The 144179-nt window shown below is 43.8% G+C and overlaps 1 protein-coding gene and 5 non-coding genes across 6 annotated transcripts; 3 read left to right on the top strand and 3 right to left on the bottom strand.

Moving 5' to 3' along the window:
* Window positions 1–24216: 24216 nt before the first annotated feature.
* Window positions 24217–24306, top strand: Trnay-gua. The gene is given in 2 exon segments: window positions 24217–24253; window positions 24271–24306. It is a non-coding gene; the product is annotated as a tRNA-Tyr (tRNA).
* An 11660-nt stretch (window positions 24307–35966) lies between these two features.
* LOC124775501 (RNA-binding protein 25-like) lies at window positions 35967–112728 on the bottom strand. The gene is made up of 5 exons (XM_047250333.1): window positions 112714–112728; window positions 78999–79175; window positions 51185–51459; window positions 50121–50248; window positions 35967–36043 (listed from the first exon to the last, which is right to left on the bottom strand). Exons 1-5 carry the CDS (start codon window positions 112726–112728, stop codon window positions 35967–35969), a joined length of 672 nt encoding a protein of 223 aa, XP_047106289.1.
* On the top strand, window positions 81273–81362 carry Trnay-gua. Its single transcript is given in 2 exon segments — window positions 81273–81309; window positions 81327–81362. It is a non-coding gene; the product is annotated as a tRNA-Tyr (tRNA).
* On the top strand, window positions 88804–88876 carry Trnar-acg. The gene has a single exon. It is a non-coding gene; the product is annotated as a tRNA-Arg (tRNA).
* Window positions 112729–117667: 4939 nt separating the features above from the next.
* Window positions 117668–117739, bottom strand: Trnap-agg. The gene has a single exon. It is a non-coding gene; the product is annotated as a tRNA-Pro (tRNA).
* Window positions 117740–135319: 17580 nt separating this feature from the next.
* Trnap-agg lies at window positions 135320–135391 on the bottom strand. Its single transcript has one exon. It is a non-coding gene; the product is annotated as a tRNA-Pro (tRNA).
* Between the last annotated feature and the right edge of the window lie 8788 nt (window positions 135392–144179).

The raw sequence follows: 144179 nt of genomic DNA on the forward strand, positions 1-144179 counted from the left end.
GTATCCTGCAGCTACTGGTCTGGAGATGTCCTAATGCCACAGTGGCAGATGAGTGACGGCATCCCCGTCAGAGATGGATAGTCTGCTTCAACTTCTCTTTGAAGACTTGCTTTCTCAGAACTTTCCATAGATACCTTGCCTCCATCTTGTTCGAATCAGTATGTAGACATGCCTATGTCCTGGCACAAAGGATTTCTAGTGAATGAATGGAGGATTATGACTGGCTCTTATTGCATTTACCCGCCGAATTACCGGTCATCCACTGCTGACGCGTGACCAGAGCGCCCTCAGTGGACAAAAGTCACTCTCAGAACTGTTGTACAAACGCTAGGTCGGTTCCCCTTGGCACAAAGACGTTACTGTTTCTGGTCCTGACCTGCTTGCTTGCTTTTCCACGCCTTTCTCCAGACCCTGGAATTACAAGAACATATGTAATTTCGTATGGTTTCTCAGAATATCATACTATTTTCGCCACACTTCTCGGTATCAAGCACATAGCAGTATCCTACCGATTGCTCGCCCAACATAATTACGAAGATACAGACTGGAAATTATTTCTCTAGCGACCCAAAACTTGAGCGAGGTGGAGCGTGCTGTAAACCATTGAATGATGCTTGTAGGACCAGAACAGTCACCTTTGCGTGGCTCAGCACGTGACGCCTGTGTCGTCACTTCACGGGGGCGATGATGCACCCTGACTCCTGGGGGTGTGTGTGGAGCCAGTGGAGTTGGCGGTATCAGCGTCGCGTGGTGGGATGTATATTTTACTAGAGATTTTTGCTTAAACTATACTCCAGTGATTTCACCAAACAATGTGATGCCATGAATTAAAAAAACCACCCCATGCATGTGAAGAATATCGATTTAAATAGTTTGAATAAATTTTTAATATCAATATGGTGTCTGTGATACAATAGTTAAGGGGAGAATGTGCGTGAATGGGTGACATGGAGCAGAACAGCAGGTTAAGAAAAGAACACTACATTAATTTGCATAATTTTATGTAAAATGCAGTACAATAGTTTCAGGGGTGGGTGATAAAGAATAATGCGCCAGAAATGGCGTTCAAAAGCATGTGAAATTCGAAAAGTGTACCAGAAAACTGTGGGAAGACATAACTAATTACTTAACTTGGTATCAAAGGCGGTACAATAGTTTAAGGAAATGGGGGTGACACGGAAAACCACTTAATAGAACAATAGGTTAAGCGCCTGCAAAGGGCTGATCCTTAGGTTATGACACCCAGAGTACAGTGCCGAACGTTAGGTTTGCAACATGTTTGCCCCTTGTAATTATTTCTTACAAAACCTACATGTTTCCAAGCAGCGGAGAACGATGAGCAAGAGAAATTCAACTCCGCAACTGATTTTTTATAAATAAACAATATGCCCTTGAATTTCCCATTATGAGACCGTTTCTGTCCACCAATTTCCATATATTCCATACACTGCCTTGAACCCACAAATTGTTTAAATGAACAATAATCCACACATTGTCTAAATTGTTTAAACAATATTCCATGCACTACAATCGAATTTCCTCCAAATGACCAATCAACTGAGTCTTTTGCCCGCCAAATTCCGGGAGGCAGGGTGAGAGGAGAGGGAGTTTACTAGAAGGGGAGAGGTTAATTAATTGATCAATTTAATTAAGAAGTCAGCAAAATTGATAAGAGTGAGAGGGGCTATTCGAGTAACTCAGACCTGAAAGTGTACCTGTAGAGTGTGGGGGTAGGTTTCCTGACGTGGAAGGGGAGTGGAGGGGGGTGGGAGGCGGGGGGGGGGGGGGGGGGCGGGGGGGGGGGAACAATAGTTAAGTGCCTGTCAATGGAAAGGAAGGATTCTTTTAGCAGAACAATAGGTTAAGGACCTGTCAATCAAAGGAGTACAATATGTTACATATCTGTCAATCAAAGGAGAGCAATAGTCGTTCAATATTGTTGACTTTTTCTCTCAAAATACTTTTTAAAGAAATATTGATGTTATGCAAGTTCCTGAACTTCAAAATATTGGATACGTCATTCACCTGGGAAAGTGAAATCCGCTGCTTACACATTTTTGGGTTATGTTTATATGAAACATTATAATGACATGTGAAATCTGGTGGAGGAATTCATTAAAACAATAAATATTATTTCAGAATTTTAAAATATAAAAAAAGTTACTAGATTTCAATTTTTTCAAAAGTTGAGCGTAAGGTATCCGCCCCCTTCGGTATTCCAAGGGTTAAAAAACGGCGATGTAGCATTTTTTAGCATTAGAATGGTAGACTGAGTAGTGGCCATCAGGCGCTTCACAAGCGACAGCTGCAGAGGCAGAAAATGCGTCTAGTGGTCGCTAGGAGTAGTAACAACGGGACTGCAGTCTATGCCCACAAACCGAGGACTGTTACATGACTGCTATTAGACCGAAAGTAAAACGTTAAAGCTGATCGACTAAGTGAACTCTACGCCGAGACAGACTTGCATCAAGTAATGCGAGAGCAAATGATTTGTTCCGGAACACGAATGGTCGGAATATTAAATATGAACTGTTCGCAAGCGCAGCGCAATCTGGCACGCCTTTCCAACTCTGCGACAGTGGCTGTAAAGAATCACAATGTCTCTTCTTGAAGCTTGTTGAGGTCGCGACGGAAATCTCTGTCGTAGTACCGATAGCGATTTTGTCTTGCCGAATAAATCTACCGAATGGAAAACAAGTTACATAAGCTGGGGTAGCATGCCAACGCAGTGCATTCCAGTTCCTCATCACTGTACGTCAAGAGCGAAGAGTTACATTCGAGTCCTTCGGTAGCGCAGTTGGTAGTTTGTTGTTATTATGACACCAAATATTAAATTCGCATCTTTACGTTAACAGAGTAAAATGCTACCCAGGCAGGCTAGGATACTGCACTGAACATAAGAAAAAGAAAGCTAGGAGAGGTAGAGGATAGTGCAACTACGCGATATAAGCACTCTCGTGACTTCTTTTTCTATTTTCACTACAATAAGTTCAACTGACAGAGTGCAGATACCCGTCGCCAGAGCAACTGTTTTTTTTTTTTTTTTTTTTGCATACTACTGATTGCTCAGTTGCGTGTCAGCTAATAAGGACTTTGTACAAATGTAGAACGTTTTCCAATAAATAACTACTATATTTATGCCTTTAGACCTAACAATCAGATATATGATTTTTCTAACAAAAATAATCAGGATTGTTTCATGGCTAAAATGTGTGACTTCTTGCAAAAGTGCGGAACCCGATATACGTAAGAAAATTTATCGCCAGCAATGAATGAAAACTAGTCCAAAAAACGAGGTGTCGATGATGCTACTGCGTCCTCTACTATTCCAAGAAATGAAAATTCCAGTAAATCACGTTATGTAAAACTTTTCCTAACTTTTTTACCTGTTGTGATATAGAAGTTGTTAAGTTTTATTAAATGGAAGGCAGTGGTTTTTTAAGGGCATCCCACAAGTTGTTGAAAGGAGAGTATCAGTGACATATTGCATGTTACTGATAAATGTGAAACTTAGGGTACCTGGATGTGAACAAGGAGAATTTTCACGCTATTTTTTCAGAGTACATTTACTATTGATCTATAACATTTAGGAACTTGCGGCCTTATCCCAATACTGAATAACATTAGGTCATGGAATGTTAGAGAAATTATTTATTTATTTTTTATAGCTCCATTATTACAACAATACGTCTAGGAGATGAATTTTGAATGCCTGTTTAATGTTTGGTATTATTATGTGAGACATAATGGTCTTATGTCTCTCAAACCGCGGGAGCTTCTCTCAATATCCATAGAACTATATTATGTCTTACATATTATAATTTGGAGTGTAGCCAAGGAAATAACAATAACTTCTTTCACCTAATCATCATTCTGTGCAACAACTGCCACATTACCAGCTTTGATATGCGGTATACCCACATCAGCACATTTCTGTGACGTACTGGGCATAATACAAAGGTGAAAGGTCTCTGTTGGATTCCTTTCATGTTAATTTCTTAAATATGTTGTCATTTACGGCATAAATTCCTCTTCTAAATTTACTGTGGTGTTTCTGACTATCTGGGAGGAGACTGAGCAGTGGAACGTGTTACTTTTACACATAAACAAGAGCGATCTGTCACACTACTACACTTTAAAACACAGTTTATATGTAATTCATGTCACACAGTCTCATACAGAAACTACATCCGCTTTCTTTTATATACTGTATATGATAAGATACTGTCATCCCCCTTCCCTTCTGTGTGAGAGGATGAATGAGCAAATGTATTTCTAGTTGCATGCTTGATGGTAGCAGACAAGCCTGTCTGCTAGAGAACAGTGGGACCAACGTCGGAACAGGTAGCTACGCTTTCTAAAAGCAGAGAGGTTTCTATTCTTAGTATGGTCCTGTCCGTCCCTTGTCATGTTGGTATAGGAAGCTGCCTCTCTGATCACTTCCGTTTGTATCTGTTAACCACGCTCGGTAGGGGCCCAGGTCAGTCTGTCCGTAGCAAGGGTATGAAGTGGTAAGATCTCCGGCTAAGCGCGTGTCTGCTAAGTCCGTAGGACAATGGATTTCTTAAGTTCAGCCTAACTGAAAATTTAATCACCTTTTTTTCAGGTTTAGCTCTAAAATATCTAATGTTATCTTAAATTGCAACGCAGTGTAATTCGAGTGTGAAGTTCAGAATATCTTCCGGTAGTTGCTTTGTCACTACTTTGTGAGTAAAGTGGAACCATGTGTTGATCAGTAACTCTAACTAAGATCATCAATCTTAAATGCGAATGTGCGTGAGATTATAACGCCTCGTCTTGACAATATTTTTCAATATAGCAACTTTTCTTTATGTTCAACCCACGTGGGGTGTACTTTGTGAGACCAGTACCACGTGCTTGTACAATTGTTTGACCCATCAGGTTAACAGTAAGACGACAGTAACCAGTTCGAGGTTTTTCTTTTGCAAATTGCGTTTCGGTGTAATTTATTTTAATTATCAAAATTATAGTGGAGTTACACTCTTTGTGTAAACCAAGTTGACCACGTGAAGCATGTGGTGCAAGTATCAAAGTAGCCCTCAGCTATTCTTTTCGGGAAGATTTCACAGAGAGTTAGTATGAATTTAGTATACCAGTGTGTGGTAATTTCATGACGGACAGGATTGCGCTACGAACGTAACTTCTTTGGGTGAAAATTGAATCGGTTGGTTGTGGTTAATTTCCTCTTGCATATGTTTCAGCGTTCTTCATGTGTTATTTATGAATGCAGTGTTGTATGTAATCTCCCAATCTTGGCTCCCTATTTGATGTGTTCTGTAAGATTACAAACTCACATTTACACAATCCTAAATAAGGCACCAGTTTAGTTATGAATCAAGTTTGATATGCTGAAATTTTAACGGAACAATGATCAATGTTAAAATAAATGTCCAAATATAAACTGATTTATTTCTTTTTATTTAAATTGCCTTTATATATATATATATATATATATATATATATATATATATATATCACCAGTTATCGTAAGATGAGTACTAAAACATTATAATTAATGTTAGTCTGGTTGGGAATTTGGTAAGCTAGACTGGATACCTGGTGAAACAGTTGCGCAGTAATGCAAGGTTATGGTCTTGAATATCAGCACCGCTTTCAGAACAAATTAATGCAACAACATTACAAAGGTATCAAAACAATCTTAATTTGGAAAAATAAGCTCAAACCATTATGAAGTATTGAAACTATACTTTCTGAAAAAGGAGATAAAATCCATTGCGATTTCTCGCATCGTGTTGCTCTTCCAGCAGATTCTAGCTGAATAGTCTTGCTTACAAACTATTTCTCTGTCGTGACTACGAAGGCTTTCCCGGCGTAATAATTGATAACATTTTTCTCGGGTATGCAGCCGGACCATTACGTCTTCATGACACAATATTTCCGCGGTCCAACTGGCCGCCATCTTCAGATGAGAGTGCTGGTGCACAAACTCGCCGGAACTGACTTCCCAGCGCAAGCGGCGGCCCCTATATAGGCCGCAGAAGACCCACAACGCGTGCGCGAGAAAGTGCCGTGACTGCCCTCTAGCGCAGTAGACATACCCCGCCGCCAGTGGTGGAAACGGGCGAAATCGAGATATCGCTGTCAAAAATTAAAAAAAATTATTCCGACGATCGAACCACAGACCGTTGTTTTTTAATGTCAGATAACACCGGATCCCAAGTCTTACTTAAAAGATAACCCTTGTCTCTATTAATAAGATTGTCAGATAAACGAATCTCTATGGATTCTTTTAAAATACAGTCCCAATAGCGAGATGCAAGGGCAACCATTTGTGTCTCGTCATATAACATTCTGTGTCCCTCGGTGAGACAGTGTTCCGCCACTGCAGATTTCTCAGGCTGAAGCAGCCGTGTGTGCCGCTGATGCTCAACACATCGGTCCTGAATGGTCCGGATTGTCTGACCAATATAAGCCTTCCCACAGTGGCAAGGGATCTTATACACACCGGGCTTCCTCAAACCCAAGTCATCCTTAACAGAGCCAAGCAGCGCTCTAATCTTGGCTGGCGGACGGAAAATACTTTTGATTTGATATCTTTTCAGAATCCTTCCTATCTTCGAGGAAATGCTCCCAGCAAAAGGTAGAAAAGCCACCGATTTGCAGGTATCTTCTGGTGGTTCAGGCGAGGGTCCAAACTGGAAAGCACGACGGACCTGTTTATCTGTATAGCCATTCTGCTTGAACACAATCTTAAGATGGTCCAATTCTTGTGTCAAGCTTTCTCCATCTGAGATGGCATAAGCTCTTCTCGCCAACGTCCGCGGGACCCCCGTACGCTGGAACGATGGATGACAGCTAGAAGCATGTAGGTAACGGTCCGTGTGCGTAGACTTTCGATAAACACTGTGTCCCAGTGTCCCATCATCCTTTCTGTACACCAGAACATCCAGAAACGGAAGCTTTCCATCACTTTTCATCTCCATGGTAAACTTGATGCTAGGATGCAGAGAATTAAAATGATCTAGGAGGCGGTCAAGAGCTTCTCTCCTATGAGGCCACACCATAAACGTATCGTCAACGTACCTCCAAACTTCGTCCTGGTGCTGCCGTGCCACCGAGATTATACGGTCTACCCAAGATTCATAAGAAAAGGGTCCCGCTTCGTCCGATCGTGAGTAATTTGGGTGCTCCTACCTACAATCTAGCCAAGTATTTAGCATCTGTTCTTGGCCCTCACGTCGGTAAATGCGAACATCACATTTCCAATTCTATGGTGTTTATTCAGAGATTGAAATCCTTGTCTCTTAGTCCCTGGGATTTGCTTGTCAGCTTTGATGTCGTGTCGCTTTTTACCCGGGTTCCTCTGGAAGAATCCTTGCAATTAATTGGTGAAAAACTGGATGAGGAAACAACCAGGCTTTGTCGCCACGTGTTGACGTCGACGTACTTTTTATTCAATGACAAATATTTTGAACAGACTGACGGAGTGGCTATGGGGAGCCCATTGTCCCCAATAGTCGCCAATCTTTTTATGGAAGATTTTGAGGACATGGCGCTGAAGACGGCGTCCTTAAAACCAACCTGTTTTTGGAGGTACGTTGACGATACGTTTATGGTGTGGCCTCATGGGAGAGAAGCTCTTGACCGCCTCCTAGATCATTTTGATTCTCTGCATCCTAGCATCAAGTTTACCATGGAGGTGGAAAGTGATGGAAAGCTTCCGTTTCTGGATGTTCTGGTGTACAGAAAGGATGATGGGACACTGGGACACAGTGTTTATCGAAAGTCTACGCACACGGACCGTTACCTACATGCTTCTAGCTGTCATCCATCGTTCCAGCGTACGGGGGTCCTGCGGACGTTGGCGAGAAGAGCTTATGCCATCTCAGATGCAGAAAGCTTGACACAAGAATTGGACCATCTTAAGATTGTGTTCAAGCAGAATGGCTATACAGATAAACAGATCCGTCGAGCTTTCCAGTTTGGACCCTCGCCTGAACCACCAGAAGATACCTGCAAATCGGTGGCTTTTCTGCCTTTTGCTGGGAGCATTTCCTCGAAGATAGGAAGGATTCTGAAAAGATATCATATCAAAAGTATTTTCCGTCCGCCAGCCAAGATTAGAGCGCTGCTTGGCTCTGTTAAGGATGACTTGGGTTTGAGGAAGCCCGGTGTGTATAAGATCCCTTGCCACTGTGGGAAGGCTTATATTGGTCAGACAATCCGGACCATTCAGGACCGATGGGTTGAGCATCAGCGGCACACACGGCTGCTTCAGCCTGAGAAATCTGCAGTGGCGGAACACTGTCTCACCGAGGGACACAGAATGCTATATGACGAGACACAAATGGTTGCCCTTGCATCTCGCTATTGGGACTGTATTTTAAAAGAATCCATAGAGATTCGTTTATCTGACAATCTTATTAATAGAGACAAGGGTTATCTTTTAAGTAAGACTTGGGATCCGGTGTTATCTGACATTAAAAAACAACGGTCTGTGGTTCGATCGTCGGAATAATTTTTTTTAATTTTTGGCAGCGATATCTCGATTTCGCCCGTTTCCACCACTGGCGGCGGGGTATGTCTACTGCGCTAGAGGGCAGTCACGGCACTTTCTCGCGCACGCGTTGTGGGTCTTCTGCGGCCTATATAGGGGCCGCCGCTTGCGCTGGGAATACACTCACCTGTCACTGGACAGTCATGTACCATTCTCCCACCGACGCCGCAGCCTCAAGAGATCGAGGCAGCGGCGGCGGATGTGGACACAGAAAACTACTACACAGAGCCCTGGCAGGTGGAGGGCCCAAAACGCAGACCCAAAAAAACACCAGCACAAACAAGCGAGCAACCAAACTCGCTAGGCAACCGAAAGGCACTGTTGCCTACACCCACTAGCTCACCTCAGGCTAGCAACATTAACACACAACAAAACGCAAACACAGTTGTGGCGAACAACAACAAAGCACACAAAGCCACAACAGTGCCCACACAACACAAGACTAGTTTCCCCCCAGTTGTTATACAAAACTATGGGAACCTTAGTGCCCTTAACACTGCATTAGCGGAGAGGCACATAAACAGCACATTTCATGCAAAGTACTCGGGGGATAGGGCCTCACTGTACGTTGCCACAGACAACGAATATAAAGATTTTCTGACCTTCCTCAAAGATCGGAAGATCGAACATTACACGTACAGAACGTTGGACGAGAGAACCCAGCAGTACGTGATCAAGGGAGTGGACCCCAGCACCCCCAACGAGACAGTACATGCGGCCCTTTGTTATCTGGGATTCGACTGTAAAAGTGCCTCCCGGATGACAGGGTTCTGTACACACGCACCGCTACCACACTACATGGTTGAGTTAGCCGACACGGCTGATTCCCGCGCCATCCTGCAGATAAAGAGCTTTCTGCGGATGGTCGTACGTGTAGAACTTTACGAACCACCCAACGTCCCCCAACAATGCAACAACTGCCAGCGGTTCGGCCACTCGGCCCTCCGCTGCGGCCTGGCAACTCGCTGCCGCGGATGCGCTGGCAACCACAGATCCAACACTTGCACACAAACACAACCAAACCAGCGACGCTGTGCCAACTGCGGTGGGCCCCATGCGGCAAACTTCAGACAGTGCAACTCATACAAACAGGCGCTGAAGTGAAAACAAGACAAAAGCAGGGTACTGTACGACATACCACGCCCAAGGCCAGCGCCGAACCCAGTAAGGAACGGCGTAACGTTTGCCACGGTTGCACGCCCTGGCGGAACGGCACAGGCTGCGGAACCTCAGCGCCCTACACACACACGTGAAACAACCGCTGCAACAGCCACACAACAGTCACAGACAACACCTGAAACCCAACAAGCATCGGTACCAACACCTATGCCCCCAAACAACACGACCCCACTCCCGGAAATCACGTGCTGCGAAGAAACGCACCATTTACAGGAAAACACATCCACACAAGAACCCCCCGAACCCCAAGCCTCGAGGAGGAATAGACGTACACGCAAACACAGGGCGGGGAACACGAAATCGCCACAACAGGCCACGCAGCAACGACAGAACAGCAACACACAGGAAAACAGTCAACAAGACACCGAGACTGTAACTCACACTACCATCCCCCTCACCACAGAAGTAACACAGGCGCCAAAACCTCTGTCACAAAGCACAAATGCCACTCCTAACAACACGCCAATACCCGCACAAGCGGCCGCTAACTCCACAACAGCACCTCAGGCTGCCACACCCAACACCAACACACCACCTGGGGGAATACTGGAAACACTATTCCCCCGACACACGACCGTTCAAATCCTTACCAAGGTGCTGACGGCCGTCGCTACACTCATCACCCAGCTCATGAGCGCCGAACCCGGGCAATACTGGGCTGTCATACACACTGCCATCACAACACTCTTTCACACTCTTACATGAATAATATGCCACACCCGGCCCATAACGCAGACCCGCACACAGTATCACAGATCCTGTTCTGGAATGCAGACTCGATCCACAACAAAAGGGCAGAATTTGCCGCGTTCATGGAGCGCAAGGGAATCCTTGTCGCGCTACTGAGCGAGACTAAACTTAAACCGCACAAACAATTAAACTTTCCTGGCTATTGTGTCTATCGTACCGACGGACCGGGCGACGCCGTGGCAGGTGGAACTGCAATCGTCATACACAAAGACATTGAGCACACAAACATAGAGCTCCCTGAACTGGAAAAAATCGAGGCTACGGCCGTCAGAGTCAAGTTCAACGGAGCCTACACCACACTGATATCGGTATACAACAGCCCTGTAGGCATCTCAACACGCGATATCAGCACATTACTCAACATTTCACCGCGAGTAATAGTCGCTGGAGATCTGAACGCAAAACACCCAGAATGGAATTCACGCATACGAAATCCCAACGGCAAAAAACTGTACGAACATTCGCTAGGCAGAAACTTCATTATACTAGCGCCGACTGAACCGACGCACATTCCCTATCAGAGGGGACACAGGCCAGACGTGATAGACATGGGCCTCATCAAGGGCATTACAGCGACACTCAACGTCGCCGTTGAAAACGATCTGCCCTCAAACCACCAACCTGTAATACTATACATTGAGGAAACACTGCAGCACACGGAACAACGCAAGATGTTGGACTACGGGCGTGCGAATTGGACATTGTTCAAGCAAACGCTCGATAGCCACATCCCACCTATACACGAAATTAACGAAACAGCACAAATTGACGAGGCAGTAGAAACCCTCACCAACGCCGTCCAGGACGCAATGGCAGGCACCATACCTGATCGCACCTCACAACAACGCAGTGCGGCCCTGCCCCAGGAAATCCTGGGCCTAATCTCAATGAGGAATCGCCTCAGGAGACAATGGCAGCGCACCAGGCGCCCGTACTTCAAACGGCACATTAACAGACTACAGGGCATCATACACGACAAAATACAAACACACAGAACACAACAGTGGAACCAAAAACTCGAAGGGCTGGACACCACACGACCTGGCGTGTGGCAACTAGCCCGACACTTCACCAGGGAGAAAATATACACCCCAACGCTTCAAGGGCCTGACGGACCTGCATACTCAGCGGAAGAGAAAGCAGAACTAATGGCCCGAACACTCGCAGCGTCATTCACACCGAACCTGATACCATCAGATCCAGCGTTCACACTTGCTACTGACCAAGAGGTTACACGCATTCTAGCCCAACCATCGCGCGACGACATTCGACATGCTAGCACAGCCGAAGTCTCCTGGGCTATAATGCATTCCGCTGCTAGGAAAGCGCCTGGTCATGATGGCATTCAAAACCGTGTCCTCCAGTTCACGGATAAAGCAACTGAGTACCTAACACACATAACGAATGCCATACTAAAACACCAACACTTCCCCGCCTTTTGGAAGACGGCTATGGTCCTGATGTTCAGGAAGCCGGGGAAAGACCACAGCCTCCCACAAAATTACCGACCCATCAGCCTTCTGAGCTCGCTCAGTAAGGTTGTTGAGAAGATGATTCTCAAACGCATCACTAGGCACTGCATAACAAATGACATCCTGAGACCGGAGCAATTCGGCTTCAGGAATCACCACTCCACAACACAACAACTCCTACGGGTCGTTGAACATATAACACATGGCTTCAACATAAACAAAGCTACAGGGGCAGTGTTCCTGGACATCGAAAAGGCTTTCGACCGTCTATGGCACAACGGCCTCATCCGCAAACTCAGCGACGCGGGATTCTCCGAAGGGCTGCTGCGTCTAATACACTCATACCTCACAGACAGGAGCTTCAACACTGACGTGCAGGGAAAACAATCAACACGACACGGTATACACGCGGGAGTACCCCAGGGCAGCATCCTAGGGCCCCTACTGTTTAACCTCTACATAAACGATCTCCCAATCACACACAACACAATGATGGCAATCTACGCGGATCACACCGCCATCCTTGCGCAAGATTGGAAACCATCAAACATTACGTCACGCCTACAGACTGCACTCAGAGTGGCCGAGCCTTGGTTGGAGGAATGGCGTGTTAGAGTAAACGTCGACAAGTGCGAAGCCGTTCTGTTCACTAAAAGACCGAAGCAACTGCGCAAACACTGCTACTGCAGACCAATAACTCTACATACACGTCCAATACGTTTCCGCGAGAAAGTCAAATACCTCGGTGTCTGGCTGGACCGGAAATTACTCTGGGGGGACCACATACAACACATGACCAACCGAGCTAGCGCGAGGCTCAAACAGCTCTATCCTATGCTCAACAGGCGTAGCACACTGAACAGAAGGGTGTCGAGGTCCATGTACATGACACTTATCCGACCCCTGATGACGTACGCAGCTCCTGTCTGGGGATACGCTGCGCCTACACGCCTGCGCCGTCTGCAGCTCATACAAAACAAAGTACTCAAAATCATAAGCAATGCTCCACGATACACACGCATCGCGGACCTTCACCGGGAATACCGACTTGAGACTCTCACGGAGGTAATCCACAAACTCACCACAAGACTATACAGAAACTCCAGACATTCGCAGAACCCGTTTATTCTGAATCTGGGGAACTACGACCACAACCATAGATGGAAACATAAAAGACCAAAAGACATACTTGCAAGGACATAACATCTATGGCCAAGCATACGCAAACACAAAGGCACAGGCGAGCCCCTGTTAATCAGACGCATTTACTGGATATCCAGCTGAAATACACTGCCGAATAACTGGCACCACACAGGGAAGCCGTACCGTACACTGCATGCAAACAAGCTCCACACATCCCCCACACAGTGAGATGATCTATGGCCGATCTCCCACTACTGTATAACGATCTTGATTGTTCCAGGAATGTAGCAGCTGCAGCAACTGGGACACATCGTCATCGCTTGTCACGGTAATGATGCATGATACCTATACTAACAAATCCAACCTTGCATGAGCTATCGCAGCTAGTAAGCCACTACTGCTCTTACTACCCATCCCACTGTCGCAGAGGTTTTTTTCCCACGGCACGAGCCATCGCACTTTTTTCCCTCTGCTCTTCAAATCGCTACCCTCACTCGCGTTTCGTCCACTATCTATCACCTGATGGACCGTGTTAATGCGTAGCCTTACCCAGACGCACGGACAACATCACAGCCCAGCATCCTGTGATCCACTTACTAGATAACTAACATGTTTACGGAGGTGACAGTAGAACTTTTGGTTTGGTCACCACGTTGGTGCGGGCGTGGAGGGGCCCCATCTCTTTTTTTCTCTTTTTGCTGGGAAGTCAGTTCCGGTGAGTTCGTGCACCAGCACTCTCACCTGAAGATGGCGGCCAGTTGGACCGCGGAAGTATTGTGTCATGAAGACGTAATGATCCGGCTGCATACCCGAGAAGAATATTATTTCTCTGTCCTCGGCGCACTTTTGCAAGAGTCTTTCCCTTACTCCGGAATTGGTAGCAATTTCGGATATTTCTAATTCGGGCGTTTGCTGACAATCGACGAAGCTAAGGGCTATTATCATAGACTTCCCTGGTTCAATGCCTAAATTATATATTATTTTAATCCTGTTAAGCTCACCATCATTGTAACATTGTAACATTGCATCCTTGACACCAAGATTCAAAATTTTCTGACTGACAAACACTGCCATATACGGCCATTGAAACGTGCATTACGGTTTTATTACAGCCATGTAAATATTTACGAGGGTTATGCAAAAAAATTTTAGCAGAAATTTAGAAAATTTTTAACTTGCAATGTACAATAACTGTTAAATCTTTTGAAATTACGCCCCCCCCCCCCCCGCCCGCCCACGAACACTTACACAGTTTCCATCCTTTGAAACCACATCGGAAATGACAGCCCAAGCTTCCTTAGGAAAATCCGTTAGAGAACTGTTTCATGGTGCAATAGCCTCATCATTCGGAAGAAAAACGCCTACAAATATTTACTCCGACTTTGGGAACAGGAAGAAGTCTCACAGGGCCAGGTAAGTTGAATAGGGCAGGTGCGGTAACATTTGCATTTTTTCCTTCTCCAAGTAGTCCATCATTCTGGCAGCTGTTTGTGCTGAGACATTGTTGTGGTGCAGAAGAACGTACCAACTCTTCAACTTTGGGTGTTGTGACCTCCACGTGGCGATGACTTGCGGGAAACATTCATCTGCATACCCCTCACCAGTAACTGTGCAAAGTGTGTACAAGATCACAGGGGTGAGATGACCTGTCTTGGTGAAAAAAAATATCCATCATCTTCTTTCCAGAACTCCTACTTCTCCAAACATTCGAGGGTGGTTACTCACATGGAAAGTACGATACTAAAGACTGCTTCTTTGTTTTGGAGTCATAATGACACATCCATGTTTTACTACCTGTGATGATGTTGTAAATGTATCTAGACCGCCTTTTGTCGAATTTTTCAAGCATAAAATACCACCAACACGTTCTTATGTGTTTTAGGGCTTCTGCAAGAACTGTGGCACCCAATTAGCACGACTCTTGCTTAGGCCAAAATGATTGTGAACAATGGTCTCCATTGCAGTTGATCCAATAGTTAGGATCCCTTCAAGGTCACAAAATGTGAGATGAGGATCATCTTAGATCATTTTACTTACAGCACCAATTTTTTCTTGGGTCACTGCCATTGCATGGCGACCAGGGCGAGGTTCATCTTCAAAAGAGTCCTAACTGCTTGAAAGTTCACGAAATCAATTTCCAGTGTTGGCCTTAGAAGGTGCAGACTCACCAGAAACGCGTATCAGACAAGGTTGGAATTCTTCTGTATTTAACTTCTTTTTTAGTCGCTGCACGAAAATCGCGGTGCGACAGACTCATCTTGCACTGTGTCTGACTCTTCCTTCACCAGTCGCAACGTTGTTTGATACCCAGTGGTTGGGGGACCCGCCGCACGTGCACTCCAGGATCGAAAAACAACGTTCTACTAAACTGAAATAATCCCATTGCCGTCAGATTTCCATTTTAAGAGCTGCTAAGCTTTCTAAATAACTGTTGACTACCTTAACATCACTAATCCAGTTGCACCACGAAGCCTCCGCTTTTGGGTACAGTTCTAACACTGTGTTATGATATTAACAATTTTAGGATAGTCTGCAAATCCTCCACATTTCTTCTTATTGACAGCCCGCAATACTGAACCAAACTGTTTATTTCACTAAATGTAAGACAACCAAGGCTTCCTACACTTTTTCTACTTGTAAGTCTCTTCCTGAGTCTGCCTTCCGTTACCTTGTGACCTGTTCGTAGTATTGTGTTCAAAGCGTCTTCAAAACAAAACAAGTAGTGTAAATATTAGTAAACCATGCAATTTTTAAATCAAAAAAAGTTGCTTAATATCGTAGCTCTTCAAAGAAAAATTCGGTATTTTGGTAATTTTCACATCCTGGTCCCCTAAAAAAGATCTGTATGAATGAAGACTGTGCAGAATACGAGGCAGATATCTCAGAAAATGGATTCATACAATGCTGTCCTTTGGGTCGATAAGACATCTAAGATTCTGGAAATGAGAAAAGAGTAAACGCGGTTCTTATTTTTGATTTGTATTCTTCTCAGTTGTTGATTTTTCAACTGTCACCTACGAAAAATAAAATTTCTTCTAGAATAGAGAAAAACAAACATAGAATCTTGTAGATCTAAGTTTGGAATAGATCAACTTGAAGAATATTACTTGTCGTGTCCTGACATTAGCTAGAGCAAATGTATTAGAATTTAAGGGGTGTTCAGGTCAGTTTACAAATTTGCAAGTGGTGAAGAGCAAATGCAAAAAGAAAAACTCCCAGTAATGACAGATGATTACTTGGATTGGCACCAAACACTGTCACAGTGTATCTATGAGAGGTGTAGATTTTGGGACTAGATAGGGATGCTTGGAGGAGATTCAAGGAACTCAAGGGTCTGAATAACAATTGTTTATCGCATTCATACAAAAGTACTAAACTGAAGGCTATTTCGAAAAATTAACAAAGGCAAAACATTGGATTCTTGGTACAACAGAAGTCAGTGTCTGAGTCCCAGGCGTGAAAGCAAACAGAAGTGGCAATCACTAGCAGCATCGTAAACTATAAATATTCGCAAGCAGCATTCCAAGTGATAGAACAAACACGCTGGAGCTTACCTGAGCCTGGTATTGAGTGTTGAGGAGTTGGCATCAAAGGCTCTGACTGAGAACTTCTTTAACTGTAGAAATCCAGGGTTTCTAAAGAATATGGGGAATACAACGCTACGCCCACTTTACAATCGGCCCGCCAACCCTTCCGGTCATCGCCCAATGGGACGTGAGGTTTAGCACCTCCATGATGCCTCTGTCCAATCAGGTTTGAGTCCTTCCGCTTCTCCTACTTTGTAAATGAGAAGTTTCTGGCATTTACGTTAACAAACACGTCTGACAGTAAAAGTGTAAGATGAAAGCTAAAGGTCGCACAACTTCAATTCGCTCTGCCCTGAGGGAAGGGACTCTCATTTCATAACTGTGGAACGCTACTTCAATAGTTTTACTCATTTCGTATGTCTATTTAACATTTTTACTGGTTTCCTATGTCTCTAACCTGAGTGAACCCACTGACGTTGCTGTTCTCGGAGCAAGGATCATGTTTGCTGCATATTGTAAGACATGCCTGTTTGCAACTACTATCTGTTGTGGCATCTTACAACAGCATGTAGACAGTGTATGGAGCTACAATTTAATTCCCTGAACTGAAATTTATACCCTAGGACAGTTTTCCAGAAAGCCTCCAATTCGCAAGCTCCTGCCGTTACTACACTCCTGGAAATGGAAAAAAGAACACATTGACACCGGTGTGTCAGACCCACCACACTTGCTCCGGACACTGCGAGAGGGCTGTACAAGCAATGATCACACGCACGGCACAGCGGACACACCAGGAACCGCGGTGTTGGCCGTCGAATGGCGCTAGCTGCGCAGCATTTGTGCACCGCCGCCGTCAGTGTCAGCCAGTTTGCCGTGGCATACGGAGCTCCATCGCAGTCTTTAACACTGGTAGCATGCCGCGACAGCGTGGACGTGAACCGTATGTGCAGTTGACGGACTTTGAGCGAGGGTGTATAGTGGGCATGCGGGAGGCCGGGTGGACGTACCGCCGAATTGCTCAACACGTGGGGCGTGAGGTCTCCACAGTACATCGATGTTGTCGCCAGTGGTCGGCGGAAGGTGCACGTGCCCGTCGACCTGGGACCGGACCGCAGCGACGCACGGATGCACGCCAAGACCGTAGGATCCTACGCAGTGCCGTAGGGGACCGCACCGCCACTTCCCAGCAAATTAGGGATACTGTTGCTCCTGGGGTATCGGCGAGGACCATTCGCAACCGTCTCCATGAAGCTGGGCTACGGTCCCGCACACCGTTAGGCCGTCTTCCGCTCACGCCCCAACATCGTGCAGCCCGCCTCCAGTGGTGTCGCGACAGGCGTGAATGGAGGGACGAATGGAGACGTGTCGTCTTCAGCGATGAGAGTCGCTTCTGCCTTGGTGCCAATGATGGTCGTATGCGTGTTTGGCGCCGTGCAGGTGAGCGCCACAATCAGGACTGCATACGACCGAGGCACACAGGGCCAACACCCGGCATCATGGTGTGGGGAGCGATCTCCTACACTGGCCGTACACCACTGGTGATCGTCGAGGGGACACTGAATAGTGCACGGTACATCCAAACCGTCATCGAACCCATCGTTCTACCATTCCTAGACCGGCAAGGGAACTTGCTGTTCCAACAGGACAATGCACGTCCGCATGTATCCCGTGCCACCCAACATGCTCTAGAAGGTGTAAGTCAACTACCCTGGCCAGCAAGATCTCCGGATCTGTCCCTCATTGAGCATGTTTGGGACTGGATGAAGCGTCGTCTCACGCGGTCTGCACGTCCAGCACGAACGCTGGTCCAACTGAGGCGCCAGGTGGAAATGGCATGGCAAGCCGTTCCACAGGACTACATCCAACATCTCTACGATCGTCTCCATGGGAGAGTAGCAGCCTGCATTGCTGCGAAAGGTGGATATACACTGTACTAGTGCCGACATTGTGCATGCTCTGTTGCCTGTGCCTATGTGCCTGTGGTTCTGTCAGTGTGATCATGTGATGTATCTGACCCCAGGAATGTGTCAATAAAGTTTCCCCTTCCTGGGACAATGAATTCACGGTGTTCTTATTTCAATTTCCAGGAGTGTATTTCTCTAGTGTACATTACATACTACCACCTAGTGTTCCACCTGCATGGTCTCCTGCCTTGGAGTGCTCTTTCTGACTCCCCAAGCTTAACAATCAATAAGTCGATGAGCTGTCAATACATGACATCTCCTCCTATGGAAACAATTTATTGACAATCATTTGGCAACAGATTTGCAATCTGACTCCTGTAGTGTTCAAATCGTCTTAGGTCTAACAATGACTTTATATGTACTCTTTGATAATCGGTTTAGCTGTCTTTACATTTTACACTTTGTTTGGTTCATTTTTCACTCACTTTTATGTACACATATAGAATAACAATTAGTATAAAAGACTGGTTCATTTTTTGACATTGTACATGTGTATACAAATCAAAAATTTATTTTCTCTTCTTCACATTACATATACATATCAATACAAAACATTACTATCATCATCAATTCAATATTAAACCAGAAGAACAAAATCATACAATATTTGTATGTACAATATCCTACTAATTAATGAAATTTCTTAAAAACGGCTTTTTGTCACATAAATCTATTGTACTGAGATCACGTTCAGATCTTATACTCAGCAAAGAGAGTAGTAAACCACCTTAGGGACAACAGAATCATTATAATAATAAAGCGAAATAGTTATAAAATATAATTACTATGAACAGTATACCCATAATGGTGACTGGAGCTGGGCTGGCTGAACAGGCTGCTCTCGAGAGATGTAATCGACTACTGACTGTGACTCACCTGTTCGTGGTTAAATAGTGATAGCCCCTCACCCAGCCTCCAGCATGGCATCATTGTTGGCCAGTGACTATGAATTGTCAGTGTAAGTAATAAAAACTATTTCTAAAATACACTGCCTTATCCATTAAGATAAAAGACGAGAATAGTTATTCATTTTAAACTGAAACATCACATATAACAGTTAAAATATGTATACAAATTTCGCAAACCATGATATGGTTGTGTAAGTATTGGTTGCCCTCGTCAGGTGACAGACAGATCGCGGTACACCACCATTCGTGAAATTAAAGGTTACACTGTAATATCAGCCAAAATACGTTTATACGCATGAAATTGTGTACTGGTTCTGTCATAAAATGAGCATAATTACATTGTTAAAATAAAGTAAAATTAAAATACAGAATACATTGCCAGTAAAAGAGAAGCATGTACAAACAGCATACACTAACTTTAGTTACAAGTAAAGATCGCTACATAATGACGAATAAGATAACAGTTAAAATATGGATAAATGCTCGGCTGCTCTCTACAGGTTGAGAGGCGTGCGCCTTATATCGCTCCTGTCTACCGAGCCTGTGTATCGGGAGAATGACTCATGCGTGCATAGTGACAGATGGTCTGAAGCGGGTTCAGTCAAGTACGTAGTTATAATTTTCATCTGCTAGAGGACAATAGCGCACAGAGATATTTTAGAAACAGGACAAGAGAATGTTTTTGTGAAGTTTTCTGTTTATTTCTTAAAGGCTTTTTTGTTTATTTATGTTTGTACAGTTTTGTATATGCTTTTAGCTGTGTGAATGATGCGTGAATGTGGTCTAAAGTAAATATGTAGATTATTTTTCTACTGATAAACGCTGTACGAACTAGCTTGAGAAATTTTTAAGACAGTGTGAATGCAGACGTCGCAGAATTTTGTATCATAACATGTTAAGTAAGTTTATGGTAAAATGAAAGCTAATTCGAGTGCAAATGAAAATAGTTAACAACGTACAGTATGAACAAAATATCAGAATGTTAACTATTTATTTCGGGAAAAAGCACAATTTGTTGATTGGTTAGTCATGGAAAGCGCGGACTAATGCAGGAGAATGGTGTTTTTCCATTGGCTTTAAAGAAAACTGACCAATCAGACCAGAGTATTCTTCACGTGTCTTTTCTCTTGGAGAAATAGAATGCCTACAGTAGTCTAAAGTGATCGGAGCCCAGCCTTTCAATGGTACTATCGTGTGTGGTATAAGCTCCGAAGGAAGTTACAATTTGCCGGCTTTATTCGTGCTACATGTTTCAAAAGTGTTTTAAAGTGAAGGCATATTTATTCCGGTGTTTTCTAGAAGGTACGAATTTTTTAAGTAATTTTATGTATGAGAAAAAACAGTAATTTCGCGTGGCATATTGAGCAGACCTGTGACTAATACCTTGAGCACGTTAGACACTGATAAACTTAATAGTATGGCGAGCATTTTCATTTAAGAACAATCCGTGCTTAGTTGCTGTTCAGGTTTCAGGAAATACGTTAAATACGTTACCATAAACTTGCTAACTTGCTAACGTGGATGAAACGGTTTGTGCATGACCGTGTTAATATTAGCACGGGGTTGGCAGTGAACGTGCACAATATCAAGGTTCAGAATATACCGATGTTTTGCCAGTATTTCCACCTTCCATTCAAAATTAAGACCTTACGTTGTATGCAGCCTGGTGCGCGTCCCAGTGCGGTAGGTTTCCGCTCGGCTTTCGTGCATAGGTAGGTGCAGGTAAAAGACAAAAGGAAACCGCGCCGCCGCAAGGTGACAGACAGATGGTGGGACGCCAACTTCGTAACTATGGAACAGACCTTTTTCATGTACAATTTTGCGAGGAATATAATAAGAGCTCTGTTCGAATAATGAACGTTTGTACGTATAGCCGGCCGGAGTGGCCGAGCTGTTCTAGGCTCTACAGTCTGGAACCGCGCGACCGCTACGGTCGCATGTTCGAATCCTGCCTCGGGCATGGGTGTGTGTGATGTCCTTAGGTTAGTTAGGTTTAAGTAGTTCTAAGTTCTAAGGGACTGATGACCTCAGAAGTCCCATAGTGCTCAGAGCCATTTGACTGCAAAATATTCGAATGACTCATCGAAGCAGAGAAGAAAGTGTAATTTTGTTGCAATAAACAGCACATGAAACAGCTTGAGGACAACAATCTGCTGCACACGATCCTGCTAAGTAAAAGGGAGTGAGCCGCACACGGAATATACCCAGCCGGAGGGTTGATTTGTTTAATTCTAACTTGCAGACCAAAGTATCAGCCGTATTGTGATTCTTGAGTTTCTCCCGGCGTATTTGATAATCAAAATATCCACGGGTCTACAGTGTCCAACGTGCACAATATTTCGGGGATCATACATGTCGCCATCGTCAGGTGAACTGACGGACTGAGCTCCTGTGAACGTGCCGGCACGGGGAACAGTCATAGCGTACGGATCCCCGTGCCGGCACGTTCACATGAGCTCAGTCCGTCAGTTCACCTGACGATGGCGACATGTATGATCGCCGAAATATTGTGCCCTTCGGACACTGTAGACCGGCAGTACACCCGTGGATATTTTGATTATCAGCCATATTGCTTGCATTGTCTTATGGCTGACGCCTGCATAAGTGAATGTCTAAAACATATTTACTTAGTAAGTATACTAACGATTCAACTGATTCTTCTGATTTGTGTCCTGAATTTGGGGCAAAATATGTAAATCTTTGAAATGGAAATTCGTCTTTTGTAAAAACCCTGGAATAAAAGACAGCTAAGGATGGAGTATAACACGGTGAAAAACTAAGTAGTTTTCTACACTTGATCTACAGCATACTATTCAGCACCATTCCTGCCAGAATTTATATAAACTCTTCAAACGTTTGAAAAGAAAGCTATGATGTGCTCCTTTTTTCTTTGTTTCCATAAAGCTCTATTTCTTTAGATGGAAAAGAGTAGAATTCTACTGTTAGCTGTAGTACCATCTCTAAATTTCCGCAATATTTTAACGCAGACCCATAGTTATCCCCTAGCTTTTAGAGCTGCCATACATTTCCGACGTTCACCCGAATTTTCATAGGCAATCAGCAGGGACTGACAGTTTTTCCAGTCATTAAAGCCTTCATTAGGTTTTGCAAACTGTGATGTTCCACTAAACGGTACTGTAAACGCGGGGCCCAAAATACACTACCCTTGCTTTGACGGTATACTAAAAATATTGGTTGTTATTTCTCGCCATTCCTCGTGCTTCTGAAAAACAAACCTTTATTGAAGTACCTCTTGCTAGCGATATGATCGCAAAAGACATCATTTATTAACCATTTCGCAGGATCGTCAGATACTGAGTCACTGCCATCATTCGCTTTATATGCACGATTTCCGTCAACTGAAAAGATAGTTTTTGCACTACTGTTATTGTTTCTAATGTTGGAAACGTCTGACTCAGATATACCACATGATGCACTATTGTCGATACTGTTCACCACATTATTACACTTTAACCTTTCTAGACACGAGCTAGAATACCTGACTGTTTAATTTTTAAATAACACGTCGATTTTTGCGCGCTTTCTCACAATGTCTTCTTTCTTTTTTGCCTTCTCTTTAGCGACTTTCCGGTACCGAGAACCACTTTCTCTTCTCCGACTGCCACTGTTTTAATTAATACTAGAATGTAAATCACAAACTAAACACTGAACAATTGCACTCTTTACATTTTCCAGTTAAACAGGAACTGTAAGACAAGCGGCCGGCCGTTAGAATGTTCCTATAGTAAGCTTATAACTAATGTGTGTTATTTAGTTTCCTAATTAACTAACGACTAGTGTCGTTTTGAGCAACTGCTCTATAGGATATCTCTTCTATACGCATCAGTTCCAGATTGCTGTACAGCGGGATAACTCGTGGCGAATAATGGCGCATATTTAGCTCTCTACATTGACATTGACTGAACCAACGTTAAACGAGAAGATGCACCGCATGCTAAGAGAACTACTTAGAGGTAAATGAGGAGTGACACTGTTTTCTTACAAAACTTGTCTCACCTTACTTGGTGAACCGAGTATTATTAATGAGCTCCACACGTCCATAGTGCAACCTAAACAGACATGAAGTGGTGGCTGTCGGCAATCAGGCCTGTCGAAGAACACTTATCATTTCGCGCCCCCTTTTCCCACGTACACACTCAAAAATGTTCAGATGTGTGTGAATTCCTAAGGGACCAAACTGCTGAGGTCATCGGTCCCTAGACTTACACACTATTTGAAACTAACTTATGCTAAGGACAATGCCCGAGGAATGACTCAAACCTCCAGCGGGAGGGGCCTCGCAGTCAAGGACATGGCGCCTCAAACCGCCACTCCGCGCAGCGTACACATTCACCCGCGTAGATTTTCGCAGCTAATTGCGATACAAACGTTTACAAATCTTGCACCTGGGCGCCTCAAATGACTCTGTTAACTATTTCATCTCCTGTATGGATATACCACAGTCGTGCTGTCTCTGGCGCCCCTCTCAGCTTGGCGCCCCAAGTGGCGACTCTTGTCTCTTGGCCCTTAAACAGGCACTGCCGGCAACAACATAGAAAAAAGGCAATCTTGACGACAGTCTGTGGCGAGGCGAGATAAAGCTCAGCCCTCGCTGGATGAATTCGCCAGCGCAGCGCCACAACCCGCTTACATAAGCTGTGTCGACGTTCCGGCCCAGGCGCGCAGTCCGGTTTCTTGGATGTGTGCCACTGGTTAGAAAGCATTGAGTACATTCCTTCGGTAGCTCAGTTGGTAGAGCGGTGGACTGTAGTGGACCCTTCAGCAGACATCCATAGGTCGCTGGTTCAAATCCGGCCCGAAGGAACTTTTTTTAAAAAAATTTACGTCTATTTTCATATTTGCTATTTAACAATAACTTACACTACTGGCCATTAAAATTGCTACTCCACCAAGATGACGTGCTACAGACGCGAAATTTAACCGACAGGAAGAAGATGCTGTGATATGCAAATGATTAGCTTTTCAGGGCATTCACACATGGTTGGCGTCGGTGGTGACACCTACAACGTGCGACATGAGGAAAGTTTGCAACCGATTTGTCATACACAAACAGCAGTTGACTGGCGTTGCCTGGTGAAACGTTGTTGTGATGCCTCGTGTAAGGAGTAGAAATGCGTACCATCACGTTTCCAACTTTGATAAAGGTCGGATTGTAGCCTATCGCGATTGCGGTTTATCGTATCGCCACGTTGCTGCTCGCGTTGGTCGAGAGCCAATGACTGTTTGCAGAATATGGAATCGGTGGGTTCAGGAGGGTAATATGGAACGCCGTGCTGGATCCCAACGGCCTCCTATCACTAGCAGTCGAGATAAGAGGCATTTTATCCGCATGGCTGTAACGGATCGTGCAGCCACGTCTCGATCCCTGAGTCAACAGATGGGGACGTTTGCAAGACATCAGCCATCTGCACGAACAGTTCGACGGCGTTTACAGCAGCATGGACTATCAGCTCGGAGACCATGGGTGCGGTTGCCCTTGACGCTGCATCACAGACAGGAGCGCCTGCGATGGAGTACTTAACGACGAACCTGGGTGCACAAATGGCAAAACGTTATTTTTTTGGATGAATCCAGGTTCTGTTTACAGCATCATGATGGTGGCATCCGTGTTCGGCGACATCGCGGTGAACGCACATTGGAAGCGTGTATTTGTCATCGCCATACTGGCGTATCACCTGGCGTGATGGTATGGGGTGCCATTAGATACACGTCTCGGTCACCTCTTGTTCGCATTGACGGCACTTTGAACAGTGGACGTTACATTTCAGATGTGTTACGACCCGTGGCTCTACCCTTCATTCGATCCCTGCGAAACCCTACATTTCAGCAAGATAATGCACGACCGCATGTTGCAGGTCCTGTACAAGCCTTTCTGGATACAGAAAATGTTCGACTGCTGCCCTGGCCAGGACATTCTCCAGATCTCTCACCAATTGAAAACGTCTGGTCAATGGTGGCCGAGCAACTGGCTCGTCACAATACACCAGTCACTACTCTTGATGAACTGTGGTATCGTGTTGAAGCTGCATGGACAGCTGTACCTGTACACGCCATCCAAGTTCTGTTTGACTTAATGCCCAGGCGTATCAAGGTCGTTATTATGGCCAGAGGTTGTTGTTCTGGGCACTGATTTATCAGGATCTATGCACCGAAATTGCGTGAAAATGTAATCACATGTCAGTTCTAGTATAATATATTTGTCCAATGAATACCCGTTTATCATCTGCATTTCTTCTTGGTGTAGCAATTTTAATGGCCAGTAGTGTATTTAAAGTGGATTACGTCCGTTTTCTGTGACGATATGTATCGGAAAACATCGAATTCAGAGGTAATTTCTGGCTGTTCTGTGCTCCTTTGTCGTCGTTTCTAAGATTTCTCATTGGTGAAACACAGGATGAATACGCAATCAGGTTATCACATTGTCGGAAAAAGTTACATATGTCTTTCATTATGTTGCAGGTGAATAGTGCAAAGCGGAAAAAAAAGAATTCCGGTTTTAACCCAGACCAATTTAAAACTCTAGTTTAAGAACACACTCGAATGCTCATAACGAGCAAAACCAATCTGCAGGGTGTGTGTTTAACAGACATTCATTAAAATATTTGGAGGTATTATGCTGCCGTCGAGTGAATTTCTTGGATAAACCCACGTTTCGTCTCCATCTGCTATCTTGAAGAGGGGTCGCAGCTTATTTTAAACGTTGCAGTATTATAAAACGTTTTCACTGAAATAAGACCGAGCGAGGCGGCTCAGTAGTTAGCACACAGGACTCACATTCTGGAGGATGGCGACAGTTCAAACTCACGTCCGGCCATCTGGATTTAGGTTTTCCGTGATTTTCCCAAATCACTCCAGGCAAGTGCCGGGATGATCCCTTCGAAAGAGCACGGCCGATTTCCTTTCCCATCCTTGACACAAACCGTGCTAATGCACCTTCTCTAATGACCTCGATGTCGACGGGACGTTAAACCCAATGTTCCTTCTTTTCTCTGAAATAAAAGGAGCATAAAGACCGGCACGTGATGATCGCAGTGATGAACTGTCGTCTGCAAAAACCAGGATTTTCCTACAGTTCATTATAGACATTACTGACCACATAGGGAAGATACTGAAGAAACAGAATATCGCCGTAGTTTTCAGCCCCACCCGAAAGTTTCTGGATCACCTAAGGTCGGCAAGAATGCCCTCAGAGCGCTAGAAAAAGCAGCAATTTCCACGATACCGTCTAGCTGAGAAAAAGTGTATGTGGGTACTACAAAAATAAATAAGCGTCAAGATTAATTTCTGGGAGACACATTTTGCAACCAGAAGACCATCACATTTGATTTCATTACTCAGGTCCTGGCTGCCACTAGATGTAACTATGACACATACAACATTGCAGCGCCTGTGTTATTCTGATTACGATGTATGCATGTCCAAAGGAACAGGCACTGCGGCGACCACAGCCGTTACGAAATACATCAAATGAATTCGCAATTGCGAATAACGACTGCCATCAGCTGTAGAAGCTATAGAATGGAATAACGACAATGAAAATTTGTGCCGGACCGGGACCCCAACCCGTCTTTCCCGCTTATCGCGAGCGCAGTGATTAGGTCTGTTCGACCTTTAAATTCTTACATGATCTGAGTTCAGACCGGCGTGAGCCAGATCGGTTTCTATCCTAAGGCTATTAATCCATATTAGTACGAAAGGACCATACGGTTAAAATATTTTTTACTATATTGATTAATATCAATTAATTTACTATTTTGACAGATTAATGAGTTGAATTTAGAATTCATTTATGTAGATTTTTTTCTACAAATAGTATTGATACTTTATGATTTATTTACGTTTATTTTAAATTTTCTTTTATTAGCTATTTGTGTTTTAATTAGTGTTGCTTTTTTAACTTTGTTGGAGCGGAAGGTTTTAGGTTATATTCAGATCCGTAAGGGTCCAAATAAAGTAGGATTTATAGGGATCCCACAGTCCATTAGCACTCGTGCAAGACTCACGGCCAGCCCCCAGACTTCCATATGTCATCAAACAAGAGTCTGCGACCTGTACTCGGACATCCACTGTGAACATTCCGTATGTAGGGTAAGCGACTTTGGAGTGCAACGTCTGAAGTGTACGGGAATATACATAATGGATGTAAGAGTACAGGTCGTAGACGTACGGTTGACGACATATGGAACTTTGGGCGTGGATGTGAGTCGCGCATGGATAGGCAAATGGTACGGCGATGGCTTGCGATAAGCGGGAAATCCGGGTCCCAGTCATGCACAAATTTCCATGTCACCATTCCATTCTTCAGCTGTTAGGTTGCACACGAAAGAACAGAGATGATTAAACGCGCCAGTCATCGGAAGGAGGAAGGTGCGAAACTGCTTGGTATATGGATTACGGTGTGCCAGTCTTGCATCGTGGAGCGACAGCGCTAATTTGATGACAGCGGCCGACAACGGCCAACTGCGCTCGAGATTTGAAAACATGAGACGTCACGACTCTTCGAGGAAGCACTCGCGAACGAAATGTTATCTCCATCAGTAACGAAGCGGAGTGTGTGTAACACCTCCAAATAAGCTACAACCTCCCTTGAAGATGTCCTCCACAGATGGGGACGAAACATTGTGCTTCTTCAAGAAATACATTCAACCCTTGCGTAACAGCTTAGAATATTTTAACAAGTGTAACATTTACGGTCGTTAAAGTTTGCAGTTTACATTTTTAACAGAGTGACAACGTAGCAGGTAAGACGTTGTCGGAATACAAAATATATTTAAAAATAACTTAAGAGTGTCTGCCCACCAGTTCTCTTTCCCCTTCCAAACTCAAACGCACGCCGCCATACTTTCCTAGATAAACACTCTTCGAAAAACGATCACACAATGGCCTGCAAAAGGCAAACGGTACATGTTTTGAATCCCGATCCGGTACACAGTTTCTTAACAGCGTCACACGCCGCAGCAGAAGGGGAAATTCATTCTGGAACTACTTCCTCCGCAAATATTTCAATAATCAGTTGCAAGCAAGCGCCGGCCGAAGTGGTCGAGCGGTTCTAGGCGCTACAGTATGGAACCGCGCGACCGCTACGGTCGCAGATTCGAATCCTGGCTCGGGCATGGATGTGTGTGATGTCCTTAGGTTAGTTATGTTAAGTAGTTCTAAGTTCTAGAGGACTGATGACCTCCGAAGTTAAGTCCCATAATGCTCAGAGCCATTTGAACCACTTTTTTTTTTCCAAACAAGCTATAATAGTTCTGATTAATGTGTTTACCACGGAAACCTGTCCGAGGATCTGCAGCCAGCTGGATCCACATCAAATACGTTAAGCTAGTGAGGATTACTCACGCAAGGCATCTTTCGGTACCATGTAATACATTGCTACACCAAACTTATTACCTCCAATAAAAAATTGTCGGTAAGCTGCACCCGTCGTCTGTTCTACTGCCTACTGAGCACCACCTCTTATTGCTTCTCCAGTCTCCGACAGATTCATGCGTCTTAGAGTGCAATTATAAGAGCTGAAAGACATGAAATGGTGGCAGTAGTTGAATAGGAGGTGACACAGGGTTGTAGCCTACTCCCTATGTTATTCAAGCAGTAAAGGAGAACAGAAGGAATTTGGGAAAGGAGTTAATGGTCAGGGAGAAAACAAGACCTTTGATGAAACTTCCTGGCAGAGTAAAACTGTGTGCCGGACCGAGACTCGAACCCGGGACCTTTGCCTTTCGCGCGCAAGTGCTCTACCATCTGAGATACCCAAGCACGACTCACGCCCCGTTCTCCCAGCTTTACTTCTGCCAGGACCTCGCCTCCTACATTCCAAACTTTACAGAAGCTCTCCTGCGAAACATCCCTCAGGCGGTGGCTAAGCCATATCTCCGCAATATCCTGTGACCAATGTTGTAAATATTATTTCCGCGAAGTACTATCGATAGTTCAAGTTCCCTGACCGACAGATCAGAAAAAGTTTGGTATAATATCCAACACTATTGTCGACACATATAGACTTTCTTCCTTTCGTGCTTTTATGAAAAGAAGACGGTTTGACTCAAGGGAATCCGAGGACCTGGAAAATAATATGTAGCCTACACATCTAGGTGTTCGTAAGAGGCGGGATACTTACTTGTTTCTCAGTCGCTACTGGCAACCTACAAATGCAATCGCCTCGTACTGAACAGCAGCTGTGGTACAAATAACACACAGAAGTAACAAGGATTCGCAAAAGATGATTATAGAGAGATTCATGCTTAAACACCCCCATTACATTGTTTATTTCTCAACTGTCGCGCACAATACAAGAACATTTCGAACCCTTCCAAAGACTTTCTTCTCTTATGAACAATACCCATAGGCGGACTGTTCATAGAAACAGCAGCTGACTGATTAAGTCTTGTTTTGTATTATCGCGTAACAGGGAAGATAGTGCCACAGACATGATACGTGAATTGGAGTGGCAATCATTAAAACAAAGGCGTTTTTCGTCGCGACAGGATCTTCTCATGAAATTTCAATCATCAGTTTTCTCTTCCGATTGCGAAAACTTTCTGTTGACACCCACCTACATAGGGAGAAATGATCATCACGATAAAATAAGAGAAATCAGGGCTCGCACAGAAAAATTTAAGTGCTCGTTTTTCCCGCACGCCTTTCCAGAGTGGAACGGTAGAGAGACAGCTTGAAGGTGGCTCATTGAACCGTCTGCCAGGCACCTTACTGTGAATAGCAGAGTAATCATGTAGATGTAGATGTAGATGAAGTCAGAGCTTTTGCTTGAAATCGATTTGGTTATAACTGCAAAGAGTTTTTTAAATTTGCACAGTCAGATAGAAGATTATAGAGTTCTGCAGCGTCTGTAAATAAATAGTTGTAAGCTACACATAATAATTATATATTTGCAAATTTCTTAAATTTCATTGTGATTATATTTGTATATTATATGAGATAAAGAAATAAATTGTTTTGCTTGAACCAGATTCATTTTTTCATTCCATAGACGCCAAAATGAGGAGATGCTCATAGGTGTGGAACATGCCAGAAAACATAACATAACAAACATATTTAGAACATTTGAGTGTAACACTTAGTTCTCGCTTCCCGCGTCCGGGTTCCCGGGTTCGATTCCCGGCGGGATTTTCTCTGCCTCGTGATGACTGGGTGTTGTGTGCTGTCCTTAGGTTAGTTAGGTTTAAGTAGTTCTAAGTTCTAGGGGACTGATGACCATAGATGTTAGTCCCATAGTGCTCAGAGCCATTTGAACCATTTTTGAGTGTAACACTTATTTCTGAATGTACATCACAAATCAGTCTTATTACATGCTCTTGCATTCTACAAACTTTCTCTCGGTTTGTGGAGCTACCGCAAGATATGATAGGGTACAACATAATAGAGAAAAAGTGGGCATTCCAAGAAAATGTGTCGTAATTGTGTAGCTGAAATTTATTACAACTAAGTCTTCCTTAAATCTCCCTTAAAATCATCGTCAGTTATTGCTCATCTCCCCTAAAACGTTCAAGGTATGGCAACATATCGAAACAATAATGTTTATCATAATTTTGAGTTGGGCTGTTACTATCCATAAGTTGCGAGGGACCACTGTAGAAAAAGTGTCATTTATTTAGGCTAAAGGACTTCTGCAAAATTCGCGTAAAAAGCTTGCAGGGTGGTGCTATTTGCGAACTCAGTCAAAGAAAGCTGTTTAATAATCCTCATGACTGTTCGGCTTTACCAGAGCTGCAAAGACTGAGAAGCAGTACTTCAGTGCTCTAATTTTCTACTCCCAAGTGTCGTACTTCATTATTTACAAATATTTTCACATTTAGAATACTATGAAATTCTCGCTTGAAGCTACTATGAGTGATAAAATGCATTAAACACTATCACCGTTTTTTACCTTTCTTTGTTTTTTGTTGTAGTCTGTACCGTACAATACAATCCATACCATACTGTACTCATTATTTAAAAATATTGTTACGTTTAGAATAGTTCGCAGTTCTCATCTGTTGTTATTATCAGTAATTAAAATGCAATGCACACTATCATCGTATTTTACTATTATGCGATTTGCCTGTTTCTTTTTTTAATTCACGCATATATTCATTGAATATGTTTTAGTATATATTTAACTAGATTAGATATCATAAGCAATAAGCGGTGGCGGTGATTCTAAATCATCTCGGAAGAAAGTGGGCTAGACATCGAAGAAAACTACAAAAAAGTCTCCGAGAGCATATGTTTATCTTTTACAGTTGAGTCACAATCACCCTTTTTCTGCTTTTTAGGTGCTGAAACTGGCGTCTTCAAAAGACAAAAGTCATCGTTGTTGGTCAACCGTAAAAGAACATATGTTCTCTTTAGGTATTTTTGAGCTCTGCGGTATGGTATTACGTAACTTGTTATAGCTCTTATGTGTAGCGCAAATAAAGAGAACGCCTGGCGGAAGACTTCAGTTTCTACTTAACCCTCTAAATACCGCGTGCATCACAGTCTCGTGAGATACCGCGCGGACCTGGGTGCCGCGTTTCCAAAATGGTAGCATCCGTACATCTTTGCACTATTATCACAAGCTGCGGCATAGTCGCGAATTAAACAGTGACCCGAATATAGAATAAATTTCCTTTTCTTCGGGTCTATGGCGAACTTGCAACATAAACGTTTTGTGGCTACTGTTGAACAGCAGTGCTGCTGACAAGATGACTCTTGCATATGCTGTTATTTATATATATTTTCTCATTATGGTCTATTTCATTGTTTTAAGCTGTAGCCAATCTGCTAGTGTATTTGTGTTTTTCCCATATTTTGCTGCAGATCTAAAGATAGTCATTATACACCGAACCGCTAGACTGACGACAAAAAAAAATTGTGACCATAGACGTGAATAATGGAAATTTATTTTGTATTATTACTTTAAATGTCAGTACAAAATAGGAACATCAAACGTCACAGAAAAATAATATTCATTTTAACTTCGTTACCAATTTAGGGGATGAAGATAAATGAATACGTAACTATGCTTCATACTATAGTAGCAATACTGTTGTTTTTAATAATGTATAATACTGAATAATTACAGTATGATTCATATGCATGTATTTCTCATTTTAACTGTAACTAATGATATTAAAAATTACAACATATATAAATTTGAAAACACCAAATATCAATCTCTCTACCCTTCCACTTCCCCATCTTCTCTTCGACGATAGCAATCGCAGACTACTTGGCGTGTCGAGTGATTTTAAATACAAAATGTTTGCATGTCAAACAATGTACAGCAGTCTTTGTTATTCTTGTGGGGGCCACCTTCCCGGCACGGACCTACTCTCTTTTCATTTGATAGTCTCGTCGATTCGGTATTAGTTGGTTCTCGGGAGTGTATAAACTTGAGAATTTGCCAAACAGTATATATATCCCTTGCCTATTGGTCCATTGATCGTGACCAGGCCAAATATCTTACGAAATAGCGTCAAACTAAAAAACTACAAACAACGAAACTTGTCTAGCTTGAAGTGGGGAACCAGATGGCGCTATGGTTGGCGCGCTAGATGGCGCTGCCATAGGTCAAACGGATATCAACTACGTTTTTTTAAAATTGGAACCCCCATTTTTTATTACTTATTCTTGTATTACGTAAAGAAATATGTTTTAGTTGGACCACTTTTTTCGCTTTGTGATAGATGGCGCTGTAATAGTCACAAGCATATGGCTCACAACTTTAGACAAACAGCTGGTTACAGGTAAGTTTTTTTAAATTAAAATGCAGAAAGCAGTTACGTTAGAACATTTTATGTCGATTGTTCCAATGTGATACATGTACCTTGGTGAACTTATCATTTCTGAGAACGCATGCTGTTACAGCGTGATTACCTGTAAATACCACATTAATGCAATAAATGCTCAAAATGATGTCCGTCAACCTCAATGCATTTGGCAATACGTGTAACGACATTCCTCTCAACAGCGAGTAGTTCGCCTTCCGTACTGTTCGCACATGCATTGACAGTGCGCTGATGCATGTTGTCAGGCGTTGTCGGTGGATCACGATAGCAAATATTCTTCAACTTTCCCCACAGAAAGAAACCCGGGGACGTCAGATCCGGTGAACGTGCGGGCCATGGCATGGTACTTCGACGACCAATCCACTTCTCATGAAATATGCTATTCAATACCGCTTCAACCGCACGCGAGCTATGTGCCGGACATCCATCATGTTGGAAGTACATCGCCATTCTGTCATGCAGTGAAACATCTTGTAGTAACATCGGTAGAAAATTACGTAGGAAATCAACATACACTGCACCATTTAGATTGCCATCGATTAAATGGGGGCCAATTATCCTTCCTCCCAAAATGCCGCACCATACATTAACCCGCCAAGGTCGCTGATGTTCCACTTGTCGCAGCCATCGTGGATTTTCCGTTGCCCAATAGTGCATATTATGCCGGTTAAGTTACCGCTGATGGTGAATGACGCTACGTCGCTAAATAGAACGCGTGCAAAAAATTTGTCATCGTCCCGTAATTTCTCTTGTGCCCAGTGGCAGAACTGTACACGACGTTCAAAGTCGTCGCAATGCAATTCCTGGTGCATTGAAATATGGTACGGGTGCAATCGACGTTGATGCAGCATTCTCAACACCGACGTTTTTGAGATTACCGATTCTCGCGCAATTTGTCTGCTACTGATGTGCGGATTAGCCGCGACAGCAGCGAAAACACCTACTTGGGCATCATCATTTGTTGCAGGTCGTGGTTGACGTTTCACACGTGGCTAAACACTTCCTGTTTCCTTAAACAACGTAACTATCCGGCGAACGGTCCGGACACTTGGATGATGTCGTCCGGGATACCGAGCAGCATACATAGCGCGCGCCCGTTGGGCATTTTGATCACAATAGCCATACATCACCACGACATCGGCCTTTTCCGCAATTGGTAAACGGTCCATTTTAACACGGGTAATGAATCACGAAGCAAATACCCTCCGCACTGGCGGAATGCTACGTGATACCACGTACTTACACGTTTGTGACTATTATAGCGCCGTCTATCACAAAGCGAAAAAAGTGGTCCAACTAAAACATTCATATTTCTCTACGTACTACACGAATATGTAATAAAAATGGGGGTTCCTATTTAAAGAAACGCAGTTGATATCCGTTTGACCTATGGCAGCGCCATCTAGCGGGCCAACCATACCGCTATCTGGTTTCCACCTTCAAGCTAGACAAGCTTCGTTCTTTGTAGTTTTTTCGTTTGATGCTTATTTTGTGAGATATTTGGCCCGGTCACAAACAATGGACCACCCTGATATATATATATATATATCCACACCCCTCTTTGTATAGTTGTGGTAGGTTATTGGGGTAGGTTTTCCAGTTCCTGTGCCTATTTCCTCGCAATCATGTGTTGTAGATAACAGGTCATATTTTTTCTTCTTTGACATATAGGATACCAAGGTGCAATCGTCCCGGAATCGAAATAGCGAAAAGCTCTTTTCTCGAGATTTCGATCCAGGGAGTCTGAGGGAATTTCTTTTTTATTCTTTTTCATTGTACCAAGAAATGTTAACACTTTTCTCCAGAAGAAACTGCGACAATGGATAGCTAGTGTAATAGTTACCGGTAGTCACATTTCTGTAAGAATCTAAGGCGGCTGAACCAGTCGCTTGACTATGTCGAACGGTTTGTCCGAATGTAAGGTAAGGACATTTCCTTTGTTTGCCGCAGTGTCTCAACTCTGTGCACATATGCTCTACAGTCGCACGTGGCATACAATTTTAGGCCGTACTTCACCGACTTGACAGGCATGTATTGGATGAAACTTCACCGACTCGAAAGGGAAGCAATGTTTCATCAATGGTCACATATTCTGATAGGGAGTAATTGTTTTTACTTACTTTCAAAGTCCCTGTATATCTTCCTAAACTACTGATTTATCATACTTCTCTCGTATTTCCCTGGTCGCCCTGTCATCAAACTTGATGCTTCTCAGTACAAACATAAATCTGTCATAGGTAAACGCATCTCGGCAAGCCACCATTCCTGTAGCAATACATTTCCAAGCTCTTCGGTTATTCACGCGGCTACTTTTGTTGCGAGCGGTCAAGAACAGAGCTCCACAAAGAGCTTTTATTTCCGGAGAAGTAAACATAGAATCTCTTTCCCTTGTATAATATTAATCGGAATGAATCACATAAACGCTTCCAGTTCCGATGAAATATTTCTGCCCGCGCGGGTCGGGCCTGATAATAGTTTTATAGTTTTTTTGATTTATCCAAAGTGTGTCCTCATCTTTTCCGACGTAAGAACGGTTAGTCATTGCCTTGTAAGAACGGTAATCATTGCCTTGAATATCATCTAATGGATTGGAATGTTCGTCCACGGATTGTTCTGAGTCTCTACGATGGCAATCCATGTTCACACTTTATTCCTTCACTTAACTTTCATTGGCGAATTCGCATGGATGCTCTAACCCTTCATCTTCGTCCTCAGAAGGCCTCCGAAGTATTTGAGGTATATCTCCATCATGTATATTGTCCAGATTCCTAGAAAAGCAAAAGGGAGCAAAGACGTAATTATGTGCATTGCACTTATTTGCAGAGTGCTGCGACAGTTAGCGCAAACAACGGGAAAAGCAAAAGGAGATAGGACAAAGTAGATACGTACATGATCGACCGCGCGAGATACGGAGTGCCGCCTGTGCGATGTTTTCAGTCCAACAGATAGTTTCTCGCAGACTATACAAGGAAACAGCGGATAGACACTGCAACATTTGGGGGAAGGACGAACCTGGGAACTCCTATAAACAGAAAATGAGCGGACTGAGGACTAACACGTACTTCCGCGAATACTGGTGTTGCCGCACTCTCTGCCGCCGTGCGGTATTTAGAAGGTCAGTTTAGCTGATGAAATTTAAAAGGGTAAACAGACTTTCAAGGAACATAGCTCAGAACCATCCCGCGTAAACCAGCTTTCAATTTTAAAAAACTTCGTTACAATCGGACCTTTCGTTTGGGAGCTACGATGCCGCAGGCAGATACACAATTTAAACTTGTAACATCCCTTTGCTAGAGCCGGGGGCTGCCGATAAAAGCCGTCCAAGAAGAGCGCAAACCATTTTGGATGTACCGACAATGGGCAGAACTTGTTTCTCGTTGCACAGAGCGGCGTGGTTTGACGTCCACACCGGCTACGTAGAATTTCTTTCCTGGGTTTTACGCAATGCGAGATCGTTCCAGTAAGTTATTCGTAATTGTAATCCCTAATTATTTTAACTGAATTCCCGGCCTTTACATCCGTGTGATTTATCATGTAACAGAAATGTAGCGGACTCTTTCTAGTGGCCATTGGGATGACCTCAGACATTTCATTATTTAGAAACAACTGTCACTTATCGTTCCGTACAGGTATCTTGTTTAAATCACTTTGCAGTTGGTTTCGACCTTCTGATGACTTTGCTACACAGTAAATAACAGCATGGTCCTGGTATTTGCCTGGATCGGTTTATGGAAATTTCGAAAAACCTAAATGTGGATGGCCAGATTTGAACAAGGTCATTGGTCATGACGCCCCCCCCCCCCCCCAAACCCCTCTTCACCCCACCCTTCTCTTGGATTGAATTCCGACGTGTTTGTTTCCAACTTTGAACGGTGTGTGTGTGTGTGTGTGTGTGTGTGTACTGCCTCTCGATTTATACGACATTTTTGCTGACTATATGCAAATACCAATGTCATATTACATACTCTATAAACGCATCGTCGGTTAGTTACAAAACAGAAAAAATACCGTTATTTTTTATGTATAGTGAACATATATTTGCCACACTCGCGGCAAACTAGGCAGAATTAGCAGTGACATTTTGAAGACGTTCATTAGGTTGTGGCAGAGAAGTAAGGCAACAGCGGCAATGGAATTATTTAAGGTGACAATAAAAGTAAGTGGCAGTACACAGGGCGCTGAGAGACAGGACCTACCAAAGGGTAACAACTGACCAAAAAAAAAAACCAGATGAAGCCTTTTTCCTCTGCGTGCGACTGTAACGAACGCTGTTGTCGCGGTCTCATTTCTACAGTATTGTCAGTTCGTAGAAGCAACATCATAAAGGAACGACAGCTTCCTAACAGTCTTCTATCCTTGCGTCTACCGCTAACGTGGCAACAGTGCATTTGGTCACATAGCTGCTGCGTGTACAACTCGCCCATAGAGGCATTGTAGGATGTAGGGTCTTAAACTCAGTCGACGGCGAATGGACGCTGAAGCAAATATGACCGAATGCCTTTTGTTGATTTCTGTCGACTGAGGACGAGCGGAACTGTTTAAACTAGAATGCTTCAAAAAACCTGATAGAATAATAAGTGAAAAGCAAAACAGATGTCACGTATATACCGTTTCATCAGACAGTAATTTCCTATCAGTAGATGTCTTAAATTAAAGTTCTGAATCTTATCTTGAAAACTGTGCAGCTGATTTTGGTGCCAAAATATGGCACGTAGTAATGGTAAGGGTAATGGTGATGGTGATTCAGTAATGGTAATGGTAGTTAGTAATTTAGTAGTGGTACATTTAATGTGTTGTGTGCAATATTTTGCTTCAATATGTCAAATATTTTTCAATAATGTTTTATTTTTTCTGTTACTAAGTTCGAAGTGTAGGAGCCGATGAAGAACATTGATGCGGCTTCCCGTATGCATATTTACATTTTTTTGTTCAAAAAGATGTTTACCCAAACATTTAAATTGGCTCGAGGATACGTATGACTTCACTAGTGGCTGCATAACTTGTTATCGGAGTTAACAGCAATCTGTAGGTGACAAAAAAACTGCTTACTCTCGTATATTGGTGAAAGCAGACGAATAAATTTATGTATATTGTCGACAGAATACAACACAGGTGCTAGACTTGACTTCAATGGCATAATCAATGAGTTTGCTTCACTCAAAACCAGGAAACGCAAAGTAGACTTGTGATAAAAATATAGTTCCTGGACAAAAATATTTTGTCAACCCTTAGTTGTAACTCTTTTTCATTTCTAATCAGTAATTTTTATTATGAACCTTGCTGCCACAAGGTGGAATATCTGGATAGATGTCACACGGCCGTGTCGTACGCGACACTTAGGTAAAAAGAATTGTTTTACCCCTATAAATCACGTTCATTCGATATACATACATAAATACAAGTGGAAGAAAATATATAATATACTCGTATATCTCCTGTGCAAACGAAAACGAACAAGACGTGTCGGATCCGACACCGCCTTGTGGTACAAAGGTTAATATTGTATGACAAGAAATCAAAACTGTTCTTTGTTATATGCCACATTAAAATCAACGTATGACAGCTGCCACAAACAGTAAAATACGTATTTTGTTTTAATTTCAATTCTTTTTAGAAAGTTTATGCAACTAGTGACTTAGTAATGGTAAGGGTAATGGTAGTTAGTAATTTAGTAGTGGTACATTTAATGTGTTGTGTGCAATATTTTGCTTCAATATGTCAAATATTTTTAAAAAATGTTTTATTTTTTCTAAACCTGGCTGCAAAGTTATAAAATTTGCAGAATGTACTTTTACAGGGGGCCGGGGGTGGGAGCATCTGGCGGTTCTGCCAAGGGCGCAGTATCAACTCGGTACGGGTCTGGCGGTACACACTTTAAGATTTTTATGAGATTCACAAAGGACACGAAACATATTTATTACAAATACAGTGTGGCGCACGAAATGTGTTACCATTTTGTTTTTTAATATAAACTTTATTGCCAATACAATCTGAAAGGAACGTATACTACAATGAAGAGCCGACCATGGAGATTTGTTCTAACTCAGCACATGCTCAATATGTCCACCATTTTGTTTCCTAACTTCCTTCAAACGAACACTGAAGTTAGTGATTACCCTACGGCACATGTCTTCCGTAATTTCGCTGCAAGCTTGAAGAATAAGTCTTCTGAGCTCCATTAAATCACGTGGACGTTTCGGGAAAATTTTTTCCTTTAGGTGCCCCAAAGAAAAAAGTCACATGGATTGGTCTGGACTATTGGAGGGCCAATTTTGTCCATCACTGAAGCGACCTGGAAACCTAAGTGAAATGATCTGCATGTCGTAATGGTCGTGTAAAAACTCCAACGCAGTGTTTGCAGTATGTGGCGTTGCTCCATCTTGCATGAACCACTGCGTGTTGAAGGGCAAGGCAGTAGCAAGAAGCTGTGGAATGAAGCTATTTATTGCGAAGCATGCTCAAATAACGCTCGCTGTTCACACTTTCTTCAAAGAAAAAGGGTCCAATAAGTCCGTGACTGGAAATTGCTGCCCACGCTGTAATCCTCGGAGCATAATGTTGTCATTTTTGAAGCACTTGTGGGTTTTCAGTGGCCCAAAAGCGCACATTTTGTTTGTTAACCACTCCGTCTAAATGAAAATGCGCCTCGTCTGAAGTTTCTTCCCTATTTTCCGCCCACTGAGCAAACAGTAGTCTCTGCTTCGTGTGTTCTTCAGTGAGCTTCTGTGCACAGGTCATCTTGTATGGGTACATATGGAGGTCACTTTTAAGAATGTGTTGAACGGAGCGTCTGGATATTCCCAGTTGCACTGCTGCCTTTCTACACGATTTCCCGGGACTTCTGTGTACAGCAACTCGTACCGCTTCAATGTTCTCCGGTGAACAAACAGGCTTAGGCCGAGGTCGCTTCGCCTCCAATACTGTTCCTTCCTGTACAGATTTATCGTACAACCTGTGGATGGTCTTTTTGCAAGGGACCCATCGTGTGTTAAACTGTTCTCGAAAACGCCTCTGAGTCACAACAAGGCTTTTCGTTTCATGAAAAAGTAACACAATTGCCAATCGTTGCTGTGTCGTCAGTCTTCCATTGTCAGCCGTTGCTGCTTGCGGCAGTATCGTGAATTACACGTCATTTCGGAACTCATTTGTTTTTCCAAGCTCTGCTGGTACAGCTGTGGAGATCCCAGCGGGATATCTAATGTGCGTCGTAAATTGTGAAAGAAACAATTGGTAACACATTTCGTGCGCCACCTTGTATTGACAGGACTATCAACAAATAAATAAATTATGCAGAGTATGGGCCTTACTTTCGCAATGTCGGTTGCGCAAAACTGCAGAATGTATTCACAGAATTGTTATGTAAGTTCGTTTATCATTCTTATGGTCGTCGTATTTTTTTTTTTAAATTTCTTATCAAAAGATTTATAATGTGAAGCTACTACGATTAGAAAACAAATTACTGCAAAATGGATTATTATGTAGAGTTTATAATGAGGTGACGAGTGACGCACTTTGGTGCATTTATAAACGCCAAAGTATGTTGCGCTATGAGAGCTAGATTGAGGTAAGAACATAAACAGTGGAATGTTATTGTAAACCAATTTGTGTCACATAGTACTGCAAAACTGAAAGTCCGCCACAATACTGCTACGCATACGAAGCAGCAACTCAAGCTACAGCAAGTAAAATTGAATATTAGTACGTATCGCTCTATTTTTAAAAGATCCATAATCTACTTATGTACAGGAAAGAAATAAAACGACGCACACTGTTGCTACGAACGCTAAACTCATGTATTAGTATCAACGGCTGGAAAGTTGGCAACATAGAATGCGGGCTGTGGTAGCGCCTCTTGTGGAACATTTACGAACTAGTTTCAAACAGTGGTTACGAATGTCAAAAGGTTGGATTTGACTGTCCTGTAAACTACACAGTCCGGTTTGGAGATATGAAGGACTTTTATTGAGACAAGAGCTACCCAGAAAATCAGCACAAGTTAACGAAGCGGGACAACTGCAACCAATGTCACGACAAGGGTTTGTGAGTAAATTGCACCTGACGGATTTATAATTCAATACAGTGTTTCTTTCATTAGCATAAATTTACATTAGTACATGACTTAGGTCTGTAATGTTACTTAGGTTATTTTCTATGTGTGTGCCCGTAAAACAGAGTAAATAATTTCTCTAATTTTGTATGGAACTAAACGAAGACATTTTAATAAGATTACGCAGACAGACGGTTGTGTGTGTTGAGTTTCTTATAGTTTCGTAATTTTGTGTTTTCGACTCTTATGTAATTTGTGATATTCAGGTGTTGCAAAAAAAAAAAAAAAAAAAAAAAAAAAAAAAACACAGGCTATTGATGTCGAATAACGTGATCGTCATTGCAGAGAATACAATACGATGGACTTAATCTTCATTAATAATTTGTGGAATCAGATTCTTTCCTGGTAGAGTATTTGAATCTTTAGCTGCACTGTAGTACTGCATATTCTGTCCAATGCAATATTAGGAGTAAAGTTGGAGGGTAGTTACTACGTAATCAGATTCCAGTCTATGTGAGGGCGTAATTTATATTACTGTGTAAGTCTAAATCTTACTGTAGTGTTCTGCACACTAGGATGACTGTTCAAATTCGCGCCCGGCTATCGTGATATAGGTTTTCTCTGTTTACCCTAGGACGTTTAAGGCAGACGCCAAACAGAGATCCATTGGAAGCATCCTCAGGAAACGTAGTCCTCCTACAGGGCAGACAGCTTCCAAAAAATCTTTGTGCGACCAATAACTGAATATTGATCGCTAGTCATGGATCTGTATCAGGTAGGACTAACACAGGAAATAATCCCCGAAAAAGAGCAGTGGGTTTGGTTACAGCTTCTTTTAGTTAGCACGAAAGAACACGGTGATGCTCAGCCATCTACACTGGCACACCCTGCAGGACGTGTTCTGCACCACGGTGTGGTTTACTGTTAAAAGTTGAGAGAACGTATGTCTAGAAAAGTGAACAAATATATTGCTTCAATCTACATGTGTCTTGCAAAAAGATCTTGAAGATATAACTAGAGATTCCATCTCCCACGGAGGCTTACCAACAATGGCTGTTATTTCCGCGAGCTTTTCGCGACTAGAACCGGAAAAGGGACAATTGATAAGTGTAACATAAAGAAACCTCTGTCTTCTCCTGTAACGTGCCTTGCAGAGTAAAAATGTAATTGTAGATGCCGGGATGGTTCCTGTCAAAGGGCATGGTCGATTTATTTGCGCTTCGTCGCTAGCAACTTCGTTTTTGACTGGATCTCCCTTTTCTTGCCTGGGAAAGGAAACAGTGCCATTATGCGAGAAGGAAAGAGAAACGGTTCCATGTAAGGGGCCTACACACGCAGCAACCGACATGTCAACGGACAGACAAACTGGATGTGTGTAGGCGTTTTGGCCGATCCACTGACGCGCTTTCCTTGTGTTGTCAGACGGGTAAGAGCACAGCCGACACTCCTCCTCCCTCCCTTCCCCTCCCCCCCCCCCCCCCCCACATACACACACCACTCAACCTTACAAATTGTGCTGTGTGGTGTAGCGCTATAGTGTCACTCGTCCGACAAGTTGGTCTTTTGCGACTGCGCGTGGGATTAAATGCCCTTTTTTTATATATTTTTAGACGATTCCGTGATGGTTTCTTGTAGCACATAAAGAGAATAAAAGACCGACCCACTGTGTTTCTGATTTAGGTTTCATTTCCCATACTTATCGGAGATGAAATCTAAAAACCGAAATAAAGACATTTTACTCTCGCAATACCAAGCAGTTTTCAGTAACTTGTAGTACCAATGAGGGGGAGGAAGGGGGGTTCTGTGTTCCCACCATAAAAAATTTAAAAAAATATGATTCATTAACTGTTCTTGAATTAAGTTAATAACATAGTTTTCAAAGATCTATTGATGTATTATCAGGATCTGGATCCTGAAAATATTTTTTAAAACTTTTCAAAAATGTGTTTTATATCTTTCACTTACATCCTTTAAGTTTACTAGGTCTCATTATCTTGTGAAAAATTAGTAGTAAAAGTCGTTATAGTATTATTGAAGTATACTTCAATAGAATTAAAAAATTACAAAAATTAGAGGTAACATACTTTTGTGAGAAGAATCATTCACCACTTTTTTTGGAATCTACTTCACTTTTGGAACATACAACAGTTTTTCTGCTGTTTACCACATGGGTATCTCTTACAATTGTTGCGGATTATTGTTATTTTGTTCACTTTATCGAACTTTTCTGCTTTTGAATGGCTTTCACCAATGCACAAATGACATCCACCTTTACCTCCATGAGCTACCTTTGCACTGAAGTTCTGCTTGATTTTCCGCCCGAGAATACGTCAATAATTGAAATTACAGGCTTTGGCGGTCCTGTAATATTTGTAGCCCTTTCTTCAATGTGTGGTTACATGAGCTGTCGTCCCACTTCTTGAAGAAAACGTCGTCGGTTACAAGGTTTTTTCCTTATTCCAGTCTGGGAAGTTCAACAAATATAGTGCATAACTATTTACACCCTCCTCTCTCTCCCCCTCCACCCTCCACCCTCTCCCCCTCCACCCTCCTCTCTCTCCCCCTCCACCCTCCTCTCTCTCCCCCTCCACCCTCCTCTCTCTCCCCCACCACCCTCCTCTCTCTCCCCCTCCACCCTCCATGTCTCTCCCCCTCCACCCTCCATGTCTCTCCCCCTCCACCCTCCATGTCTCTCCCCCTCCACCCTCCATGTCTCTCCCCCTCCACCCTCCATGTCTCTCCCCCTCCACCCTCCATGTCTCTCCCCCTCCCCCTCCATGCCTCTCCCCCTCGCCCTCCATGCCTCTCCCCCTCCCCCTCCATGCCTCTCCCCCTCCCCCTCCATGCCTCTCCCCCTCCCCCTCCATGCCTCTCCCCCTCCCCCTCCATGCGTCTCCCCCTCCCCCTCCATGTCTCTCCCCTTTCCGGTCTCTCCCCCTCCTCTCCCTCCCCCCATCGCCCCCCTCCACCCTTCCCCCCTATCCACCCTTCCCCCGTCTCCACCCATCCCCCTCTACCCCCTTCCCCCCACCAATCTCTCTCCCCCATCCCCCACTCACTCCCCCCATCCCCCACTCACTCCCCCTACCCCCTCCTCTCTCTCTCTCTCTCTCTCTCTCTCTCTCTCTCTCTCTCTCTCTCTCTCTCTCTCTCTCTCTCTCTCTCTCTCTCCCTCCCCCCCTCATACCCCTCCCCCTCTCTCTCCCCCTTCCCCCTCGTATCTCCCCCCTCATCTCTCCAACCCCCTCAGCACACCCCCCTCGTCTCTCGGCCCCCCCCTCGTCTCTCGGCCCCCCCCCCTCGTCTCTCGCCCCCCCCCTCGTCTCTCGCCCCCCCCTCGTCTCTCGCCCCCCCCCTCGTCTCTCGCCCCCCCCCTCGTCTCTCGCCCCCCCCTCGTCTCTCGCCCCCCCCCCTCGTCTCTCGCCCCCCCCCTCGTCTCTCGCCCCCCCCCCTCGTCTCTCGCCCCCCCCTCGTCTCTCGCCCACCCTCGTCTCTCGCCCCCCCCCTCGTCTCTCGCCCCCCCTCGTCTCTCGCCCCCCCTCGTCTCTCGCCCCCCCCCTCGTCTCTCGCCCCCCCCCTCGTCACTCGCCCCCCCCTCGTCTCTCGCCCCCCCCTCGTCTCTCGCCCCCCCTCGTCTCTCGCCCCCCCTCGTCTCTCGCCCCCCCCTCGTCTCTCGCCCCCCCCTCGTCTCTCGCCCCCCCCTCGTCTCTCGCCCCCCCCTCGTCTCTCGCCCCCCCCCTCGTCTCTCGCCCCCCCCCCTCGTCTATCGCCCCCCCTCGTCTCTCGCCCCCCCTCGTCTCTCGCCCCCCCCCCTTGTCTCTCGCCCCCCCTCGTCTCTCGCCCCCCCCCCTCGTCTCTCGCCCCCCCCCTCGTCTCTCGCCCACCCTCGTCTCTCGCCCCCCCCCTCGTCTCTCGCCCCCCCCCTCGTCTCTCGCCCCCCCCCTCGTCACTCGCCCCCCCCCTCGTCTCTCGCCCCCCCCTCGTCACTCGCCCCCCCTCGTCTCTCGCCCCCCCTCGTCTCTCGCCCCCCCTCGTCTCTCGCCCCCCCCTCGTCTCTCGCCCCCCCCTCGTCTCTCGCCCCCCCCCTCGTCTCTCGCCCCCCCCCTCGTCTCTCGCCCCCCCTCGTCTCTCGCCCCACCCCTCGTCTCTCGCCCCCCCCTCGTCTCTCGCCCCCCCCCTCGTCTCTCGCCCCCCCTCGTCTCTCGCCCCCCCCCTCGTCTCTCGCCCCCCCCCTCGTCTCTCGCCCCCCCCCTCGTCTCTCGCCCCCCCCCCTCGTCTCTCGCCCCCCCTCGTCTCTCGCCCCCCCTCGTCTCTCGCCCCCCCTCGTCTCTCGCCCCCCCCTCGTCTCTCGCCCCCCCCTCGTCTCTCGCCCCCCCCTCGTCTCTCGCCCCCCCCCGTCTCTCGCCCCCCCCGTCTCTCGCCCCCCCCCGTCTCTCGCCCCCCCCGTCTCTCGCCCCCCCCGTCTCTCGCCCCCCCCGTCTCTCGCCCCCCCCGTCTCTCGCCCCCCCCGTCTCTCGCCCCCCCCGTCTCTCGCCCCCCCCGTCTCTCGCCCCCCCCGTCTCTCGCCCCCCCCCCGTCTCTCGCCCCCCCCCCGTCTCTCGCCCCCCCCCGTCTCTCGCCCCCCCCCGTCTCTCGCCCCCCCCCGACTCTCGCCCCCCCCCCCTCGTCTCTCGCCCCCCCCCCTCGTCTCTCGCCCCCCCCCCCTCGTCTCTCGCCCCCCCCCCTCGTCTCTCGCCCCCCCCCCTCGTCTCTCGCCCTCCCCCCTCGTCTCTCGCCCCCCCCTCGTCTCTCGCCCCCCTCTGTCTCTGGCCCCCCCCTCTGTCTCTGGCCCCCCCCTCTGTCTCTGGCCCCCCCCTCTGTCTCTGGCCCCCCCCTCTGTCTCTGGCCCCCCCCTCTGTCTCTGGCCCCCCCCTCTGTCTCTGGCCCCCCCCTCTGTCTCTGGCCCCCCCCTCTGTCTCTGGCCCCCCCCTCTGTCTCTGGCCCCCCCCTCTGTCTCTGGCCCCCCCCTCTGTCTCTGGCCCCCCCCTCTGTCTCTGGCCCCCCCCTCTGTCTCTGGCCCCCCCCTCTGTCTCTGGCCCCCCCCTCTGTCTCTGGCCCCCCCCTCTGTCTCTGGCCCCCCCCTCTGTCTCTGGCCCCCCCCTCTGTCTCTGGCCCCCCCCTCTGTCTCTGGCCCCCCCCTCTGTCTCTGGCCCCCCCCTCTGTCTCTGGCCCCCCCCTCTGTCTCTGGCCCCCCCCTCTGTCTCTCGCCCCCCCCTCTGTCTCTCGCCCCCCCCTCGTCTCTGCCCCCCCCCTCGTCTCTCGCCCCCCCCTCGTCTCTCGGCCCCACCCCCGTGTCTCTCGGCCCCTCCACCCCCCCCCGGTCTCTCGCTCCTCCACCCATCCCGTCTCTCGTTCCTCCCCCCCCCGCCCCCCCTGCCGCCAACACCCCCCCCTTCGCATCCAACATCCCCCCTCGCCATTTCGCCCCCCTCGCCATTTCGCCCCCCTCGCCTCTTCGCCACCCTCACATCCAACGCCCCCCTCGCATCCAACGCCCCCCTCGCCTCTTTGCCGCCCCTTCGCCCCCCCCCCGCTCGCCCCTTCGCCCCCCCCCCCCCCCCCCCGCTCGCTTCGCAGTCTTGGGCTGTTGGGCATGGCTTTCAGTTTTCAGCTACCAAGACCTGCGTTATGCATTTCTGCCACCGATGCACTGTTCACCCTGAGCCACGGCTTTATCTTGACAGCGAACCTCTTGCTGTGGTGGAGACATCGGTTTCTGGGGATTGGTTTTTGATATCCAGCTGACTTGGCTCCCTCATATTCAGCAGCTTACACAGACGTGCTGGTGGCACTTTAATGCTCTCTGTTGCTTGTGTCACACCAGCTGGGGTGCCAATCAGTCTCCCCTTCTATGGCTGTACCAGGCATTAATTCAGTCCCATATAGATTATGGGAGTCTGGCTTATGGTTCGGCATGCCCTTCTGCATTGCAGTTGCTGGACCCCATTCTTCAACGTGGGATCCAACTCCCGACCGGAGCTTTCTGGACATGGCCTGTCAACAACATACTTTTGGACGCAGGTGTTGCTCCATTGCGGTTGCGGCACCAGCGATTACTGGCCGTTAATGCTACAAACATTTATAGCTTGCCCGGGCCCCCTGGTCCCTCAGTTGGTCGTGCATCTTTGGTCAGGGTGTACGATTGCGGTTTGCGTTAGAGCTCTTCTCTCTGGGCTTGAGGTTTTCCCTCTTCCACCTCTTTTCTGGGCCCCTCTGCATATACCCCCTCGGTGTGTGCCTCGCCCATGCCTTTGACATGATTTGGCACAGGGCCCGAAGGACTCAGTCCCTCCTGAGGCCTTCCGTTGCTGCTTTCTTTCAACCCTTGCCGCATTTCAAGGCTCTGACGTTGTCTATACCGATGGTTCGAAGGTTGCTGGGAGTGTCGGTTATACTCTTACTCTAGGGGATCATTATAAACAACACTCATTGCCAGCTGGCTGCAGCGTTTTCACTGCCGAGCTGGTTGCCATCCCTCACGCCCTAGAGTATATCCGCTCCTGCTCAAGTGAGACCTTCATTATCTGTAGTGACTCCCTGAGCAGTTTACGAGTTATCCACCAGTGTTTCCCTCGCTCTTGTCTGGTGATGGCTATCCAGGAGTCCCTCGATACTCTTGCCCGTTGCGGCTGCCCTGTGTTCTTTGTGTGGACCCTGGTTCATATAGGCATCCGGGGAAATAAACATCTTGACACGCTGGCCAAACAGGCTGTAGATGCACCAGCCTTGGAGATTGGCCTTTTGGATAGTGACCTCAGGTCAGTTTTGCGGCAGAGGGTACTTCGTACCTGGGGTGAAGAATGGCGCGCCCTTCCTTCACCCAACAAACTTTGGGCCATCAAGGAGGATACAGGTGCGTGGCGCTCCTCCTTGCGGATCTCCTGCAAGGACTCTGTTGTCCTCTGCCGGCTGCGCATTGGCCACACCTTGATGACACAGCTATTTATTGCGCCGCGAGGACCCTACTTTATGTCACTGCGGGTTAGCTTTGACTGTGGTCCGCATCTTGTTGGACTGACCACTTCTACGCAATCGGGAGGACGACGGTTCAATCCCGTCTCCGGCCATCCTGATTTAGGTTTTCCGTGATTTCCCTAAATCACTTCAGGCAAATGCCGGGATGGTTCCTTTGAAAGGGCACGGCCGATTTCCTTCCTCATCCTTCCCTTACCCGAGCTTGCGCTCCGTCTCTAATGACCTCGTTGTCGACGGGACGTTAAACACTAATCTCCTCCTCCTGACCACTTCTAAAATTCCGCTCAGGCAGATGTGTGCACTGCACTGATGATATGCTTCCTGCACTTTTATCAGATGACGCTGCAATGGCAGATTTAGTTTTGAGTTTTATTCATGCCATGCAGGGGCTTCTTATCGCTTGATCTAAGTGATTATCTTTTTCTTGTGTTGAGTGTGACCTTTGGCCTATGATTTTAGACTTGCTTCTTGGTGGTTGGCTTTTCCGTTTTTGTTTCTGTGGTCGACTAACCACTGACACACTTGGTGTGATTTTAGTTCCTTTTTTCTGGCATCTGTCTATGTACTGTGTATTTCTTGTCCTGTGTCTTCTCTCATCTCCATTGTTTGTTCTTATTCTTCATGGATGTTTAAAGTTCGTGGAAAAAGGGACTGATGGCCCTAATAGTCTGGTCCCTTCAATCCCACAAACCAACCAACCCACTCTCTCTCTCTCTGCCTCCCCTTCTCTCTCTCTCTCTGCCTCCCCTTCTCTCTCTCTCTGCCTCCCCTTCTCTCTCTCTCTGCCTCCCCTTCTCTCTCTCTCTCTGCCTCCCCTTCTCTCTCTCTCTCTGCCTCCCCTTCTCTCTCTCTCTGCCTCCCCTTCTCTCTCTCTCTGCCTCCCCTTCTCTCTCTCTCTGCCTCCCCTTCTCTCTCTCTCTGCCTCCCCTTCTCTCTCTCTCTGCCTCCCCTTCTCTCTCTCTCTGCCTCCCCTTCTCTCTCTCTCTGCCTCCCCTTCTCTCTCTCTCTGCCTCCCCTTCTCTCTCTCTCTGCCTCCCCTTCTCTCTCTCTCTGCCTCCCCTTCTCTCTCTCTCTGCCTCCCCTTCTCTCTCTCTCTGCCTCCCCTTCTCTCTCTCTCTGCCTCCCCTTCTCTCTCTCTCTGCCTCCCCTCCTCTCTCTCTCTGCCTCCCCTTCTCTCTCTCTCTGCCTCCCCTTCTCTCTCTCTCTCTCTCTGCCTCCCCTTCTCTCTCTCTCTCTCTCTCTCTCTGCCTCCCCTTCTCTCTCTCTCTCTCTCTCTCTGCCTCCCCTTCTCTCTCTCTCTCTCTCTCTCTGCCTCCCCTTCTCTCTCTCTCTCTCTCTCTCTCTCTCTGCCTCCCCTTCTCTCTCTCTCTCTCTCTGCCTCCCCTTCTCTCTCTCTCTCTCTCTGCCTCCCCTTCTCTCTCTCTCTCTCTGCCTCCCCTTCTCTCTCTCTCTCTCTGCCTCCCCTTCTCTCTCTCTCTCTCTGCCTCCCCTTCTCTCTCTCTCTCTCTGCCTCCCCTTCTCTCTCTCTCTCTCTCTGCCTCCCCTTCTCTCTCTCTCTCTCTCTGCCTCCCCTTCTCTCTCTCTCTCTCTCTGCCTCCCCTTCTCTCTCTCTCTCTGCCTCCCCTTCTCTCTCTCTCTCTCTGCCTCCCCTTCTCTCTCTCTCTCTCTGCCTCCCCTTCTCTCTCTCTCTCTCTGCCTCCCCTTCTCTCTCTCTCTGCCTCCCCTTCTCTCTCTCTCTGCCTCCCCTTCTCTCTCTCTCTGCCTCCCCTTCTCTCTCTCTCTGCCTCCCCTTCTCTCTCTCTCTGCCTCCCCTTCTCTCTCTCTCTGCCTCCCCTTCTCTCTCTCTCTGCCTCCCCTTCTCTCTCTCTCTGCCTCCCCTTCTCTCTCTCTCTGCCTCCCCTTCTCTCTCTCTCTGCCTCCCCTTCTCTCTCTCTCTGCCTCCCCTTCTCTCTCTCTCTGCTTCCCCTTCTCTCTCTCTCTGCTTCCCCTTCTCTCTCTCTCTGCTTCCCCTTCTCTCTCTCTCTGCTTCCCCTTCTCTCTCTCTCTGCTTCCCCTTCTCTCTCTCTCTGCTTCCCCTTCTCTCTCTCTCTGCTTCCCCTCCTCTCTCTCTCTGCCTCCCCTCCTCTCTCTCTCTCTCTCTCTGCCTCCCCTCCTCTCTCTCTCTCTCTCTCTCTCTCTGCCTCCCCTCCTCTCTCTCTCTCTCTCTCTCTCTGCCTCCCCTCCTCTCTCTCTCTCTCTCTCTCTGCCTCCCCTCCTCTCTCTCTCTCTCTCTCTCTCTGCCTCCCCTCCTCTCTCTCTCTCTCTCTCTCTCTGCCTCCCCTCCTCTCTCTCTCTCTCTCTCTCTCTGCCTCCCCTCCTCTCTCTCTCTCTCTCTCTCTCTCTCTCTCTCTCTGCCTCCCCTCCTCTCTCTCTCTCTCTCTCTCTCTCTCTGCCTCCCCTCCTCTATCTCTCTCTCTCTCTCTCTCTCTCTCTCTGCCTCCCCTCCTCTATCTCTCTCTCTCTCTCTCTCTCTCTCTCTGCCTCCCCTCCTCTCTCTCTCTCTCTCTCTCTCTGCCTCCCCTCCTCTCTCTCTCTCTCTCTCTCTCTGCCTCCCCTCCTCTCTCTCTCTCTCTCTCTCTCTCTCTGCCTCCCCTCCTCTCTCTCTCTCTCTGCCTCCCCTCCTCTCTCTCTCTCTCTGCCTCCCCTCCTCTCTCTCTCTCTCTCTGCCTCCCCTCCTCTCTCTCTCTCTGCCTCCCCTCCTCTCTCTCTCTCTGCCTCCCCTCCTCTCTCTCTCTCTGCCTCCCCTCCTCTCTCTCTCTCTCTCTCTCTCTCTCTCTCTCTCTGCCTCCCCTCCTCTCTCTCTCTCTGCCTCCCCTCCTCTCTCTCTCTCTGCCTCCCCTCCTCTCTCTCTCTCTCTCTCTCTCTCTCTCTCTGCCTCCCCTCCTCTCTCTCTCTCTCTGCCTCCCCTCCTCTCTCTCTCTCTCTCTCCCTCTCTCTCTCTGCCTCCCCTCCTCTCTCTCTCTCTCTCTCTCTCTCTCTCTCTCTCTCTCTCTGCCTCCCCTCCTCTCTCTCTCTCTCTCTCTCTCTCTCTCTCTCTGCCTCCCCTCCTCTCTCTCTCTCTCTCTCTCTCTCTCTCAGGTTTCTCTATTGTAGTTGTTCTGTGCTAATTTGTTTATTGAAGAGGCTTCTAAGAAACCTGTGACCATGCAGTGAGTTATGTGTTTTTATGAGGAAAGAATAACAGCAGTGATAGTATCTGAACAAGATGAAGCCTCACATGGTGCAGATTTTGCATCAATAGAGGAAGAATTAAATACCCTGAATCAGTCAACTACAGATGCACATGTTAGTTCTGTTAAGAAACCTGGCCAGTGAAGTCGAGTCATAAGCTCTGTGCATCAAGAAAGTGCAGAGAAATTACTAAAGCTATGTCCATCTTCAGAAGAAAATGAACCAAAGCACTCTTGCACCTCTTGCCAGGAATTTTTCACAAACATCAGTTCAGCTGTTGAATATTGTGCAAGTTTTAACTATTATTTCAGAGACATTTTCAAAGAAAACAATTTTGAACCACGTTCCATTAGTATCAAAGTACATGGTAGACAAATCAAGGAATGTGGGGTATGTAAAAGGAGCTTTTGGAAGACCAAATCCCTATTATGGTCATCCTGAAGAAGCAGCTCAGGTTCAAATGGTGCAATCATTTTGTCTGGAAGATAAATGGGACTGTTCTCGTCAGACTGCCAACAAAAAAAGACACTATAACTAATAGTTGAATACTTAGAAAGTGATTGATTGGTCATGCTATGTTGTCAAACGTTTAAATGAATTTTCTGTAGTAATTTGAGACCCCAAAAAAAAAGACTGCTGTACTTTAATGAACTTGTGCACTTGGAACTCTCTTGCTGCTAGGACTAATCTTGTGTCTGTCCTTAATCCATATTTTCTAATTACATGTCCTAAATATGTTACATTCATGAAACATGCAGCCTAAATTAGACACTGGTGTGGCTTCAGAGCTCTCAGTGCACCGTCCATTAATGTGTGAAATGTTGCAGGAGCATTTTTCATTTCAAATGGCATTGTATTGAACTGATAATGCCCCATGGTACCAAAAATGCTGGCTTCAGGCAGTCCTTTAGATCAACCTCCAATCAATGGTAACCAATCCAACCTATTCTTGAAAAGTATCAACATTGTCCCACGTTATCCATGGTCTCAGTAATGTTGGAGATATGATATACATCCATTAGCCTTCCTGTTCTTGGCACGCTAATCACAGCAGAATCTTTATTTTTTTTGAGCCATCGACGATTTCTTTGGTACTACCACAATTCCTGCACCCCATGGACTGTCACTCTCCGATGTTATCGTGTCGAGTAACTGCTGGTTAATAAAATCTTCCATAATTGGCTGGAGCTGTCTAAATATCAGATAAGGTTTCTGATATGCTGGTCCTTTTCTCCTGTTGGTATTTGGTGTTGTCACAGGTGTTTGTGGCAATGGACCTTATGGAAAAACATATCCTCAGATTTGAAAAGCAAAAATTCGTCGATCCACTTTCTCTCTAATCCCTTTAGATGTTACACTTGCCCATCCCCTGTCAGGTCTGACCTCCATCTTCCTAAATTTTTCTGAAAGGTGAGCCAATTGGGGAAGGACACCTTACTTAGTCCATAATGTCCATCGTGCATTGAGATCTGTAGGTCACTTTCTCGTTGTCGCATTGCAGTCTACTCATTCTCCATCTCTTGGGCGAGGACACCTTTCTGGGTGCGTTTTCCACCATGCACTATGCAGTGTCACTTTCTGCACAGACGATGACCATGGACTTCTTAGCACCTCATATCCAGCACAGTAGCCAGTTCATTGTGGTGTAGCCGCCATGTAGCCTGTTGGTTGTAGCCCTCTGACAACACAGGAATCGCTCTGCTGATGACTGCGCCGTTAACTGCCCATGTATGCTGTTGTAACGGCGACCGGAACTGTCCCGGGGTTGTAGCGACGGAAACGCGGCGGGACCTGCGGAGCGGCCCGCGAACAATAACACAACGGGAGAGGACGGACACGACCAACAAAGGACCTTACGAAACAAAACAAGAACAGAGAACAGAGTCACGAACCAAACAAGACAACCACGTCCACTCGTAAAGAGACACGAAAGTCAATACGTCGTCTAATGCGAGGTGATATGTTCTGAGACGCACATGAGGTTAGACTGGCAGGCTGAGCGATAGGCAGACGCTTAAGTGCTCGATCCTGAACGCCGCTATTGGCCGCTGCAACCACGTGTTTCACTGTGGCGCCATCAATCTAAATGCGGGCCAGGAGGCGCGCGCCGCCACAGCTTATGGCTTACGGTACAGAGACCTCTACGGGTCTTCGACGTCCATGACGTCTGGCGGGGATTCAAATTCCGCGGCGCGCGGTACCAGATATGTCATGCAGTAGATGTCTATCTCCCTGGGGCATCGGGACTCCCACCAATGGCCATCCTGCCAGGTGGCCCTTGCTGAGGCTGGATGGCGCCTGTGGGGAGGACCCCTGATCAGAGTGGGTGCCATCAGGTTGGATGAGACACCATGAAGCATAGCATGTCATCTCTTGGTGGTGGTCTGCCGCTAGTAGTCTCTAAGTGGGCAAGGTCTTTCAGTGGTAAGAAATATGACCCCAAATCGTTCCCCTCCCTGGCCACACCATGGGAGGAACACCACGCTAAGGATGGCAGTGAAGCTTATTCGCCCTGATACCTTGTATGTACGAGAGTTGATGGGGAAACTTACATCCATGAAGTTTGTTTTTTGTGGGGCATTTGGAGGACAAGTTTGGGGAGGTGGAGGGCTTGTCAAAAATGTGCTCTGGATCAGTCTTGATAAACACAGCATCCTCTGCCCAGTCACAGGTGTTACTCGCTTGTGACAAGTTGGATGTTTCTGTTACCATCACACCCCATAAGAACTTAAATATGGTCCTGGGTCTTATATTCCACTGGGACCTTCTTTCGCTGTCTGACGACGAGCTGCGCGCCAATTTAGAGCGGCGAGGTGTTTATTTCGTCCAGTGCGTCCGTCAGGGGCCAACGGATAATCAGGTTGCCACCAGTGCCTTCATCTTGGCCTTAGAGGGTGACACATTGCCCGAGAAGGTCAAGGTGATGGTTTACTGCTGTGACATCAAGCCATATGTCCCTCCCCCATGCGGTTCTTTAGGCGCTGGCAGTTCGGCCATATGTGTTCCTGCTGTATTTACAGCATCACATGTCTAGATGGTGGACGTCCATCACATCCCAATACTCCATGTGCCCCCCCTCCATCTGTGTCAACTGCAGGGAACATAATTCAACTTGCTCGCCAGACTGCAAGATTTCACAGAAAGAGCAGAAAATCGTGGAATATAAGAACCTGGACCAACTGACCTACACTGAATCTAAGAGGAAATTTGAGCGCCTACATCCTGTGGCTATGAAATCTTACGCCGCTGCTATGAGAACAGTTGTTGCCCCATCAGTTACTCACATTACTGTCGCCTCTCAGAATCATAAGACTACACCTGTCCTCTTGATGGTGGGGGCACTTCCCTCCCTGTTGCTCCCGCTCCATCTACTTCTGGAGCAACACTCCCAAACCATCAGGGATATCAGTCCCCACTTCTGAGCTAGAGATTCGTAAGTCTTCTTCGGCTCCTCTCACTAGGAAGGGGTCCCTTGGGTCACTCCCTTCCCAGGTTTGTGGTAGTGGGAAAGATGACACCTGCAAGTGGCTGAAGAGCCTAAAAGCAGCTGGTTGTAGGGCTTCCCACTCATCCTCAGTTCCAGAGACGGAATCAGTGAAGTCCTCCCAGCCAGGGAAACCCAAGGAGCAGCGAGAGAAATCCAGAAAGAAGATCCCCAAGACAAAGGGAATTGCAGTGGCACCCACACCACTGCAACGTATAAGCTCTGCGTCTGAGGATGAGGTGGAGATTCTGGCATCTGCTGAGGACCTAGATCTCGCCGGACCTTCAGACACATCGGATATAGACTGCTCAGGCAAAATGTCGGTGGCAGCAGGTGACCTTTCCAGTCTCACTATGACATCATCCTCCAGTTGAATTGCGGCGGTTTTTTCCATCGCCTGGCTGAGCTACAGCAACTGCTAAGCTTTACGCCTTCTTTCTTCATTGCCTTCCAGGAAACCTGGTTCCCGGCAATGTGGACCCCTGCCCTCCGTGGCTATAAGGGATACTACAGGAACTGTAGCGACTATAGTCGAGTGTCAGGTGGAGTTTGCGTTTATGTCCTAAACTCAGTCTGTAGTGAAACTGTGCCCCTTCAAACCCCTCTTGAAGCTGTGCCTGTCAGAATGACGATGCAGGAAATAACTATCTGCAATGTATATCTTCCTCCAGGTGGTGCAGTACCCCGAATGTATTAGCTGCACTGATTGCTGAACTCCCTAAACTGTTCCTACTTTTGGGAGATTTTAACGCCAATAACCCCTTGTGGGGTGGCACTGTGCTTACTGGCTGAGGCAGAGATGACAAAACTTTACTGTCTCAGTTCGTCCTCTGTCTCTTAAATACCAAGGCCGCTGCACATTTCATTGTGGCTCATGGAAGTTACTCGGCCATTAATTTATCAAATTGCAGCCCAGGACTTCTCCCATCTATCCACTGGAGGGCACATGACCTGTGTGGTAGTGACCACTTCCCCATCTTCCTGTCACTGCCCTGGCATCAGGCCCACGGACGCCTGCCCAGATGGGCTTTAAAGAATACGGACTGGGAAACTTTCATCTCTGCTGTCACCGTTGAATCTCCTCCACATGATAACATCGATGTGATGGTGGAGCAGGTGACTAAAACAATCGTTTCTGTGACAGAAAAGACGATCTTCGCTCTTGAGGGTGCCCCTGGTGAAAGGCAGTCTCTTGGTGGTCGCCGGAAGTCGCTGAAGCAATTAAGGAGCGTCGGCGAGCTCTACAGTGGCATAAGCGGCACCCTTCCCTGGAGTACCTCACGGCCTTTAAATGGCTGTGCCAGTGTTCACTACCTTATCAAACAATGGAAGAAGGAATGTTGGGAGAGATACGTCTCCACCATTGTGTGCCTCATGTCACCTTCCCAAGTCTGGGCAAAGATCAAACGTCTTTTCGTGTACCAGGCTCCAAAAGCTGTCCTTGATGTTACCATAAATGGCGAGTTATGTACCGACGCGAACGCGATAGCCGTGCACTTTGCTGAGCACTTTGGTCGAGCCTCTGCGTCGGAGAATTAACCCCCAGCCTTTCGCACACTCAAACGGCGGCTGGAAGGGAACGTCCTCTCATTCACTACACGCTGCGGTGAATCCTATAACGCCCCATTTACAGAGTAGGAACTCCTCAGTGCCCTTGCACATTGGACTGACACAGCTCCTGGACCTGATCGCATCCACAGCCAGATGATTAAACATCTCTCATCTGACTTCAAGCGATGTCTTTCGTCATTTTCAACCGGATCTGGTGCGATGGCGTCTTTCCATCGCAATGGCGCGAGAGCACCATCATTCCGGTGCTCAAACCCGGTAAAAACCCCCTTGATGTGGATAGCTACCGGCCCATCAGCCTCACCAACGTTCTTTGTAAGCTGCTGGAACGCATGATATGTCATTGGTTGGGTTGGGTCCTGGAGTCACGTGGCTTGCTGGCTTCATGTCAGGGGGGCTTCCGCCAGGGTCGCTCTACCACTGATAATCTTGTGTCCATAGAGTCTACCATCCGAACAGCCTTTTCCAGACGGCAACACCTGATTGCCGTCTTTTTTGAATTATGTAAAGCAAATGACACGACTTGGCAACACCATATCCTTGCCACATTGTATGAGTGGGGTCTCCGGGGACCACTCCCGATTTTTATCCAAAACTTCCTGTCGTTCCGTACTTTCCGTGTCCAAGTTGGTGACTTCCATAGTTGCATCCATATGCAGGAGAATGGAGTCCCACAAGGCTCTGTATTGACTCCCTATGTTTAGTGGCCATTAACGGTGTAGCAGCAACTGTAGGGCTTTCAGTCTAACCATCTCTGTATGCAGGCGATTTCTGCATTTCGTACTGCTGCTCCAGTACTGTTGTTGCTGAGTGGCGCCTCCAGGAAGCCATCCACAACACACATTCAAGGGCTCTAGCCCACAGCTTCTAGTTTTCAGCTGCAGAGACATGTGTCATGCACTTCTGTCGGCGTCTTACCTTTCATCCGGAACCCGCACTGTACATTAATGACGATCCACTCACTGTAGTGGAGACATATCAATTCCTAGGACTGGATTTTGACGCTAGATTGACTTGGCTCCCTCATCTTCGTCAGCTTAAGCAGGAGTGCTGGGCAGCACCTCAATGCCCCCCGTTGCCTGAGCAACACAAATTGGGGTGCAGATCACTGTATGCTGCTGCAGCTCTACAGAGCCCTTGTCCAATCCCCAATTGACTATGGGAGTGTGGTTTATGGTTCAGTAGCGCCTTTAGCATTGCATTTACTCGACGCAGTGCACCACTGTGGGGTTCGATTAGCGACAGGAGCTAGTGGAGGCTGGTGTTCCTCCACTGCAGATCAGACGTGCACGACTGCTCGCCAGTTGCGCAGCAATCATTCATAGGTCCCCTGAGCATCCCAATTACCGTCTCATTTTCCCGCCCGCGGCAGTCCATCTCCCGCATCGGCGGCCCAGATCGGAGCTAACGATTGCGGTTCGCGTGCTGTCCCTTCTCTCTGAACTGGAGTCCTTCCCTTTACCACCTCTACTTGCGGTCCGTTCACGTACACCTCCATGGTGTACGCCTCGGCCGCAACTTCGTCTAGACCTTTTGCATGGCCCTAAGGACTTTGTTAACCCCCCGCTTTCTGCTGTCACTTTCTCTCGATTCTTGACGTGTTCCAGGGCTCTGAAGTGGTTTACACCGACGGCTCAATAGCTGATGGTCACGTAGGCTTCGCATATGTTCATGGGGGAAATATTGAGCAGCACTCCTTGCCAGTTGGCTGCAGTGTTTTCACTGCAGAGCTGGCGGCCATATCTCGCGCTCTTGAGTACATCCGCTCATGCCCTGGCGAGTCATTTCTCCTGTGTACTGACTCATTGAGCAGCCTACAAGCTATCGACCAGTGCTACCCTCGCCACCCTTTCGTAGCATCCATCCAGTCCATCTTTGCCCTGGAACATTTCCCCCGTTCTGTGGTGTCTGTGTGGACTCCAGGACACGTTGGAATCCCCGGCAACGAACTTGCCGACAGGCTGGCCAAAGAGGCGATGCGGAAACCGTTTCTGGAGAGAGGCATCTCCGCAGCTGACCTGCGTTCTGTCTTACACTGCAGGGCTTTGGGAGACGGAATGGCATAACAGCACACACAAGAAGCTGTGTCAAGAAGGAGACAATAAATTTGTGGAAGTCTTCCATACAGGCCTCTCGCAGGTAATCAGTTGTCCTGTACCGGCTCCGCATTGGCCATACCTGGCTAACACATGGTTACCTACTCCGTCCCGAGGACCCACCTCAGTGTCGCCGTGGTTCCCACATGACAGTCGTCCACCTCTTGGCGGACTGCCCACTTTCAGCCGCTCTGTGGCAGACTTTTAACTTTCCCAGCACCCTGGCTTCAGTGTTGGGCGACAATACCTCCACAGCTGCTTTAGTTTTACGTTTTATCGGTGAGAGTGGGTTTTATACTTCTATGTAGGTTTTAGCACATGTCCTTTGTCCCTCCGTGTCCTCCACCCTAGTGCTTGTAGGGTGGAGGTTTTAATGTGTTGCAGAGTGGCTGGCTTTCGCGTTTTATTCTCTTAGTTGGCTAGTCACTGTAACCTGCTTTCATGTTTTACTCTTCTGTTTCTAGCGTCTCTGTTGTTTTCTTGTCTTGTTCCTTTTAATGTTCGTTGCCTCCCCTTCGTTCTTGTAGCTTTTCCTTTCTTTACGTTTTGTGTTATATGTTTCGTCCGTTTTATTATCTTACTTGTGGCATTGTTTTATTAGGAACAAGGGACCGATGACCTCGTAGTTTGGTCCCTTCTCCCGCCTTTAAACCAACCAACCAACACTGCCATATATTTTGTTTTCCTGCCACGACTTCGAGGTCTGTGTCAGGTTCTAAACTGACATTAAGACGTTCTGATCCACGGCCTCTTGCAGACAACTAGACGTCAGAGTGTAAATCATATTGTTACTGTGGCTACCATAACACACCACACACAGTGGATGATTTTAAATAAAAGTGTGTTACAACATAAGGAAACAGGAAGAGTTTTACGGCGTTGGCATAGGTTTCCAAACTACATTTAAACTCATCTGTCATAGTCACGGAATAGCTGATGAATCTACGTTCTGTTTAGATGATTCATCATACTGCAGTCATGTATGCGATCACTGTTTCGGTGCTATCCACCCTGGAAGGTATTGTCCATCCAACAAAACTCTTTCTCCAACTCAGACAAGCGATGTCAGTCAATCATTATTTGGTAATCAACAGCATGCCAGTGGACAGATGGGATGGAAAAGATACCATCGATGTACTCTAATACTAAGCATTACAGTTGATAGTGCGAACAATTTTAGCAATTTTACAGTAATTTCAACACCGACCAATGATGTAACAGCATGTATCCCAGTCTCAGTATCATAGCTAAACCACCCCTTCTCCATTTTGTATCATTGCGAACGTGGATAGATGGCTGTGCAGTTGTTAATCCTCGAACACATACACCATCAAAGTATATCAAACAGCGCTCTACATATATCTAACACCTCGAGCATAGTGCTTAATTTATGATGTATCTCTCTGTGTATGGGAGTCACCGAGCATTCTCGCTGTCGTAGGGTAAAATCAGAGAGTGAAAGAACCCCCCCCCCCCCCCCCCCCCGCCCCGTCATTGACCAACCGACCCTGCAGCACCGTTACCGATTTAATCTGCAACCGACCAGAAGTAGACAACTACATTCCACGTCTTGTGAGCGAATGGAGCTTGCCGAGTCCTCACCCATATAAGGGCACAAGATTTCTCAAGATGCGCCCATGTCGAGGAGATTAGCACTCCTTAGCGATGTATAGTAACAGTTTTGAAAGTGTTGTTATGTAATAGCAGACGGCTAAGAAGAACAAGAAACGTGTGATTTTTATGCGCGATGGCGCTCCAGACGGATGGAGTTCAAAGCATCAACCAAGCTATCAACTCTAAAGTATTGTTCTAGAGTCTAGGATCGGTACCTGGAAGGTATCAGTAAGAGACAACATACACACACGCACTCCTAAGGCTACAACATTCTGCACTTAAAACAGACTATAATGTTAGATTTCCTGCGTTTCCAACCTATCATTCTTATAGACTGTAGCGCTGTTAATATTCCAATGTAAGAAATATATATTCCAATATAAGAAATATATATTCCAATGTAAGAAATATATTTCAAGCGGACGACATACATCCTTCTTCCCAGTTTCTTTACGATAAACGATGTTATCAAACAGTAAAACGAAAAAAAACTACTTCCTTAAACATATGCTCTGCATGATACGAGCACAATGTAGCTTTCCGGAGATGTATAGCGCCCACTGTTCGCATCTGATCATGGTTCAGAAATTATACAATGCCTGCGTCAGCTCTGTATGAAATGATTGTTAGTAACGGCGAAACAGATAAACTCATAGCAGCAGCGTCCGGCATGTGAAAGTTAAGTCATTCCACCACTAACTCTGTAAACAGCACATCTGTCAGGCAATATACGCATGGGGATTGCAGTGCAGTTATGAAGCTGCAGTCCCGATTTTATGCCAAAGATGCGACAGGGGGATGCAGTACATCGCATAAATCAAAGTTCGTTTAGGGGAAGTTGCCACGTTTCATCACACATGAGACAGAAGTCCTCTGATGACCGACAGGTTTACCGTTAATGATCGCAAGTAGACAATGCTTTAAACCACAAACAGAACACGTGGATGTATACGAGACGAATGCAGGCTATGTCATGTGACTGATGTGTCCTGACAACAGTGGAAAATTGACATGCAACAACTTCCCCCTCTGTAGAACGCATCATCAGTCTACCATTAAATCGTACCTCGTTACGGCTCCATCTAAGTCGATCACCCTGTCCACTCTGTTATCCTTTAACACAGAGGCAAGTAAGTTTAGAGGTGGATGGTTCTATGTCTTCTGAAAAACGTCAGATACGGCAATGAACTCGCTTGTATCACTGGTACCTCAATAGATGCTACTTCGACAGAAAAAATTAACTGCTTTCCTGATTCCCTTCGCTTCCATGTCGATGTTTTCTCAGATTCCTCTAGTAGGGGGACAAGGGGGGTGTCAGCTCACACTGCATTGTTGCCAAATTTATTCAAGATGGCGGTGATGACGTCATCCAAGATGGCGGCATGTAGACTTGGCAACAGCTCATGATGTCACCCAAGATAGCGGATTTTGGCGGGAAAATAGGCCAATTGTGCTATATCCACTAACCTAACCTCCAGAAAAAATGGAGGGAATTTTCAATTTTGGCGGGAAAATAGGCCAATTGTGCGATGTCTAATCCAAGCCTCCAGAAGAAAAAATGGCGGGAAGTTAGAATTCCAGGATAATGCATGCAAAACCATACTTGTCTTTATTATTATTGATTATCATTTATTAACATTCACTATCATTTATTATTATTTAAATAGACCAATTGGGTTATATCCACTAACCTAAGCCTCCAGAAAAAATAGGCGCCAAATTCAAATTCCAATGGGATAATGTATGCATAACTGTACTTCTCCTTTATTATTATTATTATTATTTTCGATTATTTCCATTCAAGAGAGCGTTTGAACTTGAATTCCTTTATGATGATTGTTTATGTTTTTTCTGAGCCCAAATTTTCTTCATGTGTTCACTGTGTTGTTTCTTTCGCTCCGCTGTCCATTTGCAGCCTGGTCTCTTCTGTGTTGTGGTGTCAAATTTATGTTTTTTGATGATGTTCCTGAATTCAGTTCTATTTTCTGCATCGTTTACTGTTATGTGTGCTTGTCTGAGGTCCTCTTCAACTTCTTTTATCCATTTTGTTTTTCCCCTGCCTGAGTTGATGACATTAAGAACTCGCTTTGAAATTCTGTTTTCATTCATCCTGTGGATATGTCCGTAGAACTGCATTCTTCTTTTCGTTATTGTATCCGTAATCTTGTCTGTATATTTATATAAATCTGATGTTGGTCTCGTCTTCCAGATTCCTTGCTCTTGTATAGGGCCTAAAATTTTCCTGAGAATTTTCCTTTCTTGTTTCTCTATTTCTTTGATTTTAGTTTGCCCACCTATTTGTGTTGTTTCAGATGCATACAGTGCCTCCTGAAGTACGACAGTGTTGTAGTGCCTCAGTTTTGCGTTAATGGATATGGACTTTTTGTTATAATAGTTCCACGTGAGTTTATATGCTTTCTGTAGTTTTTTTATTCTTTCCTCATTGGCCTTTAGGTTGATCCCTGATGGCTGGATGATTTCTCCCAGATACTTAAAATGTGGTACTTGTACGATTTTCCCATAGGTTGTCACAATAGGCAATTTGTCTTGTGGCACTCTTTCTATGTACTGGGTTTTCTCATATGAGATTTGCAGGCCAGTTCTTTGTGCAATTTCGTGTAACTTCTCTATGGCGTTAGTGGCTTCTTTTCTATTATTTGTGAGGATTGCAAGGTCATCTGCAAAAGCTAACCACTTCGCATTGAATCTATTATCTTTTCTAATGCCAATTTGGATTCCTTTGACTTCTTTTTCCCATGTCCTGATGATGTTTTCAAGAATGATATTAAGGAGTAATGGTGAAAGTCCGTCACCCTGTCGCACTCCAGTTTGGATTACAAATGGTTCCGAGATATCCCCCATAAATTTAACCTTGGAGACTGTGTCAGTTAATGTTTCCTGAATGATTGCTCTTGTCTTTCTGTCAATGATGAATTCTTCCAGCGTCTTACAGAGCGCTACTCTGTCTATTGAGTCGTAGGCCTTTTTAAAATCTACAAAAGTAACCACTGTGTTTCGGGTGTTTCTCATCTGGAGAATCATTTTCAGATTCCAGATCTGCTCTATGCATGATCGTCCCTTGCGAAAACCAGCCTGGTATTCTCCTATTTGTGGGTCAGCTTGTTCTTCTAATCTATTCATGAGAACTTTTGATAGGATTTTATATGTGACCGGTACGAGTGAGATACCCCTGTAATTATTTGGTTCAGTTTTGTCACCTTTTTTGTGGAGTGGATGGATGGGTGCGCATTTCCATTCAGATGGGATCTGTTCTGTTTCCCAAATGTTTAATATGATTTTGTGAATTTTTCCTGTTAATCTTTCATCATTTAGTTTCCATAGTTCTGCAATAATTCCATCTTCTCCTGGGGCTCTATTGTTTTTCAGTGTCTTGATAATTTCTACTATTTCGTTGATGATTGGTGGTTTAGCGTCAGGATTTGGTGTAGACGTCTCGTAGTGAATGAATGTCCTCTGTAGGTCTTTCGCAGTTGAGAAGTTTGTTGAAGTAGTCTGCAAGGATTTGGCAGTTATTCACGTGTTAGTTTTTAGTGAACCATCCGGTTTCTTGAAGCAAAGATTGGTGGCTGGTATCCTGCAAAATGTTCTTTAAACGTCTTATAAAAATTCCTGGTGTTGTTCTTCTTAAAGTCTTGTTCTATCTCATCTAGTCGCCGTTTGTCATCATTTCTTTTTTCCCTCCGAATAGTTTTCGATGTTTGTTTTCGGATTACTAGAAATTGTTGCCATTTTTCTGATGTTTTGTGACTATTGAAGTTTTTCCAGGCATTGGTCCTTTCTTCTACTGCTTGGTCACATATTATATTCCACCACCTGTGTTTTCTCCTTCTCGGGGGTTGATCCAATTTCATTGTGGATTTGAGGACGTCCACAAGTTCTGTCCAGTTTGTGGTGTTTGTCTGACTAATTTCCTGTAAGATGTTTTCCTCGTTGAGTTTTATGTATTCGGGGTCTGGTCTCAGCACTTTTAGTTTTGGCTTTTTCTATTGGGTTGTAGTCTGGTCTTTATCTGTAGAAGATGGTGGTCTGAGTCAAAAAATCCTCTTCTCGTTTTCACATTCAGAATTTCTGCTGTGTTACTCTTGGAGATGGCCACATGGTCTATCTGGAATTCACCCAACATTGTGTTGGGCGACTTCCAAGTATACAGTTTCTTGTTGGGTTTTTTGAATTATGTTGACATAATTATGAGGCCGAAATTTTCGCAAAAGCTTATCAATCTTTCCCCATTCTTGTTAGTTCTCTTGTGAGCTGTATGGATTCCAGTGATTTTCCTGTATTTTCTCTTTTATTATTATTATTATTATTATTATTATTATTCATTATTATTATTATCATCATTTATTATCATGTATTATTATTTATTATCATTTATTATTATTGACCTGCCTCCACTATAAAATTCCCTCCAAATTCCAATATGATAATGGCTGCAAAACCTTACTTTTGTTTATCATTTAGTCTTCTGTAAATACCTAAGTACTTAATTCCATTTCGTTTTTAATCATATTAAATTCAATTTACAATTTCGTATACGTATGCAAAGGTGTTCAACTACCTGATTTCAACTACTTTTCGAGGCCCAGAGAGCCACCTCTTCCTAGGGACCAGCGCAGAGTTTGAATTCTGGCAGTAAAGAAAGGTCACTTCTGCTTTCTCTACCAACCTAACAAAATTGTTGTAAATAAAGGGCACTTGTACTAACCTCAGCAACCCGACCGGCACGTCCTCCTAGGAACCAGCACCAAGTTTGGAATCTGCCATTAAACAAAGCTCACTGGCGCTTCCGCCACCAACCTAAGAAAATTGTTGCAAACCAAGCTAGTCACCGCTAAACTAAGCCACCAGCACTCAGCCTCTTCGTACACATTTCGGGTAAAAGGACTCACTCTGCACTAGGCCCATGGATAGAGGAACTAATTTACTTTATTTAGGAATGCCGATATGTTCCACACCATACAGACCTGCAAAACACACTACATAACTCATTTATAATGCTCTAGACACATGCTTGCTAATTGTAAACAGTTAAAAATAACTCGCACCACAGCCTACAGAAATGCGAACTGCTCGTAAATAATCCAATGTCCAAATAGCCAAACACCCTGCTAATTTTCGGAAATAATTTCAGTGCATAGGCTGATGGAAGGAGGAACGAATGTACTTTATTTATTTGCGACATATATTTTTGAAACTTTTGCTTCTCATAGGTTTTGATATGTAAGGCTGACCTAAGGCAGGTTCTGAACTCCAGTAATGCACTACACTTGGCAACACAGCCACACCCATCAAGATATTCATTCCAATCCAGACCTGTAACTCCTCTACAGATAAATTGGTCCAGTTATTTGTCGACTCACTCACAGTCTGACCAGATTGCCGTTATTGCGCAAAAACAGCTCAGACTGCGCTGTGCTGCTCGGGGAAGTAAGGAAGGCCTGCACTCTATTTATTTGGAGCCCTTTTATTTAGTCGTGGAGTATATTTGTCACAAAACACCCACACTGATCCGACTGTGGTCATCTGACACATCCCACAAACATGTAAACAGCTCCTAATTTCACCACACAATAGCAAACAGCTCTTAAATAATGCAGTACGCAATATCAGCAGGCGAGCTCTGTACTCTTAAACTCTCCAAATAAAGCACAGCACAGTGCGCAGACATGCTCGCAAAATAGTGCAACAGACGCGCCCAAACACCCACAGCTGCCAAACCGACCAAAAGTCTCTGCTCGGCCTCCCCCCAAACATGACCTCACACAAGTACGGGATCACCGTTTTCTGTGTAGGAACCCCGGAAGTTGCTGTCCATCAACCAAAATTTGTCCCCCAACTGAAGCAAGCATTGTCAGTCAATCATTATGTCGTACCCAATGCACAGATGCGATGGATAAGACACCACCGATCTACTGTAATATTATCCATCACAGTTGATATCGCGAAAAATTTTACAGTAAGTCCAACACTAGCCAATCATGTGACAGCTTGTTTTCTTAATTTCAGTATCATAGCTAAACCATACATCCTCTACTTTGCAAGTATTCGTAGGTGACTGCTCAGCACGTCCAGTCTCACTTAATTCTCGAACACATAAAGACGATCAAATTATACCAGACAACGCTATACATATTTCTTTCTAAGACCTCGCGCATAGTACTCGATCAATCTCTCTGCATATGGCAGTCACAGAGCTATCTAGTCCTCTTATGTTAAAAGATCATCCTCACCTCGCCATTGACCAACCTACCCGGCAACATCGCTACCCAATTATTCCTCAACCGAGCAGGCGAATACAGCTACACTCCACCTCTCTTGGCTGAATTGAGCTTTCCTAGTCCTAACCCCTCCAAGTGCACCACATTTCTCTAAATGTAACCAAGTCTTGAAGCTTAGCACACCATATCGATCTATAGTAACAGATCTCAAAGTGCCTTAATTTAATAGCATACAGTTAAGAAGTACAAGAACGGGGCGATATTTATACACAACGTAGTTCGATACATTTTAAGTAAATATCCAATATATCATGTGTAAAGTAAGGTTCTGGTAGGGGAGAGAGAGAGGGAGAGAGAGGGGGAGAGAGAGAGAGAGAGAGAGAGAGAGAGAGAGAGAGAGAGCGCACTGTGCTCGATTGTATCAAGTCCCCTCCACATTTGGAGAGCGGTTCTTCTGTTTCCCGTATGTCTGTGCATATGCATGTGTTGCGGAAGGACCTGCAGTAGACCAGAGTTAGCGTTAGTGTGGTACCGCCGAGCGTTATATCCAGAGTGTTGTCAGGATGCAGATCCACAATATGCCATGCACGGGATTGGTTTTCAAGGTGGATCCGCCACGCACAATGTACGAAGCGGTGTTGGGATGCAGTTCCACAATATACCACATATATATCGCAATCTGCGACTGGGGAAGAATGGCGAAGGAGTTAGGCCATGCTCTTTGAAAGCAACTATCCTGGCATCCGGCTTTAGGTGTTAGGAAAATTATGGAAAACCATGGGAAACCTAAACCTGGATAGTTGAACAGTGATTTGAATCACTCTCTTCCCGATTTCTAGTACATTACTGTGCCATTGAACCACATCGCTTGATCTCACACGTACTTCGACAAAGTCGTGTTTTACATGATAATAAAATCGAAGTGCGCACTTGCTATTATCGGTATCTCACTACTAACTGTAAGATTATGAACACAGGTGTGCAGATAGGCCTAGCGAGTGTGTAACAGGGAAGGTTGCTGCATTCAGCAGTTGCCACCTACTTTTGGGAGACGTTTTTCTTTCTTAGCGGTTGATATTTACGTTTCTTTCTTTACTTATCTTCCTTGTTTCCCAACTCGGTCTGTGCACTTCTTTAATATACTTAACAAAAGCATAGTTACGTTACTTGGAATTGTCTGCATGCTAGATCATATTGGAAACAGTGTTTTTCCGATTACGTGACTGAATGTTCAATATACCGTGACCTCTGTATGTTTCTGGCAAAAGTTGTCGGTTATCCAGGACTTCTAATTTCTGATTGTCACGCAATAACACTCCTCGGTCCACAGTGTTTCTTTGGAATTAGTGTTTGAGGTATCTCGGAATAGAAATATAAAATTAACGTAAGTTAATGAATCTGTGGATTTGTGTACCGTTGCAGATTTATTACTGGCTACAGAAGCAGTCAACTTGTGAATGGCCGCCTTCACTTGGGTGGAATGTTTCCTGTAGCTGGCCAGGCCGCAAGCCTGTAACACATCGTGTTACGTACCCTCCCAAGAACGCAACGTGCCGTGATGAGTGCATGTGTGGCCGCGCAAGGCTGGAAACAAAGGATGCGTCGACAAGTAATTAATACATATGAAAGCAGGTGACAGTCAGGGACATTTTAATGAGGAACAAATCGCTACTGCATTCATAACTTGCTTCTCAATTTGATTTCGAAGTGTCTAAAAATGCAGCCACGAGTTAACGCATCTAAATACTTGCATGAAAGAAAGAAATCAATCTTAATAATTACCTACGCACAAAGGAACCTAAATCTGTAAACAGATTCCGGCTGCCGCAAAAATGACAGGAATTATAATTCGTTCAATATGAGCGCGCACGAACACGGGAAAGACCACGGTATCAACGGCGGCGCTGCGCCAGGTTAGGAAACCTCTGCTGCAAAAAGGAAGCGGCGAGTTCTGTGTCCCACCAGGCGACAGCTGGCCGCCTGACCAACCATTAAGTTGACACCAGAATTACTTTTTTCAGTTGTAGGCGCACTAGTGTGAGGTACTGACGAGCTAACAAAATCCCTGAGCATCGACGCTTTGGTCCAATTTGCAACGTCTTGGAAGGTCTCCCAGTTGCCGTCTCGCCCGCGACAACGTCTTCTGGATAAGTACTATCCGCCATGCTACGGAAACTTTACTTGCTCGTTACTTCGGTTACAGTCAAGTAATGATGCTTAGTTTCGATCGTCGTTTCAGCGTTTGGCAATCACGAGTATTTCGCGATACTACGGGAGACCAGCAGCAGGCGTTCCGTAAGGTTCACGGAGGTCTGCCACCCCCTCGGTTTGTTGCCGAAACCTAGTTCTCGTGGTTCAGTATTCTCTCTCCGAAGTGTTCTAAGTTCAACTTGTGTAGATATAGGTGAATGTTTTTTTTCTATATGTTGTTGTCTTGTAAGTGGAGGCTGCCCTCTGTCAAGAGTACGTTGTTCTGTGCTAATTTCCGAATACATCTCTTTGCCTTACTTTCTGAATCTTTGTGTTGCGCTTTCTACCACATTTCCCCCAGTATCCATTCGAATCAGTAGCTCCCTGAAAGTAGGGTCGCAGCCCATGCCTCCCCACTGCCCGACACTGGGTAGAATAACAACGTGAGATCCCAATGGGCTATCAGTACTTACCTCGGCCTCTAACTGGGGCAAGATCTTTGCATTCAGGTCGCCTAGGATACAAAAACTGTGGTAGTCATCTTAGGTGAGGTAGCGCAAGCCATCGGGCAGGCAACTGCAAAATATGCATCTACGTCTATGCTCTGAAACGATCTTACAATCTGTATTACTGTCGCTTCCCCCTTTTCCTATTTCAGTCGCAAATGGTTTGTGGGAAGAAAGATTGCTGATAAGACTCCGTATGGACTCGAATCTCTAATTGTATTTTCATCGTCTTTTCGCGAGATATTTGCAGGACGAAGTAGTATATTGGTTGGCTCATCTAGCTATGTACACTCTCGGAAAATTGACAGTAGACCATACCGTTGTGGAGAAGGTTTCTCCTGCAGCGTCTGCCATTGAAGTCACTGATCACCTCTGTGACTCTTTCGCACTTACTAAGTGAACCTGTAACGAAGGCCGCTGACCTCCTTTGGATCTTCCCTATTTCCTCCATCAATCCTATCTGGTATGGATTCCAGACTGACGAGCAGCATTAAGGTAGTGGTCGAAGGATTTTTGTGTAAGCTACCTCCTTCGTGGATGGTCAACGCTTCCTGAAGGTTCTTCCAATGTTTTCTTTGTCATCCCACTTTAAATCACTCCGTTCTCATACTTCAGATATTTTATGAAAGTAACTGCTTCCAGTGGTTGTTCTGCAATCGTGTAATCATACAATAAATAGTCTTTGTATATGCAATAGTTATTGCCACTCCCTGCACCAAGCTGTCTTAAACATACCTTGTAAGTTAAAGAATTTTTCCATTTTAGAGACCATTATTTTTCAGGCTAGTTTATTCTCCGAAAATTGTCTGAAAATGTGGAAGTTAGTTTGCCTAGGAAACAGCAAGGGAACTGCGTGCTTCTTCTTTGGAGGGAAATGGGAGGGCTACGTTGCCCCAGACGGTCTCCACAAGATCGATTTGTCCATTACGAATAACAGTGCGAACCCCAGCACCGCGCTTCATGGAAAAAGTAATCAAGGAACACCTGACTGGAACCTCGATTGATGACGATGATTGTATTGATCGACGTATGCAAGACTTGCCTGAAACTTGGCGATTGTCGGAGAAAGTAGATGCGGTCGGGTACAGATGTATGACACTGGAGTGCATCCCCACAATCGGTAAGGAGTTAGTTCAGTCGCGTAGTGGGCCGGACTCTTGTACAGGTGTCGGACGCCTCTAGTCACTATCGAGGGAATTTATAGGCTGTGCTGTACCTGGGCAGGCCCGTGCAACTATTGTCTAGCCCTGCGGTCAACATTTTGGTGATGTGTTAGAGCACCCTCCATCCACCTTGTGAATATCTTCCTTCATGAGGCAGGAATCAATCGAACATCAGAATCTGCATACATACTCAGAAAGCCACTGTACAGTGTTAGTTGGGGAGTACATAGTACCAATATCGGTTTTCGTTCCTATTAGGTTCCTGTATTGGAATAGGAGAAAGATTATACGTAATAGAATGGTTTGCTGCATCTGTCGACTTGAACCCAATATAGGATGCTTGTGACCAGTTAAAACTTGAACTGCGCCGTTGCAGAAACCTTCCTCACATGATAGATCACCTCAAGAGGGCCACTGTCAAAGAGCAGAGCAAGAGTCAGCAGCCAAGCGTCGACCATCTTGTGGGAGGTATGCTAAGGAGGATCCAAGCATTTTACGATGCATGTGATAACGCAGTACTGAATCGATTATTATGCAGCAACATATTTTGATTTCACAAATATGCGATTTCGAACAGACTGCCTTTATCATAGTTGCTTGCACAGCGAAGATTTGTTTTAGTTTCATAAGACTTGTTCTTTCATTCTCTGGCACACCTTGGAATTACCTCCATTTGTACATCAGCAGGTGTTGCAAATTTGTTTTGAGTAGTTTATCTTCAGTACACTGCTTAGTCAAAAGTTCTTTAAAATGCATGGTACCAAAAGGACTTTTTATAGAATAGAAATTTTGTCACATAACATGTCATATACAATCAGATGATTGAGACATAGGTGACTGATAAGTTTTAAGCTATTTCTAATTGTAAGTATACAGAATAATTACAGGTATTTTGTAATTTTAAGTTCCAAAATATTATTTAAAATAATCATGTTGAAAATAAAGTAAATTTAAGAATAAGTATCTACTTAGAGTACATTTTTTAGCATGACAGAATAAAATGTTAACATCAGGACAGTTATTTGTGACAGTCATAAATTCTTCTACGCTGTAATAACATTCACTTGCTAGGTGTTTTTTAAAATGTTCAAATTCTTCTGGTTCATAATTTTTAAATTTTTCAGACTTTTTCTCAGCCTCATACCCATGAAGTAAGGTGTCTTCTCCAGCAGTTTTAGCCTATGAGTTGGTAACTTATACTGATATTTGTTTCTTGTTTCATAATCATGCTTAAACAGGGTATCTTCAAAAAGTTGCGGGTTTTGTTTAGAAAACTTAATTGTCTCATAGAGGCCAGGAACAGCTGTAACATCAACGGAGGTCTGCATGTTTGTCTTTCTTCTGCACCTCCCATAGCCCTAATGATTTTTTTCTGTAGCCTAAAGACACCCTGTAAGATTGCTTCTCTGATCCCCAAAAAATTATACCATATCTAATCACAGATACAAAATACGCATGATGTACGGTTTTTTTGACTGGTGTTTCTATTATACTGCTTATAACATTCAATGCAAATATTAGCCTATTTTGACGGTGACACATGGCATCTACATGGTGTATCCAGGACAAATTCTTGTTCAGCATTACATTTAGAAAATTGGTACAGTTTGTGGTGGCAAGGTGATTGTCCTCATATGGTATTTCTAGTATGTCATGTACAGCATGTTTTGTGGTAAAGTGAATGATTTGTGTCTTTGTTAGGCTTAATTTCAGACTATTATTTCTCACCCAGGACTCAATTTCAGCCAGAGACTGCTGAAGATGACTAATTAAATTTTCACTTTTCTTGCAACAGACTGTTGCTGTAGAGTCATCTGCATGAAGAATAGTGTCTGAAATTGTTAGTTGAAAGGTCATTTATATAATACAATAACAATATTGGCCCAAGGATAGGTTCTTGTGGCACACCTTGATCTTTTTCCAACTTGAGAAGAATCTCTTACCAGTTTCTCCTATTACTATTCGTTTTCTGTTTAATAGGTAAGATAACATCCATCTCAGCGAATTTTCACTACAACCATGTGCTTGTAGCTTGTGAAGTAGTGGTTTGCGGATCTACTGTGTCAAAGGCTTTACTTAGATCACAAAAGATGCCCGATACATTCATATTTTTATCTAGATTACTACTAATTTTTTTAATAAGTTCATTAATGGCTTGCACAGTGCAGTGTCCTCTTTGGTAACCATGCTGATTGTTCTGGATAATATTATACAGATTATGATAGTTAACTATCTGGTTACACAACTCTTTCAAATATTATGGAAAATATTGCTAACAATGAGATTGGTCGATAATTACTCACTTCATCGTCTGCCTTTTTTGTAAATGGGTCGTATTTCAGCGTCTTCAGTCTATCGGGAAAACATCCTTCCTCGAAATATTGATTCATTAGAAGGGACAGAGGATGTGCAATACCATGGGTGAGCGCCTTTATTTTTATAGGAATTTCATGTCAGACTACAGAATTTAAAATCTTCAGGGACTTTGATATCAGCTACTTCAGAGTAGGATGTTATGGGTGAATGTAAATTTAGTGGAGTTACGTAAACTGGAAACAGGGTACACGGTTGGCGGTGAAAGTTCATCAGTTTTACATGGATATATGAAGTGGCTGTTAAACGCTTCACAGATTCGTGTAGGGTCCCAAGCAGTCTCACTTTGAACCACCAGCTCAAATTTCCGTTGTCTGCCTTTTTTTTAATACCTATTTCATTCTTTACAATGGTCCATATTGCTTTATTTATTTTTAGCGTTTGAAATGTAATTATTATTCTCCAATTTTTTGGCTTGTCTGACAACCTTATCAAAGATTTTCTTATATTGCCTTACATAATTTACGAATTCTGGGTCTCGATTGACTTGCCTCCATATGACGTTCTCTTTTCCTCATGCTTGAAATCTGAATACCCCCTTGTTATCCATTAACCCTTCTTAGGTATGTCAGTTTTTATAGTTATAAAAGGAAAGCATTCATTGAACACCATCAAGAAGGCCTCCAGAAAGTTATTGAAATTTTCATTTACTGAGGCCTTAGCATGAGATGGGGCTGATTTTATTGACTAACATTTCTATATTTTCTTGTCTAAAATTTCTGATTTTCTTGTTTGTGTGCTTTGGTCTAACACAGGGCAATGGCACCAATAGAGCACTGTGGTCTGAGATCCCTAAGCTTTCTATACATTTTCTGTTACTCTGTAGTTTAAGCTACTAGCAATGTTATCTATGCAGGATGCCAACGAAGCAGTTAACCTCGTCATTTCTACAAAATTTAGAATAAAGCCATGTGTGGACATCACCTCCTTCATCTTAAAGGCAAATTTGTCATTTTTTCGCACATCTATATTAAAATCGGCACAAACAACAATTTTTTACATAACTTTTCAGCTTTGAGTTGGAATGAATTTTCAAGTTTGACCAAAAAACTGCGGGAGATTGAGTATCCAGGGGTACGATATATGATGAGTTCTATGCAGCAACTCTCCAATGAGCGTTCTTCATTTAAATTATTGAAATTTTGCTTTGTTCAATAAATTTATATTTTTATCTCTGAGCCAATGTTCACTTAAGTAAACAACCTTTACAGACCATTTTGTTCTCTCTATAAATATTTCTAAGTCGTAAAGCTTACTGACCAGATTACTTGATAAACCTCCAATATTCAAATGCATAATATGATTATTATTTGCTATTCTAGATGTGATGTCATCAAAATTGTCTGCTCTAACCTGGCCAGACACAAATTTTTGTAGACTGCTTATCTTAATGTTTTTTCCCCCCAAGTCTCTACTAAAAAATCCTTAAAATGGCATGGTGGTGAAGTTTTTCTCTTGTTATGTTGATGTTCGTTCTTCTGTTGTTGCTTCTTCCCTTGTTGCTTGTTCATGTGATGATAGTCCTGATTCTGGCAATGCTGATGCTGCCATTACTTGTGATAGCGGCTGTTGTTGTCTGTGATGGTGGCTCTGCTGTTGATTGAGATGATGTTGCTGCATCTGTAGTTCCTGCCACATCTGAGGATTGTCTTGCTTCATTCGATGCTGGTTTTTCTGTCGCTGGTAAGGGCTGTGCTGTATCAGCTGGTGATGGTGGTTTTGTTTCTGATGTTGATAGTGTTTTTTTGTTGTTTTTTTTCTATAGTTTTTGATGGGTTTACTGCTGTAGTTGTTGGTGGTTGCTGTACTATTATTTGTGGCTGGCAAGGTAATCTTGGTTCTGCTGTTGCCATCAACATCTCCATAATTTTAGAGCTGAGAAGTCTCTTTCCCTTTCCGTTTAAGTGCATACCATGTCTTGTAAAACTCTCTCTCTCTCTCTCTCTCTCTCTCTTAGGTGGTTAACTGGCAGAAATTGAGAGTTTTCACGCGTTTTGCATATGTCCTCGAACTGTTTGTTGGCTTTCATGATTTCTTTATTTACGCACGAATGTTTAATGAGGTCGTGTCTATGCGGAATTACAATGATGATCATTGTTTTACTCTTATTGGTATCCAGTATTTCCTTTGTTTTCGACGGCACTCGATAATTCATTTTTGTGAACATCATTGGCTTCCCCCCCCCCCACTATCACTGTGCATTCATTTGCATTTGAAGAAGTTCCGATCCCATGCTTTTTGTAATTTCGTGCATAGATGCCCCTGGTTTCACGTAACTAGATGCGTTTGTAACATGCCCATAACGTAAAATTTTTGAGAGTCCACGCTCATGGCTATCCGAGTGTGTGTTTACTTCGGAAAATTTCGTTCCGACCTTTCTCATCGCGTGAGAAGAATGATCGTCGGTGAGCCTCTGTATTAGCTCTAATATCTCGCGTTTTCTTGTCATGGTCATTTCGTAAGATGTGTGTAGGAGGAAGTAATATGTTGTCCGATTCTTCTCGGAAAATGCACACTCGAATTTTCAACAGTAGACCTCTCCGTGACACACAACGCAGAATAGTGAACAGGGGCCCACAAGAGGTTCACAAATTGACACCACTTATTGCTAGAACTGCCTGTTTCTGAGACAGAAATGACCCTTGAGACAGGGAAGAATTACGCAAAACATAATACCCTATGTCACAAGCGAATGAAAATAAGCAAGGTAGACTACTTTTCGTGTCGAACTATCATTTAAGATACCGTTCGAATAGTAAAAATGTCAGCATTAAGTCGCTGAACAAGATCCTAAACGTGGGCTTTCCACGACAGTTTACTATCTGAACACCAAGAAATTTGAACTGTTCAGTTTCATTAAACGTCGAGTTTTGTGGAATTGCGTGTTAGAAAACGTAAAAACTGAATCTTACTGTGATAAACTGTTACTTTATTTTCTACCACCCATGAACTTATGTGACGAACTGCACTATTGGAAACAGTGGCAATGTTGCACACAATATCCTTTACTATCAAGGTAGTGTCATCAGCAAACAGAAATACACACATCAAAAAAAGTTTTGCATCACTTCCGATCCGAAAGTTCCGGAACCTGTACAGAAAATTGGAATAGAGATCAACATAAACATCATTTCCGCCCTTTTTATTGCTCATGAAAACCACACATTGCATGTTTTACCACCATACAGCGAGACCTTCAGAGGTAGTGGTCCAGATTGCTGTACATACCGGTACCTCTAATACTCAGAAGCGCGTCCTCTTGCATTGATGCATGCCTGTATTCGTCGTGGCATACTATCCATAAGTTCATCAAGGTACTGTTGATCCAGATTGTCCAACTCCCCAACGGCGATTCGGCGTAGATCCCTCAGAGTGGTTGGTGGATCACGTCGTCCATAAACAGCCCTTTTCAATGTATCCCAGGCATGTTCAGTAGGGTGCATGTCTGGAGAACATGCTGGCCACTCTAGTTGAGCGATATCGTTATCCTCATGGAAGTCATTCACGAAATATGCACAATGGAGGCGCGTTTATGAAGACGAATGCCTCGCCAATATGCTGCCGAAATGGTTGCACTATCGGTCGGAGGGTGTTACGGCCGTTACGGCGCCTTCCATGACTACCAGCGGCGCACGTCGGGCCCACATAATGCCACCCCAAAACCGCAGGGAACCTCCACCTTGCTGCACTCGCTGGACAGTGTTTCTAAGGCGTTCAGCCTGACCGGCTTGCCTACAGACACGCCTCCGACGATTGTCTAGTTGAAGGCATATGCGACACTCATCGGTGAAGAGAGCGTGATGCCAATCCTGAGCGGTCCATTCGGCATGTTGTTCGGCCCGTCTGTACCGCGCTGCATGGTGTTGTGGTTGCAAAGATGGGCCTCGCCATGGACATCTAAAGCAAAGTTGCGCATCATGCAGCCTATTGCGCTTAGTTTGAGCCGTGACACTACGTTCTGTGGCTGCTCGAAAAGCATTATTCAACATGGTGGCGTTGCTATCAGGGTTCCTCCGAGCCATAATCCGTAGCCAGCGGTCATCCAATGCAGTAGTAGCCCTTGGGCGGCGTGAGCGAGGTATGTCAACGACAGTTTCTGTCTCTGTATCTCCTCCATGTCCGAAGAACATTGCTTTGGTTCTCTTCGAGACGCCTGGACACTTCCCTTGTTGAGAGCCCTTCCTGGCACAAAGTAACAATGCGGACGCGATCGAACCGCGGTATTTACCGTCTAGGCATGGTTGAAGTACAGGCAACACGAGCTGTGTACCTCCTTCCTGGTGGAATGACTGGAACTGATCAGCTGTCGGACCCCTTTCGTCTAATAGGCGCTGCTCATGCGTGGTTATTTACATCTTTGGGCGAGTTCAGTGACATATCTGAACAGTCAAAGGGACTGTATCTGTGATCAGTATCCACAGTCAACATCTATCTTTCCGAGTTCTGGGAACCGGGGAGATGCAAAACTTTTTTTGATGTGTGTATTTTAGAATCACCTGTAATACTAGGGGGCATATCATTTATATAAATAAATCCCTGGGCACCACCTATTTGACCATTCTTAAAGGGAACATTACAAAATGGCTAAGTACAGGACTAACATTTGCAGCACGGTACTTCAATATTCTGCGAGGTACTCCATCACGATAACTGACAGCCCCCAATCCCTCCAGATGCGAATCCGCCGAGTCACTCTCAAGACCAAACCGGCACTCATTGTCAGAACAACATTGGCCCTCTGTTCGACCGTTCAGGTGGCATGTTGATGACTCCACTCTAGACGCTCACTTGTGCGAGGACATACAGTAGGTTCCCGACAATGAAGGCCGCTTTGCCGAAGCCTTCTGTAATCCGTTTGCTTCTATGCAACACGTTCAGTGGATGCTACAAGGTCAGATGCTAGTTGCCGTGCAGTGCTAAGGCTGTACCATCGTGCCCTTACAGCCAAATAACGGTCCTCCGTTTCTGATGTCATGCGTGGTCGGCCCTGACCTCGTCTTCGGGATACGGTTTCGGTCTCTACAAGCTGTTGCCACATTCGAGAAAGAGAACGATTCATATTAAGCCATTGGGCCACATGAATTTGCGACTGCCCTGCTTCTATTCTTCCTATGGCCCTCCACCGCAGAATGTGTGGTAGGCGTCTTCTCTGTCATACAGCACCGTCTATGAGTGTGTACACAGCGATTGTGGATGTAGGGCTACGCTGCAAACTCTAGCCCGTTGGTAGGTGCCATGACGTCATCGTTGGCGTGATTGTCTATTGACCGGATTGCCGTCTTCCGTGCAGAAAACGATCGTACAGACATCTGTTGAGAGTCTGTATGATAGTATCGTGAGTTAGACACTTGACGGGTAAATAGTAGTTTTTTACTTTAATTTTTGGCAAGAGTGTAAGTTTAAGTAAAAGGCCGACGTAATTTTTTCATCCGCTCCTCCGCTCTGGCAGGTAGAGGGTGCGCGAGTCAGTAGCTGCCTGGCGGCCAGCCTGTGACCATCGCGTGCGGAGCCAGTTAGCCGAGACCGAGGACGCACAGGACACCTGCAGGCTACACAGTCGTCGCCTTGGCGAGTACCCTTCTATTGATTTGAATTTCATTTTCTGATACAATGTCAGCTGATAGCATTGTGAACACAGTCCAGTGCGCGTTCGATAGGAAGTTTAAAACGCCTTCTGCTCTCGAAATTCACAAATGGATTTTTGAAGAAATTAAGTTGGAGAAAAAAAGTGTGAAAGACGTCCGATTTGATTTCGCGCAGAACTCTCTATTCCTAAAACTGTCTAGTGCCATACAGTGCGAGGAACTGGCCAGAGAGAGCAATGGAATTCTGAAATTTCGCCATATAGACGGTGCGGTGAGCGATGTTGTTGTAATGCTCGTAGGTTTTGGTATTAGGAAAATAAAGGTAATTAACTTGCCATTCGAAATACCGGATGAAGAAATTAGCAAATGTTTAAACATGTACGGCAGGGTTCTGACAGTTACAAGAGATAAGTGGCCTAAAACATTCAGATTCCCCGTTGAAAATGGTGTGCGTACCGTGAAAATCAATTTAAGAAAACACGTCCCGTCTTTCAAAATAATCTGTGGGTACCGAGCTTTTATTAAATACAGTGGGCAGCCGCCAACCTGTTCCATTTGTGACGCCGTTGATCATATGCGAAGCATGTGCCCGCGGAGACGGTCTGCCCGCCTCGCTAGGGACAAAGCACTCGCCAGTGCCATGATGTGTTCGGAAACAGAGTTGCCGGCCCTGGGAGTAAAAGCGGCGACGGGCGGTAAGCAGAAGAGAAGCAACGGTCCGGCGGGCCCCTGCACGGGAGACGCAGACATGACAACACGGCAGGCGGCAGCTCTACCTGCAGTGTCAAAAGCCGCCGCCGCCGCACCAGGCTGCCAGGGAAAAAGGAACCGCTCAGAGGGCGTGCCGGTGCATGCCGTTGCAAGGCAGATACAGGCACTAGCGATAACTCACCATTCTATGTGATGCGGAGAAAGTGAACACATCAGAACAGAACCACGAGCAGTGCACCAATGAACTTGTACAAAACTGATGAAAATATTGAAACCGTCAAAAGATATGAGCATGAACACTGGAAGAGGAGAAAAGGAAATAAAAAGAAACAGTGAAAATTCACAGGTCTATCTTTCTCATACCGTAATAGAGCAGAAATGTGCACTTAGAGTAAGGAAGAAAACTGTGCAATGCGACTTTAAAACTAATCATTACTCGCTAAGGAAAGAGTACACACAATAGAAGGGGTCGTGCACTATTTCATTTCGCGGCGCGAAATAATCGAAGTGCGTCGTGTCGTGTGCGCACTAGATGTGTCACGAGAAGAGAAGCGAAGGCCATGATTGCCAACAACCACCGACAAGAATTCATAAACTTACTACAAACACATCCATGTCAACATTCAAGACAGCAATCCCTTCAGATGGAGCCATGCAACCACCATCCCAAATTCGTGCAGTTGAAGCTGACATCTACCACCCCACTCTGCTCCTCCAGCCACTAATCAACACCGATACAAGAAGAATGTATACAGTGTGCATACTGATAGTGATGGGGAACTGTGAAGAGAGCCGCTGAAAGTGGATTTTCAGTTTATTTTTCTCGTTATTTTCCAGTTACTGTTTTCACCATGTAGCCAGTGAAGAGCTATTTTAGTTAGATATGTACATCTACGTATTGTTTCATGCTTATCCATTTGTTAAATTAGTGATTTGCGCTCTCCTCCTTCTAACCTCTAAATAAGTCTGTAAAGCAATTTTCTGTGTATGTTGTTTTTTATTTAGTCTTACATTTACAAAAAAGTTGAATACCCACAAACAATGAAAAATACGGTGGCAGTTTCTTAATGTCAAGTATTTTATCTGTCACCAGAGAAACAATCTTTATATGAAGAGGTGCTTGCTTGTGTTTCGCCTAATGAGTATTCTCTTTAACAAGCTCACTAATCCCCTTGTGCTCTGAACTTACTTAATATGCTCCACTTAGAATTATAATCACGTTTCGTATTTCATATTATATTAATGTAAAATTATAGTAAAGTCGAAAATATGAATTTGCAACAATCCGAGAAAATGTGTCAGTCATACCAATGAATCACATATGGGTTTGTGAAGACCAAATCAATAAAAAACTTTAAATATTCAAATAATATACGTGATAGCTTACTTCTGTTTTATTGTTAATAAAATATGTGTATGTTGAATGAAAGATCCTGGAACGTATATACATCGCTCCTTCCCAAAGTTTTTTTTAATCTGTTGGATGCGCTCCCCCGTCTCTCTCTCTCTCTCTCTCTCTCTCTCTCTCTCTCTTTTTCTCCCCTCCCCTCCCCTGCCGCACATCGTGCATGTGTCGTTTCGTTTGTTTCTGTGGCGGGTGACCTTCATGGCGACAGGCCACTTCAACCTAACGGAAAAGTATTGTTTAGTCTCGTTGTCCGCAAGTAGTGTAAACTCTAATTTTAAATATGTCGTTCTAAGAGGTGCTTGAAAATTCATTGCGGAAGAGAAGAAAGAATAGTGCCATTCATCTTGACCACCTCAGGTTCCTATGCTTGATTTCAAGTTAGTGTTTTCGGACAACTGAAAACAGACTTTGAGACTAACACTGGCTAACAGTTTATGCAACACTACCTCACATACTTGGAAGAATGGAGTATATTAAAGTTCAAACTGATTCATCGTTAAAAAAAAGCTAAGTAAAAGGCTAATCTATGGGCAAAATTCATCAGTGGCATTATGCATTTAATCACAAATAACCCGTGGCAGACTATAGATAGGTTAAATATACTGCACGTTTCATGTTTCGAAACTTTACCAGGCGGTAAAGTTTCTCAATACAATCGTCGATAATATGTTGAGAGATTATAAAGCAAAAGAACGTTCTCACTAAATGCTCCACCCACTAATAAGAATATCACACTTCATAATGTTGAATCTTCACAATTGCTCTGTATGTGACGCATCCTGTACACTCCTTCGGTAGCTCAGTTGGTAGAGCGGTGGACTGTAGTGGTATGAAATGCGGAAATCCATAGGTCGCTGGTTCAAATCCGGCCCGAAGGAATATTTTTAATTTTTTTATGTGCTACACTCTTCCTTTCTGCTCGGTAAAAGACACATTTCAGTATCACCATTTGCGCTAAATGATTATGAATTTCCAGACGAGACTCTGAGCTGGGAAATGCTACGTACATTTACATCGCTAAAGTGACGTTTCCATTTTATTTTTATTATCGTCGTAGGATACTAAAACAAAAATATCATTAAATTGATATAAAAATATGAAATCATCCAGCTTTTGTGTGTTTATGAATGATAAACGATATTTTTACGTACATTTGTTAAAGAATGCGTTTGAATTGGGTCGAATTATAAATAATGGTAAATCTTCCACAGGTACTATACAGACATGGCTGATAAACACCATTGGCTGAAGCCGCAACTACGGTTCCTTGCCACTGAAGTCCCACCACCGTCTTGCTTATCTCACATTTTCAAAATAACTTGCTGTACACTCAGTGCAGCCTGCAATTCTTGCAAAGTGCTCATTACAGGGTTTGCTTTCAGTTATCACTGAAGTGGGCCTAATTTGGTGTCCGACATCGCAGGATCCCGATCATAAGAAATGGTTCAAATGGCTCTGAGCACTATGGGACTCAACTGCTGAGGTCATTAGTCCCCTAAAACTTAGAACTAGTTAAACCTAACTAACCTAAGGACATCACAAACATCCATGCCCGAGGCAGGATTCGAACCTGCGACCGTAGCGGTCTTGCGGTTCCAGACTGCAGCGCCTTTAAGGGGCTCCGGAAAGGCTCAAAATCATGAAAAGTTCAATTTTTACTTTTTTGCGTTTTCTGAATCTGCAGACTATTACCTTTTAATAGATATATAATTTATTCAATTCCGAAGACTACAACTATTTTTAATTTTTTTTTAATGTGTTCTACATGGGCGTGCCCCACTGTGGCGCTGTTATACTGATGTCAAATGGTGTTATTATTAACGTCCGTGTTCATCAGGTACATTTTAGTGATGAGATAAAGTATGTGTTGTGGCTAACCTGTGATGATTCAATATATATCGCTGGTGTGATTGTCGATTGTTTCATGTTTATTTACTCTGTCGTTATCTCGAAAATATTCGTAATTAATTCTGTTTCTTGAGTCTCTGTTTTGTTCAAGTATAATAATGAGTAAAAGTAAAGTTATTAGAAATCCTCTGAAGGCCTTTAAGAAAAGGAGAAATGTTGGAAAGCCAAAGGTATGTGTTATTACTGTAAACAATAAAGACGATAATCAAGTGAGTGAACCTAACGTCTCAAGTACACCTGCCCATAGCAGTCTAAGTGGGAAAGAAAATACTTCACAGAAGAAGCTTGGTTCAATGAGTGAAAACTATGAATGTTTTATGGGGGAATCGGTGTGAATGAAATATTTGATATGTCGGTTCTCAAAGTAATTTTTTCAAACTGTGTAAGATGTATTCATTGTAGTGAAGTTGGTCTGCAACTCTCCATAATAAAGCACGTAGGACTTGCTAGTGAAATACAACTGAAATGTGATAAGTGTTCATACATGACCACCTTTTGGAACGGTGTTGCAGTAACTGCAACTGAAGAAAATGGTAGCAAAATCTACGAACACAACAACGAGCGATGCTTGCTTTAGACAAGGAACGCCTTCGGGCTGCAGACAGGGCTGTAAAGAGTCTAGAAATACAAGCAAGAGTAAACAGGAGGAGGAACAAGAGGAAGCTGGAGGAGGAGTTTGCAGAGGATGAAGTTAATCCATCCTATGGACCTGGAATGCACTAAAAAGTTAATCCAATCTTTGTCGCTCGATTCCCAAAACTTTTATTTTCTCATACTAATTACACGTTTTCTAAGGATCTTCCAAACATATTTGTTTCAAACTTTCAGTAAATGTTACACAGTACCTTCTGCATAATTTAACACAGCCTTTTTCCAAAAAACTGTATATTTTTGAATCTATAAACAAAAAATTGCAAAAAAATGTTGTGAATTTTCATTACAATTGAAAAAAAAAATCATATTTAATAACTGAACTAAAATTTTGTAATATCCCTGTGTTAAGTCGTAGCCCATATTCCAATAAATAATCCGTAAAAAGTTCAACTTCCTACCTCAAATACTTTGTGAGGAAAGATGTAATATATAAGCATTATTTTAACATTGCAAGTATAGGGCGTTCCGGAGCCCCTTAACCGCACGGCCAGATCATAAGAAAGATGTGTCCTTCCGGCTCAGACTACACTTGGAGAAATAAGCCAGCTCAAGGCTGTAGAGAGAATTATGGAGTGGTGGTCCATAGGAGGAACAGTTAATTTTGTATTTCAACGTGGTCTCGATATTCACAAGAAACTATGTCAAGTGTAAGAATTCAACAACTGAGAAAAGTACCTGCCGTTATTCATCATGATTCGGCTCGCGCCGGCAGCGTCCGAGCCCAGAAGGAGATTGTTTCCTCCTGCCTGTGCTTCTGAAAAAATCTCGATTCTTTGTTGTGTACTCTCTTTCGTTTGCTTCCTATTGGCCCTTACTGGGAGATTGTGGCGCCGTTATACTTGTTATACGAAATAAAAATTTTAAAATAAAAGCCGGCCGCGGTGGTCTCGCGGTTCTAGGCGCTCAGTCCGGAGCCGCGTGACTGCTACGGTCGCAGGTTCGAATCCTGCCTCGGGCATGGATGTGTGTGATGTCCTTAGGTTAGTTAGTTAGGTTTAAGTAGTTCTAAGTTCTAGGGGACTGATGACCACAGATGTTAAGTCCCATAGTGCTCAGAGCCATTTTAAAATAAAAGGTACGTTTTTTTGCATAAATACAATCACTTAAGCTTTCACTTCGATCTACTGTATTATATTCAATTTTTAGAAACGATCATTAAAATCAGAAGAGGATGAAATATTTTGCAAACAAGTTTTGTTGAAAGTACAGTTTTTTTTTCAATGTAATTCTTTAGTTAACTTCTGAAAAGTTATCCTGTGTTGCAACGTACGTTTAGATAGGTCATTACACCACATATAACTTGACGATAATTATACATTCGAAATTAACATATGTTAAAAGGCCATCTACAAGTTACATCACGTTTTAAGAAGAGGGGGGCGGGGGTTAAAGGGCAGAGGTGGTCGCTAATCTAATGAGGTGTAGCGAGGATCAAAGAGGATTTGGATAAAATGTACAGTCTGTTACTTCACAGGGAAACTGTGAACCTCGAATTGGCCTGCTATCTGTGAAAGGGGCAGTTCACACAATGTCATATCTCGAAGTAATAATATAAAGAAAATTAGTGATAAAGGCAACGTAGCAACTCCAGTGGCTAAGTTAAAAAATTGCATGAGGAACAGCATTGCAGTAAAAATTGAGAACGCATTTCTACGCGAATTAAAAATAAGAAACTAAGTAACTTTTACACATTCAGTCCCATAGCTTACAAAAAGACACAGGTTTGAAAACTCGAACAGAAAAGTTAAAATTTCACCTTCATGTTGCTTAGTTTATGTCAACATTACGAACCTTTATACAAAACCATAAATATCATTAAAGGTCTAGAGCGAATTATGGCTTCGCAGTGGAGACTGTGGTGATTCGAAACTTACTGGCAGACTAAAAATGAGTGCCTGATCGGAACCTGGCACATTATCCTATAAAGGTAATATAATTCGCCATAAAAAAGAGTACTTGGGAAATATTGGAAATCTGTTAGATTTTGAGTTTTATCATCTCTTGCAACATTTCGAAGTTCAGAGGGAAAATGTTCGTTCATAAAGAAGGGCTGGCAGTAGGAAACAGTCTTGCCAGTATTATAGCGAAAATTTTTAACAATTACCTTTAACTTTGTTTTTAAAACCACACCCATACATTATTCAAATACTTATTTATTAGTATAGTTATGTTGACGACTCTTTGTATGCAGGCAGTGCAGAAGACATTAAAGAAGTGGCAAAGATGATGATTCGATAGGTGCAAATATCGGATTTATCGTTGATATCGAAACAATCAAATCAATTTCCCTCGCCTGATGATTACTGAATGCAGTGGAGAATAGGAGTAGGGAATGTGTAGGAAGCAGATTACCACTGACGCAGTTATTAGCGCAAAATCGAGTCACCCATGGCAGCAGAAGATTTTCAAAAACGCAATAGCAAATTATCAGTCGAATATTATCGACAAGTTGGATAAGAAAGTAAAAGCGGGCATTTACGACAAATCTTCAGGCATCTGTTATGAGTTGACAATAAAAACAATGAAGAGAGAGCATGACGTGTTGACGTGACGTACAACATACATTTCTGAAAAAATAGTGCCAATGCCTTCACATGCACAATTCAAGAGATTGGTTTAAAGTCACTAAAACGCTTGGAAATTGCCTGAAACACAATAGATAATGTGATTAAAGGTTATAAATATTAAAGTCAATACCCGGAAGTGTGGTAGTTGTGATGAAGTATGCACCTGCCAAATGACTAGAAAGTTTTGTAGAGGACGCAGTTACCTGTGAGGAAATTGTCCTTTGAAAATCACTTCAAGATTACAAAGTTAAACACTAACAAACTTACAGCACGGTGCAGAGTGTTAGACAGTTGTTAATATAAGGAAAGCGATTAGGCACTGCACAAAATGCAAAAGCGCGGCAACTTCACTGCAGGATTGTTGAGACACAAATATTATGGAGTGGCAGTTTGTAGTGACAGAACAAGCAGGGGTTCAATTGCAGGTAAAGCAAATTATAGTTCGCTGGTAGGATATTGAGCATCTGCTATTTTTCTCAAAAAAAAAAATCCAAATGGAAAGTTTTTCGGCTCATGCTTCTGTACTGCTGAACTGTAATAAGGTTGGACGAACAGAGGACATCGACCTTATGCAAAGGAGAGTGATCCGATTTGGCAATGTCGTTTGACAAGCTACTGTGTAACGAAAGTACTGAAAAATCTTAGGTGGCATACCCTCGAAAAAATGCCATTTTCCGCGAGAATATTCTTAAACTGTGAGAGGTATTGTCAGTAGATTACAACTATAACCTAATATTTAGTCGACTCTCCATTGTCCCTAATAACTGCAAAAATCCTCGTAGAAATTGATTGTATAAGGGCAGTGATCTCTTCTTCGGAGACTGAAGTCCACCCCACTCGAATTGCAGTTTTTAGCTCGGCCACACTATGAAACTGCCATCCACTGTGATAAACACGTCGTGCTAGGACCCCCCCCCCCCCCCCCCTCCCGTAGATTCTGCATGGGATTTAAATCCGGACTTCTCAATGACCAGCTCAGAATTAGAATACCTTTATCTTGAAACTACGATTTTGTCTTAGCAGATCTGTGAATACCAGCGTTATCGTGTTGGAATAGTGTATTATCATCGTCAAATTCCTCATACATAAAAACCAATTCAGCTTCCAGCACTTCCGTATAATCATCGGACTTAATTTTGGGGTACAGCCATGCTATGTTGTACGTGCCTTCAGCGCAAAATGCTGTCCAGATAACAACACTGTCACCGCCAAAGATTCACCGAACGTGTTCTTCTGTACGGAGACCATGCCAGTAATCATGAGAACCATCTGGGCCATCCAAATTAAACTACTTTTCGTCATTAAAAATTACTTTGTTCTATTCTACGGTCTATGACATATGTTCTTCCGCAAACTTCGGCCGAGCCTCCATATGCACATTGTTTGAAGGTGGCTTTCAGAGCCGTTTCTTGAATGCCAGGATATGTCTATCGCGTCTGGAAGTGATTTGAGGAGGAAACAAGCCGTCGACTTTTGCTTTGCGCATAATCAAACGCGTATCGGATGGTGAGTTTTCGTGTCCGGTCATGTTTGCCATAGCGTGCACCCAACCTGACAAAATTATCAATAACAGAACTGTAACGCTCTAATTTCTTTTCAGACTGGCGATTAGACATGTCGATTTCTTTGTACGCCGTAGTACTTGCTTGCTCTTCACCCAGTGAGGCTGACCACGCTGCATTATCACAAATAACTGCCGTACGACATTAGGAGACACACCTCCAACCTGTAATTGGAGCGAACTGTTAACAACAATCATTGTGCACGTCATCTAGCGGACCCACCTTTATGCCAGCTTCGCCCTTTCCTACCCGAAAGCTGCCATTCTCAGTTTTTAAGTACATGTCCTAACTATAATAGTGAAACGTGTACGTGTTTTGTTTTGTTTACCGTATGGGAAAAACGCGTGCAATACGAAATATGTAAATAAACATTTTTTTCCACATATAACCACGTACCTTTGTACTAAACTCCACCACTGTAGCAGCTCAAACCATGACCATAGAGCAATTAACGTAGCGTGTTTCATGCCTCCACGCATAACGCACTACGAAGCCATCAGCAACGTAAGTTGTTGCATTTATTGAAACAGACCTTCTCTTACTAGTCCGTTCCTTTTATACTGATGCCTCGCTGCAGTGCTGCCGCAGTAGGTAGCAGATGTTCATGTTCTTTACAAAAGATGCCATCGGCTGCTGTTAGCGGAAAACATGCCGTTGTGGCACAGTTCATGTCTGACTGGAACAGCAAGCTTTTATAAGCAGCACAGAGTATCTCAAGTGAACCTGCAGTGGACGATTATTTTTACCCTGATAATTCATTTCTCTGCAAAAAGGAAAATTGTTTTGTACTTGATGGTGATGTTAATAAAAAAAAGCTATGACCGATTTGCGCTTCGGTTTTCTGGGAAATAACGTCTTGATAGACTCCTTGAGCAACCGCATTCTTGTTGACGCAAGGGGGTCATTAACATTTTTTTTGTACATTGCACCCAAGTGCCGTTGAACACCTAACGAAAATACAAAAAAATCAAAAAAATATTTAATCTTACAACTATAAGGAGCCAATATAAAACAAAAATAACGTGATTAACTATCAACTATAACATTTTATGTCATTATATGAAGCTTAATACTAGCCACCGCTAAAGTAATGTCTGTGTCACCTTGCGTCGCTATGTGTGTCAGACAAACGTGTTTTAAAAGAAGGGGCAAATGGCTGCTTAACAATACTGCCTATCATTCATTCTTTATGGGATATGCCATATTTCGTAGGCACATAATGTACTTATTAGACTCTACATTACACGAGGAAATTTGTTTCAGTTATCAACAGTACAGTCTATTTTCACAGCACGCTTTCCTTCCTCTGTGACTCTTAAGATCACAAACTAAATACAGTAATGATTGCATTATTTATTATGACGTTAACGCTTTTCAGTCGTATCACCATTAGAACGAATAGATCTACCGCACATAACGTTGCAAGTTGCCACGACAGCTGTACACGAAACGGCTGTAATCACGCCCATCGATCTTCGCTGAAGCGAGGCACGGATAATCTTATTCAGTAGTGTGTATATTTAGATAAAGACTATTAGACTGAACTGTGAAATTGAAGAGACGAAACATGAAAGCCGTATTTTTACTGACTGAATAAGAATTACGAGTCCAGTTATTCGAAATGTCGCGGCCCTGTGGCGCAACGGATAACGCGTCTGACTACGGATCAGAAGATTCCAGGTTCGAATCCTGGCAGGGTCGGAAATTTTAATAATTCAACATAACTGTCTTTGTGAGAATGGGTACCAAAATAGCACGTATTAAATTGAAACTATGGGAAGTGTCTGTAGCTGCTTCACTCAGTGGTTATTTTCTTTGCTGTGGTGTAAGGACAGCAGACCTAAAACAAGGGCATTTTATGTAAATATTATGTTATGCAAATACACATTTTAAACCTTTTTCTATCATTACATAACTTGCTGTTTTTCGGTTATTAGCACATATTTGCAATTTTTGTCAGTATGCTACATCTTTGTTTTCCATTTGTTTAGTGGTACTTAAACGAGGGAAGACCGTGTGAACTATGTGTTTCATATAAAATATATTCGATGCCTTAAATGTAGAATGTATGTTATGTTTTTGTGTATCAGCTTGCAGCTGTGTGTTCATCATCTTACCGACCACACTCACAAGGGAAGACGGGCTTTCCTTGTCCCTAGCCATATTGCACCACATGTCGCAAATTCTTATCAACTCATGTTTATTCGTTTCTGGTGCTGTGAAGCGCAAGGGAATACAGTGTCTAAAGTAAAAGCAACAAGAGGTTGTCGAATGTAGCGGCATCGTGCAGAATGGCAGGGTAATTTTAGTTCAGATGGACGTGTCTTGCTGTCTGCCTACAAAGTGGGAGAGAAACAACGGCTGAACAGTGATCACAAGTTACCCAACACCATGAGGTCAAGAAACGCATCGCAACAGTTTCGCGCCTGTGATGAAAAAACAACCTCTAATTAGTGATAGAGTTCCAGGTTCTCCTGCAGAACCTGATACATTTTCAGTTTAGTACGGAAATTTCTATAGGGCATTTGCGTAGTGATAGGAACAACTGAATGAAAACAATCGACTCATTCGGTTGTCGTTACAGGTCTCGGTTGAATTATTCACTCATTCTTTTGAGTGAAACTAGTCTGTGGAAGCAACTGACTGAAAACAATCGTGTCAGTCGGTTATAGTTTTACTTGTCGGTTGAATTATTATTCATTTAGTTATTTATTTATTATTTTTTTAGAGTCAAAGCAGTCAGCGGGAGCAGTAGAATGAAAAGATTAGACACCGTTGTAGCTTTTCAGCTTGACTGAATTATTCATTCTTTCTTTTCAAGTGAAAACAATGAGCTTTTCTGTCGGTTGAACCATGCACTAATTCTTTTAACTGAAACCGCTCTTTACTGTTTTAGATGACGGAGCTATCAATTCATTCTTCTGAGTGAAGCCTGCCTGCACTCCTTTAATTAGCTGAATTAAAATGGTTCAAATGGCTCTGAGCACTATGGGACTCAACTGCTGTGGTCATAAGTCCCCTAGAACTTAGAACTACTTAAACCTAACTAACCTAAGGACAGCACACAACACCCAGCCATCACGAGGCAGAGAAAATCCCTAACCCCGCCGGGAATCGAACCCGGGAACCCGGGCGTGGGAAGCGAGAACGCTACCGCACGACCACGAGATGCGGGCTAGCTGAATTAAAGCAAAGCCACATTATACTGACAGAGGGTGTCCTAAGTGAAGACGTAACTCAGGGGTATGCCAAAGGTAACATAAGAAATATCCATGTTCATTGAATTATGAACTGAATGGAGTAATTGTTCTTTTCATCATTTAAAAATGATTCATATACTGTTGTGGATTAAATAGTTCCAGGCGCCATTAACGCGTAACAAATTAACTTGACGTGTCGCTGGGGTAGGCCTGCCATCACTTAAATTGCCGACCCCGGACAAAAACTTCGAAAATCCCGGACATTTCGGATTATTTTTCCCGGCTACACAGTCTGTAGATGGTAATTTGGCCAATGGCCCGATGTTCCGCGGAGAGGGGGGACGTAAGATGGGGAATGTTTCCTCGCTTTCGTTTCACTGCTATAATCCGTTTATCATAAAAATAAACCTGATGCAAACATTGCACTATGTATTCTTCCGCGTTTGCTGGAACCTCCATGGATTTCCGTGTGACGTGAGAAGGCAGTCAAGCTGTCTAAGGCCGGGGCCACACGAGCGGATTGTTTCCGCAACGGTTAGTTATTTAGCCATGCGGCTAGCTGCGGAATGTTCGTGCGGAGAGCCAAATATCTAGTCATCTATTTTGTCTCGAAAAAAATTGTTTCATGTAGACGAAGGAAAGCTACATCCGTCCATGTAGTTAGCTTCTCATTACAACTTAAACTTTTCGTGTAAACAATTAAAAACCACTTTTTTGGAATTCGTCTGTGTTCTGCGCTACGCAATCTCTCTCATTCGATTATGAGGAAACTATTCGACGAAAAAAAATTATTTTTACGCATATTATAGCCTGATATCACAGCTTGATAATGAACTGGTTTTATTTTCGCTGCTGCCCATGGTTATCGTGATACTTCATAATTAAGTAAAATACAGCGCGTATTTTGAAAAGTTTGCAGTAAAAAATGTCGTCTTTGGCTACTTTGCGTTTGGTGCATTTGAGGTCGTATAATGCTGCGTACGAATTGTAGCTAAGATATCTAAATTGTTTTTAACACTGGAAGGAGAGCCATATCTCTTTCCAGTCTCGAGTAATCGAGTGATCTATATCGGCGCTTGGCCGCAGCTGCCTACGGCGCGCCACGCTCGAGGCTATTCTCGCTCACAATGCAGAGTTGTGCCGTGTTTATTTTCCGCATGTCTTCTATGAAGGCATTTACAGTCACACTTTATGTTAACGTTGCATCTTTAAGAGGTTCATCATTTTAAAAGTAGAAAAAGACATTTGCAGATTCAGGTGCAGAGTTAGCTATTTGCTGTATGTGTCATTTTTTCTTGTCTACACTGTTTCATTCACGAAACATTAAATAACTATTATCAACACAATTTTTAAGAAAGTAAGTGAAGTCGACCTGGTAACTGTTTACCTTGCGATTAAAGGACAATAGAGACGCGAAAAAAAAATACACTTTTCATTCTAGTACAGCGCGAAATGTTCTTAGAATGAACATAGTTCGCTTCGTAGCCGCGAGGAGGCCAAGCAAATAGACTGAATTCTTCTCTCCTTTATTTTAAGCTGGTAGTCGCGATGGATGCTCGACACTGTGCAGTAATGGCATACGTAGGGTTAAAAATACTGAAAAAGAGAAAAATACACCGAAAGTACTGGGTGCATCCAGTAGTGAGTAGTCGGTTGTTGCAAGGAGCGTTTTACGTTATATTTAACGAGCTACGAGAGGAGGAAATGAAATTTTTCAACTATTTCCGAATGTCTTTCTCAAGCTTCGATGAATTACATCATACGCTTAGAAACGCTTTACAGAGGCAAGACACGAACATGAGACTCGCTATACCTTCAATGGAAATGCTGGCTATAACTTTAACGTAAGTAAATTCTAATGTGTAAGTATCCTGTCTCAGCCAAAAATTATCTCAGCTAAAATTAAAGAAACCCAGTAATGTCTATCACTAGTTTTAACAACACTTTCATTTCAATTTTTTAAAAAGATAATGATTAGGTCAATAAACGAACAAGTTTAATTATCTTTTCTTTATTGATATTGAATGAAATGTTACATGTAAATATGTCTTTTGAGGATAAGAAACATCAATTAACTGTAAGTGAAATTGACAGAATGGACATGCAAAAAGGGAAAGTAACTCCTTTTAATTCACTTTTCTGCAAAAACCCTCTACTCACGAGTCAGAATCAATAAACTTTGGTGAAATAGAAGGCGATTGTTCTCTAGACGTCAGAACTCTTTCAGCTCGATACAGTTGAGATGCATCTGCAGTAATTGAGGAGCTGCACGCTGGTTGTACATATTTCCTTGTGTATGTAATGTTTGGAAATGTCCTGGGCTAACTGCATGCGTTGGTGCATGTTGCATAGGTTAATGACACGCTGCATAACAGCCATGAAATTGTTACGATTTTGCGTTTCGGATGAGCTGAAGTAGGCGTAAAACTTCCATACGTAATTCTAGTTTTTGGTCTAAATCAAACTTACGCAGCGTGGGCAACAAGGAACCAAAAAACGATTTGTCTTCGTCCTCAGCGGACGGAGAACGAATTGGAGGACTATCCAGAAATTTGCATAATTTATCTTCAAGATCTGTTTTCACGCTTCTCACCTTCGTTTTCTTTTGTGGAACTGATGAGTCTACTGAAATCTGCTCAGGTGTTGAGGCGTCAACTGATGTTACTGGATTGCCGGTGTCGTCTTCCGCCAGGGAAAATTCCAAAGGATGTTCCAAGTGCTGAATTTCGTCTTCCTGTAGACTTGAAACTGAACCTCTGAACAGTTGCCAAGAACCCCAGCTGGTCAGCGTACTCGTATTTTAATATTCTTACTGCTTCTGAACCAGATTTCTTCACTTTCCTTACATATTTCCGATAATAATCCCTAATGTTACGCCACTTTTGTTGTGCTTTCTGGTCTACAAAGGAGAAAAAAAGAAACGGAAATTTAACGTAACTTTAAAATCTTTAACATCATTAAATAATGACTAAATATTGAACGTAATTTTTATACATTTATATCTTTGGTTTTAGGTATTTGGCTACTGGTTGTCACATAGTTGATCTGCACTATACATACAGAATAGGCAAGTCAACAGCCAGTGACATAGTGAGGAAAGTGTGCTGTGCGATTTGGGGCTGCCTGCGTGACAAGTGTCTGCCTCAGCCGACAGAGGAGGAATGGAAGAATATTGCCAATGGATTCCAAATCCGTGCAAATTTCCCAAATTGCATAGGGGCAATCGATGGCACACACATTCGGTTGGTCAAACCTAAGACGAGTGGTTCACTGTTTTATAATTATAAGGACTTCTTTTCCATTGTTCTTTTAGCAGTGGCAGACTCAGATTATAGATTCGTTTTTGTTGACATTGGCTCGTTTGGAAAAGATTCAGACAGCACAATTTTTAAAAAATCTACCCTGTGGAAACGTCTGAACGGAAATACAGTGTGTATACCAGAGCCCTCTGGCTTACCAAATGCCATTGGGATAGTTACACCGTATGTGTTTGTTGGTGACGAAGCATTTGGACTCTCAGAACACGTACTACGACCATATGGTGGTAAAATGTTGACACGCGAGAAGAGAATTTTCAACTACCGTTTGTCACGGGCTCGTAGGTACGTAATGTTCCTTCGGCATATTGTCGAACAAATGGCGCGTGATCCAGCGAGCCACGAATGTGAAATTGGATCTTGCTGTTGACATAACAAAAGCATGTTGTGTTCTGCATAATTATGTGCGCGAGAGAGATGGGCACCAAATTGAAGACACATTTATTGTGAATGGATTTGAGACTGCAACAAACTTCGATGAAGAAGAAGTGTGTCAGCAATAAGAAACAGAGATGTAGTGGCAAATTATTTTGTAAGTGAGGCTGGTAAAGTGCCTTGGCAGGACAGCAAAATCTGAGGTGTTACATAGAGCAGAAAATGAACTTTTTTATGCATTTTCCTTAATATTTACAGTTTTATTAATTTTATTGTTCTAGCTTGTTATTATCGGTAATTACACCTGTAAATTCACCTGAGACTTAATAAAACTAACTAATCAGCTATTGTTGACTCTTTCATACACTATCCAGAAACTTGTTTCAGAGCAGTGCTTACTGAACCTGGTTTGTTTAATGTTCTATTTTTAGTGATTTATCACTCTATCCAATATTGTAATTGCCCAAGACGATGATGTGGCTTAATTCATGCGATGCAAAAGAATCGATTCCATTATTGCCAATTCTTACACATTTTTGTCCAAATATGCTGTCCTTTTCTATTGTTATATTTGTGCATTGTTGTTACATTATCAATGTGTAACATGTCAACAATAATAGAAATGCAGGGCTTTCTCATCACTTATCATTGTTCAGCAATCTAAACAAAAATACTTAGCGAGTTCCAGAAAACTAATTCGCTATGTTACAATTCAGAGTGATCTTTTAACCAGTTGTATTATTCTAATAGTGGACAAAAAACTTACCAACGGATTTTTTTCTCTGTGCTTGAATGATCTGCGAAATCATCGAATAATGCACAGCAGATGTCATGCCGTGCTGCATCCTTCTTATTTCTGTCCTTGTATTCCTTCTTATTTCTGTCCTTGTATTCCTCGGTCCTTACATCCCAAATACAAGGCCTTTTTTCCACTTCCAGTATCAGAATCTCCATATCTATTTCCTCAATGTCTAGTGGGCACATCGTGGAAGTCACTTTGTAGTCACACGGAACGGAGCACGCAACTGCCTGCTGCAAATGGCCACTCTTCTCCGCTCCCAGCATTGACTGCTGTCAGCTGGCTCTTCTCCGCACACCTGTCGCACCGCCCGTGTGAAATGCCCAATTGATTTTCATGACCCATAGCGCTGCGTGTGCCGCAGCGGGTTTTCCGTCTCGCTATGGGCGATGCGGTTGGCAAGCGGCAAAATTCCGCAGCCCCAGACGTTCCGCCCCGTGTGGACTGCTGCATCTACCGCATGCGCCATAGCGGTGCGGTCATTTACCGCGCGTCTGACGTTCCACAGCTATTCCGTTCGTGTGGCCCCGGCCTAAGAGTACTGTCAAGTACGATAATAGGGGGCGCGTTTAGTGCTGTGCGTTACGCGCACATCGACTTAGCGATAACATGGGAAAACAGCTTTACCGGCGCATTTAACTTGGGCAGCACTGGCCGGTCAGCTGGTACAGCTAGCCTGCAGTGAAGTGGCCAGCTGCAGTTCACACATAAAAAGAGACGAGCAGAGGAGCAATACAGCTTCGAATACCATTTAATTTTTAAGGAGAATGAAAAATTACACTACAGATCTCCCACAATACGCTCCTTAGAAGAAAATCGCAACACGTTATCGTTACATAACTAGGATCTACATCCAAGAGCGCAACAACACCAGTGTACGTGTGCTACGGCTTCTGACCAATCATCTCGTTTACATCAAGTTTATTCTTATGATGAACGGATTATAATAATGCCAGCGGGCGCGCGCCTCCTACCCATCAGCAGTCACAGATTACACATGAGAAAAACATTGATTTGTGACACTGCATTATGAAATCGTTCACATTCATACCTAGTGCTAATTTGCAATAAGAACAACGAACGTAAATGAAATCAGTTTAAATTTGCCTGGAAGTTTCATATCAGCGCACACTCCACTGCAGAGTGAAAATCTCGTTCTGGAAATCAGTTTTATACAGCTCAATGAGTAGAAGGCAATTGTTGTCTGGCGGGCGCGGCGGCGTCGTGGTGTATGCGATCGGCCATTGTCGGCGACTTTTCATTGTCTCAATAAAGTAGTATGGAAGATATAGGGTGTTCCAAAATTATGTACACAATCTTTCATCAGATAGATTTCAGAAATGGGGATAGGTAGAGAAGCGCGGTTTGCGGCATAATGTTCATACACACCTAAGGTGCTACTAGCCGCTTAAGAGATCAGTGTGTTAAGGTGGCCATATTTTCTAGATCCAAATTCAAGACACATTAACAATTTTGATATTACAAAAAGTATGGACTGAACGTAATAAATGCACACTATCACTTTGTTACAAAAAGTACATTATTTTATATTTTATTAGTATCTTCTAAGATGGAGTGCGAGCAGACACACTGTATATTTCAGTGCTGTAAACTTTCGTCCACATGTGTGTTCAACAGCCATAAGAAAACATTCAAATCGTGTCGTAATAATTCACTCTAGTCACTATCACTGTTTTCGTAGCTTCACTACGAATTGTGCTTTGTCACTGTCCCAAATTTTTCATTTGGGAAAATACCCTTTCAGTAACAGAATACCGATTCAGGTGAAATGAACACACAACTCGGAATAAATCGTTTCACAATTGTTAAACCCGTGACAAATAGGTGCCCCGAACTGCTTTTGAAAAAATTTGGGACAGGGCCAGAAAAATCTTGACTATAACGAAAAAAGGGGGGCGAATGGTCACATTAAATGCGTGCGTCGTCTGTAGCACACAGGTTATCTAAGCGATATTCCAGTTCGATGACCGTCGTATGGTGGCCTGTTGTTGCTCGAATTTCGACAGGCACGAAAAAGGTTCAGGTTTACACCGAACAATTCTATAAAAATCCCACCAGCGCTGATTTGTACGCCCTCAAAATTAAAAATGACCAATCCGGGGAAAGCGGACGTATTTGCAGCCCTAGTTGGGCGAACAAAGGTGAGCGCAATTGTTCCCTTAAGGAAGTATGAAAAAGAAAGGAACCTCGACTCATTTTAGCGAGAGTTTGTACACCGTTTTATAGGCCATGCTCGATGAGTCTACAAATGCAAAATCATTTGAATATTCAGCCATTTATTTGTTTGGAAGGTAAATATTTTGTACAGGAAACTGCCGCCAGCTGCATACGTACGCCCCACATTTTCGGCTGTACAGATAGTGTCATAAGTATTAAAAATTCACAAACTCCAATTTTCACGACTATCTGTATGGCATTAGGAGGCTAGGAGAGATTATTTATTATTTCTTAGTCCGTTTTAAAACCGTGTTATATTCAAAAGTTTTTCTAGTTTGTTATTTTATGCTATTCAGTCTCGTATGTGTGAAATTTTTTAGTTTATTTCAACATTTTGAGGAGATTACAGCACGACATATGCTAAACTTCAGGTTTTTCAGTTTCTCTTCAAATGAGTGAACCAATATATTACTTCCTCATAGGTGTATTTCGCGAGAAGACCGCGAATGTAAAAACTAGAAAGAATAACAGCAATCGTTCTCATTCGCTACTGGAACAAGAAAACAGGGAAATAGCAGTGGTACACAAAGTACATACTCTTCGTCACGTACCAGAAAAGAAAGGATGTTGCATTGTCATCCAGTTCTGAGTTAAGTTGAAAGTTTCAAGTCTTTAGATTATCGGGAAATTAGTTTGAAAACAACTGCATAATTTGTACCGAACAGACATGCCGAAAAATAAAGTACTGTCCGCCACACACTCGAAAGCGAGTTGATGTTACAGTATCGTTTACTTCTGAGCTATGTTGAAAGCTCAAAGTCCCTAGCTTACCGAGAAACCAGTCCAAAACCAACGGCAAAATTTGTACCGGGAGAGACACAAGAACAAAACAGAAACGTGTTAAAAAGTGATTGTTCATTTGTATACATACAAATTTACAGTGCAATGCCAGATATTAAAAATCCTACACCAACCAAAAATTTGTATTTAATTCCACAATTACGAAAATTCGTATTCCAGTAAGTAAATACAAACATTCTGAATGTGCTTTATTTTTAGAAATAAACTTTTTATTCACATTTCCTTGAAATAAGATACTTTGTCTCGAAAAAAGTTGTCAACCCGAGTCATGTTTCATGCACAATCGAAACGGCTGGAAGAGTATGTAAGTAAAATCACTCAAACCCATCGAGTGAAAACATCGTATAACGGTCGCAACGGACGGAGACGTGTTTCAGTCGCTTGTCTCTCACTGAATTGAACCACTCAAACACGGTGAGTGAAAAGTCATTATGGCTGACATGGCTGCTGAGACTAGTTTCATTCGGTTGTTTTAATTCGACTAAAATAAGACTGAGCGAATAACCAATCGTTTGTTAACCCGTAACTGGTACACCTGGGTCCCAGGGACCCGAGCGAAATTTCTTTTTTCCAGCTCCGTGATGTGTGTGGTAGCACTGACTTCCCTCTCCCTGTACTCTCCTAACAATCAACTGGCTACCAGCCCACAACATTGTTGCAGGCGTTTCTTTGTTAGTTTTGTTTCTATAAAGGTGATCGGGTCCCGTGGACCCAGGTGTACCGTTAGTGAAAGTTTTCTTTTCGTGGCATTATTTCCGGTATCTTGGATTTACGGTGTAGTGCTTCAGAAAAATGAGCGAGGAAGATACTACAGATAATCTGAACGAACCATTGGACAGTGATATTGAAGACATAAGTGGAAGCGACAGTGACTATGAAATTAGTGAACATGAAACTGGAAGTGATGAAAGTGATGATGGAGACAGTAACAACGAACAATCTGGAACTAATTATATCTATGGAAGAAACAGATTCAAGTGGTCAACAACACCCAGCATACGTGGAAGAACCTCTCAAACCAACATCATTGCTCCAATTCACTTTCCTGGCATACGTAATGCAGCTAGACAGGTAACAGAAAAGACCCCTCTAGCATTTTGGGAACTACTTTTCAGCAAAGAAATGATTGCAGAGGTAGTACTCAGAACCAATGAAAAGATTATGTCATTGCCACCTGAGTCAAAAAAGAATTCTTTTTCAAATCTAACAGACAGTACTGAAATAAAAGCTGTCATAGGTCTTTGTTATTTGTGGGGAGCCTTCAAGTCAAACAACGAAGATCTGAATGGTTTATATGCTACAAACGGCACTGGTAGACCAATTTTTAGGGCAACTATGCCCTTGAAACGTTTGCTGTTTTTATTACGTTGCCTTCGTTTTGATGATGCAGCAACCCGTGACGCAAGGAAACTCACAGATAAACTGTACCACATCTCTTGGCTCTTCAATTCATTGATAGAAGCTTGTCAAGAAAACTATTCAGTCGGAGAGTACGTCACTGTTGACGAAATGCTTGTAGGATTCCGTGGTAGATGTCCATTTAGGATGTACATTCCATCCAAGCCACGGAAATACGGTATAAAAATATTTATTCTAGCTGATGCCAAAATGCACTACTGTTTGAATGCAGAGATATATTCGGGAAAATCAGCTGTAGCCATCCCGCGCCGTGTCCTCTTACCAACAGCTGTTGTCATGCGGTTGGTTGAACCAATCAAGGGAAGTAACAGAAATGTGACAGGGGACAACTGGTTCTCAAGTGTGGAGTTGGTCAATGAGTTGTCGAACTGTAATTTGACTTATATTGGCACCATGAGAAAGAACAAGGCTGAGCTACCACCAAGCTTTTCAACAGCAAAGGGCAGAAATGTGTCTTCTTCAATCTACGGATACTCTGGTTCTGTAACAATACTTTCACACGTCCCCAAAAAGAACAAGGTTGTCAACCTGATATCGACAATGCACCATGGAGAATGTATGGTGGAAAATAAGCCTGAAATAATCCATGACTACAATAAAACAAAAGGTGGAGTTGACGCACTTGACGAAAAGACGCATAATTACACGACTTCTAGAAGAACAAGGCGGTGGCCTATGGCAGTCTTCTACACTATGCTAGATATAGCAGGTGTAAATGCTTTTGTTTTGTACCATGGGAAAGAAGATACTGATGATGTGACACGCAGAGAATTCCTCATTGAACTAGGTACACAACTCATAAGTGATTGTATGAAAAGAAGATTGGATTCTCCATTTTTGAGAAAAGATATCCGAAATTCCATTTGTGATATTCTAGGCATGACCCCCTCCAAGGCATCAGGAACATCCCAGGTTCACAGTGAAGCTGGTGCTACTAAATCGAAGAGGAAAAGATGCTCAGTGTGCCCATCTAAAAAAGACAGGAAAGCATCCCGGGCGTGTGCCAGATGTCGAACACCATTATGTTTGGAATGTTCCACTGCTTTATGTCCAAACTGTTTCGGTAGTCTGGATGAATGAAATAACTGAAATGGACTGGTGAAGATGCTGTATAATTGAAACCTAATATTTTGTCATAATTTCTGCTATTTTCAAAGATCACATAGTCATTTAGCTGAGAAATGTACTAAAATTTATCCAAAAGTTGTGCCTGCAGAAATTTTTATATTGATTTTGAACTTTTCTTCTGGCTTACTGTTGTGAAGCATAGTACATTTTGTGTTTAAACGTGAAGTTTCAGTTGTCTATCTTACTATTTGTAACTGATGTGCAGGACTTTCCAAAAGTATATTTTTCACATTTCGTATTTTATGCAGTTTATTGTCCTTTTTTGTAACATCTTTAAGGTATGACCATAAATGAGGAATGTGGTTTTAAAACATTAGTAACAAAACATTAATAAAAGTTTCATATTTAAATTTCATTTAAATGTGTTTTTTTTACCAAAATATACTCAAAACTTGGGTGGGTCCCGAGGACCCAGATGTACCTTATGTGTTACAATTTATAGGTGTACCAGTTACGGGTTAAAAACAGTCGATTGACACATCAGTACTTTTGCGTTAGTCGACAGAACTCTTTCGAAGGTAAATAATCCAGTGTTCATGGGCGTACCCAGCGAGGGACAGGGGGGGGGGGGGGGCAGCTGCCTCCCCCCCCCTAGAAGATATACGCAGTTTTTCACTAGTTTACTGTTTTATTTAATAAGAAATGCTGCATGTTTTCTCGGATTGTACAAGTGCATTCTTGTATTTAAAATGTTTATTAAAAGCAGTTTTTCACTGGTTTGTTTTATTTAATAAGAAGTGCTGTATGTTGTCTCGAGTCCTTGTTTCCTGAGACTAGTATAACCTGCCCCCCCTAGTTCAGATCCTAGGTACGCCCTTGCCAATGTTAGGAAAGTTTCCTCAAATATTCAAATCTTGACACTCTCGAAGAGTCAAAGTTGAGCGGTATCTTCCAAAGTGTTATCAAAAACCTATATGACAAATTCGTTCTGTAGGTGAAACAAGAAAATCTGGATTACGTTACGCGAAACTTCGACTCTACTGGCAGGAAAGCTGGGAATGCCATTGTCGCCGTATTAAACCATGAAGTGAGGTGATTTCGAAGAAATATTTTCCTAACAAGCGAAGAAATGACTTACTGTGAGCCATGTGCGTTCCGAGGCTATTTAATGAAGCAAGGCAAATTTTATAGCCAGATGGTGTGAAGTTCGACAATGATTTACTGTTAATAACACAGGCTGCTGCATATAGTTATGAAGACAGTGGCAGGTCTTGTTGTTAGTTCCCTAAAATGATCCATGGTACGTGCATTGTGCATGGCTTACACAGACTACGTGAAGAAATTAGAGCAGTATATCCTAATGTGAATAATAGATTTCTACTGGGAAAAGAGTGTTTATTAAGTCGCCGAGAAGAATTCACGCATTCAAGACAGAAAATCTCCAACGTTCCACTTCACCCATCCCAGGAATAACGCGGTGAGGAACTTGACTCGCTGCAGTCCATTATCATGCAGAAAATTTTGATGGTTTTACTTCAGTAGTTAATGTTCTGGACTAAGATGAAACTTCAGTTGAAATTCTTCAGTAAATGTTAAGTGACGCAGTGTTGAAAAAGACTTGGCGTATAGTGTGTGTCTGTTAACTTGTGTTTTTTCAGCAGCATAACTGACAAGCTTGAAAAGGTACGGATCCTTCTGTCAGAAACAGTTCAGCATGGTAATGACGTCGAAAGAAAACTTAAGTCTTAGTGGGTCTATAGCACAACTGTTATAAAATAAATTCCGACAGGTTTGTGAAAATAATATTGGATTTAAAACTATATGCGAAGTTTAAGGTGTGTTAGATGGCCATTATGAAGAGGATATCGATGTGTGTGTGAATGATGTGCCCTGCTATAAATTTACCAGACTGAAATGTTGTGACATACAGTACTCAGTTTCCAAGTATAAGGCAGTGTTTCAGGGTAATTGTCAGTCATTTGCGGAAAACAATACGAGTCTGAATCTCATCGTTGTAATTCTTCAGCAATCAGGGAGGCATAGCATGAAGTGCACTCGTGAGTAATGCATATTGTTCATGTAAGCGTAGGCTTCCGCGGCCGTTGTCTTCTTCAATAAAATTCTTCAGGGTATCAGACCGCATCGTCATAATTTAAAATGCGCCAACGTTTCGGCCAGCGTTGCAGCTAGCCTTCATCAGGGCCTTACGTTAACTGCTAAATGAACACACCTGATTCCTTAAATAGCTGCACGAGAAAACCGTGTCGTTGCTTGATTGGCTGTAAAAGGAGGAGGAGGAGGGGTGAAAGGTATACTTTATTGGTGTTTCCTTTATTATCTGTCATTGGCTGAAATAGCTGTTTTCTATTGGTCTTTATATTAATCCACCCCATTGGAGGAGACGGACGAATAGCGAACAGGTGATGGCTGTGACGTCACACTGTTTCCATGCTGTCCAGAAGCCGGCTGCGGCGTGCCATTGCTTTGTGTACTCGCGACCACTACTGCGGCTCTCCACGTGTCTGCATGGGCCGCCACGGCTCTGTAGCCGCTCCGTAGCCCTGCTATTGCAGGCAGCCAAGACCTCGGAAGCTTGTACCCGTCCTCTCTGTTCATGTTGGCGGGTCTTTTGGCTATTTCTATCGCCTCTCTAATCTTTCTTTTGAAAGAGAGAGGCTGTTTCGCCAGGACGCGGGCTTCTTGAAAAAATATTGGTTTCCCGCACTCGTCTCGGTGTTCCGCCACTGCTGACTTAGTGTGTTGTTTCAGGCGGATATATCTTTCATGTTCCGAGAGCCTTGTGCTAATCGGACGTCCCGTCTCACCTATGTAGACTAATCCACACGCACAACCAATTTCATACACGCCAGCTGTGTGTAGTTTGTCAACTGCATCCTTGGTAGAACCGAGCATGTCTGATATTTTGTTTCTGCTTCGGAAAATTGGTTTGATGTCGGCTTTTCGTAGAATTTTGCCAATGCGTTCGGTGACCCCTTGTACATATGGTAACACAGCAGACTAATAGGGAAGAGGAGAAGGAGGCACAGAGCATTGCTGTGTTACCATATGTACAAGGGTCACCGAACGCATTGGCAAAATTCTACGAAAAGCCGACATCAAACCAATTTTCCGAAGCAGAAACAAAATATCAGACATGCTCGGTTCTACCAAGGATGCAGTTTCTATCTCCTGATTTTAGGCGCCTAAGGAGTTTTCTGTGAAGTGTCATGAAATTGTCGAGGAAAATGAACTGTGTACTTGCCAAGTCTTAACATAGACGAAAGAGGCCTAAACTATAAAATGTTGCCAAACAAAACGCTCGCTGCATAAAATGAAACCGTGCCAGGAACTAAATTTAAAAGAAGAGAGAGAGGCTAATTGTTGCTCATCGCAGCAACGCTGCTGGTAAACACAAGCTTGCCCTGTTCGTTATTGGCAAATGTAAGAGGCCTAGGACATTCAAAAACACTACTAACTTATCTTCCTTGCCGGTTTATTACTGCAATTAAAAATCTGCTTGGATGGACCGTAATCTTTTCAAATCTTGGTTTTCCGACGGGTTAGTTCCGTCAGTGGAAAAAAAACTGGAAACAAGAAGATATTTCTGTTCATGACTTATTGCTGTTGGAAAACGCAACATTACATCTATCTGAGGAGGGTTCAAACAAAGGGGACACAAAGCTATCTCCCTTTCACTAAATGTCCCATCAGTCGCCCAACAATGGATCAGGGAGTAATAGAATGGTTAATGAGGCAGTATTGCAGGAAGTACATCAGCTCAATTTAAGAAAATTCCCAGGAAGGTTGTAATGTATTGAAGCTATGAAATCTCTCAACGTCAAAGATGCTTTCTATAGAATCGCTGACTCATGGGAGGAAATAACACCTGACACACTGTGAAAATCATGGCGTATTCTTTGGCCAGAAGTTATGACCCAAAGTGATCAGATCGAAAGCGAGCAAAACAAGAAGAAGCGGGAAATCATTAAAGATACGCAAACTGTGTAACCGAATGTCCCTGCCAGTGAAGTTGAAGAGCGGATTGCCCAATGTGACAAAGACTGTGAAACCTGAGAACAGCTCAATGAGAACCATATTTTTGTTGCTGTTTTGGGAAAAAATTGTAAAGTAACTGTGAATGTGGACTCGGACGGTGATGATGACGAACCTCCTGCCCCGAGTTCACACCCTGACGCCAAGAACGCTTTTAATATTGCCCTTCAGTACATCGAGCAGAATTCAAACTCAGCAGCAAAGGACATTTTGTGGATCAAGAAATGGAGGAACACGGCAGGTAAGTCTATAATTTCATCTGATACACAAAAATCTATAGCTGACCTTCATATTAAGTAATTTTTTACTGGTGTGTAGGCTACCTTCAATTTTTACAGTACTGTACATACACACTGATCAGTCAGAACAGTATGACCACCAACCTACCATCGATTTAAATCCGTTCAGGCCATAGCAGCGTCACCTGGCGAGGAATGACTGCTAGTCAGACACGCACGGTGGAAGTAGTATCAGTGAGCGTTGCTACCAGAGTGTGTGGAATGGGAAAGGCGCGTGATCTATCTGAGTTTGACCGATGGTACAGTGTGATGGTCCAGACGAGCATTTTGGAAACTGTATGACTTGTCGGGTGTTTGAGGAGTGGTGTGGTAGCTGTCTTCAACGTGTAGCGAAACCAATGTGAAACAACATCCAGATGTCGGACGTCGTAGCTGGGAAGACTGGTAAACAGGACAGGCGGCGAGCTGTGGCCGAACTAACAGTAGCCTTTAATGCTGAGAATAGTACAAGTGTGTCTGAACACAAACTGCATCGAATACCCTAACGATGGGCCTCTGCAGCCGACGACTAATGCATATGCCAATATTAGCAAACGACGTTGTCAACTAAGACTGAAATGAGCGCGTTGCCATCGTCACTGGACGTTGGTGCAGTGGCAGGGCATTGCATGGTCTGATGAATCCCGATACCTTCTTCATCATGCCAATTGGGGGGGGGGGGGGGGGGGGGCGAATCCGTCGTCTTCCAGGGGAACAGCACCTTGACTCCTGTGCTGCAGGTCAGTGACAAGCAGGCAGCGGCCCAATTATGCTGTGGGGAACATTCACATGGGCATCCATGGGTCCACTGGAGTTCGCGCAAGGCGTCATGATGGCCAAGGAGTACTGTACACTGGTAGCAGACCACGTACACCCTTTCATGACGATCATGTTCCCAACAGCACTGGCATTTTTCAACAAGATAATGCGCCATGTAACAAGGCCGGAAAAGTGGCAGAGTAGTTCGAGGAACACAGTGACGAGTCCCAGTTGATGTCCTGGCCCCACAACTCGCCAGATGTGAACCCGATCGAACACATCTGTGATTTACCAAGGCCTCACTGCTTCCATGCCATGACGCTTTCCATGCCAAGGGTGGTCATACCGGCTATTAGGTAGGTGGTCATAATGTTCTGGCTGATCAGTGTATAACGTATTTACGGTACAGTACGGTAAATACATACTGTTCAGTATTGCTCTTTTTCAGTCTGTAATAATAACAGCTTTTATGCAGTTTATTGCAATGTTTTTATTGCAGAGAACAATGTACATACATACGAGGTGCGGCTAGGAAAAAACCGGACTGATGCTGGAAAAAACATTTATTTACAATGATTTACAATTTCATGTTATCTCCTTCAATGTACTCTCCTCCTCGGTCTCTACACCGCTCCATACGAATTTTCCACTGTTCATAGCAATGCTGCAGATCATTTTCGGTAAGTCCATACATTACTTCCGTCGCTTTTTCTTTTACTGCTTCAACAGTCTCAAATCTAGTTCCTTTCAAAGCTGACTTGACTTTAGGGAAAAGAAAAAAGTCACAGGGGGCCAAATCAGGTGAGTAGGGTGGATGATCTAAGATGGGAATGTTGTGTTTTGCCAAAAACGTCTTCACTGACAATGCACTGTGAGCTGGGGCATTGTCTTGGTGAAGGATCCATGACTTTTTTCTCCACAAATCGTTCCCTTTTCTCCGTACTCGCTCACGAAGGGTAGCCAGGACGCTAATGTAGTAATGCTGATTCACTGTTTGTCCCTCTGGTACCCAATCAATGTGCACAATCCCTTTGATGTCAAAAAAAAACAACCATCATTGCCTTGAATTTCGATTTTGACATTCGTGCTTTTTTTTGTCGTGGAGAACCAGGAGTTTTCCAATGCATCGATTGGCGTTTAGTTTCGGGATCGTAAGTAAAAAAACATGATTCATCGCAAGTAATAACATTTTGTAAGAAGGTGGGATCACTTTCAATGTTTTCCAGGATGTCAGAACAAATCATTCTTCGGCGTTCCTTCTGTTCAATTGTGAGACACTTTGGAACCATTTTTGAACACACTTTGTTCATGTTGAAACTTTCATGAAGAATCTGCCTAACACTTTCCTTGTCAACTCCTGTTAACTCAGACACTGCTCTGATTGTTAAACGGCGATCTTGTCGAACAAGTTTACCGATTTTTTCAATGTTTGCATCAGTTTTTGCTGACAATGGTCTGCCAGTGCGAGTGTCATCACTGGTGTCTTCGCGGCCATCTTTAAATCGCTTAAACCACTCAAACACTTGTGTTCGCGATAAACAATCATCGCCGTACACTTGTTGTAACATTACAAACGTTTCACTTGCAGATTTTCCTAGTTTGAAACAAAATTTGGTGTTAACACGCTGTTCTTTCTGTATACTCAACATTTTCCGACGCACAGACAAAACGTCAACTACTTAAAACAGACGCCACGGGCAGACTGAGTGCAGGAGGCAGATGAAACTCGAGCATTAGGCGGAGCGAGAGTCACGTGACAGGCCACGCGACTTTCAGCCTTATTGCATTCGTTTTATTGTTTCACCAGTACTAGTCCGGTTTTTTTCTAGCCACACCTCGTATAGTAGTCATTTTAGAATTCAGAGATTATTTATTTTAATGTAAATCCGTATTTGTCTGTACTTTCTGATAACATGGGGCAACAAAAAAAGATTTTTTTAAAAAAGTCTAGGGTTTTCCCGCTGAATTAGACTAATTTTGATGCCCTGAGTCCGAAAATGACGTTGGTTTTGTTCTATCAGGTCAGGATTTTTTGCTACAGAAATTTTTAAAATCGATTTTTCGTAAAAAAAACAAATTTCTTTGTATCATCTGCTGAGAAACCCCGGAAGATTTTTTTCCGTTTTCCTCAAGAAATAAAAGTCAACGTATGCAAATTCATTAAGTTTTTATTTACTCCATCAAATTAAATAAGCATATTTATCATAATATTAGTATAACAATGAGCGTTACGTGACACAAAAGTTCAGAGTTCACGGCATGAATCGGCGTTTCTTCGATTCCCGTTTGTGAGCAGCTGCTGGGTTGTCTCTCTTCAGCATCCAGCAGTAGTCCGCCATCATGACTGCGTCCCACCTCCCCTGGTACCTATCCTCCATTTGGCGCATGTCCTGATGGAACCTTTCTCCCTGCTCGTCGCTCATCGCCCCAAGGTTTTCAGGAAACTTCTCCATGTGCGAGTACAGGAAGTGCATCTTTATACTCATCAAACACCCGAGCTTTTGAAAGGCCTCTATCATGCTGCTGATGAGTCTGGCGTGGTTTGCTGCCTTCGTGTTCCCCAGGAAGTTGTTCACCACCTGCACAAACGATTTCCACGCGGCGCACTCTAACGTGTTCATGGAGTTTTAGAACTCTGTGTCCTTTATGAGCTGCCGTATCTGTGGCCCATCGAAAATGCCGGCCTTCAGCTTCTCAATGGTCAGTCGCGGAAAGGCTCGGCACAGGTAGTGGAAGCACCTCCCATCCTTGTCCAGAGCACGCGTGAACTGTTTCATTAACCCAAGCTTCATGTGTAGCGGTGGGATCAATATCTTCTCCCGGTCAACAAGAGGTTCGTTTATGATGTTTCTCGCACCAGGTACTAACTGCTCTCGTGGCGGCCACACTTTCTTTACATAGTGCTGGGCTCTGTCTCGACTGTCCCACATACATATAAAGCATGGGTATTTCGTTAACCCGGACTGCTGACCAAGTAGAAAGTTCACCATCTTGAAGTCGACGCAGATGATCCATTGGTGCTGCTCATATTGGATTTTGTCGAGCACGTACTTCACTGCTTCATATTTCTCTACGAGAGTTGTGGAGTGAGCAAGAGGGATTGAGGCGAACTCGTTCCTGTTGTGGAGGAGCACACACTTCAAAGAGCGCTTGCAGCTGTCAATAAAGAGTCGCCAATCTCTCGGATCGTATGTAGGAGCCCCGAGTTTAACAAGAAGACCGGCGACATCTCGGCAGTACACTAGGTCTTCCTCCTGGCAGAAGTAGCCCATGTAGTCCTCATGCCTTCTACGAAAGAAAGTGATACGCGCGTCCTCGCCAAGTAGATTTTTCTCTTTGAGTCTGGAGGCCAACAGCTCGGATGAAGTCTTCGACAAGCTGAGATCCCGAACAAGATCATTAAGCTCACATTGTGAAAAGAGCTGCCGACCATCTTGTGCTTCATACTCCTCGTCTGCTATATATTCTCCCTCGTCTGCAGTGGTGGCCTCGTCGTCGATGTTAGGAAGCTCTGTGAACGCTGGTACAGGAATTTCTTCGCAGTGAGCAACCTGACGGCGGGCAGATGGAAGGTCGGGGTACTGGAGGCTGTGCCGATTCTTCCGGTTGATGCTAGTAGTATTGATGGCGCAGAAGTAACAATCCGATGCATGGTCCAAGGGCTCCCTCCAAACCATCGGAATCCCAAACTTCAGTGAAGTTTTCGTGCCCTTCGTCCACCGCCGGAGGTATTCCACGCACTTCTTGCAGACCGTGTGCGGTGCCCAGGGCTTATCTTCGTCACCCAGCTTGACTTGAAAGTAAGCCTGGTAGGCGTTCTTCACAAATCCCGTGATGTTCTTCCTGTCCACTGAAAGCGTGTATTCTCCGCAGATGTAGCAGAAAACGTCTGGATTATTCATGCATGAACGTCGCGCAGAAGCCATATCAATCTGAAATAGTAATAGAAATATACAGTTGACTGTCAGACAATAAAAATTAGAATAAATTTTATACTATAGTAAGAAAAAAAGGCGTCTATTGGAATGATTAACTGTTACAATCTTAAAGGCTTCTTTTGTTTTCATATGTCCTGAATAATCCCCTTAAAACCCCTAATATTAGCATATTGAAGCCTATAAAAAGGCTTACATTTCAGGGAAAAATGGTCATGTAGGCCTATGGCTGTATCTCAAAAAGTTGACCTGATAGAGCAAAATCAATGTGATATTCGGACTCAGAACACCAAAATTGGTCTAAATCAGCTGAGAAACCCATGACGTTTTTTTGGTTGTTGCCCAGTGTAATCCAATTTTTATGCGTTCCGACCCATACCCCAGTCCCAAAGGAGTTGCACTGTAGTTGTATGCTCAGAATGAACATTATAATTTATATCACAAACTAAAAGTGACCATCCAAAGCAAAATTCGTCACCTTCGGCAGTATTTTGGACATTAATATAAGCTACATGAAATGTATATGTATTTGCGAATATGGACACCCATCAGCTGTATACCGCAATGACAATGAAAATTTGAGCCAGACTGGGAGTCGAACAGCAATTTCTCAGTTGTTGGGAACAGTCGCACAGCCATTAGGTTATCTGAGCATCACTCATGGCTAGGCCCAAACTACCATATGTTGCCATCCATGTGTCTACAAACTGCAGTCCTACATTCATGATGTGTATTCCCCTACAGGGGAGACATTTTAATGGAAAGTTGATTGCCTGGTATCGGCGGATAAATACGATGTCGCAGTGCCTGTGTTGATTAGGATGATGCAAAGTAGTAGTCCCATTATACAGCTGACGGTTGTCCACATTCGCCAATGTGAAGACACTGAGTTGATAAGTCATGGCATAGCGATGTGCATATATACAGTTTGTTGTAGTATCGCTTACACAAGATATAAAAGGTCTGTGCATTGCCAGAGCTGTCATTTTTACTCAGGTGATGCATGTGACTGACGTGATTATGGCTGCCCGACAGGAAATAACTTTTAATGCAAAATGGTTGTTGGAGCTCGACACGTGGGACATTACATTTCCGAAATTGTTAGTTAATTCAATATTCTGAGATCCACAGTGTCAAGAGTGTGCCGAGAACACTAAATTTCAGGCATTACATCTCACTGCAGACGACACAGTGGCCAAATGCCTTCACTTAACAAGCGAGAGCAGCGGCGTTTGTGTAGAATTTTCAGTGCTAACAGACAAAGAACGCTGAGTGAAATAACCACAAAAATTAATGTGGGATGTGCGATGAATGTATCCATTAGGACAGTGTGGCGAAATCTGGCGTTAATGGGCTATGGAAACCGATGACCAATGAGTGTGCCATTGCTAAGAACATATCATCACCTGCATTGCCTCTCTTGGGCTCATAACCATATCGGTTGAACCCCAGACGACTAGAAAACTGAGGCCTGGTCAGGTGAGTCCTGATTTCAGTTGGTAAGAGCTAATAGTAGGGTTCGAATGCGGCTTAGACACCACGAAGCCATGGACCCAAGATGTCAACAGGACTCTATGCAAACTGGTGGTTGCTCCATAATGGAGTGGGCTGTGTTTACATGGAATGGACGGGATCCTTTGGTCCAACTGAAGCGCTCATTGACTGGAAGTGGTTACGTTTGGCTAATTGGAGACCATTTGCAGCCCTTCATGTACCGAAACAACGATTCGTCTTGTCACTGGGGCACAATAGTTTGCAGTTGGTGCAAAGGACATTCTGGACACTTCGAGCAAATGATTTGGCCTCCCAGATAACCTGATGTCAATTGCATCGAACATTTATGGGACGTAATGAGAGGCCAGTTCATGCACGGAATTCTGCAATCCTGCACTGTCAACACTTTCGCAATGTGGTTGGCTATGGAGGCAGTATGGCTCAGTATTTCTTCAGGCAAATTCAACGAAATGCCGAGTCCATGCCATGTAGAGTTGCTGGACTACGCAGGGCGGGTGGTCTGACACGATATTAGGAGCTATCCCATGACTTTTGTCACTCAGTGTACCTTTCATGTATTCCATAACGGATGTAGTTGCTACTGTGCCTGTTGCTTCAGGTATGCATGCATACCTGAAGGAACTTTGCATCGTACTTCTGAACAACACAGGCACTGCAATATCATATTAATTTAAAAACTGCATTCTGCCCGAACAGGCCATGAAGGCCCAATGGTACCGACCGGCAGCCGTGTTATCCTCAGGCCAAAGGTGTCCCGGAATCAGATAAGGAGGGGAATGTGGTCATCACACTGCTCTCCCAGCCATATGTAAGTTCACGGTATGGTAGAAGCTCCTCAGTTTGCCTCACAAGGGCTGAGTGCACGCCACTTGCCAACAGCGCTCGGAAGACGGGATGGTCACCCATCCAAGTTCTAGCCCAGCCTGACAGCACTTAACTTGTGTGACCTGACGGGAACTGTTGTTACTATTACGGCAAGGCCGTTGGTCATGTTAATATAAAGGGCTGTCAAATGAATAAGAGACAGATGGAAAAAGTTAGTAAACTGTTTATAATTTCAAAAGTAATTGCTGTAACTGTGAGACGAGATGTTTAATGCCCTCATGGAAACATGTTTGTGGCTGTCTGTGGAACCGTGGTTGTACCCAGGCATGCATCTTTTTCTCTGAAGCGAATTGATGTCCACGAAGGTCTTTCTTCGTGGCTCCAGAAACACGGAAATCTTTTGGGGAGAGATCAGGACTGTATGGGCGATTTGTAATGGCTTCCCAGTAAAATGTCTGCACTGAACGTCGCATGTCACAGTGGGAGAAATGTATTATCAGCTATGGGGAGATTGTTTTTGAAATAATAAGTTCACTTTTTTCCATTCCTCTTGTTTTCGTTTGACTGCCCTTATACATCGCTTTTTAGCAGCGATATGTCTTGGAAGAGGGATAAAGATGGACCCCTCAGTTACTTGATCATAGATGTGTGAGTACACTTTGATGTGGAGTATATGGCTGAGTGCATTACAGGACCCTTTTTCCTGTATTTCGGAGAAATGGCCAATTTTTTCTGATAGTCGCCCTGCGTTTTCTTACTGTCACCGTCCCCTCCTCCCCCCCCCCCCCCCCCATATGTTGGACAATGGTTTTCCTTCAGAACCTTTACTACCTTCTTTCTGGGGTACATGAGCACTGCATAGAATTGGACTGCACTTCACTAAGGAACACCGGGGTCACTCTTACCAAAACGGGCTGATACATGTTAAGGGAAGTATCAGGGTGTCGGTAACCTACCGTGAAGTTGCCCATGTGTGCATTAGAGATCTAGTTCCCAAAAGCGCTAGCAACCACAGTAGCTCAAAGTGGATGTGCAGCTCATTAGCAGGATGGACCAGAGGACTGCTGCTAGGACAAGAATGAGGCGATGGCGGATGCTGAGGAGATGATGGTCGATGCTGAAGTGGCGCAGGATGCGATAAATGCATCATTGATGGACTATGCTGGGGTTATAGCAGTGAATGCAGTGTTGGCTAACGTGGTGAACACATCACTGATGAGTCTGGATGTGGTATTGTTTGTGCAAGTCTGCTTCTGGATGGTTGCAATACCTCTGGAAAGGAGGTAAATGAAATGATATTGATAACCAACATGTGTATCAATACTGAATAGACACTTGCAGATGTCAGTAATAATTTTTGGTAGTTGTGTAGAAAACCACGAGTGTCCTTGTTGGTAAAATACAAGGACGACATATCAATTGGTGCACAGCGTCTTAGCAGTGCTTCCAGATCATAGTCGTTCTTAAAAATATTATCGAGTGCACCTAGAAACAAACTAATGCATGCAAATGTGTAAAAATTATTGCAGAAGAGAAAAATGTAATACTACTAGGACATACAAATCGTCAGTTGTCATACCTCACGAACTCGTGCTGGGTAAAAATGTAATGGTCAGGGAATGATCATTCCATTGGATATTAGCAGCTGCGACATCGACCCCTTCTCACATAAGCATACTGTCATTGACAGCACCTAGAAAGAAACAAGAACATCTCATACGTAATGCATGCAGATACAAATTATTGTAGCAGCAGCAGAAGCAGAAGAAGAAGAAGGAGAAGAAGAAGACATACCAATTACTAAATATGTATGCATTCATTAATAGTAGGATCACATTCCTTGGGAATTCATTCTACAAAAAGGCGTCGTGGCCTGGAATGGATGAATTTCAGACTTGTTATGGGTCAGGAAATGTTAGTGGCATCTGCCCTATGACACATCTCTGTAATACACTCTAAGACGAAACGGTCTCTCAACTGAGCTATTTTGGCTGACAGGGACTGATGCTCTTTCGCATGTCGTCGCATCTCTCTGCCTCATCGTCAATTTCACGGTCATCTTCGTCTGATAAGACACAAGACTCTAAAAGGCGTGCAGCCGATGTGGTGAAACACTACACACATTTTTTCTGCTTCATCATCGTAATAAACAAACCTGTCGACTCGACTCATTTGATGTTGACTTCGCTGAGAAAAAAGCACCACAAAGGAGTTATCTGAATGAGATGCAAATCGGTAGACAAGATGTACGTGTATAGACAAACAAATCTTCAAAATTTCAGAAAAAGTGGATGACTCATTCAAGAGACAGAACTTCACAAATTGAGGAAATCAGTAATGTGTAGGTCCACCTCTGGACCTTATGCAGTCAGTTCTTCGGCTTTGCATTCATTAATGGTTGTTGGATGACCTCTTGAGGGATATCGTGCCAGATCCTGTCCAAATGGTGCGTTAGATCTTCGAAATGTTAAGATGGTTGGAGGGTCCTATCCATAATGCTTCAAAGTTTCTCAATTGGGGAGAAGTCCAGCGACCTAGCTGGCCAAGGTATAGTTCAGCAAGCCTGATGATAAGCCTTAGAAAGTCTTGCTGTGTGTAGGTGGGCATTATCTTGATGAAATGTAAGCCCAGGATACCTTGCCATGAAAGGCAACAAAACAGGGGTGCAGAATATCGTCGATGGACCACTGTGCTGTCAGAGTGCCACCGATAATAACCGAAAGGGCTCTGCAATGAAAAGAAGTGGCACCTCAGACCATCACTTCTGGTTGTCGGGCCATATAACGTGGGACAACCAGTTTGGTATCCACCACTGTCTAGTGCGTCCCTAGACCCATCTTAGGCCTGGAATCTCACTGACTGGAATAGAATTGTTCAGTGATGAGGTCCACTTCGAACTGAGCCCCAATGACCAGCGAACGTCCAAAGGAACATTGCATCGTACTTCTTAATAACACAGGCACTGCAATTTCGTATTTGTTCACCAATACCAGTCTCTTGACTCTCAGTAAATATGTCCTTCCTGGATGGGAATATATGTAACATATGCGTGCAGATTGTGACACACAGACGACGACAAATGGAAGTCTTTGTTTGGATGTGAGGCGTGCATAGGTAGCCAAAGCAGTTAAGGCGACCACTTACATAAAGTGGGAAATCTGGGTTCGACTCCTGGTCCAGCACATTTTCATTGTCGTCGTTCCAGTTGCAGACTTTCAAATAGAAAATGTATTGAGTGTGTCTGCTGCGCTCTTCACAAACAATATGTAAAATTAAGATTTGGAGACGTAAATTCGGTTCGGTTATCGCTAATAGAAAGCGACTTGAGTAGGAAGCATTTTAGCGAACGTTTAATTTTGTGCGTTTCCGTGTGAAAGATAACCGCTTCTGAAATATTCCGGTCGAACTTAAAAAATTTGCGTGGCATGTTTCGCATTCGTCACGGAATAGTATGGCGAGCACTTTTTTAACGGAAGACAAAGAAACTACCGAATGCTTTATTCGCGTGATATATTAGGTACAATGGTTCGGAAGCGGCTCCCTCGGCGTTGTCCTCGTAGAAACACCTCCTTCCTCCGCCTGGGAAGCTCTCAATTCGGATTGGCTGTTGATCTAAATGACCAATAAGAACATTCTTTATAGATGATTTTCGCGGGAAAAATCCTCTTATGCAATTACAACGTAGAAAGCAATTTTTTGTAAGCAAAACTTCAATTTATTAAACTTCCTAGCAGATTAAAACTGTGCGCCGGACCGAGACTCGATCTCGGGACCTTTGCCTTTCGCGGGCAAGTGCTCTACCATCTGAGCTACGCAAGCACGACTCACGACCCGTCCTCACAGCTTTAATTCCGCCAGTACCTCGTCTCCTACCTTCAACGTATTGGATATAACTGTAAAGCAAATAAAATGTGAAATAATTCCAAAATTATATAACAAACTTATTCCGTTCTTAACTTCTTTTGTGGCTACCTTTTATAAAAGCGTGCTGACTCGCACATGTCACATGACTCTTGGTTCATCCCAGGAATTTCCCTCACAGCTTAGATTTCACATAGCCCGTCACAAAACAACATTTCGAATTTCACATGTCCCTCATTCACACTCTCAATAACTCCCACGCACTCATAACAAAATATGACTAATTATTAATCCTGAAAGGTTCTAATATCAGGTCACATAAAAATTACAAATGTTATGAACTGGAGGATTCTAGTCGATTAATTTTTAGGAGCTGAACTTTTCATAATTGCTCCTTATTATCTTGAAGGTTAATCTGTTGACGTTACTAGATCAGTTTTGAATGGCCAGAATGTTTTTTTGTGATTTTTAGGTAAAGAAATTTGGACATCATCATTTTAGCAAAAACAAAAAGCAATGTGCCAAGTTCGGACAAAATCGGAGAATAACTAATGTAGTTTATTTAGATTCATAGGGAGTACAAATATTCGTAGCGCCTACCAGCAGGCTGAGTCACCGCCAAGGGCGGCATCTGACAAAGGTGCGTCATGTGCGTTCTAATTAAAAAGAAGTTACTGGATCGGAGACGCTCACGGCTCCATGCATTACTGCCCCTATGGATAGCATGGAATAACTTGATACGCTACATGGTGCGCTGTATTTAATTTCCAGTTGCCTCTATTTCCTGGAAGCTTTCTGCTTGGTAGTCGTACTTTACATTGGTGGACGCAAGATCGGATAAGATAACAGGGCAGACTTTTACATAGAGGTGGCCTTTTTTTTTTTCTGCTCCTTCCGCTATTATAGTAGAACGTAATTTCCGTTTGCTTCTGGTGCAGTAGATGCCACCAATCTTCGAACTTAATCCAATTAAGGAGTTCCTGAAGTTCATGCATTTGTTGGGCACCAGGATTTGATCATCTGTTGCGGCCACGCTGTTAAGTCTCTTCCCCCCCCCCTGCCTCCCCCCTGCCCCCCCCCCCCCACCCCACCCCACACCAGCACAACGTTGCTATTTTTGTGCAGGAGCAACTCGCATCTCGCATACGTCGTCGTTAAAGAATTTACTTCTGGCGCGCTTATTATCTGTTCCCGACGGCGCGTAGATGTTCTCAAAGAGTGTCGGCTATTTTGACTCCTATTCCGCGTCCGTCGGGCATTAGTTTTGCGTCGCCCATGTCGATTCCACATCTCACCATGACCGCGCTCCCACACCGTGCTTCTGGGTCAGTATTGGTATAGACGTTATATCCCGGTATCCGCTCTATTTCAGGCATAACTACTTCATCTAGCATTTCCTGCAGAACACATCTTATTTGCGTTGCATGTAACTACGTTTTATTGGGCACATTAATTCATTTAGGCAATGTTGAAGGCAGATCTGGGGCTTGTGGCGATTGTGGACGGAGGACTACGTCCTCTGCTTTGGTGCCGGCCGTTTCCTTAATTGAGGACGCTGTGTCTGACGCCTGTGCATCAGATACGTCCAGCCTGTCTTCGTCTTTCTCGCAGTTCTGGCTTCGCCGCTTGTTGCGTCGCATTTCAGTTTTCCCGGACATTTAGTGGTCCTTGTTACTTATTGCTTTGCTCCTGCTCGTCGTCTGAGTCCTTCAGAATCCGCGCCAGTTTTGTCACTTGCTTCTCGATATTCAGTTCTCGTATCTCGCTGTACAGGGTGGGGGCGTCGGCGCTGGGCCCGGCTTGGACTGCCAAGCTGTTGACAGCCACATCCACAGCTGACCGCTGGGAGGCGGCGCTGGCCTCCGCGATCCTCGGCCGCCGGTTGGCGTCGGTTTGCCCTACAGCTGAAAACACTTGTTCCTTTCCAACGCTTTGGACTCTTCTTGTGTTTGTGCAGTCCGTGGGAGACAAGGCATGGCCCAATCTCCCGCACACACTCCCGCCTCCCCTTCAGCTCTTGAAAGGGATTGATCAAAGCAAAAAAAATATGGGCTCGTCCGGGATTTGAACCCGGGACCTCTCGCACCCTAAGCGAGAATCATACCCCTAGACCAACGAGCCACGCCGGTAACGAGTTTCACTTGTAAGACACACCAAACGTGGAGAGCGTGACACACTTCGTGCAGGAGGCGGCCAGGCGTGTGGCTGTCGGCTGCGACACAATGAACAGCGCTGCGTGTCTGACACTGTAAGGCAGCGCCGTGTTCTGATACAGTAGAGCACGTCAAGGCTAATCAAGAGGAGAAATACAGACGAATCAACATCTGCACGAGATAAGCTTGTACTGGATGCTGTGCCTTCAATCACTTGCATCTCGTGGGCTACCTTTTCTCTTCCATCTTCCTCTCTTACATTACAGAACGCCAAAGACTAGACATATCCGATGAATATAACACAAATTCTGTTCCTGAATTATTTTAGATTGTATTGCTTATAGTGAAGAAATAAGTGGTACAGCAAATCGCTTCCGCATTGACGTTAACTAATGGAGTTGAAAATAAGATTGATGGCAAGATTGTGTGTCATTTACACGATGACAGGATCTTGTTACGGCAATTATTTCAGTGCATGTCGTCTTAGTCATCTTAGTCATCTTATTTACGAACGAAATTAAAGTAATTCCTTATTAGGAGGGATATCCTGAATTAAAATTCGTCCAAACTGTCAAAAGTTGGCGGGGCACATATGTAAATGCAAAGTGTCTGTCTCTTTCACATGCAACAGTAGGTTACTGGCACTGGGGCCGGTTTAGCGACTGACAATGTTGACTTGAATTTCGTTTTCCCGCCAACACAGACAACGTCAGTGACAATAGTTACCAACGCACTTAGAGTGGTATCTAAACTGATCATCAGTTGTCTAATGTATGAAGCTGATTTCTGAGTGAGTGGAGCTGTGTTGGTACAAGCAATTTTCCAAAATCACCACAATACTCGCCTACGTTACGATTCAGCTCACAACGCCTTTTCCATCGACATCACACAGGGAACAGTTAGACTATCCACCCTATTACACTGTCCTTACCTCCATAGACAACCGGCCTTTGTTACACACGAAGAAAAGGTACTGACAACTGTCGCACACTGGTTCCAATCACAGGAGGCATACGTTCATAGCCCAAGAATACAAAACCTGACGCCAACGTATAACATTTTTCACAATTGCAATTATGAACTTGTCGAGAAGTAGCTGTAGAATATCTGTACGTATTCAAATAAATATTTCCAGTCACTGAAGTCACTTCCTTTTTACGGGTCGAGGGAAATTTACTTTCTAGGTCATCCTGGTATCCGTATATTGAGACATCACAGGACGCTATATCCAATAATCAAGACGAAGCTTTGGCTACAGGCAAATGTTACACACACTGCCCTATCGACACTCCCAGACTGTCGCGCGGCCAAGGCTGGGTCACAATGGTACCGATATTTGTGAATTCCGCCGACGACCGACACCGGATATGGACGACCTATTCAAATGAGTATGCCACTGTCACTACGCTTTTCACGGTCAACACGAATAGAATATGTAACGCGGAAGGCTCATACAGGAAATGCTTTCGAATAACGTAATCTAATCTAGAGCAGATGTAGAGGTGTGATTCGAGCTCTATTAAAAATACGATCCATTGAAGATGCAGCTCTGATCCAATTAAAATTAGAAGTGACACTTCCATATTTGGCATCTGACGATTACCTCTTTCCAATATTTAGGCCTATACTTTTTACTGCAAAGTAAAATTTCAAAGTCTTCGTGTGATATGTTGGATATTACTTACGGTGCCATAAGGGCAATTTAAAAGCTAATATTTTCACTGGTGCAGCGCAAATACTACGAAATATTAAGAATTTTGGAGCTACGCGTCATGGAAGTGCACTAAAAGAAACTTCAATTAGTTGACTTTCTTTATTAAAGGCTGCACGCAAATTGAAATAAAACTGTCACCAGAAACTTTGTTACCAGAAACTTTGTTACTTCCTTTATCAAATCCACTGAACAAGTGTCTAAAGATCACTAAAGTTTCCAGTATTAGAATCTGATTATCTGAATATACTGGCAGTGCTGCATTAACTTTCACCACCGTTAGAATGAAGTGAGTTGCTATGAAACTAGAAATCTACCTTTTAGTAAGTAAATACTTCCTGCTTACTCACACACAAATTTTTCCCATGCATCATGTAATAGAAACATCCTCTACTTTCACCACGTTAATTATCCATTATGTACTCATAACCTCATTGGCAATTCCTTTATACACCGAACTCGCATATCCCACTACTAGAGCATAATAAACCATACTCCGAACAACGTGTTTTGGAGAGGTCCTTAATGTGGGGTATCATTGAAGACACACCTTTTCATGATATGCGCCTATAAATGTGAAAAACACCAAACACGAAATGTTAGCTTCAAAGACTTCAGACGATAATCGGCGTTGGGAGAAGGAAAGCGGCGTCCATAGTTAAAGCGTTTTTAACTTCCGTTGCATGACGCTTTTCCCTTCATTTCATACATACGTAAAATGTGTCTGGTAATTCCAGTAGCTGAGGACAGTGTACTGTACTCGACACGTTCTTTTCGAGACAGATATAGCTTAGTCCCAAGCATTCAGCATCTTTTTAACAGGAGCCGTTGTATTGCATCACTCATCTCCTGGCGACGGTGTTTGACGACCGTTGTCGGTGTCACTGTGAACGCAGCCTTCTTATTGTGCGACGCAGTGCGGAGTACGGTCACCACAGACGGTCAGTGGAGAGCGGCTGGTGCGCCACACGGCCTCCTGTTTGCTCGGCTGCCTGTGCAGCCTCTAGATGAGAGAACCGTTCCACACTTCTGCTCTGTAGGTATTTGCCATAAATGCAAGCAACTTCAGCTGCATTCACTTTTGGGCATGGGAAGAACTGCTCGGTGCATATAAGCCACGTTTCTCTAAAAAATGCGGGTAGGTGACTGAGCCATCAGAAGAGGTATCAGATTTACACAGCAGGTACATTACCCAGTATCAAGAAGTACATAGCATCTACAGAAATTTGTAACAGCAATAAAATGATTGAAAGTCAATTTTGTGAGCAGTTAAGAAAATCACCCCAAGTAACTTCCTGCTAGCAGACACAGAATTCATTACAAACAACGAATCTTGTTTTTAGTCACGCCAGAATGCATGACTGACTGTGTAAATCATCCGACCACGTCGACAAAGTACACGAACGTTTTGCTTAAACTGTACACGATTTTCAGTTTGCAGAGTGTCAGGAAATATATGTGCGACATATGCTCAGGAGTGCGCTACTGCAGTTCGTCCAACAAACGGATGGTACCCGATAACAGAAGACACAGTTTGTCACGTTAAAACTGACGCACTACTTTCTGAAGCTCTATAAATCTCTTCCATAGGATACAAGCTCGGGGAAAATATGCAGGGCTCATCCGGGAATTGAACCCTGGACTCACACCCAAAGCGATAATCGTACCTTTTTTTAAGTCTCATTTTGTTCGTTTTCGTTCGTTGCGTCTGCTCGGGGCGGACGTCGCAAGACACCCGTTTCAGATCGTCGTTGATCCATTACTCCAGTTTTTTGTTACAGAGGTCAGCTAACCATCTGACCGAACACTCTGAGTTACCGTGCCGGCTACCCCTAGACCAACGAGCCACGCTGTAGAGAAGTGTGTTAAAGACATTAATAGATAAATCATGATAAAACGGCGAGGAAAACTGCGATCTCGTGACTAGCTTAGCCATTGCATCACTTCATGCTAGACGACCAGCACTGTTTTCCCTGTACACCGCTCACATCCGCTGATACTTTAATTCAACGGGATAATCAAGCCTTTTCTAACGAGTTGGAGTGATACGGAGTTGTCTGGTTTCCAGCCGAGTGAGGTCTTTAACAAAGCATGGCTCTGAAAGACATCAGTGTCAAATGCTTCGATTGCTGTTGACTTCCAGCACTGTTTCCCCTCTCCAGGTGGAGAGGAGGGGAGTTGTTACAGTGTGAAAGTTTAGTCAAAGCGTTTCTGTTTCTACACTAAATCAATTTATAGACAGTCTTATTTCTTGCAACTGATTCCGCCTCATCTTGCCTTCTCTGATGTGACTCCACAATAATAACTTTGAGGTGAGCCTGTGATAAGGGTAGCTAAACCTCGTCAAGTGAAAGTACTTGGTTCAATGAGAGGTACAGACCGAATAGCCTTAGGTTCTATGGTACATTTATTAACTCCGTCACATACCGTTGGGTGGCTTGCGGAGTATAAATGTAGATGTAGATGTAGATGAACTCTGGAGCAGGGTCTGGTTGCATACAATGTGAGTCGAAGATATTTTCATCCATGGGGGAAAATTCCTGTGGATCTAAACCCACTGAGAGCCGTTGACATATTTGTAGCTCTTGTGTAAGCACTGTCCATCACATCACCTATTTGATACCGAGTAACAACTCTAGTTTCGTGAGCATCCAACCATTTTCCAATTTCTTGGGCATAGTATGATTTTAATGCGAACATAAAAAAATCCAATGGTTGCATTTTATCAGTGCAATGCGGAGGAAGGCAAACTATGGAAATACCTTTATCTCGGCCAAGCTGAATAACGTCGATGTTAAGAGTGTGTGTCATGTGGCCATCAAAAAGCAGGAGCACTCGATCGCCTTACAATGTTGAAGTGCTAGAACAATTTCATAAAAAGTCCAGCTGTATCCATCCAGAAGTATGAGTTGCCCCAGTTGTACCTGAATGAGTTCCGTCTAGTACTTCAGCCTTGAAGTTCGTGTGTGGAAAAATCGTAGCCGGAATAAACTGTCCAGATGCGGACATGCGCATTACAAGTTACATGTGAACCACGTTCAGCAGAAGACCGTCAGTGAACTTGACATTTCCCTTTTACAGCAACAGTTGTTCTGCATTTATGCTGAACTATCGTCAAGCCTGATTCAACAACATTAAAAATTTTCGTAGGATTGTTTTATTTTCTCCATTTTCGGTTTTAGAATAAAAAAAAATTGCCCACATTTTCCTTTGAGAATCCTTGGATTCTAACTCTAGATATCAGCTGTGGTGTTCTGAAGGAGATATGAGGATGGCGTCTCATGAACAGTTGCAACTATTTCTTAGCTGCGAGTCCTAATTATTCCTAATGGCTGGCTAGCTGGAAAGCGATATGTTTAACATCATCTGCATGAAACCCATAGTAATTGTTCTCCGTTGTTTTACAGTACTCGACAGGCTGAGCCTCTATCTTGGAAGGTAAAATAGTTTTACATCCTGATGAAACATTCAAAACATCTGCAGATTCAGCGTTTTGCGCCTTCAGAGTCTTCAACTACGTCCTCATCGTTGTTCTCAGTATCCCAAATTCACGTAACGCTTGTATTACATGCATATTTTCTTCTTGAACAGTTTTAATTGTACTGAACTTTGCATTTTTATTCCAGTTTCGTCTCTTTGACGTCTGAAAATAGGAAGAGAAACTAACTGATCATATGCTAAGCTATTTATCCAATATGGCCCCGGGGCCATAATTAGATCCGGCATGGGGGCCATATTAGAACGGCAAGCATTGCATATGGTACGTGATTGCCGACGGTACAGTTGATTAAAAATATGTTCAACAGATCCAAAATAAAGCAAAGAATGCTGACTGTCTGTGATCAAAAGATCTGGTTTTGTAATATTTATATTTCGCAGTGAAATAAGTGAAATACATTCTGTAACTAAAACGGAGCGAAATTTTACCTTTGTTCCAAAAGCAAAATACAGGATTGCGGATTATCACAGAGAAAGCTTTTTGTTTGACGCACTATTCATAGCTCATCAGTGCCCCCTGAAGTAGTTCACAGTAATACTGCATGATTGCGCCACTTGCTGGAGAGCTTAGATAGGGTGACCACATTTGGATAATGGGCCATATTCGGGAACTTTACCTTAGTATTTGTTACAGGCGGCACTCAGGAAGAGGCCAATAGGATGGGTATACTCGTAAATGTAGGGTCTTTGTGACAACGTTGTTGTCTACAGGAAAGTTTCGGCGTTGTAAATGCGGAAAGGGCAGGGCAAAATTTCTACTTGATGTAATGAATGGCAACTCTCTTTAAATGTGGATTTACGAAAGATAATTCCCGTAACAAAGAGAGAGAACGCGATAGTATCAGAGTACAAGATGAGTGGTCAACATATTGAGCACATCATATGTAGAACCATTTCCTGATTTTTTTTTTTTTTTTAACAAACTATTGGAAATTGGGCGAGGGAACGAGGTGGCGAGAGGTTAGCACACTGGATCGCATTCCAGAGAACGACGCTTCAAATCTCCTTCCAGTCATCCAGATTTATGTTTTCGATCAGTTTTCTAAAATCGCCGCAGGCAGATTCCGGGATAGTTCCCTTCAATTTATCACGGCAAGTTTCTTTCTCCATCCTTTCCTAAATCTAGCTTGTGCGCCGTCTCTAATGATCTAGTTAGTGATGGAACGTTAAAAATTGACCCTTCTTTCTTGAAATGGGACGATTACGTAAAATATCTATTAGGGAAGATGAATAACATAGATTTGTTGAAAGGTTTCTGAGATAATGCAGTGGCGTTGTAAAGCAAAGATCGTACAAGAAGCTAGTGCGACCAATGACAGATTAGTCGTCACGACAGACACACAAAGAATTCAGAGACAAGCCGCGAGGACGATAGAATGATGAAATAGGTCATACGAAAGTGTAACAGACATTCTCACGGTACTTACGTCGCGAAACTGTTGGATAAATTTAGGGCACCTGTATTTGAAGATTACTGTGCTGCAATTCTCGTACCTCGCTTAGGGGCCATGACAATAAGGCAGAGGAGGTTAGGGCACGTCATACGGAAGCACACAGACTGTCATCTTTCTGTCGCTCAGCAGGCGAATTGCACCGGCGTCTTGTCTGTGCCATCCTTGCAGAGTTCCAGGGTGCCACCATCTTCTACACTGATGGATCTAAGACTACTGATAAGGTGGGATACGCTTTCATGTTTTCCTTTTACATTGTTGTTTTGCTTCATGTTAAGAGTTCATTGCATTGTTTTTCTGAGTTATTTACTTGTATTCTGTTTTATGTACACAGTTCGCTACAATGTCAATTTTGTTAATTTTGCGGCGTGGCAGTGAAAATGGTAACAATAGTGTCAAATATACAGTAAAAATTATTACAAAGAAAGTGTATTTGCTTTAGTAAACGTTACATGAGTCTTGAAGCGAAGAAACAAAACACACATTAATGTCACAAAATAGCAGAATAAGAAGGAATTTAAATACAAGAGCAATAATATACACAAGAAGGAATGAAATTAAATATGGACTACAAGAGTAGATGGGTTCGGCACGACTTTGAGTTTCGTCGAATCAAGTTTAATGGGAGAGAGTGGCTCTGAGCACTGTGGGATTTAACTTCTGAGGTAATCAGTGCCCTTGAACTTAGAACTACTTAAACCTAACTAACCTAAGGACATCACACACATCCATGCCCGAGGCAGGATTCGAACCTGCGACCGTAGCGGTCGCGCGGTTCCAGACTGCAGCGCCTAGAACCGCTCGACCACACCGGCCGGCTGGGGGAGAGTGGCACAGATTTGAGATTAGCATATCTGTGGGCAGAAATCACTGTGTATCACTTTTGTTTTCACAATCACTGGGGCACATTATTTTTGCGCACTTCTCTAGGGCACTGTTGCTGGGATGCGAGTGGAGGGCAGTTGACGGGGCGTGGCTGGGGGTGCGGGCGGCGTCTGGCCGCTGTCCTCCCTCAGCTGTGTCTCCGTCTGCAGCGGGCGAGGCGGCCACCCCACGCGGGCGGGATGGCTTTTCTGGAGGCAGCCTCCAGGGCTATCCGCAGGAAATTCATGAATTCTGTTCGGTAGCTTTTGGACACCATGGCTTTTGTTTTCTTCCCATAGGAATGTGATATATTCAATTTTGTCCTTGTGTTTGAGGTCTATAATTGAGTGGACTGTTTGGCCTAGGATCCATGAAGTTGTTGTTATCTTTTGTCTAGGAAAGGGTTTTATCTATGGTGCGGTCAGCGGCTCGCGTGTTATGTTTGCTGGTACCGTTCTGCTTGCTAGCGCTACCATTTATTTACATATATCCCATATTATTGCTGCGTTTGGGAACGGTGCTCTAGTGTGTCCCTATGATCACAGGTGTGGCATTTCTCCGACAGCCTTAACTTTATTGCAGCTTGTCGGGAGTTGGTCGCTATTCTCTTGTTAATAAGTTTGTACCAGATGGATTTTATTCTCGTGTTAAGTGCGCTTTCTTTCAAGTTTTCCCACACTTTCATTTCCAATTTATTTCTGGTTTTTTGGCCTCTATTCTGTTTCTCTGTGCTTCCCCTCGTAGTCCTATGCATAACTTTGTCGTCCTCGTGCGACGGTCGACGGCCGTTTCTAATACATAGCCTATCTGTAAGTAAAAATCTGGTTTATCAGAAAGCTAGTTGAGTGCATGTCGTTGCACGGGTATGCATTTATTCCGGTCTTCTGCTAGTCCATCGTCTCCTGTTTCCTTTCTCTGCCCATCACCTGCTTCTCCTCCTACCTGTGCCTACCTCCTTCTTCCCTTCGCTGTCTGTCCACCACTTTATCCCCCCTTTTCTGTCCACATTTTCACACTCGCCTCAGTATGAGGCTGGTGGTTCTTATCCTTACACATTTCCTGTCCAGAATGTAACTAACATGTATACCAAATTTGATAGGAATGGCTCCAGGGGCTTAGGATGAGCTGCCATACGCAATGTCAAATATATTTCACATATATTTAACATTTTTCACGCGTACTTGCACACGCATTTCAGCTCTGTCTAGCGAATTTCGCCCTGCAGTTTCATTTCCACGCAGTCCAGTGTTTGACTCGTGTAGCCTGTAATATGTGCTGTACAGTGGTATAATTTCGTCGGTACATCCTGTGGTATATGTACGTATTCTTTGCGGAAACTGTTGTGGATATAATTAGTTGTAAAGGTGTAGAAAATTACAACGCCATGCATGATGCGGCAGTTACTTCTCGCATCTCTCTCACTGTTTGGCGTCATGTCTGCTGAACTGTGTCGTAAAATAATATATATTTTTCTAAGTACATTCAGCGGCATATATGGATACTGTCGGTGAAATGTGTTGCGAATGGAGTTACTAGCAACGAAGTAAAAAATTTAAACGTCTTGCTTGATGTGGTAGGTTTTCACGCATTCAGTCTTTTACGTCATATCTCATATCGTTCAGTGACGTAATTTTTCTGGTACTTTCAGTGGCATATGTGAATACTGTCTGCAAAAAGTGTCACGATACAGTTAGTAGTGAAGAAGCGATAAATTAAAACGTTGTACTTCATGTGACAGTGTTACTGCATGAACAGGAAATACGTAGTAAGCGATAAATTTCTTCCTTTCATCATTTTGTGGGGGTCGTCGGAGATGAAAAGTTTAGTTGAGCAATATGAGGATCTGCGTTGTCTTGCTGTAGAATCACACCTCTCCTCTGATACCCACGCCGTCTCTCTCTCTCTCTCTCTCTCTCTCTCTCTCTCTCTCTCTCTCTCTCTCTCTCTCTCATGGCTTGTTTAAAAGCAAATCCAAGTAGTATTGGCTGTTCATTGTACGCTACTCTTAGAGATAACAAAAAAATGGACCTTCAGCATCTCAAAATACCATCAACATGACTTTTCCTGCTGGTGCTTGGGTTTTGAATTTTTTCTTGACAGGTGAGTTGGTGTGCTTCCGTTCCATGCTCTGTCTTTTTGATTCTGGCTCATAATAGTGAACCCAAGTTTCACCACAAGCTAAAATTTTTAAGTTCTCACCTTCTCATTCATAACGTTCCTTTAGCTCTGTGCACATTCTCAACCTTGTTTCCTTGTGTAGCCGCATCAACACCTTTGGGACCCATCTTGCACATGCTTCGCGGTACTTAAGCTTGTTACAGATAATGTTATGAACTGTACCAGTACTAAATTGAACCTTATAACTATCATTTCCACAGTCACACGGCGGTCGGCACGAAAAATGTCATCAATTCGACTTTCAAGTGAGGGAGTTGAAACTGCAACTGTTCGCCCAAATCGGTGTTCGTCAGTCACTTGAGTCGCGACCATTTTTGAACTGCTCTACCCACTTGTAAAAGTTTGCACGATTCATACAACCTTCACTATAAACTTTTAACATTCTACAATATATATATTCACTGGTTTCTCGCCTTCAGCAAGTAAAAAAAACAATTAACAGAACGTTGTTCAACTGATGTGGACGTTTCAAGCGGACTCGCCATCTTGAAGGTATTTTTGAGGTTATAAACAAAACAATGGCGATACATCAGTTGCTCAGGGCTCATCTTCGTGATGCAAACGTAAAGCCATAAAAGTACCTAACTTGCCCTACCAGCAGTTTTTCCCCCCAGACCAATTTCTCTCTCAAATTATTGAATGACCCTTGTAATTTGTATCGATTACATTCTTCGCATACAGCTCTGCCTATGGGAGAAATGAGACCGCCACCCATTCCCCAGCTATGTCGTGCGGACAGTAAGATTGAGTGCGACGAAATGGAAACTGGCAAGTTAGAACATTCATCATTTCATAAAGTTTTTCGTGAGAACGATAGAATATTTGACTAACTTTTATTCAGACTGATAAATATTTACAACATGGAACAACGCTTAGCCAACGTCGGAATTCAGCCCATCAGGCCCATGATACCTGCCAGTAGTATGCACTTGTTGTTGTTGTTGTCTTCAGTCCAGAAACTGGTTTGATGCAGCTCTCCATGCTACTCTACCCTGTGCAAGCTTCATCATCTCCCAGTAGCTACTGCAACCTACATCCTTCTGAATCTGTTTAGTGTATTTATCTCTTGGTCTCCCTCCACGCGCTGCCCTCCAATACTAAACTGGCGATCCCTTGATGCCTCAGAATATGCCCTACCAGCCGATCCTTTCTTCTAGTCAAGTTGTGCCACAAATTTCTCTTCTCTCCAATTCTATTGAATACCTCCTCATTAGTTACGTGATCTACCCATCTAATTCTCAGCATTCTTCTGTAGTACCACATTTCGAAAGCTTCTGTTCTCTTCTTGTCTATTTATCGTTCACTTCCATACATGGCTACTCTCCATACAAATACTTTCAGAAACGACTTCCTGACACTTAAATCTATACTCGATTTAAAGCTGCATGCCCTCGGGATCCGTACCAGAACGGTCTGACGGAGGAGATAGAGAAGATCCAAAGAAGAGCGGCGCGTTTCGTCACAGGGTTATTTGGTAACCGTGATAGCGTTACGGAGATGTTTAATAAACTCAAGTGGCAGACTCTGCAAGAGAGGCGCTCTGCATCGCGGTGTAGCTTGCTCGCCAGGTTTCGAGAGGGTGCGTTTCTGGATGAGGTATCGAATATATTGCTTCCCCCTACTTATACCTCCCGAGGAGATCACGAATGTAAAATTAGAGAGATTAGAGCGCGCACGGAGGCTTTCAGACAGTCGTTCTTCCCGCGAACCATACGCGACTGGAACAGGAAAGGGAGGTAATGACAGTGGCACGTAAAGTGCCCTCCGCCACACACCGTTGGGTGGCTTGCGGAGTATCAATGTAGATGTAGATGTAGAAAAATTACGGCCGTAGTTTCCCCTTGCTTTCAGCCGTTCGCAGTACCAGCACAGCAAGGCCGTTTTGGTTAGTGTTACAAGGCCAGATCAGTCAATTATCAAGACTGTTGCCCCTGCAACTACTGAAAAGGCTGCTGCCCCTCTTCAGGAACCACACGTTTGTCTGGCCTCCCAACAGATACCCCTCTGTTGTGGTTGCGCCTACGGCACGGCTATCTGTATCGCTGAGGCGCGAAAGCCTCCCCACCAACGGCAAGGTCCATGATTCATGGGAGTATGCACTTAACAAATCGTTAATTAAGCTCAGATCCCTTATGACTTCAGAAAAATCAGTGTTTTGTTTGCAAATTAGCCATCTGGTATTTTTGTATGAAAATCAAGCAGCACGTTTGCTTTAACTCAATCGGCAATTTTATTAAAACAGTTTCAAATCTCTCGAACAAATAATAATGACACAAGTCATTAACAAGATCTGTGACTGAGACGCAACACAGTTATCATTTGACAATTTAGTTCTCAAATATCGCCAAAACATGTCTATTACAAATACCTACGATTTTCAATCTTCAGATCGTAGGTGCAGCAGATGCGATGAAGTTTGAAGACTATGATTATCGCCTATTACCTTGGCGTCAAGAGGGAACATTCTGGTTGACGAATACCAAATAGTTCTCGAGAAGACGTGATGATTAGATTGATGGATAATTTCATAGCGTTTTTCCATAAGTTTAATAATTAAAACCGATACGGATAACAGGTACGCACGACAGGGATGTTAGTCATCATAATACATCCTCCTTCACTCATCGCAAGGCTGCCAACGCTGGGGTAACTTAGATTTCGCCACTCTAAATCACGTGGCTTTGAGGCGAAGAACTCGTCGAGGTATGTTCGGAGCGCATTTTCATCCGGACAGTTCCGTGAAGTTCTTTCTATAGAGAGCGGAAAAGGTGAAAATCAGAGCGCGAAAGATCATTGGAATAAGATGGGTACGGAATAACTATCCAACCCAACTCCTGTGCAGTGCTTTTCGTCAGTCTAGCCGTTTGCGAGCGGGCGTTATCGTGGAGTAGCATCACTCCACGAAGTCTTCCTCTTCGTTGTTCTTGGATTGTCGGCAGTAAACGTCAGCGGTGATGGTTACGCCTCAGGTGAGCAATTCGTACCGTACCACACCGTCGCTGTTCCACCACATGCAGAACATTACATTTTGTGGAGGCACGCGGGTATTTGTACAAGGAGATGTTTGGGCTCAACCATTCCCTTCTCCTTGTGTTAGCAGAAAGGCACCATTTTTGCGTCACCATTAACGATGAGTTTTGTCTTAACCCTAGGACGCCTAAGGGGGGGGGTGGTTCGTTGAACCCACAATTTTTTTATGTCCCTTGCTTTTGTCCAAGTAACTTTCATACTACATATTCCCTTTGAGTTATTGTTTGTTGACTATTTTATGAAACGTTAGTGTCAATGTATTTTATAGAAAATTCCTACTTTGTAAGAAAAAATAAAGAAACTACTTATGGGTCCAACAACCCCCCCCCCCCCCTTAGGCTTCCATGCTATAGAAAATTTCCCTAGTACAATTTCGTATTTCTCATCTCTACAACAATGCAAGTTAGTTTCTTGTTGGTTGGTATTCTTGATATTCACAACAATCGGTTTACTTTCAGAGAAAGTGATTGTTGATGTCAGTCAGCTGTTATTTATCATGTAAACTTGCAGTGAGTTAGTGCAGTTCCCAACAGGTAGGCCACCAGTAACTTTGGTGTCCTACACAGCAAAAACGAAACCAAGTAAAAACTTACTGATGTTGTCAACAATGCACCAAGATAAAGGCACTGTTGGAGGAGAGAAGAATAAAACCGAGATAAATGCATATTATAATTCCACTAAATGTGGAATTGATACCATTGATCAAATGGCGCATTTGTACACCTGGAAGAGGGGAACAAAGAAATGGCCTCTATCTGTATTTTACTCTCTCATCGACATTTGTGCTATCAATGCAACCACCATATTCATCCAGTGACATCGAAGATGGAATGAAAAGAAACACAACAAACGGAAACTTTATCTTCTGCAAGCTGGGATGGAACCAGTGAAATTGCAGGTAGAAGAAAGAAGTACCAATGCAAGAGGGTTATCTAACCAAATTGTTCACTCAATGGCGACTATTCTACAAAAGAAAATCAAAGAAGCGACAACAGAAGCACGTCAGCCTCCTGCAGGGAGGAAATCTCGTTGAATGCACTGAATGTGTAGTCTGTATGAGAGTACGGTCGTCCTACGTAATACTTATTTATTGAGATACAATCGGAAGTTTATTGAGAATTTGATGGCTTTTTCCCTTGTCCCTAAACGACAAATCAATAACCATTTATTAGACAACACGTCAATTTTCTCGAGAGACCATCGAGTGGTGTGTCTAGAGTTTTAAATAGTAGTGGGTTGCGGAAGTCAACGTCTTTAAGTGGTTGAACTTCGATTATTTAAAGTTCATATAGTTGAAAAGTGGTGATGACACTCAGGTTTTTATTTTTTTAAATATGTTTCCATTTAGTGGGGTTTTAAATAGAGAACCAGCACTAGTAAAATAAAACGTATACTTGTACCTGTAAACCAATTAATTGCAAGAAATAAAGAATTAGCTGCTCTAAAGTGAAGAAGGTGGCACCCTTTATCACTGAACTATTAGAAGAAAAATATTAAAAAGTTTATCTCAAAGCAGACTAAAATCTGGAATATGTCTTTTCGATAGTACCGAAGTAAATCCAAAGGCCATATTGGTAAAAGCATAGTTCAAAGAAATTAAAACCCTGAAGAGAAGCAATAGGACGTTTCAGTTAATAACTTGCAACGAAAAGAAAGACAATTTTTATTTCGATAGGTGAAGCAAGTTTACATTTTAACGAAAAGTGATTAATTATAAATGAAAAGTTATCCCATTTAATTCTGAAAGGTTGAGACTGACGAAGTAGTTTACGATAAAATTTCAAGAGTCTCAAAGTATTGTTGTAGCTGGGCGCTACTTATCGAGGTTACTGTTGACTGACAATGATAAACAGTCTTAAATTGTCTTTCCCACGTGCACGTATTCTCCAATTTACATAAAAATTTATAATATTCCACTGTTTGCTTGTATATACTATTAGTCGTTGAAGCTTTAAAAGAGGAGCAAGTAAAAGAGGCAACGGATCTATAAGATTTATTCATCAGTTATATACGAAAGCTTCGTTCTGGTACCAACGTTGCTGAGAAAGTGTTTAGTTGTGTTGTCAGAGTACACAGGGCAAGCTTCGCTATAGGTTTCTGTTATTGGTAAAGTTGTGGATACGTAGAACCAATGGCTCAAGCCCCCCAACAATATCGCTGCCCTACCGCAGCAACAACTCCTGTATCTTTGCCAAATCAGTCTTCTGTAGTATGCGCTCTATACTACACGCGCTGTTTATAATCTGCGAGAACAGAAGTATTCATAGTAACAGGAGTGCGAGTGATTATCGTAATTACCACGCTCGCTCCCCCACTACCTGCGAAGTAAATATATCATTCCTACTCCCCGTAGAATCTCGCATTTATTATTTTTCTGGTGGTTGATACTAGCTTTGATGGTAGTCCTATCTTTCGAACCTAGTGAATTGATAGTCAGATGCGTTATTGTAATTAATATCCAGTTAGCTATCACTATCCCCATTATTTCACGAAAAATGTTATGGTGTCCATACTTTCGTACATAGTGATGTCGTAGCGAGCTGTAGTGTGGTTTATAGCGTGAGAAGCTGAATATGAAATCTTATGTGACGTCATTGTGTTAGTACAGACGAGTATTTCAGGTCACACAGTTTACGTCGTTGACTTTAGGCAAGGTCTTGTGAGTACAACTTATTGTATTATTACGAGAGTGAGCTACATTGTCCGACGTTGCTTTTCACATATCTGTTGCAGTGCTGTTAGAGCCTGTTCATACAGTATATCTCCTACCAGTTTGTGGTATCTAAAGGGTGGTGCAATACAAATCCCAAATGAAAGTAGCCTGAGTCCAGAAAAAAGGTGTTGCACTATTTATTGAACGGCGCCTTTATTTGCATCAGATTTGAAAGTAGGAAATAAATAACTCATTCTAACAGAATGTAGCATTTTTATTTTTTTTAATAATTAATTTTCTGCATGTGAAGCGTCCTGAGAAAAGGTAATATTGAAGCTCACCTCGATCTCGTAATAGGAGCAACTCTGTTCGTCCACCAAGTTTCATTTGTTCCGCTGCTTTCTACGGAACAGAAAGAGTATCATTCGAACAATTCTGATCCGATGTTGACATTACCTGAAGTATGGTACTCAAATGTTCTTGATGCCTGTACATGTGACGTCATTCGAAGAGATTCAGAATTGGAAGAGCATCTGGTACAAATCTCGGCAGAGTATTGTAGTGCTGGCACTGGTGAGCCCCGGTGTGAGGCAGGCAGGCAGGCAGGCAGGGCAGTGCCGGGTGCCGCTGATGCCAGCGACCGCAGTGTGTGCCGTGCTGTCCAGAGCGGCAGCCACCCTCGCCTCATCCCCGGCCAGGATGGACGGGACGGCTCCCGAACATCTCGGTCTCCAGGCCACTCGCGAGCGTCATACGTACACCACAGCAAGGCCCGTTTCTTCCTCCTGCCTAGGACAAGACCCTTTCGGTCGCAGCTGCCACTGAATGGTCGTTTAGTTACACCAGGTATCGCCTATTACTGCAATATTTAAGCAGACGGCTGCAACTTGACGGAAAGGAGGAGATCGTAGTATGTAGTAGAATTAGTAATAGTAGAATATGTCGCTTTGGCGCTAAAAAAAACTCCGTTTGCTCCGAGATAGAGGCTAAACAGTGCCTTTCTACATGTCGAAAAGTAACTTTGTTGTGTTACCCTTTTAACTGATTGAGAACCAGTCTGCCTTCCAATTTATATTTGTTCCTTTTTAAAATGTCTTTGCACAAAGATTTTTTTTGGTTAGATTTAACGTTAAAGGCATTTGAACTTTGGATATATAATTGAAATGTCCTGGCAGATTAAAACAGTGTGCCGCTCTGAATAACAGCAAAGGTCCTGAGTTCGAGTCTTGGTGCTACACAATTTTAATCTGCCGGGAAGTTTCATAAAAGCGCACACTCCGCTGTAGAGTAAAAATTTCAGTCTGGGGATGTACTCAGTTGTTGCAAGGTAATTACAATATTACTAAAAATACTTGGGCTCACGCCACCATTATAGATGTTTTAAAGAAATTCACCTATAAAAAACGAAAAATATTGCTAGCATTTCTTTGACTATGTATTTAATCACCGTTTCTACGTAACTTGGTACCGAAATATTTAAACTTACGTTCTTCTACAGTTACTTTGGAGACACAGCCCATGTGAAAAGCCTTTAAAACTTCAGTTACAACAGTCCGCCCCCGGTAGCTGAGTAGCCGGCACGCTAGCTCAGCGTGTTCGGTCAGAGGGCTGCGTAATCTCTCTAATAAAAAAAACTGAGTCAAGGAACCAACGATCAATTTGAACAGATGTCTTGTGACGCCCGCTCCGACCAAAAGCAACGAACTATATCGAACAAAATGAGTAAAAAAAAGTGGTCAGCGCGACGGACTGTCAATCCTAAGGGCCCGGGTTCGATTCCCGGCTGGGTCGGAGATTTTCTCGCCTCAGGGACTGGGTGTTGTGTTGTCCTAATCATAATTTCACTCCATTGACGCGCAAGTCGCCCAAGTGGCGTCAAATCGAAAGACTTGCACCAGGCGAGCGGTCTATCCGACGGGAGGCCCTCGTCACACGCCATTTCGTTTCAGCTTCAACAAAACGAAATAGTGTTATGTGCTTGTGCTTCATCACTAGTGAGAGTAGCGTTGGTCTGCCCTTAAAATGAATCACTGGTTTCTTTCCAACACTCCATAAACTAGTTTTTCCTGTGCAGTCTCTAGGAGACGAGGCAGGCCCTAGTTTCCTGCACACGTTGCACATCCCCTTCAGCTCTTAATAGGGGAGGATGAAAGCAAAAAATATGGGCTCGTCCGGGATTTGAACCCGGGACCTCTCGCACCCTAAGCGAGAATCATACCCCTAGACCAACGAGCCACGAATGTAATGTGTTCCACTTGTGAGACACGACGAAACGTGGAGAGAGTGACATACTTCGTGCAGGAGGCGACCAGGTGTGTGGCTGTCGGCTGCGATACAACGAACAGCGCTGCGTGTCTGAGTAAGGCAGCGCCGTGTTCTGATTCAATAGAGCACTTCAAGGGTAATGGAGAGGAGAAATACCGACGAGTCAAAGATTCGCTACAAGAGATACATTTGCACTGAGTGCCGTGCTTTCAATAAGTTGCGTATCTTGGGCTACTTTTTTCTTCCATCTTGCTCGCCTACGGTACGGAACGCCAAAGATTAGACATTTCACGAAACATTTTCGATGTTATTGTTTACAGCGGAGAAACAAGTGTTCAGCAAACAGCTTCCACATCGACTTTAACTTACGGAGTTGATAATGAGATTGTTTGCAAGATTTTCTCATTCATGCGATGACTGGATGTTGTTACGGCAATGATTCAATCCATAACGTCTTATTCATCTCATTTATGAACGAAATTAGGGAGATATTCTAAATCAAAGTTTGTCCTCGCAGTCGTATGTTGGTAGGCCGCATATGAAAATGACACGTCCAATTCTCATATGCAGCAGCTGGCATGCCATCGTTAGTTACAGTGGGGCCGTTTTAGCAATTGATGATGACGATGGCTGAAATTTCTTTTTCCGCCAACAGTGAGTTAACAAAAATGGTTCAAATGGCTCTGAGCACTATGGGACTCAACTGCTGAGGTTATTAGTCCCCTAGAACTTAGAACTAGTTAAACCTAACTAACCTAAGGACATCACAAACATCCATGCCCGAGGCAGGATTCGAACCTGCGACCGTAGCGGTCTTGCGGTTCCAGACTGCAGCGCCTTTAACCGCACGGCCACTTCGGCCGGCAGTGAGTTAACGCCAGTGATAAGATATGGTCTCACTTAACGCTAATCTAAGCTGATACAGTCCTGGCCCATATGTGCGCTACTGCATTTCACCCATCAAACGGACGATATCCGATAACAGAATATAAAAACAGATTTTTATGCCATGTTAAAAGTGACAGTCACGATTTTCTGTAACTATAAATCTCTGTCATCGGAGCAAGATGCACGTCCCGTCCGGGATCTGAACCAGGACCTCTCCCACCCGAAGCGAGAATCTTGAGTCTAGAACAACGAGCCACGCTGTGGAAGTTTTCTAAAGACGTTAGCACATGTAAGCAGATGTCCGTAGAGGCAGCTAACGTCCGCTCAAATGTTAATTGATCCTGATAACGAGTTGCAGTGATACGAAGTATCTGGTTTCGAGCCGAGTGAAGTATCTATCAGTGCATGACCTTCCAAGAAATCGACTGTGAAACAATTAGATTAATGTTGACCCTTTGGAGCCCACATTCGTGTCCGTGTAAATAGATGTGATTCTGTTTGGAAGCCAGCACTGTTTCTCTCCTCTAGTCCCTACTGTATTTTCGTGCCTTGGTACTGCCGACGAAGGTATGGTAGTGGGTTCTAATTCTATCCATTCGGCTTAAAACATTACGGCAAGAAAGGGTATCACTTTATCTGCGAACCCAAACTGTCCCTAGTCAGGCTACAAAAGGCTCGGTTACGGATTGGGCACTGCCGGTTCAGCCACCGCCATCTGCTGACGGCTGCGCCGGCGCCGTTCTGCCCATGTGGACAATTGCTGACGGTACGCCACATTTTAACGTCCTGTCTGAATTTTAATACACTGCGCATTGAGCTTGGCCTGCCATGTACTCTGGATGAAATTTTAGCGGATGACCCGGGAGCAACTGCTCGCGTTCTTCGTTTTATCCACTTGACAAACCTGTCTAAGGACATTTGATTATGCTGTTTTCTTTTAAACCCTTGTCTGTTAATGTGCCTTTTATAGTGTTGTCCTTTTTATTTGTTGTTTTAACATTGTGCCTCGCAGTGCATTCATAATTTAGCCTGGGCGCTAATGACCACTCTAGCTGTGCGCCCTAAAACCACAAAAAAGGCTACAAAAGACAGGGGATAATGTAGTACTTACAGGGAGATCCGCATGCATGAGAGGGGGAGAGGGGGTGCGGGCGGCGGCGCTATGGTACCGCGCCCTGCCCTCTTTGCACGAAACTATATGAGGCTTCAGCTCTTTTAACGCAAAGTACATGGTGAACAGGTTCATAAAATTACTAAATCTGTGTTTGCATAATGATTTCCATATAGTTGAAAATAGATAACCCAAGGACAAGTTTAAGCCAATTAGTTTCCTCTCTCTCCACTCTCCATTTAGCTTGTCTGATCTGCTGTTCCGCCCCCCGCCCCCGGGACATAATCCTGTCCTTTGTGCGGCACTTCCAGCAAGCAAAATCTGAGTAATGCAGGTGGACACTTCTGAAGTGATACTTAAAATCAACATTTGCAAAACCCGTAATGATGTTTGGCTTGGAGAAGGATGACTGTGATATTGCAGTTCTGCTTTTAATTTTCTTTTGCGTTATGACAGTATTTACTTCAGAAACACTAAACTCTTACAAAGTTAAATTTTTAAGAATTTATAGTAAGACTTTTAATCGAATGCATCATTCACGAGAGATACCACCTAGACCACCTTACGCAATGTTAAACAAATTTACTTTGCCCCTTGAAGCCAAATTAGTCGTCAAAAGTTTTTAAAATCCTTTTGCTTTTTTCCTATGCATAACGATATTCTGATGCACAATAATTAGAAATATTAAAATTTCGCTCCACAGCAAATGCGCGAAGTAGAAAGCACTAAATTTTTATCTGTTGATTATTTTTTTAATTAAATGTGTTCTTTGTCGTGACAGCAGAAATACAGAATAGCTACTTCGGGAATATTAACACCAATCGTAGGGTGGTTGAGTATTGTCACTCAACGCCGCTACAGTGCTTCGATGCTGAAGGCGTCAACATCAGTTGGTAGGCCACCCCTTCGATAGCGAAAGTGTATTTGTACACTCGCGACTTTGCCACCATAGCGGCCTGTACGTAAGGGCGTGGATCCGATGGTGGGATGCGGGGGAGGGAAGGGTGCGGGGGAGGGAAGGGTGTGTCACAGTTTGGAAGCTGACTCAAAGCATTTCTGTTTTTACACGTAGGGGAACTCGGGTTACTTAATATTTAACATTTTTTGTAAAATAATAGAGCACGAGGAAACGTATCTGGAAGGTATACCGAGCAGAAAGGGATAAGGCTTTTGTTTTAAATTATTGAACTGACGTTGAAATTATTAGGAATATGTTAAAACTAGGAGACACTGATGTTAAATGAACAGTTTAAGCGGAGGAATTTGGAATCTCCAAAAAGTTGTTAACAACAAAAAATATTTAGTCATTTTGAAAAATGTACAAATTTTTTACCGTTTAATAGCAAGTTACTATTACTTTATTGAAACCCATCGCTCGTGCACTAGATCTGTTTTCAGGCTTGCGAATGGACAACATAGGATGCTTAGTAATAAATCATATACCCAGCTTTCTTGGCTAGCGAAACGGGTTTCTTTGTTAAATCTGATCTTCCCAACATTCATTTGGGTACGTTAAACTCCTCAATTGCTTCTAAACTCCCGTTTCAGAAGATAAAATAACAGAAACTGCCATTTCCGTTGCTTTAATGTCCCAATACTTTCTATCAGTTTATAAATGTAAGTTCACACCATCTGGAAAAGCTAGGTAAAAATGAAGCACGTAAACTGGTAGAAGCCGACCTCGGGGAAGATCAATTTGGATTCCGTAGAAATATTGGAACACGTGAAGAAATACTGACCTTACGACTTATCTTAAAAGAAAGATTAAGGAAAGGCAAACGTACGTTTCTAGCATTTGTAGACTTAGAGAAAGCTTTTGACAATGTTGACTGGAATATTCTCTTTCAAATTCTAAAGGTAGCAGGGGTAAAATACGGGGAGCGAAAGGCTATTCACAAATTGTACAGAAAGCAGATGGCAGTTCTAAGAGTCGAGGGACATGAAAGGGAAGCAGTGGTTGGGGAGGGAGTGAGACGGGGTTGTAGCCTCTCCCCGATGCTATTCATTCTGTATATTGAGCAAGCAGTAAAGGTAACACAAGAAAAATTCGGCGTAGGTATTAAAATCCATGGAGAAGAGATAAAAACTTTGAGGTTCACCAATGACATTGTAATTCTGTCAGAGACAGCAAAGAACTTGGAAGAGCAGCTGAACGGAATGAACAGTGTCTTGAAAGGAGGATATAAGATGAACATCAACAAAAGCAAAACGAGGATAATGGAATGTAGTCGAATTAAGTCGGGTGATGCTGAGGGAATTAGATTAGGAAATGAGACACTTAAAGTAGTAAAGGAGTTTTGCTGTTTGGGGAGCAAAATAACTAATGATGGTCGAAGTAGAGAGGATATAAAATGTAGACTGGCAATGGCAAGGAAAGCGTTTCTGAAGAAGAGAAATTTGTTAACATCGAGTATAGATTTAAGTGTCAGGAAGCCATTTCTGAAAGTATTTGTATGGAGCATAGCCATGTATGGAAGTGAAACATGGACGATAAGTAGTTTGGGCAAGAAGAGAATAGAAGCTTTCGAAATGTGGTGCTACAGAAGAATGCTGAAGATTAGATGGGTAGATCACAACTAATGATGAGGTATTGAATAGAATTGGGGAGAAGAGGAGTTTGTGGCACAACTTGACAAGAAGAAGGGACCGGTTGGTAGGACATGTTCTGAGGCATCAAGGGATCACAAATTTAGCATTGGAAGGCAGCGTGGAGGGTAAAAATCGTAGCGGGAGACCAAGAGATGAATGCACTAAACAGATTCAGAAGGATGTAGGTTCCAGTAGGTACTGGGAGATGAAGCAGCTTGCACAGGATAGAGTAGCATGGAGAGATGCATCAAACCAGGCTCAGGACTGAAGACCACAACAACAGTAGTCTGAAATCTATTTGCATCAAAAATGGCTGGGCAGAACGGAACATTATCCCATTCCGCCCCGTCCCCTTCCGCCCCCAAGAGCAAATTTCAAGTTGACAACTTTTATTGAGACTAATAACTGACGGATTTAAGATTATATGTCATTCAGAGGCGCACAATAAACAGTTAACGGCTTATCTCGCGTTGAAATTCAGCAAAAGTTATAAAAGCACAAGTGGAAACGTGAACGACAATCGTTCACTTAAAAGTCGCTCTCCAAACCAAGTCAAACTGGTTACCGAATCTTTCTTTCCAATCAGAGACACATGTCTCTGACAGGGTGCCGCGCTCTCCAGTCAAGAAACAACACAATCCTGTTGTGCCTCGCTATCCCTTTCCGCTCAGAGTTCCCCTACCAGTTTCCATATTTTTCATCCGATTTTTGAGGATAAAGTAGCATGAGAATAATGGACCTTGAAAGCAAGGAGTTCTAGACGATTATGTTTACCACAGGGCACCTCTGTTCACCGGTAGAGGCCTGGCTAACGTGGGCGGTCTCCCGACGTGACAGGCTACACGAGACGTTCCTCCAGGTGGCGGCGGCTGAGGGTAGACCTACCTGCTGGCAAGAACACATCAGACACGGTTCCTAAGCCCACAGTCAGACACTGCTGACCACGGGAAGTTGAGTTGGACAAGACGGAAAGAGAAAAAAACCTTCTCTAAGAAAAAGGTTAGAGAAGGCTGGAATTTGCCAAACTTCGGCGGAAACGACTGAGAGCAAGAGCATCCTCCACATAGCCGTAGTCTGCTGTTCGGTGTTCACAACTGTACTGTGAAGTGAAATATTGATAATGCTGAGGGCACATTTCAATTTTATATCGTATAAATTGTGACGATGTCAAAGTTCTGAGAGTTTGTTGCTATTATCAACTACGTGACACACATACGTCTCAAATTTTCGGATGAATGCTGTAAAAGTGATACACATCTGAATGGTTATCGCTTGGAAGTTACGCCAAAGCGATGTAGCCTTCTAAGCACTTGTACACTGTAACACAGAGGTAACATTTTACAGTATTTTCCTTAAACGTTGTCGAATGTTGTACTATCACCCTCGAAATTTCATCTGTAACACTGTGTGTACTTGTTTGATATGCAAATTGCAATACGAATTTTAATAACGTTTGAAATTGTATGTAAATTATTGCTGCACTGGTTCACTGTCAGTAATAAATGTTACAGAAAGGTAGAATCTGTTCTCTTGGCCGTCTACTTGGATGACATATTAGGAAAATTGTGAAATGTACTAATCGTTTTTATCTTACTTTTTTCTTGCCTATCAGGGCGCAGATTATCTTTTCATTTTGTTCAGTGTTAAAGTTTTTTTTCGTACTATATGGATAACTTCGTCGCTTAGCCGTTTTCGTCAACTAGTGACCATAGAATTAAAAACAATAGTGGGAAACGACAAAATGTGGTTTTTGTTTTCCGTCAGACGGTGTTCGATACTTAAGAAATCACTAACCAATTGAATGTGGAAAGGAAAACAGTGTATGGTTTCTTAACAGACATACCTAAATACTTGATTGCTCAGTCCTCCGAAAAATACTTACGGAGGGCCTTGTGCATCTTCCCTCTTAGAGAATGTCAAACTTGATCTTGAAGAGGCGGTCCTGACATTTGATGAATATTTTCAATTGAAGGATTTTTCTACCGCATAAATTTTATAGCGGAGAAGATACTGTAAGTGGGGAAGAAACATCGGAGACGTGCAAGCAGCTTTTGGGTACTCGTGTCGTCTTTGTAGTGCAGGGATTCAGCCTGTAGGCTCCTAGATGGGAGCGCCATGTGGAGGCTGGTCTTAAAAAATTCTGGACACTCTGCTCATTATCACCTAAATGTGCGACAACGTACCGAATCCTTACATAGGGACGATTCTAAAAATTCTAGTCATGTTGCCTGTTAGCAGAAGGTGCTTCCTCAATCCTTCGTTTCCTCAAGAGTAGGTTTAGAGCAGCTGTAGGGGAAGAACGACTCACTGGCCTTGCTTTGTTTCATATGCACCGGGATAGTGATATTCATACAGTCCTCCTGTGATTTTCAAAGAATAAGAAGGAATGCCTTGAGTTTTTCCTCTGACGATACGTATATATGCAAATCCTGTGGTCTGACTGCATGTGGAGTGCAGCCTTTGTCCGCCGCGGCGCTGGGAGGGAGAGGGCCGCTGGCAGACTTTTATCCCTGGGGAAGATCCTCAGCACTCATTTAATAACAGGCTGAGTGGGACTGGGGTCATCCAGGAGGGCCTGGAACGACAAGTCCCCACCCCTGTCTGAGATTGAACTGGGGTTGTCCAGGGCCTCTAGACCACCATGGCCAAATTATAATGCAACAAAATAATTCTGAAAAATACTTAACGACTTGCAGAAGTTACTTTCATTCTCTTTTCTCCTCCCACAATGTCCCAAAGAAGATGTTAATGGTAAAAGATTTAGAAAATCACTCTAAACCATGAATAATTTGTGACCCCTTTCTCAGACTGAAACCTGGATCTGAACTTGCGTGTAGAGGCATTTGACATCATCTAACTTCCTGAATGCTGTCAGAACCATTCTGAGGGGATCCTCTTGCATTCCGCCAGCAGATAAAAGCATATTTCCAGACGAAGGAGTGGGCTAGCAGGCGTTGACAACTATAGCTTCGACGCTGTGTCGCGTTGTTGCGGACATCCATATACATTCTCAGCTTTTTTCCGCAAGATAGCACCTCGATGTGTGATGCGTGCAGTCAGTCTTGTGAGGGCAGTTAAGGACTAACTTGTATCAAGTGTAATGGGTGGCTTCTGGGATTGGGAAGCTGATGTCGTGGTGGAAGATCCGCGTGTTGATCCCATGCCACCCCATACCGTATCGAAATTACGCCATTTGGCAGGGGATGACACGCTGGGCGATCAGCATCACGCGTTTCTCTGAGCCTGGTTGTGAAGTTAGCGTATATGTTGTGCACGTATATGCGTGCGCACCCGTGAGAACACACACTCGCACGATTTTCGACCGAATCGCTACAGAAATGGAACATATAACAAAGCGAGAAATGATTACTCGCCAGAACAGAAGGAATGAGGAAAGAGAGAAGTTTACAGGAAACAAATTTCATTGTCCACGTAGACTGCATGTATTTCGAAGGGGGCTGGGAGGGGAGGACGAACTGTTGACGGGACAGCGGAACGTGTGCCGGGTGGGATACGTTAGGGGTGGCGGAGTGGTGTCCAGCGCGGCCCTCTGTCCACGGCAGCAGCTGGTGGGCTATTTCTGGATCGCGACACAAGACTCTGTAAAACGAAATCATCACTGCGCAAGAAGCGGTCATGGCAGGGAGCGTGCCGCCACGGCTACGGCCAATGGTAACTCCGAGATTTTGACACCGTCTGGCGTTCTGATCATGTATTTTTGTGACCGTCTCTATTTTTTAGTCAAGGACACACGTTTCAGTATTCTTGAAGCTTTTACACTACTGGCCATTAAAATTGCTACACCACGAAGATGACGCGAAATTTAACCGACAGGAAGAAGATACTGTGATATGCAAATGATTAGCTTTTCAGAGCATTCACACAAGGTTGGCGCCGGTGGCGACACCTACAACGTGCTGACATGAGGAAAGCTTCCAACCGATTTCTCATACACAAACAGCAGTTGACCGGCGTTGCCTGGTGAAACGTTGTGATGCCTCGTGTAAGGAGGAGAAATGCGTACCATCACGTTTCCGACTTTGATAAAGGTCGGATTGTAGCCTATCGCGATTGCGGTTTATCGTATCGCGACATTGCTGCTCGCGTTGGTCGAGAGCCAATGACTGTTTGCAGAATATGGAATCGGTGGGTTCAGGAGGGTAATACGGA

This window comes from Schistocerca piceifrons, chromosome 2 (genome assembly GCF_021461385.2).
Source record: "Schistocerca piceifrons isolate TAMUIC-IGC-003096 chromosome 2, iqSchPice1.1, whole genome shotgun sequence".
NCBI classification, from domain to species: Eukaryota; Metazoa; Arthropoda; class Insecta; order Orthoptera; family Acrididae; genus Schistocerca; species Schistocerca piceifrons.

Bases quoted from the DNA above. Each gene is read 5' to 3' on its own strand.
- LOC124775501 (XM_047250333.1), bottom strand. The intron at 51,460-78,998 runs GCGAGTGCTTTG...CAACTACAATAG, and splicing joins CCGAACACATCATGGCACTG to AGAAACCTGAGAGAGAGAGA. The intron at 50,249-51,184 runs GCAGAGAGAGAG...AAGGGGAGGCAG, and splicing joins AGAGAGAGAGAGGAGGGGAG to AGAGAGAGAGAAGGGGAGGC.